The 115,859-nt window shown below is 58.2% G+C and overlaps 8 protein-coding genes and 2 pseudogenes across 20 annotated transcripts; 5 read left to right on the top strand and 5 right to left on the bottom strand.

The window, feature by feature from the left end:
- Positions 1-3,135: 3,135 nt before the first annotated feature.
- TIMM44 (translocase of inner mitochondrial membrane 44) lies at positions 3,136-20,330 on the top strand. 2 transcript variants are annotated; one of them, XR_010153471.1, is made up of 14 exons: positions 3,136-3,401; positions 5,843-5,938; positions 8,848-9,018; positions 11,925-12,005; positions 12,807-12,956; positions 13,042-13,181; positions 13,475-13,560; positions 14,113-14,205; positions 14,295-14,419; positions 15,868-15,918; positions 18,884-18,973; positions 19,283-19,393; positions 19,743-20,034; positions 20,265-20,330. XR_010153471.1 is itself a non-coding variant. In NM_001280516.1 (13 exon segments), coding segments are annotated over 13 exon segments (1,359 nt in total). In that variant the 5' UTR covers positions 3,346-3,356; the 3' UTR covers positions 19,863-20,330.
- A 1,179-nt stretch (positions 20,331-21,509) lies between these two features.
- On the top strand, positions 21,510-22,550 carry CTXN1 (cortexin 1). Its single transcript, XM_001156296.7, has one exon. The coding sequence runs from the start codon at positions 21,510-21,512 to the stop codon at positions 21,756-21,758; it is 249 nt and encodes an 82-aa protein (XP_001156296.2). The 3' UTR covers positions 21,759-22,550.
- Positions 22,551-23,798: 1,248 nt separating this feature from the next.
- On the bottom strand, positions 23,799-26,713 carry SNAPC2 (small nuclear RNA activating complex polypeptide 2). The gene is made up of 5 exons (NM_001251886.2): positions 26,473-26,713; positions 25,506-25,625; positions 25,275-25,343; positions 24,701-25,013; positions 23,799-24,603 (listed from the first exon to the last, which is right to left on the bottom strand). Exons 1-5 carry the CDS (start codon positions 26,653-26,655, stop codon positions 24,284-24,286), a joined length of 1,005 nt encoding a protein of 334 aa, NP_001238815.2. The 5' UTR covers positions 26,656-26,713; the 3' UTR covers positions 23,799-24,283.
- Positions 26,714-27,911: 1,198 nt separating this feature from the next.
- On the bottom strand, positions 27,912-32,374 carry TGFBR3L (transforming growth factor beta receptor 3 like). 6 transcript variants are annotated; one of them, XM_054673083.2, is made up of 7 exons: positions 32,084-32,247; positions 30,466-30,602; positions 30,076-30,387; positions 29,419-29,545; positions 29,159-29,317; positions 28,889-28,961; positions 27,912-28,180 (listed from the first exon to the last, which is right to left on the bottom strand). In XM_054673083.2, exons 1-6 carry the CDS (start codon positions 32,148-32,150, stop codon positions 28,894-28,896), a joined length of 870 nt encoding a protein of 289 aa, XP_054529058.1. In that variant the 5' UTR covers positions 32,151-32,247; the 3' UTR covers positions 27,912-28,180; positions 28,889-28,893. The 6 variants fall into 6 exon arrangements, with proteins under 6 accessions (XP_054529058.1, XP_063657164.1, XP_016790385.2 ...); XM_063801094.1 differs by having other exon boundaries at positions 27,912-28,092; XM_016934896.4 differs by lacking the exon at positions 28,889-28,961 and having other exon boundaries at positions 27,912-28,092; positions 32,084-32,374.
- Positions 32,375-32,528: 154 nt separating this feature from the next.
- MAP2K7 (mitogen-activated protein kinase kinase 7) lies at positions 32,529-43,255 on the bottom strand. 4 transcript variants are annotated; one of them, XM_009434540.5, is made up of 12 exons: positions 42,961-43,255; positions 41,171-41,218; positions 37,122-37,263; positions 36,889-36,955; positions 36,645-36,758; positions 36,446-36,565; positions 36,214-36,321; positions 35,858-36,037; positions 35,687-35,767; positions 35,429-35,571; positions 34,813-34,858; positions 32,529-34,710 (listed from the first exon to the last, which is right to left on the bottom strand). In XM_009434540.5, exons 1-12 carry the CDS (start codon positions 43,082-43,084, stop codon positions 34,576-34,578), a joined length of 1,308 nt encoding a protein of 435 aa, XP_009432815.1. In that variant the 5' UTR covers positions 43,085-43,255; the 3' UTR covers positions 32,529-34,575. The 4 variants fall into 4 exon arrangements, with proteins under 4 accessions (XP_009432815.1, XP_009432814.1, XP_003316108.1 ...); XM_009434539.4 differs by having other exon boundaries at positions 35,429-35,592; positions 42,961-43,176; XM_003316060.7 differs by lacking the exon at positions 41,171-41,218 and having other exon boundaries at positions 42,961-43,233.
- Positions 43,256-45,013: 1,758 nt separating this feature from the next.
- Positions 45,014-57,598, bottom strand: LRRC8E (leucine rich repeat containing 8 VRAC subunit E). The gene is made up of 3 exons (XM_003316059.5): positions 57,509-57,598; positions 51,284-51,426; positions 45,014-48,372 (listed from the first exon to the last, which is right to left on the bottom strand). Exons 2-3 carry the CDS (start codon positions 51,419-51,421, stop codon positions 46,120-46,122), a joined length of 2,391 nt encoding a protein of 796 aa, XP_003316107.1. The 5' UTR covers positions 51,422-51,426; positions 57,509-57,598; the 3' UTR covers positions 45,014-46,119.
- Positions 57,599-59,011: 1,413 nt separating this feature from the next.
- Positions 59,012-59,131, top strand: LOC112206448 (5S ribosomal RNA; annotated as a pseudogene).
- Positions 59,132-65,465: 6,334 nt separating this feature from the next.
- On the top strand, positions 65,466-66,668 carry LOC455664 (acyl-protein thioesterase 2-like; annotated as a pseudogene).
- Positions 66,669-70,791: 4,123 nt separating this feature from the next.
- PRR36 (proline rich 36) lies at positions 70,792-76,559 on the top strand. The gene is made up of 6 exons (XM_009434533.3): positions 70,792-71,199; positions 71,789-72,066; positions 72,186-72,288; positions 72,524-72,636; positions 72,729-75,569; positions 75,740-76,559. The coding sequence occupies exons 2-6, from the start codon at positions 71,796-71,798 to the stop codon at positions 76,249-76,251; spliced, it is 3,840 nt and encodes a 1,279-aa protein (XP_009432808.2). The 5' UTR covers positions 70,792-71,199; positions 71,789-71,795; the 3' UTR covers positions 76,252-76,559.
- Positions 76,560-80,295: 3,736 nt separating this feature from the next.
- Positions 80,296-115,359, bottom strand: EVI5L (ecotropic viral integration site 5 like). Of its 4 annotated transcripts, none has more exons than XM_003316057.7 (20): positions 115,196-115,359; positions 98,548-98,731; positions 97,317-97,506; positions 96,092-96,316; positions 95,908-95,982; positions 95,118-95,243; positions 93,647-93,790; positions 93,454-93,543; positions 92,040-92,137; positions 91,890-91,950; positions 89,167-89,220; positions 88,112-88,144; positions 86,896-87,036; positions 84,540-84,668; positions 83,211-83,351; positions 82,952-83,107; positions 82,695-82,841; positions 82,229-82,324; positions 81,997-82,092; positions 80,296-81,853 (listed from the first exon to the last, which is right to left on the bottom strand). In XM_003316057.7, the coding sequence occupies exons 2-20, from the start codon at positions 98,682-98,684 to the stop codon at positions 81,575-81,577; spliced, it is 2,418 nt and encodes an 805-aa protein (XP_003316105.1). In that variant the 5' UTR covers positions 98,685-98,731; positions 115,196-115,359; the 3' UTR covers positions 80,296-81,574. The 4 variants fall into 4 exon arrangements, with proteins under 4 accessions (XP_003316105.1, XP_009432807.1, XP_054530032.1 ...); XM_009434532.5 differs by having other exon boundaries at positions 98,548-98,727; positions 115,196-115,335; XM_054674057.2 differs by lacking the exon at positions 115,196-115,359 and adding an exon at positions 98,153-98,222 and having other exon boundaries at positions 98,548-98,719.
- Positions 115,360-115,859: the final 500 nt, after the last annotated feature.

The raw sequence follows: 115,859 nt of genomic DNA, 5'->3' as shown, positions 1-115,859 counted from the left end.
AACCCCTCTTGCTTATCTCACCAATGACCTCCATATTGCAAAATGCAATGGCGGTGGCTACATTTCTGTCCTTGCCTTGCCTGAACTGTGCAGCACTCGCCTCTGCTGTTTCCATCTGCCTTCTCCAAGTTCCTCCAGATTGTCTTCCTTTTTTTTTTTTTTTTTTTTTTGATGGAGTCTTGCTCTGTCGCCCAGGCTGGAGTGCAGTGGTGCGATCTCAGCTCACTGTAACCTCCACCTCCCGGGTCCAAGCGATTCTCCTGCCTCAGCTTCCCAAGTAGTTGGGACTACAGGCACATGCCACCACGCCCGGCTAATTTTTTGTATTTTTAGTAGAGATGGGGGTTCACCATGTTAGCCAGGATGGTCTTGATCCCCTGACCTCATGATTTGCCCATCTCGGCCTCCCACAGTGCTGGGCGCAGTGGCACACGCCTGTAATCCCAGCACTTTGGGAGGCCAAGGCAGGTGGATCACGAGGTCAGGACTCGAGACTAGCACGGCCAAGATGGTGAAACCCCGTCTCTACTAAAAATACAAAAATTATCCGGGCATGGTGGCGGGCGCCTGTAGTCCCAGCTACTCGGGAGGCTGAGGCAGGAGAATGCCATGAACCCGGGAGGTGGAGCTTGCAGTGAGCCGAGATCACGCCACTGCACTCCAGCCTGGGTGACAGAGTGAGACTCAGTCTCAAAACAACGACAACAACAAAAAATTGTTTTTCAGAGATGGAGGTCTCGAGGGGGCATGGTGGCTCATGCCTGTAATCCCAGCATTTTGGGAGGCTGAGGTGGGAGGATCACCTGAGGTTCAGGAGTTCGAGACCAGCCTGACCAATATGGAGAAACCCCGTCTCTACTAAAAACACAAAATTAGCTGGGCGTGGTGGCACATGCCTGTAATCCCAGCTACTTGGGAGGCTGAGGCAGGAGAATCACTTGAACCTGGGAAGCAGAGGCTGCGGTGAGCCAAGATCGCACCATTGCACTCCAGCCTGCGCAACAAGAGTAAAACTCCATCTCAAAAAAAAAAAGGCCGGGTGTGGTGGCTCACGCCTGTAATCCCAGCACTTTGGGAGGCCGAGGCAAGCGGATCACGAGGTCAGGAAATCGAGTCCATCCTGGCTAACATGGTGAAACCCTGTCTCTACTAAAAATACAAAAAATTAGCCGGGTGTGGTGGCGGGCACGTGTAGTCCCAGCTACTTGGGAGGCTAAGGCAGGAGAATGGTGTGAACCTGGGAGGCAGAGCTTGCAGTGAGCCAAGATCGTGCCACTGCACTCCAGCCTGGGCGACAGAGTGAGACTCTGTCTCAAAACAACAAAAAAAGAGATGGAGGTCTCATGCTGTCACCCAGGGTGGAGTGCAGTGGGTGATCATAGCTCACTGCAGCCTCTAACTAATGGGCTCAAGAGATCCTCCCACCTCAGCCTCCTAAGTAGCTGGAATTCCAGGCGAGAGACACCATGCTTGGCTTATTTTTTTATTTTTGTAGAGATGGGGTCTCGTTATGTTGCCCAGACTGGTCTGTAACTCCTGGGCTCAAATGATGCTCCTGCCTCAGGCTCCTGAGTTGCTGGGATAATAGGACTGAGCCACGGATCCTGGCTTAAAGGAGTCTTCTATCTCCACTTTATCTTTGGGTCTTTGACATGCTTATATGACACACTGCCTCTGAGTGTCCAATGCTGTAGTTTTCTTTCTTTCCTTTCTCTCTCTCTTTCTTTCTTTCTTCTTCTTCTTCTTTTTTTTTTTTTTTTTGACACAAGGTCTCTCTCTGTTGCCCAGGTAGTGTAGTGTAGTGTAGTGTAGTGTAGTGTAGTGGCACGATCACGGCTCACTACAGCCTTAACTTCCCGGGCCTCAACGATCCTCCCATCTCAGCCTCCTGAGTAGCTGGGACTACAAGCACGTGCTACCACGCCAAGCTAATGTTTTGTATTTGTTGTAAAGAAGAGGTCTTCACTATGTTGCCCAGGCTGGTCTCAAACTCTTGGGCTGGAGAGATCCTCCCGCCTCAGTGTCCCAAAGTGCTGGGATTATAGGCATGAGCCACCGCGCCCGGCCAAACTCCGTACTTTCAACCACAACTAAGAATCCGTATTTCTAGCCCAGACCTTATTCTCAGCAACACACCTGTGTACACCAACCGCTTAACTAGTTTGCTCCTCTTGGCATCAAGACATCTCGAACAAAGCCAGAGTGGAAGCCCTCATCTCTTACCCCACCTCGAGGGGGAGCTCCTGAGATGGAGAACACAAGTCTATCCAGCGCAGAAGCCAGGAATGCATGCTCTCCGGGGCCAAGCTGCCTCCCTTTGAAATAATAAGTCCCATAAACTCATATCACAGGTTAATAATGCAAAAAGACCGGGTGCGGTAGCTCACGCCTGTAATACCAGTTACTCAGAGGCTGAGGCAGGAGGATCGCTTGAGCTTGGGAATTGGAGGCTGCAGTGAGCTAGATTACGACACTGCACTCTAGCCTGGGTGACAGAGCAAGCCTCTGGCTCTTAAAAAAAAAAAGGATCCAATAAGACAAACAGCAACAGCAACATACATTAGCTCTCCCAGGGGACCAACCCTCCTCCTCATACCCGGATTGCATGGCCATGTTAAAATACCGCCACTTGGTGGCGGCATTCTTCGAATGGAAAATAGCATCTGGGGTGCTGAAATGACAAAGGCCTGGGCTTCTTCAGCTCAGAGTGTCAATTCACACTGAATCGAAGTAGGACTGGACCACAGTCAGCCCGCTCTCAGCTTCCTCTTCTTATTCGGGGTCAAAACCAACAGGCGTCTTCCCAAAGCGCCGCACAAGAGTGGGCTCCTTTGCTTTCTCGGAGCGACTCACTTGCTGGTCTCTCAGCCATTGTCAATCAATCAGTCATTGCAGGGACAGCCATAGACAATTACTCTGGAGCTGGTCCGCCGGTCAATCAGAATCCAATCGAATCCGTCCTTGTGGTCGGTGGATCCACGTGCCTGTACCACCTGCCACCAGCGCCCGGCGTGTTCTGTAGCCGAATCACCGCAGGTGGCGGAATCCACGCCCCTGGGCTCCGCCCCCTCTTAGTCGCGCCCAATCACAGATCTGACCCTCCCAGGAGTGCCCTCCCCCGGGCCACATCCAGTCACGGGCCCCGTCCTTCCAAAACACTGCCCTATCAGAGGTCAAGCTCTCTAGGAATTCCCTACCCTTTTAATGCCCCGCCCTATGACGGACCCAATCGGAGGGCTCTCCCTCCCCGAAACCCCGCTCCTGGACCGGCTTTTCTCAGGCTTGCGCGGCTCTAGGCCGAAGCGGCGGATGACGCAACCGGGCCGCGCCGCGAGAAGGTCACACGATTCTCCAACATGGCGGCGGCGGCCCTGCGGAGTGGCTGGTGCCGCTGTCCACGGGTGAGCGGCGGTGCGGCGCTGGCAGGGCGAGCTTAGGGGTCTTCTGGGCCTTCGGCCACCAAGGCTTTCTTCTCAGACCCTTGGCCTTCGCGACCCTTGCTTGGGCTCCGTAGAAAGCTTGGGGTTAGATCTTTGGGTAGCAGAGGCCAGGACAGGGGGCACAGAGCTTGGCCTGAGGGCGGGGACCGAGCTTACCGGGCAGGGGGCGGCGATGCGCGGAGCCTGGGAGGGAGCTGATCACCCTTCGCCCTCTGATCAGACTCCACGTATACAGGAGAGTGAATGGTAGCCGGGGCGGCGGCGTCCCGTGGAAAAAAGTAGAGGGGAAGGCAAAAAAACGTGAAATTCACAGCTCGCGGTTAAATGCCAAGTTCTCTACCGAGAGCATTTCTTGTCTCGTTTCTTCTAACGTTCATTGTGGATGTGCGAGAGGTGGTTCGCGCCCTGGCAGGCTCTTGGGTCCACAGGGCAGTGACAGTCAAGACGTGTAAGGCGCACTCAGAAAGTAGTACTTCATATTGCTCGTGCTCTTCGTTTTTTCTTTTTTCTTTTCTTTTCTTTTTTTTTTTTTTGAGACAGAGTTTCGCTCTTGTCGCCCAGTCTGGAGTGCAATGGCGCGATCTCGGCTCACTGCAACTTCTGCCTCCTTCTGCCTCCGGGTTCAAGCGATTCTCCTGCCTCAGCCTCAGGTGGATCACCTGAGGTCAGGAGTTCGAGATCCACTGGCCAACATGGTGAAATCCCATCTCTACTAAAACCCCATCTGTACTAAAAATACAAAAAAATTAGCCGGGCATGGTGGCGCGCTCCTGTAATCCCAACTACTTGGGAGGCTGAGGCAGGAGAATCACTTGAACCCGGCAGGCGGAGGTTGTAGTGAGCCGAGATCCTGCCACTTTACTCTAGCCTGGGCGACAGAGGGAGACTCCGTCTCAAAAAAAAAAAAAAAAAAGTTATCCTCAAGTAAATACAGGAGATAGTAGGCACCTGTGTAAGTTTGGGATGTTGCATAGAGTTCTCAGAGGTAGGAGGCAGAGAACAGAGAGAAAAACGGCCCAGGAAATGTGGAAATGGTGGAGAAGTTGTACCTGGTCTTTTGACATCAACACGCCAGGTTCTGTGCTGGGTGACAGGGTGCCGAGTTGAACAGGACCTGCACAGAGCTTTTTTTTTTTTTCCCCCCAATTTTTTATGGAGGCAGGGTCTAGCTATGTTGCCCAGGCTGGTCTCAAACTCCTGAGCTCAAACGATCCTTCCGCCTCAGCCTCCCAAAGTATCGGGATTACAGGCATGAGCCACCAACCAGCTCAGTACCTGCACAGAACTTAAGGCAAGATCTCGGCTCACTGCACCCTCCACCTCCCGGGTTTAAGCAATACTCCTGCCTCAGCCTCCCGAGTAGCTGGGACTACATGTGTGTGCCACCACGCCCGGCTAATTTTTGTATTTTTGGTAGAGACGGGATTTCACCATGTTGGCCAGGCTGATCTCGAACTCCTGACCGGGTGATCCTCCCACCTCAGCCTCCCAACGTGTTGGGATTACAGGCGTGAGCCACCGCGCCCAGCCAGCAAGTGCCTTTTACATGAGATCAGCCCAGTCTTTGCCCAGAGCGACTCCCCTAAATTACTCTGTTTATAGCCCAACCCTTGAGGGGGACATTGTAGGTTTATTCCAGAGTTGTCCCTGGGGCAACACATTATCGATGTTTGTGTCTGAAAAATCCAGTTCTCTCATCTTTGGAGGCTGGCAGAAATGGGGTGGGCTCGCAAGAGAAGACTGCTTGCCACTAGCATAGAAGCTTAGAGTGCCTACTTTCAGACTAAGGGATTAAATTGTACATTTAGCCTTCTTCCCCCCATGGGTTGGCATTTCCTGGGACCTGTCCGTTTTCCCCCAGTTTCAGGGGCACGAGGATAGATGTAGGCCCTGGAGGTACAGACACAGCATTTTCTCTTTCCACCAGCTTCTACTTGCTTCTCAGACTTTGGGAAGATTACAGAGTGCCCGGCATGCATCAGGCATAAGATACAAATTGGCCAGTGAGGCCAGGCGCAGTGGCTCATGCCTGTAATCCCAGCACTTTGGAAAACCGGGGGAGGGGTGGATCACCTGAGGTCAGGAGTTCGAGACCAGCCTGGCCAACATGGCAAAACCCCTTCTCTCCTAAAAATACAAATATTAGCCGGATGTGATGGCGCATACCTGTAATTCCAGCTACTCGGGAGACTGAGGCAGGAGAATCGCTTGAACCCAGGAGGCAGAGGTTGCAGGGAGCTGAGATCGCAGCACTGCACTCCAGCCTGAGACTCCGTCTCAAAAAAAAAAAAAAAAAAATGGCCAGTGAGTTGCAGGTGACCCTGCTGTTTTGTGTGTGGTCTGCTTACTTCTCAGTCAACCTCTTGTTAGAATGGATCTTTCTCTTCTCTCCCCCCAATTAGAGATGCCTCGGCAGTGGAATCCAATTTCTTTCCAGCCACAACCTACCGCATGGGTCGACCTATCAGATGCGCCGGCCGGGCGGAGAGCTGCTACTGGTGAGTGACTCAGGATGCTCGGGCCAGCAGACACAGGGGAGGCCCGAAAATTCAGATCCCATTGGCAGGAGGGAGGGGTGGGGCTGTAGAGGTGGCTCGTACCATCTCGGTGGTGGGCCTTCTGTGTCCGGGGCTTTCAGAATGACAGATCCCAGTGTGCCTGGCCTTCTCGGTCCCAGAAACACTTGACCTGCCTCTTGCTTGATGTCGTAAGGGGATAAGGTGCTGTCAGAATAACCCTTTATGTTGGCTCTAATGCTTGGAAGAGACCCCTGTATTGAACTGAATTCTACTTCCCTGTGACCTCTGCCCGTAGGTACCTCACCAAGCATAGCTATTTCCTTTTCTAGAAGATAGTCCTTTGATCATTGGTACAGAGTCACCTTGTCACAACCAGACCTCAGTTTCTCCTGGTCATTCCTCTTCAACTGTGCTTCTGTTGGTGTCTCAGCATCGTGAGGACAGAAGCCCAAAACCTGACTCCCTTCCCCAGACCTGTACATTCGGGCAGCGCGTACATTCTGTCTCCCTCTCTCTCTGCGCCCAGAGCCTCAGCTCAGCTGCCTCCTTGCAGGCAGCTACCTACCTCTCCAGTCCTGTCCTGGGGCCATCATGGGTGTGGGACAGGACCTGTGACTCTTTCCCTTTCTTGTCTAGTCCCCTGCCACACACTCACTCCCATGGTTTGTAGCCCAAGAGTCTCTGGTAGGGCTGCGATAAGGTTGTGTGATCCTGGATGATTTTACTTAGAACCTGGGTTTCCCCTGGAGAAAGGCTGGCCAGGGTGGCATCTGAATGGGACTGCAGCCTGCTGACAGGAGGCCTGGCCACCTGTCCTGGGGAGCAGCACTGGGCTTTTTTTTTTTTTTTTTTTTAAGATAGGGTCTCACTCTGTGGCCCAGGCTGGGGTGCAGTGGCACTATCACGGCTCACTGCAGCCTTGAACTCCTGGGCTTAAGCGATCCTCCCACCTCAGCCTTCTGAGTAGCTGGGACCACAGGTGTGTGACTCCACGGGGCCTGAGCACCAGGCTGGATGCAGCTTTCTCTTGTAGCCTGACAGGAGCCAGGGAGGGGGATCCCACCTGGAGCTGGTATACCCAACACAGCTGTGGAAAAGTTGACCACAGGCGGCCCCTTCCGCCTGATTGGATTATTGTATGATCATTCATTAAACTGTTTCTCTGTTGTTTTTTTGAAACAGAGTCTCACTCTGTCGCCCAGGCTGGAGTGCAGGGGCGAGATACCGCTCACTGCAACCTCCACCTCCCAAGTTCAAGCAGTTCTTCTGCCTCTGCCTCAGTAGCTGGGACTACAGGCACGCACCACCACACCTGGCTAATTTTTGTATTTTTAGTAGAGACAAGGTTTCACCATGTTGGCCAGGCTTGTCTCGGACTCCTGGCCTCAAGTGATCCGCCCACCTCGGTCTCCCAAAGTGCTAGGATTACAGATATGAGCCACTGTGCCCAGCCTGCTTTTTTTTTTTTTTTTTTTTGAGATGGAGTCTCATTCCATCACCCAGGCTGGAGTGCAGTGGCACGATCTTGGCTCACTGCAACCTCCGGCTCCTGGGTTCAAGTGATTCTCCTGCCTCAGCCTCCTGAGTAGCTGGCATTACAGGCACCCACCACCACGCCCAGCTAATTTTTGTATTTTTAGTAGAGACGGGGTTTCACTATGTTGGTCAGGCTGGTCTGGAACTCCTGACCTCAAGTGATCCACCCACCTTGGCCTCCCAAAGTGCTGAGATTACAGGCAGGAGCCACCGCGCCCGGCCTTGTTTTGCTTTCACAAGGCTTTATCTTTTGAGCAGTTTTAGGTTTACAGAAAAATCCAACAGAATGTCCAAAGAGTTGCCATGCCCCTCCTCTCCCATCTGGCACACAGTTTTCTATTCTTCACGTCCTGCATTAGTGTGGAGCATCTGTTACAATTGACAGGATGTTGATACATTATTATTAATAAATGCATGGTTTACCTTCGGGTTCCCTCTTGGTGGTGTACATTCTCTGTGATTACAGTATCATAAGAGTAGTTTCACTGCCCTAACATTTTTCTGTGTTCCCCCTACTCATCTCACCCTCTTCCTACCAACCCCTGGCAACCACTGATCTTTTACTGTCCCCTTAGTTTTGCCTTTTCCAGAATGTTCTATAGTTGGAATCAGACAGTATGTAGCCTTTTCAGATTGGCTTCTTTCACTTAGTGCAATATACATTTAAGGTTCCTCTGTGTCTTTTCACAGCTTGAGAGCATATTTCTTGTTTGTTTTTTAAATTATTTTATTTTATTTTATTTGAGATGGAGTCTCGCTCTGTCACCCAGACTGGAGTGCTGTGGCATAATCTTGGCTCACTGCAGCCTCTTCCTCCTGGGTTCAAGCAATTCTTGTGCCTCAGCCTTCTGAGGAGCTGGGACTAAAGGCACACACCACCATGCCCAGCTAACTTTTGCATTTTTAGTAGAGATGAGGTTTCACCATTTTGGCCAGGCTGGTCTCGAACTCCTGACCTCAGGTGATCTGCCCGCCTCAGCCTCCCAAAGTACTGGGATTACAGGCGTGAACCACCGCGCCCGGCCTGTTTTTTAAATAGGGTGCTGTGTTGCCCAGGTTGGTCTTAAAACTCATGACCTCAAGCAATCCTCCCTCCTCAGCCTCCTAAAGTGGCTGAGAGCTCATTTTTTTTTCAGCACTGAATAATATTCTGTTGTCTGGATATACCACACTTTTATCACCTGCTGTTTCTTTGTTTTTTATTATTATTATAAAAGAGATAGCTAATCATCATTAAATGTATATCAACAGAAAAGAGAACATTTAAAAAAATCCCTGAGTCCCTCTGTGGGGCATTTCATTCTATGTTCTACTATGTTCTTTAAATTTTTTTTCTTGTACATTCTTTCTAGTCCAAATCATATTCTTCTGGAAACAGAAAAGGCTTTCTGTCCGGCTTGCTAGATAATGTCAAACAAGAATTAGCCAAAAACAAAGAAATGAAAGAAAGTATAAAAAAATTCCGTGATGAGGCCAGAAGGCTAGAAGAATCAGATGTGCTCCAGGAGGCCAGAAGGAAATACGTGAGTTTCTTTGCTGCTTTTTTTTCCCCCGCCCAGGCTGGAGTGTAGTGGTGCGATCTTGGCTCACTGCAACCTCCACCTCCCAGGTTCAAGTGATTCCCCTGCCTCAGCCTCCCGAGTAGCTGGGCTTACAGGCACGCGCCACCACGCCCAGCTAATTTTTGTATTTTTAGTAGTGAAGAGGTTTCACCATGTTGGCCAGGCTGGTCTCGAACTCCTGATCTCAAGTGATCCGCCCGCCTCAGCCTTCCAAAGTACTGGGATTACAGGCGTGAGCCACCGCATTGGGCCCTTTTGCTTCCTACCTTTCTTGGTTGACATGTTTGTTTCCAGGGCCAGGGTTTCTCCAGGCCAGGGAGAGCCAGAGGAGCTCAGGGCTGGACGGTTGGGGGCAGGGTGTCTCGTGAGGAAGTGAGGTCACTGCTCTGATGCACTAATGAGAGGGAGCCAGGGGACAGGTGCGGGTCTCCAGGCCTCTGGGTTCTGCCATGAGACCATGCAGCGTTCTGTGCAGCTTGAAGCATGGTCCCAGACCAGCAGCAGTGGCTGCTCCTGGGAGTGGATGAGCAATGCAGAGGCTCACACCCTCCCAAACTGCCAGGCCAGCGCCCGCATCTTCACAGGCCCCCAGGCAACGCATGCACACCAGCTATGGGATGCAGCGCTCCTGAGAGCTCCCAGCTGTAGCCCTCTGAGTGGAGCCTGGTGGAAACTGGGTGATGGTGCTGGTATTTTATTTTATTTTATTTTATTTTATTTTATTTTATTTTATGAGATGGAGTCTTGCTCTGTCATCCAGGCTGGAGTGCAGTGGGGTGACCTTGGCTCACTGCAACCTCCAGCTCCTGATTCTCCTGCCTCAGCCTCCTGGATAGCTGGGATTACAGGCGCCCGCCACCACACCCAGATGATTTGTTGTTGTTGTTGTTGTTGTTGTTGTGTTTTGAAGCAGAGTCTTACTCCATTGCCCAGGCTGGAGTGCAGTGGTACGATTTTGGCTCAACACAACCTCTGCCTCCTAGGCTCAAGCGATTCTCCTGCCTCAGCCTCCCGAGTAGCTGGGATTACAGACACACACCACTACTGCCCAGCTAATTTTTGTATTTTTAGTAAAGACAGGGTTTCACCATGTTGGCCAGGCTGGCCTTGAACTCCTGACCTCAAATGATCCACCTGCCTTGGCCTTCCAAAGTGCTGAGATTACAGGCGTGAGCCAGTGCGCCCAGCCCTATATATCTTTTTATAGAGACGGGGTTTCACCATGTTGGCCAGGCTGGTCTCAAACTCCTGGCCTCAAGTGATCTGCCCGTCTCAGCTTCCCAAAGTGCTGGGATTATAGGTGTGAGCCACTGCTCCCAGCCTGTCATTATTAATTGTCACTTCTCTTCTTGAGCAGCTGCCAAGCCCTGGCTTCTGGGAATGGCTCTGCATTCCTTTATTTGTAAGGGCCCTGCGAGGCAGTTACAGTGTCCCCATTTTACCAATGAGCAGCTGAGCCTCAGAGATGCAGGCACCTGCCACGGGTCCCTTGGATTTTGGTTTGGTTTGGTTTCATTTGTGTTTTTTTTTTTGTTTGTTTTTTGTTTTTCTCTTTTGAGATGGAGTCTTGCTCTGTCAGCCAGGCTGGAGTGCAATGGTGCGACCTCGGCTCACTGCAACCTCCGCCTCCCTGGGTTCAAGCGATTCTCCTGCCTCAGCCTTCCAAATAGCTGGAATTACAGGCGCCCACCACCACGCCAGGCTAATTTTTGTATTTTTAGTGGAGACGGGGTTTCATCACTTTGGCCAGGCTGGTGTTGAACTCCTGACCTCAGGTGATCCATCCGCCTTGGCCTCCCAGAATGCTGGGATTACAGGCATGAGCCACCGTGCCCAGCCTAGTTTGGTTTTTTGAGACAGGGTCTTGCTCTGTCACCCTGGCTGGAGTGCAGTGGTGTGATCACAGCTCACTGCAGTCTTGACCTTCCCATGTTCAGGTGATTCTCCCACCTCAGCCTCCTGAGTAGCTGTGACTAAAGGCATGGGATACCATGCCTGGCTAATTTTTTTATATTTCTAGAGACAGGGTCTCGCCATGTTGCCTGTGCTGGTCTCGAACTCTCTGGGCTCAAGCGATCCTCCCATCTCAGCTTCCCAAAGAGCTGGGACTACAGCTCACATGCCCAGCCCCTCTTTATCATTAATGCAGGGGTCATCTGAAGACACAGCAGGCTGAGTTTGGAGTGGGATGGATGGAGCGGGAGACATAAGACCAAGCTGTGGTGGCTGGAGGCTGGATGAGGGGCACAGTGATGACAGGCAAGGCCACCTCCTACCACTCGGTGAAAGGTGAAGGCTGGGCTTCCTGTTCTCAGGAGGTAGCTGCCAAGTGGGGACCCGAGTCTGCTGGCCTTCTGAGCAAGGAGCTCACCGCTGCTGAGACCCTCAATCCAAGCCATGTGGGCAGCCGGGGGCCCTGGAGGCAGCGCATGCTGGCAGGTGCGGGGAGGGAGGGGCTGCGGAGAAGATGTTTCTTGGACCTTTGGCTGTAAGAGAAATGTCACTGCCGTGTCAGAACATACAGACTTAAAGACACAATGGTTGGCCAGGCACAGTGGCTCACACCTATAATCCCAGCACTTTGGGAGGCCGAGGCGGGTGGATCACTTGAGGTCAGAAGTTTGAGACCAGCCTGGCCAACGTGGTAAAACCCTGTCTCTACTGAAAATACAAAAATTAGCCAGGCATGGTGGTGGGCCCTGTAGTCCCAGCTACTCGGGAGGCTGGGGCAGGAAAATCGCTTGAACCTGGGAGGAGGAAGTTGCAGTGAGCCGAGAGCGTGCCACTGCACTCCAGCCTGGGCAACGGAGACATTGTCTCAAAAAAAAAAAAAAAAAAAAAAAAAGGACACAACGCTCTTTACCTAGAAAACCATCGAGTCAGAAACCGTGCGGACGAGCGAGGTGCTACGGAAGAAGCTTGGGGAGCTGACGGGCACCGTGAAGGAGGTAACAGTTCCACGCCCGCCTGGAGCCGCTGGGGCCATCAAAGTCCCCTGGCCGCTGGAGGCTGGAGGAAGAGTCGGCTCCTGGGTGGGGGTGGCTTGGCAGCAGTGGGTGGCATGGGGCGTGCTGCCACCCTCGGGAAGGTTTCAGGAGTTCCCGGCACATGCAGGGTGAGGTCAGACTGGCAATCTTGCATGACTGTTGACCCAGGGAGTCGGCAGCAGTAAGTGCTGCTAGCCAGGACTCGAGGAGAACATGAAAATGTTTTTCCTGCCTAAAAATAGGAGGCGGAGGGGCCGCTTCCACCCCCTCCCGAGGGTAGAGGCGGGAGGCAGGATTCCTGGGGTGCTGCGGCTCTCCTCGGTTGTCTGTTCTGTCCAGCTTTGCGCAGCATGGGGCGCCCTCACCGCCGTTCTTTCCCCGGGGTCCCCTCCTTGGGAATCCTTGCTGCCAGGCAGTTCCCGGGTCTCCAGAGGACTCCTGCCCATTTTGGAAAGGGGCCAGTGGACCCAGCGTCTCACCCAGAGCCCAGGGCCAGCATCCCGGAAGCCGTGGCGGTGTGCTCGTGGCTCTGGGGGTGCCGGTGTGCTCGTGGCTCTGGGGGTGCCGGTGTGCTCGTGGCTCTGGGGGTGCCGGTGTGCTCGTGGCTCTGGGGGTGCCGCGTACCACAAGAGCACAGAAGGCCTCTGCCGGCCTCGGGGAACCAGATCCGCCCTTCTCTCCGGCAGGAATTCATTCCTCCTGCCCCGCCCCCCGGCCGCCGGGGCTGGTGCCAACGCCCCCTCTCTGTGTCTGTCTCAGTAGAGCCTTCACGAAGTCAGTAAAAGTGATCTCGGCCGGAAAATCAAGGAGGGCGTGGAGGAAGCAGCCAAGACGGCCAAGCAGTCGGCCGAGTCGGTATCCAAAGGCGGGGAGAAGCTGGGCAGGACAGCGGCCTTCAGAGCCCTCTCCCAGGTGAGCCCAGTCCTGGGCTAGGGCGTGCAGCCTGGGGCGGCCGAACCCAGACACCCACCCCAGCCCCGCTGTGCCTCCCTCGCAGGGGGTGGAGTCCGTGAAGAAGGAAATTGACGACAGCGTCCTGGGACAGACCGGGCCCTACCGGAGGCCCCAGCGACTCCGGAAGAGAACGGAGTTTGCGGGAGATAAGTTCAAGGAGGAGAAAGTGTTTGAGCCAAACGAGTAGGTACCAGCCCGTGGCCCTCGCTGCCCCCATTTTGGGCAGCTTTCACTGCTGTCTATTTCGGGAGCCCACCAATGGTTCCCTCCTGAGTCCGTTTCTTGAGTTTGCCTTCTGCCCAAGGTTCCCGGCTCCCTCGAATTTGAGGGTGAGAGGTGAGGGCGGGGTCCTCAGAGCCCCTAGGTTTGAGGTCTCAGCTGCCTGCTGTCCTCTGCTGCCCCCTGCCTGCAGCCGCAGGAGGGCACAGGGTGGCCCCGGCGCCGCCGCTCACCCCAGGGCCCACCCTCTTCCCCAGGGAGGCCCTGGGGGTCGTGCTGCACAAGGACTCCAAGTGGTACCAGCAGTGGAAGGACTTCAAGGAGAACAACGTGGTGTTTAACCGTGAGTGAAGGTGTCTTGGAGGGCAGGTGACTGTGTCCCGGGCAGTTGGTGGACCGCAAGGTGATCCCCATGCATTGGGCACAAGACAGCCCCGTTTTGCAGAGGAGGAGATCGGGGTCAGAGTGGGCCGGTCGCTTCTTTGCGGTCACATGATGGTGCGGCTGTAGATTCTGCCGCCAGAAGCCAGGTGCTCCCTCATAAGCACAGTCAGGGCCCCGAAACGAGCCGCAGGCCCCTGTCCCTTGTCCTGTGAGGACTGCTAGAGGCCTGTGTTTCCTTTGTAGTGAAAGCAACAGCCAGCGGGGTGGCGGCCCATAACTTATACAGCCCCATTAGGGCCGCAGCTGAGGGGCCTCTGCGCCTGGCCAGGTAGGTGGGCAGGCAGCGGTCCCCAAGCACAGATGAGGATGCAGGTCCACAGCCGTCCCCTCCCTGACCCCACCCGTGTCAGGGTGGATCCTGCAGGGGTCACAGGGAGCCCCTGGAAGCTGTGAGGGAGGGTTGTGTTTCTGGAAAGGGCCCCTTCTCCAGCACCTGCCCCATCTTCCACAGGGTTCTTCGAGATGAAGATGAAGTATGACGAAAGCGACAACGCGTTCATCCGGGCATCCCGGGCCCTTACGGACAAGGTCACCGACTTGCTGGGTGAGTGAGTCATCCCTGGACCTCGCCAGGCTGGTGGTGGGGCGGGGTCCCCGGCCATCCCCCCGAACTCCCGGCTGTGCTCCCTGCAGGGGGCCTGTTCTCCAAGACAGAGATGTCGGAGGTGCTCACAGAGATCCTCCGGGTGGACCCGGCCTTTGACAAGGACCGGTTTCTGAAACAGTGCGAGAACGACATCATCCCCAATGTCCTGGAGGTGGGTGCCACACCCCCAGGACCCCTCCCATGCGGCAGGTCCTGGCTCCACCACCTCCCCAACCCCAGCTGGCACCCTGGGTGCTGCCAGGGAACTCTGCTGCTGAGGCTGTTTTCTGAGGAGGCTGGTTGCACACGGGCTCCTGCCTGGCTGCAGCTGCCCCATGAGCTGTGCCCGAAGCCCTTCCTGGGCCTTACCGGCACCTCCGGTACCTCCAGGTGCTGTTTCCCTCACTCCTCCTGCCTGAGGCTCTTGTTCCTTTGAGGTTGCTGGGAGCAGCTGCTGGAGGCTAGGGATTGTCTCAGGTGCCTGGAGCCCCTCACCCCTTGGGAGAAGTGGGCGTCTGTCTTCAGACATCAGAGCTGGCCCCAGGCCACGTCTGACCCAGAGCTGCAGCCGAGGGGGTTCCCTCACGGTGCTGTCCCTGGCAACCAGACCCTCGTTGGGCTTATAGATGAGGGTATCTTGCTCAAGGTCATGCTGCAGCCTGCCCCCTACAAGCCTCTCCCTGAGGTTGGTGGCCTCTTGTCTTCCCTGCTGCCTCTGCCTCTCTGCAGCCCCCAGGATGCAGGAGGAGCCTGGACACCTTCGGCCCAGTTGGGCCAGGCCTCTGGAAGGCCCTTCATGGGACTCTCCATCCTTGGCCCCGCCGGCCTCCGCCCAACGTCCTCCTCCTCCTCCAGTTTCCCGTATCCTTCCCGCCACTTCGGGCAGGGCTGGGAGGCGGTGCGGATGGGCGCCATGCCCCAAAACAGCAGCCTGAGCACCGCAGTGCCTTCCGGGATGGGTGATGGGTGATGGGTGCCAAGTGTTCTGGCCACCCGCCCCCTGCCGCTCACAGCTTTCACCACCAGCATCCGGCTCCTTCCCGCTCTTCTCCCCGCTCCAGGCACCTCCCTCCCCCTCATCGGATCCGGCCCAGGCTCCAGGATCCTGTGGAAGCAGCTCCCAGCCCAGGCATGCCCCCTGCAGCCCACCCCTCCCTCTCGCTGCCCCCAGCAGTTAGGAGGCAGCCGGTCCCATGGTGGGCCTTGCAGTCCGAAATGTGGTCCCCTGGGGGGACAGAGGACATGGGCTCACTGCGGGAGCCGGAGTTGGGTCCTCATCTCCCTGGCTTGGATTCCTGACCAGGCTGAAAGCTGGGTCCCCAGCCACCTTTCTCTTCCTCCACCAGGTTCCAGGGGGGTCCCTCTGTGGGGTACCTCCTGGATGGTCGCCCGCAGGCTGCCCTCCGCCTGTGCCCAGGCCAGAGCCAGGCACTGACACCAGCAGGGACGGGCCTGGGGAGGGACACCCAGTGCCACAGCTCCACCCGCGCCCCACAGGTGGCAGCCGGGGGTGTCTGAGGAAACTCCCCACCCCGCACCACTGGAGAATGTTCCCAGGACCTCGCCTGCTGCCTGAAAAGCCCACTCTCGTTCTGGTGCTTATTTTCCCTTCCTTTTTAGGCCATGATTTCTGGAGAGCTTGACATTCTCAAAGACTGGTGCTATGAAGCTGTGAGTACTTCCTTTCTTTTTCTTTTCTTTTTTTTTAAGGCCTAAAAAATCACCATGGAGAAGTTCCACTTCGGTGGCTCCGTTGGGGTAGCTCCCAACAGTCAGGACCTGGGCTCCTGGTGGGGGAATCCTCATGTCTCACCCTCCGAGAGCCTGACATCCCCCCCTGCCCCTTTCCATTCCTCAGCATGTGACACATCTGGGCTCTCAGGCTGGACACCGGGTCACCCGCCAGTCCTTTGCTCCCAGACTGTAAACTTTGTTAGGGAGAATCCTTCTCTGGGCTGGTATCTAAGAGATGGCTGGTTGGGGGTGTCCCCTGGGCCCGTGAGAGATCACAAAGCTGCCAATTTTACTGGGCCTTGTTTTTCCTTCCAATCTTAAAATAATTTTGGTTAGGTCTGGGCACGGTGGCCTATGCCTTCAATCCCAGCAGCCCAAGGCGGGAGATTGCTTGAGCCCAGGCATTCAAGACTAGCCTGGGAAACATAGCAAGATCCCGTCTCTACAAAAAAATTTAAAATGAGCCAAGTGGCAGGGTGCGGTGGCTCATGCCTGTAATCCCAGCACTTTGGGATGCCAAGGCAGGCGATTGCCCGAGCTCAAGAGTTCGAGACCAGCCTGGGCAACATGGTGAAACCCCATCTCTACTAAAATAAAAAGTTAGCCAGGCATGCTGGTGCATGTCTGTAATCCCAGCTACTGGGGAGGCTGAGGCAGTAGAATTGCTTAAATCCGGGAGGCGGAGGTTACAGTGAGCTGAGGTCGCGCCACTGCACTTCAGCCTGGGCAACAGAGCAAGATTCTGTCTCCAAAAAAAAAAAAAAAAAAAATGAGCCAAGCGTGGAGGCAGGCACCTGTTGTCGCAGCTATTAGGGAGGCTGAGGTGGGAGGATCACTTGAGCTCAGGAGGTCAAGGCTGCAGTGAGTCATCGCACCACAGCACTCCAGCCTGGGTGACAGATCAAGACACTGTCACTAAGGAAATAATAGGTCGGGCACGGTGGCTCATGCCTGTAATCCCAGCACTTTGGGAGGCTGAGGTGGGCATATCACCTGAGGTCAGGAGTTCGAGACCAGTCTGGCCAACATGGTGAAACCCCGTCTCTACTAAAAATACAAAAATTAGCCAGGCCTGGTGGTGGGCGCCTGTAATCCCAGCTACTCGGGAGGCTGAGGCAGGAGAATCGCTTGAACCCAGGAGGCAGAGGTTGCAGTGAGCCAAGATTGCACCACTGCACTCCAGCCTGGCAACAGAGCGAGACTGTCTTAAAAAAAAAGAAATAATAATTTAGGGAAGGAGAGTCCCAGGAGAGGTGATTGCAGCCATGAAGTAAAATGTGTCTGGGGGCCGACTGCCCTATTTCAGGTGGCTGCAGTGGCCTGGGGTGCAGGCTGGGGCCGGGGGTCAGGGAGAGTGTGGGTCTCCCACATGACGGGGGGCGCTGGGAGTCAAGTGGGGTTTGAAGGTGTCACCCACCCCACTTCCCAGGCCAGAGCAGAGTCCCTGTGCTCACCTCCCACGGGTCATGAGAATGAAGTGTGATCACAGAAACCAGGGCAGTGCTGGCCCCGGGCCAGAGGGAACCCACAGAGGTAACCCTGGTAACCAAACAGCCCCTGGAAGAGTTGGGGGAGCTTTCATCGGTGACCCGGGGCTGCCACCTATGGGGCACGGATGGGGTTGCGGCACTGGGTGCCCCTCCCCAGGCCCTGGGAGCCTCTAGCTGTCCTCATGACATGATCCTGAAACATAGATCCAAACAAAACATCGATAGTCTTCCCACGCCAGGAAGGAGCTGTGTCCTGATGAGGCCTCAACTGCTTCTCAGAGTCAAGGCTTGGGGTTCGGGGGCCACCAGCAGCACCGCGTACCTGGGGTCTGGTCTAGCTGTCTGCCCCATCCCCGGCAGCCTCCCTGTCCCTGCCCGAGTCCATCCCTGTGGGGCTCCCAGCTCTCATCTCCTCAGGCCACCTCATCTCACCCTATTCGCTCCCCGACCTGTGTGTTTCTTTCCCCCGGCTTCTTCGTATTAAGCGATCCAGAATCGTTCTTGGCTAATTCTATTCTGCACCCAGCTCATAAACAACTTGGAAAAAGCAGAGGAGAAGATGTCAGATTTTCTTTTTAAATACTCCCCTGCATGGTGACTAATCCAGCAGGCATTTATGAGTTTCGATGTGGATTTTTTTTTTTTTTTTTTTTTGGTTTTTTGTTTTGTTTTTACCTTGGGACCATTACGCCACAGCTGACTCGCTTTGCCAGGGAGCTGCTGGTGCCCTGGAAACACAGCTGAAGTTCCAGCCACGTCCACAGAAGTGTTTTTAAAATGTCACCTTTAAGAAACCGAACAAGTAGGATTGGCTCTGTTTTTTTTTTTCTCTCCCCTCCGCGGATCAGTCATTTCCATAAAAAGTAGATGCTATCAGAACATCTTTTCTCTCATGGTTTCATGCCAAGCCCAGAGAAACCTCCAGCGAAAACGTGTCTCGGGGGCTGCTTCCTGTGCCTGGCACAGGCGCAGGGGGTTGAGGGTGACACTGGGGGCTGGTCAGTGACAGAGGCAGCCTCAGGCTGAGGACAGATCCTAGAAGAGGCGTTTGATCTCAGGCCAAGATTCAGAGTGCGGTGAATATGGAAGTATTAAAGATCAGCCAAGGGGCCGCCAGCTTAGCCCTGGGAGTAGATTTGGGATTTTGTTCCAAGAGAATCACCCACTTTGCTGATTAATCCTGTTTTCATTGGGTCATCTGGATAGAGTGTTGTTCCCAGGAGAGGGAAGCGTGTGATCTGGGCCAGTAAGTGGGTGGCACCTGCCTCCCCACTTGGACCTGGGCTCTTGGCCTCTGCCATTGCTGGCTGGCGGCAGGGCACCTGGGTGCCAGGGTGTGTGGGCAGCAGCTCTGTGTGGCGTGGTGCCCGCCCTGGGTGGCATCACGCAGGCGTGTCGGCCTCTCATTGCAGACTTACAGCCAGCTGGCCCACCCCATCCAGCAGGCCAAGGCACTGGGTCTCCAGTTCCATTCTCGCATCCTAGATATTGACAACGTCGACGTAAGCACCTCGCAGTGGGGGCCCGGGCCACCATCGGGGGTGGGAACTATGGCCCAGACAAGGCCCAGGAGGTGGCCTTGCCAGGGGCTGGGGGCCATGGGCTGATCCAAGAGGTCTTGGGCTTGTCCAAGGGGAGGGTCTCGAGGGAGGCCTGGTCCTGGCCTGAGAGGCAAGGCCCACGGGGAGGGACCGGTGCTGGGCCTGGTGCTGGAGCCTTTTCCCAGCAGGGCCTAGGCGCAGGGGTTTCACCTCCAGGGGAGCAGCCGGGCTGTCCTCTGAGGCACATCCCCCCTCTCGGCCCCTCTGCAGCTGGCCATGGGCAAGATGATGGAGCAGGGGCCGGTGCTGATCATCACCTTCCAGGCACAGCTGGTGATGGTGGTCAGGAACCCCAAAGGCGAGGTGGTGGAGGGCGACCCGGTGAGTGAGGGAGTGGGATGGGGCAGGCACATGACACCGCCTGTCCCCAAGATCTGTGTGTGGCCACCTGGCAGAGACCCCAGCTCAGAGCCCTGAAGCTCTGGGACTGGGTGGGGATGTGGAGAAACCTCTGGGCCAGAGTTTGGGGTTGAGGGAGGTCGGAGACCAGCAGACCTGTCTGTTTTTACCAAGGCTGAGTGGTTCCTGAGTCTAGGCAATTGTGCTGGCCTCTGCTCCCAGCCCCTGGGGAAGTTGCCGGTGGCTCCTGCCCCACAGAGCCTGGCCCCCCCCAGAGCTGCCTGGGTTACCTCAACCCTCTCAACAGTGCCCTTCCCAACCCACCCTGCAGGACAAGGTGCTGCGGATGCTGTACGTGTGGGCGCTCTGCCGAGACCAGGACGAGCTCAACCCCTACGTGGCCTGGCGGCTCCTGGACATCTCGGCCTCCAGCACCGAGCAGATTCTCTGAGTGTGGTGCCGGAGCCAGGGAGCACCGGCCTGGGTCATCAGGCACAGAGGCACCGCAACACCACCTGCGGCAACTCCAGACCTCTGGGAACAAGACTGCGGGCTCTGTCCCCAGCTCTGCCAGGACGGCTGCAAGACCAGCTGGCCCGGGAGGGGACAACGGGCTGTTGTGGGTGCGTGGCAGCTGGAGACACTCCCCCCAGGGCCAACCCCTGCCCTGTTGCTCTGCCCTGCAGGGGTCCCGGCGCCTGGTCACCTGGGGTGCACACAGGTCACACAGTGCCAAGAGGCCCCAGGGCCCAGGGACTCCCCCCACAGCAGGGTGGGACCCGGGACCCGCGGCTCAGTGACCCGCTAGCCACGTCAGCCAAGCCACTTTAGGTCCATTTTTTTATTTTAACAGTGCTCTTCCATCTTGTGCATAAGCCTGAGATTTGGAAAGAATAAAACACCGAATTGCAGAAGAGCAGCTACGGAGTCTGAAGTGTCTTCTCTGGCGCGGGAGTGGCCGAGGCGATGGTGGGGGTGGGAGCGGGCGGCTGCTCTGGGAGGCGGTCAAGGTCGAGTGAGGAACTGCAGCCGCAGTGGGTGGACGCCTTGCCCAGGGCTGGACCCTGAGTTGGAAGACGAGGCCAGTGACAGACAAAACTAGGGGGACTTACTCATCCCAGTGACCTGCCTGAGCTCTCTGAGAATTGAGGTCCCCAGGGCCGGGGGAGCTTGAGTGCCCATATGAGTGTTTTAGGGACACTGAGGTCCCCCCACAAACAGGGAGTCTCGAGTGGGGTCTATCGCGGAGGAGAATGCAGGCACAGGGCAGGCTGGGGGGCCCGAAGTGCCAGGGGAGGTGGGAGTGGCAGCTGCCCACTCCCCGGCGAGGTCGTGGGTGCTCGCGGGTCCTCGGGGCTGGGGTTCCGTCCTCCCGCAGGCCCGGGCGGGGTCGCTGGCTCGCGCGCCGCTCCCTGCGCAGCCTCCGCCCCCTGCAGCCCCGCCCCCCGCGGCGGCCCCGCCCCCGTCGCCATAGGAACAGCCGCGGCGGCCCGGCTCGCGCGCTGGTTGCCTGCCTCGGTCTCCGCCGCTCCAGGGGCGGGTGGGGTGGGCTGAGCCGGAGCCCGGGCCGCCGCCGCCGCCGCCGGGGAGAGGCCGAACGCGGAGCCGGCGCGGGTCCCGGAGAGAGCGCGGCCGCCGGGCGGTCGGTCCCCGTCCGGGTCGAAGCCAGGGTGAGGGGCGCGCCGGGGCGGGGGCGGTGGGGGAGGGGGTCCCAGGCCGCCGAGAACAAAGGGAGCGGGGGCAGGGGCCGCGGGGACCGTCCCCACGCCGCGCGCCCGGGCCGCGGCCGCGCTTTCGCACCTGTTGTGTGCGGCCCAGGCCGGGCGCGGCTCCGTTTCCCGGCTCTCAGCGCCCCCACCTGCGCGCACGGCCAGAGTTGGGTCCCCGCGTGGTGGTGGCGGCGATCCGGCGGGCCGGGCATGGGCGTAGCCCGGGGACCGAGGCGCGGGCGGGGGATGGGGCCGGGCACGTTAAGGGGGGCGGCGGCGGCGGCGGCAGGAGGGGGCGAAGCGGAGGAGGCGCGGGAGGGAGGGCGCAGCCTCATCCCCGGCGCCCGGGGCGGGTCCCCTCCTCCGCAGGGCGCGCGGCGATGTGAGCCATGAGCGCGACGTGGACGCTGTCGCCGGAGCCCCTGCCGCCGTCGACGGGGCCCCCGGTGGGCGCGGGCCTGGACGCGGAGCAGCGCACGGTGTTCGCCTTCGTGCTCTGCCTGCTCGTGGTGCTGGTGCTGTTGATGGTGCGCTGCGTGCGCATCCTGCTCGACCCCTACAGCCGCATGCCCGCCTCGTCCTGGACCGACCACAAGGAGGCGCTCGAGCGCGGGCAGTTCGACTACGCGTTGGTGTGAGGGGCGCGGCGCCCCCTAGCCGGCCCTGCGCGGGGTCTCAGAGGGCCGGCCCGGCGGGGGGCGCCGCAGGGCCAGGACTGCGCTCAGGATCCCGCCCCGGAGCCCCCAGCCCGGGGGAGAGGGGGAGGGAGTTGGGAGAAGCCCAGCCCCTCCCCCTCGAGACCCCTCCCATGTCCCTTCCTGGCCTGGCCGGAGCCCCACCTCGTGCCTTTATCCGCCCTGTCCCTTCCTCTCTGCGCATCTCACCCGCCCGGCTGGCCCCCACCCCCGACTCTGAATCCCGGGCGGGAGGAGGACCCCCGCACCGCCCCCTCCCCAGCGTGTAAGTGGCTCTGCTATTGTGCGTCCCTGGAAGTGGGGACCCCCTTGTCCCTCCTCCCTCCCCTGTTGTCTGGCCGTCGTCAACCCCACCTTGACTGAGTGTTGAGCCCGTCCTTGGGCTCTGGCCCTGCGGGGCAGGCTCTCCCGGGCCCACGGGGCGGACGCTGCATACCAATTTGCCCTGCACCGCCTGTCCCGGAGACGGAGCCCGAAGGCCTGCCATGGCGGCTGTGTCGAGGATGCGTGGCGCCTGCCGTGGCGGGACAGCGTGGGCAGGCTCATTTCTGCCCCCAACCCGGGCCCCAGGACAGGTCAGCGCGCCCTGCCCCGGTGCCCACCGCTGCCCCCCATCCGCCCTCCTGCCACTTGCCCCTGACCCCCCTGCCATGCCTCCCGCAGCCCTCCCATGCCGTTCCACTCCTCCCTGCCTCTGAGCCGAACATGATAATAAAAGCTATTATTGAGCGCTTACTGCATGCCAAGCAGCGTGCTGAGTTGGCACCTCCTGTTTATAGCCTATCTCCTCTTCGGGATCGTGAGAATGAGCCAGGCCCTGTTAGCATCCCTATTCTACAGGCCAGGAGACCGAGGGCCAGGCAGCTCCAGTGACTGACTTGCCCACAGTCACATGGCTAGAGTCTGGTAGGGCTGGAAGTGGAACCCAGGTCTGGCTTTTGCACGTTTTTAAAGCTTCCCAGGGCTGCAAAGACACCAAGATCACAAGCACCTTTCACCAGCTTTGGGGGGGGGGGGGCGCTGATGTGTAACCCCCAGCTGCCTCCCCTCCACACACAATTCTGTTGATCTGGGGAGGCGCTGGGGGTGGTGAGAGAGACTCAGCCCTGTGGGGAACTGGGAGGCGCACCCTCTGCTAGCCCTGGAGGGAGGCTCCGACGACCGACCGTACCTGCAGCCTAAGCCTCCTCCCCCTGCCCACCACCATTGGCATCGTTTGTGGGTCTGGTGCGGTGGGGCGGTGACCACGGACGGAGTGGGCTGGCTGTGCTCCAAGGCCCTCCCAAGAGATGTGCACCCCAGGGGAGCCGTGTGCAGTGTGTGGGGGGAGGAATGAGCGTTTCTATAAAAGGCAGGCTGGGTGAATGCACAGGCTCCGAGAACGGAGAATTTACCGACTTGGATTACTAGCTGGGCGTGGGACGCGGTGCCGTGGGAGGACATCTGCTTCCCTCTCTCGGACCCGACTCTCAGTCCACACCCACAGGGCAGGTGAAGCTGCTGGAGGGGGCCTCAAGCGGGGGCCCAGCACCCCCAGGGGTTTGAGGTCAGCCCTGACTCCAGCACCCCTCCCTCCCCGCCTTCTAGGGATCCTTGAGGTCCCAAAGCCACCCCAGGGGACACACTCCACTCCCACTAGCCTCCTGCCACTCGGGGCAGCCCACCCCTATCTTCCTCTAACCGCCCAGCCTGGGGCTCAACTCCTTCCACCGGGTCACCCCCACTCTCTGCTGCCTTCTCCCCTCCACCTGTGCGATGTGATTTTGCCCTACTCTGAAACCCATCCCTGACGCCTGTCCCCAAGGTGCCCTGCCGGCTCTCCCCATCCACGCTTGTCAGCTTCACAGTCACCAAGGGGCTCCTCACCCCAGGCCTCATCAGACCAGTCAGGTGGCAGCTCTCCTCCCTGGCACACACCCCCAGCCCTGTGACCCCCGAGCTCTGACACTTCAGGGCCCCCACTTCCATCTTTAAGTCACAGGCGAAAGAGAAAGAGAATGATAACTTTATTCATGGTCACAGAATACCCCCGGGAAGGGGAAGGACCTGGCAGCAGGGAGTAACCACGACTGGTCAGTTGAAGAAGGTGAGGATGCTGGCCCCGAGGTGTACAGGAACGGGGAAAATGTGCGAGGGCCTTTACGGTGGGCAGTGCCAGCTATGGCCCCCCAGCAGACAACAAGGCACCGTGGGACTAGGGAACTGGGGGAGGCCAGCCCTGTCCGCCTGTCCTTGACATCAGGAGGCTTGTGAGTGGAGTCCTGCAACCCCCACCCAAACCCTGTACAACGGGGGTTCCATTTCTGAGACCCCCAAAGTATGGGGCATCTTAGAGGCCCGCCCCACAGCTGAGCATCATCTCAAGGACCTTCCCCCATGACGGGATCCTCAGAAAGAGCCAGGGCCAGCCAAGCAGAACCGAGGGGCAGGGCGGGGGGCCTGGTGTGGCCTCCTGCCCGCCATGCCCCTCACCTGGCAGGGGTAGCTGCCCGACCCAGAAGCTCCAGGGGCACCAGGAACGGGTTCAGGGGACAGATCCCAGCTGCTTGCCAAGGCGATTTCAGTTCGCTGTGCTCGGCCTTCTCGGTGGCTGGGGGGGTCTCCTCTGGTGCCTTGGAGCCAGCCCCATCCCCTTCTGCCGCAGGCCCCAGGCTCCCTCCAGCGGGAATGGGCTGGGGGGCTGTCAGGCGTAGGTATGTCTCCGTCATATGCTCAACCAGGGCTGTGCAGGGCAGGAGTGGCAGCTCCTCTGGAAGTGACATGAGCAGGTCGAGGACCACAGCGGACTCTAGTGATGGATAGAGGAGAGGGGTAAGGGGACACCCCTGCCTGCCGCCAGGGACCCCTGATCCCTCTGCTCCTGCCCCCTCCCTCACCCTTCTCACCAGCTGCTGAGAGCTCGGGGCTGCGGCCACTTCGGGACACAGAGGACAAGTACTTGTAGATCTTCTCAAAGTCCACAGCAAAGTCTTCTTCAGTGGAGGGACCAGCCGACGACTCAGAAGGTTTCTCAGGGGCAGGGTCAGGAGTCTTGGGTGCGGAGCTAGGTGCAGCAGGGGCAGAGCTAGGTATTTCAGGGGCGGGGTCTTCCTGTCCTCCAGGGGCGCTCAGGAGCAAAGGCTTTCCACGGGCCTGCGTGGGCTTGGGGGGCTTGGAGTGCAGGAGGGTGACCGGTTCCGTGGCCGCGATGGTGAGCACCTGGCAGGCAGAACAATCAGGGAGGAAGGGGAGCTGGGAAGTCTCCTCACCGTCTACACATTCCCCCATCCTCCCTGCCACCCTAAGATGCTCCTCAGACAAGAGATGGCCTCAGAGCCAGGAACACTGAGGCTCGAGGTGTCCAGTGACTGACGGAGTCCACAGAGCTGGCAAAAGGGCCCAGGACCCAGGTTCACATGGTTCGGCCCATGTGACCCTGTCCTCTGGGACACCCTGACCTGCCTGGGGGAATGGCGGTACCTGCGAGAAGGCCACTGCCAGGGCTTCTTCCAGTGGCCCTGTTATCTTCTCAGCCAGATCCGTCCAGACCTGAGTGAAGCCAGAGATACAGGGTCAGCCCAGGGATCAGCCTACAAGGGCCCCCCAAGCCCTGCTCCTCCTGGGGATCCCCTAATCAGGTTATCCCCCGCAACTCCCACCTACCCACCAGGGACCTGCCCTGGACAGCCTCACCCTGTTCATCTGCCTCACCTCGATGGGGGCTGGGGGCTGTGCCTCCCGGCGCCTTGGTCCCTGAAGGCCACCCGGATGCACTTTCTGAATGGCCTCCCGGGCTACGCGGCCCTTGAGCTGCTGGAGGAAGACCCGGATCTAGAAAGGAAAGAGGCGGCGGAATGAGGCTTCTATGAGCTCAGGGCTGCAGCAGAGAAGCCAAAGCCCAATCCCTTGTATGCTCTGGGCCCCGCTACTGCGCCTTAGTCTCCTGCTGGCCCGGTGTTAGGAGTCCCAGTGACTGCCAAGGCCCCTACCCCACCCAGAGCGTGACCAGCTACCTAAGGAAGTTGTAAGGCCCAGGCCAGTTCCGGCTCCTTCACGCAGCCAGGGCCCAACCCTATGCTGACTACCACCCCGTTCAACTCCTTTCTTCGTCCCCTCTTCTCTATTCCCTCTCACTTCAAGCTCGTATCCTGTCCAACGGCATGCGTTGCTTTTCGCCCGGACTCGGCAGCATCTTACTCCCAGTTCATTCCGCCCGTTTAGCCCTCGCCCCACCCACGCATTACCCCGAGGCTCGCCCCGCCTTTAAAGCTTGCCCTCATCCCGCCCACGCCCCTCCCACGCCTTACTCCCAAAAGGGCCCCGCCCTTAAGTCTTGCTATTAACCCGCCCACGCCCCGCCCCCAGGCTCGTCCTGCCCCTCAAACTCACCCACCCACTCTCCAAACCTCAGCGGCACGCACGCCCCGCCCCCGGCATCGCCCCGCCCCTCCGCTTCACTTATGCCCCGCCCACGTCTAGCTCCCAAGCTCGCCCCGCCCCTAGGTCTTCTCTTCCCGTCCACGCCCCGCCCCTCACCCCGCCCAGGCTCACCCACTAACGCCCCGCCACTCAGCCCCACGCCACGCCCCCGCTGGCTTACATTCCTGGCCCCGCCCACTCTCCGCCCCACCCCAGCCCCGCCTCCAGCCTGGCTCCGGTCCCGAGAACCGCATCTCACCTCAGCCTCGCTCCGGCCCCGCAGCTCCCGGGCCAGCTCGGCGGCGTCCGGCTCCGGCTGGCCCTGCCGCGCCTGCAGGAGTCGCACTAGCTGCCGCTTCTCGCGAGCGCTCCAGGTCGCGGGACCGGTCACCTCGCCCAGATAGCGCGCCGGGGCCGCTCGCCGCCTGGGAGGTGGCTTCATGCCGCTCAGAAAGAGGCAGGCGCTGTAAGGTCGCGTCTCCGATGGGCGGAGCTACGGGGGCCGCCGAGGTCAGAAAACACCGCGCGGAGGCGGACGCGCGTGGAGGCGTGGCTTCGCTTTTGGAGGCCCGGGGAACCGCCCCAATGGAAGTGAAGGGGAGATCGGCACCGGAACTGGGCGGGGCGAAGGAGACCCTCAGCCTGCACTTTATCTCATTCGTGAAGTGGAGACGACACCTTGGATCCCATGCCCTCCCTCTGTTGCTGGACTAACTCATGAAGCTACTACTGTGTGCTTTGCTTCTCGCAGAGGGGTGGGTTCTGGCCGAAAGGTCAAGTCCGAAGATCCAGTCGGTCAAGAGCCTGGGCTCTGGGGTCAGACAGGCCTGGGGACTTTGAGCAAGTGATTTAGCCTTGCCGAGCCTCAGTTTCCTCCTCTGTAGACTGGGGCTGATAGTCCCACTCTTGTCTGTGTAAGGTGGAGTGGAGCTCGGGCAGGAGGGATTTAAGGAGCTCTAGACTAGACTGACAATCTAAGAGGAGGGCGAAGTCCAGACCAGGACGGAACTGGAGCAGAGGCAGAAGGTCGGAGCGGAGCTAGGGCAGGGTCCGGGCGGGGGTAATGGAGAGCGGAGAAGGCCTGGCTTGAGAAAGATCGCAGGAGGCAGATGGGCAGGTGTCCGGGTAAGGAGAGGAGGGAGGGGGAGGGTTTATTTTAAACTTACGCTTGTGGGGTTGGGTGCCGCTTTTTTTTTTTTTAAGACAGATTTTTGCTCTTGTTGCCCAGGCTGCAGTGCAATGGCTCACTGCAACCTCCGCCTCCTGGGTTCAAGCGATTCTCCTGCCTCAGCCACCCCAGCAGCTGGGATTATAAGCACGCGCCACTACGCCCTGCTAATTCTTTTTTTGTTACTTTTTTTAGTAGGGACAGGGTTTCACCATGTCGGCCACGCTGGTCTGGAACTCCTGACCTCAAGTGATCCACCCACCTCGGCCTCCCAATGTGCTGGGATTACAGGCGGGAGCCACCGCGCCCGGCCGGGTGTCGCTTTCTGTTTGAGACAAAACGCCCTACAGTCTCCCATGGCCTGGGAGTGCACACGGGTATATGGGCATATGGGCCCCGTCCCCAGGCTCCACCCCTCTAAGTCACGATTTCTCAGGAATACCCCCCAAGTCCTGCTCCCAGCTTTCTCCCCAAGCCTCCCCACCTATCCCCCACCCCGCACGTTGCGCGCTCACTGACTGCACCAGAACTTAGCCAGTCAGTCCAGAGGTTTATTTTGAGCACAGGTGGGAGGGACAGGCGGAGGAGAGAAGCGCAGGGGTCGTGGCCCCATCAGGTCCGAGGTCCAGGGAGGCGGGTCCGGTCCTCTTGGTCCTGGTCCCGAATTGGTAGCTGGGTGTATCTCCCGACCACGTTGGGGGCGCACCATCCCTGGGAGGGGTGGCTGAGGCTCAGCGAGGGAGGGGACGCTACGCGGGCCACCTCCCTTCCCAGCAGACCACTAGCCTCTTCCATCGGTCTGCATGCCGGGGTGAGAGTGGGAGCCGGGTCTGAATGCTGAGTTCTCCTCGCCTAATGCCTCTCCTCACCTAATGCCCCTGGCTCGACCCAAAGCCCGCGCCTGCCGCGGGTGACCCACTGCCTGAGTTCGAATCCAAGCTCCACCCAGTATTGTGACTTTTGACAAGTTACTTAATTCAGAGAATGCCTCATCATTCTCGTCTCTAAAATGGGGATTATAATAGTGTCCGCCTGGAGGTTAAGGGGATTAAGCTAGTTCATAGGCGTAAAACATTTACAACAGTGCCTGGAGGCTGGGCGCAGTGGCTCACGCCTGTAATCTCAGCACTTTGGGAGACCGAAGCGGTAGGATCACCTGAGGTCGGGTGTGCGAGACCAGCCTGACCAACATGGAGAAACCCCGTCTCTACTAAAAATAGAAAATCAGCCGGGTATGGTGGCGCATGCCTGTAATCCCAGCTACTCAGGAGGCTGAGGCAGGAGAATCGCTTGAACCCGGGAGGCAGAGGTTGCGGTGAGCCGAGATCGCGCCGAGCCGAGATCGCGCCATTGCACTCCTGCCTGGGCAACAAGAGCGAAACTCCGTCTCAAAAAACAAAACAAAACAAAACAAAAAAAACCCACAATGCCTGGCACGAACTAAGCGCTAGGAAGCGTCACTGTCAGATCTCCTACCTCACCCAGCTCCCTCCACCTCCATACCTACCTTCCTCACTGGGACCTCCTGGGCTGGGGACCGCTGGGCGAGGCTCTCGCGGGCGGGCCAGGGGCGTGGGGCGCTGTAAGGGAGAGGCGAGCTGCAGAAAGGCTGCTGCGCGCCACGCCAGGCTAAGGGCGGCCCCTGGGGGCTGCTGCGGGCATCGCGGAGGCAGGCCTAGCTAGGGTTGATCAGGCCCCGCAGGCGGGATCGCGGCCGCCCCGGGTCCCGACGCGCGGGATTAGACTGGGGGCCCGGCTTGGCGGAGGTCGTCGGTACCTGAGTGCGCACAGACGAGGCCCAGCCCGGCGGCCAGCGCGGCGCCCAGCACGAAGGCTGCCAACACCAGCGCCACCACCGGCGCGGGTTCCAGGGCCGCGGGGGCCGGCGCGGGAGGCTCAGGGCGCACGGCGCGGCCGGGGACACTCTTGGGCGGCCCTGTGGGAAGTGCCACGCTGAGACTGGGTCCAGCTCCCAGGCGTCCTTCCCACCCGCTCTGCCGCCCCACGGCCCCATGCGGAGGAGGACTGCGTGCTCACTGGGGGGCGGCCGCGGCACGGTGACCACGATAGGCTGCGTCAGCGTGTGCAGGTGGGGGCCGTCAGCAGCCAGGCCCTCGGCGCTGCCACTGCCAGTGTCGGCGCACGCCTCGTCCTGAGGCAGACACTGGGGGAGAGGAAGGTGGGGAAGAGACGGGGACATCAGGGCACCGGGATCGTGGCTCTGGTCCCCAGGGCCCCCAAGAGAGACCTGAGTCCAGCTCTCCACCACAGCCAAGATGGGACCCCTGGAAATCCGGCCCCTTAGGGTGCCCTGAGCCCAGCCCCTACGCATACAAGTGGCTAGCCGCCCAGCCCCTAAGGACCCCAAATCCCAGCCCCACAAGATCGCATGGTCCGTGTCTCCCAGCACTTAGCATGTGAGGCCCAGCACCAGGTTCCCAGAAATGTGTCCCCTTAGTGGCCTTCTGCATCCAACCCCCAGCCCTGAAGGATTCCAGAGCTGTCCATGGGGGAACCCAGTGTCCACACTGTCCCCAAAGAAACTCTGTCGGCAGAGATGGACCCTTGCGCCCCACCTCCCCCAACCCCCAGATCCTCAGACCCCGAGAGTATCCTCTTTCCACTGCCAGAGTCGCTCGTGCCCAGCCCCCGAAGGGCCCCGGCGCCCGGATTCCAGGCTCTGCGCCCGCGCACCCGCGATGGCGGCGGCGGCGTCAGAGGCGCAGGCGCCCGGCGGACTCCCCGGAGGCGGCGGCAGCGGCTCAGCTGGCAGTGCAGGAACTGCACCGAGGCGTTGAAGACCGGGCGCAGGCGGAAGCTGAAACGCGCGGGGCGGGTGGCACCCGGGCTCGGCGGCGGCGGTGGCGGGAAGGCGACAGAGGTGTCGGCGGGGCAGCCCTCACGCAGCAGAGCCAGGGCGGGCCCCGGGGACGGGCGTGAGGACGGCGTCACTGAGCAGCGGTGCAGGGCCAGGCCCCAGCGCGGGGAGGGACGGGCCAAGGCCGCCTGGGGGACGGAGGCGCCATCAGGGATCGCCCGTCCCCACCGGCCCCCATCCGCCCCTGGTGTCCCCGGGGTCCCCACCTGCACGAACACGCGGCTGTCGGCCGGGACCTCAAGCGGCCCCGCGCGGCGAGGAAAGACGTCCTCTGTGTCGGACAGCTTCAGGCTGAAGAGGGGTCTGCGCAGCCAGGGGCCGGGCGCCGCGGGGAACGGGGGAGCTGGCGGGGCGGGGAAGGGCGGCCCAAAGGAGAGAAAACGCGCGCTGCCCTTTAGGCCTCCGGGAAAAGTGACCCGACCACCTCGCCCCCGCCTCCGCCTTTGGAAAAGGGATGCGGTTGCGGCGGCCGATTCACCCATGATGGGCTCCGCGCCACGTTCCCCCCTGACGGTGATGTGCCCCCTGGCGACCCCTGGGACCCGCACAGCCCAGCAACTGAGCCGGTTGCAGAGCCATGCGCCCCTAGAGAAGCCTCCGAAGCTGGCGAAGGCCTCCCTGGGGCGGAAGAGAAGCGGTGAGGAGCACCCGATGGTGGGGTCCGGCTGGGTGAAGTCAGAGCTCCCCCACCTTCCCCAGGGCTGCTCTTGGGGACGCAGCAGGACCGGCGGCTCCCCTTTCCAAGGGGAGATAGGTGCTGTCACCAACGAGGAAGGGAAGTGAAGAGGATACCCTCCCAAGAGGCTCTCCTGGGCACAGCCAAAGCCCAGCCAGGCCACCAAGATCTGAGACGCTTCCACTTGTCCAGGCTGAGGCAGCCATGGGATCCCCTCCCCTCTCCGTGCCCCTAAACACACGCTGATGTCTGCCTTCAGGAGGTGCTGAGCGGGGTCCTGGTAAAACGGCTAATCTCCAAATACGAAAGATTGCCTGCACATCCATTTTTCTTGTTTTCTGAGACAGGGTCTTCCTCTGTCGCCCAGGCTGGAGTGCAGTGGTGCGAATACAGCTCACTGCAGCCTCCACCTTCTGGGCTCCAGCCATCCTCCTGCTTCAGCCTCTCGAGTAGCTATGACCACAGCCACTCGCCACCACGGCCATACGGGGTCTATGTTGCCCAGGCTGGTCTGGAACTCCTGGCTTCAAGCGATCCTCTCACCTCAGCCTAAGTGCTGGGATTACAGGCATGAGCCCCCTTGTCCATCCCCACACCACACCCACTTCTGAAGAGCACCTGGGTAGACTGGCCCCCTCCCACAACTCTGGCCCTCTCCGTGGCTGCAGGGAGCTTTGCCGAAGTGGGGATGTGAGCCACCCTTGGGATGGGGGACCGAGACCCCACCCCACTCCCCTGCCCTGTCCCCACCCCCGTGAGGACCACCACCAAAGGTCTAGTTGAAAGAGAGTGACATCGGTGGGGCGCGGTGGCTCACACCTGTAATCCCAGCACTTTGAGAGGTTCGAGGCGGGCGGATCGCCTGAGGTCAGGAGTTCGAGACCAGCCTGGCCAACATGGGGAAACGCTGTCTCTACTAAAAATACAACAATTAGCCAGGCGTGGTGGTGCGTGCCTGTAGTCCCAGCTACTCAGGAGGCTTAGGCAGGAGAATCGCTTGAACCCGGGAGGCGGAGGTTGCGGTGAGCGGAGATTGCGCCACTGCACTCCAGCCTGCGTGGCAGAGCAAGACTCCATCTCAAAAAAATAAAGAGGGTGACACAGGGATAGAAGCATGACAGACCCGTCACCTCCCTGCCCATACATACCAGGTGGCCCGCTGGGTAAGGTGGTGATCCCTGGGAGCAGGGCCAGCAGCAGCACGGTGCCCAGCATGCTGGACCAGCTGAGGTCGGAGTGTTTGGGGCCAGAGCAGACACCAGCTGGGCTGCACCCAGGTCCCGCACGTGGGCAGGCGGCCCTGTCCTTGGCAAGGAGGGAGGCAGGGAGCGGGGGTGGCAGACTGAGGGGCTGACACCAGAGCCAATGCCCAAGGCCTGAGGGGATTAAGGGATCCTCTGCTGCCCGACCTGTGACCAATGGGGGCAGGGGGTCCCTTACACCAGCTGCTTGATACCCATCGGCAAGTCACTACAAACACCTCCCGTCTAGCTCCCAAACCTGCCTCAGTCTCCCCTCAATGCAGAGACCTCCCCCCGCAACCACCCCCTTCCCATCTCGCCCTGCCAGGCCCATGACACACCACAGACTCGGTGGAAGAAAAGGAAGGGGTTTATTCTCAAGCGTCTAAGGGTTTACAAACGAGGGCATTTTGTTTTAAAAAGGGGTAGGGCGACACTGGCGGCCTGAGGAGGGGTCCATTGGCTGGTGGGCTGGCCCGAGCCACCCTCAGGCCCCTGCCCACCCGGTCCGCCCTCTGCCTGGTCCAGAGGGATGGCTGGTGACGAGGGGGGAGGTCTTGGGAGAGGCTGGGAGGCAGGAGAGACTCCCCCAGGGCTCCCCACTTAACACTGAAGGGGGTGGGGGTGGGCGGACACACACTCATAAAACAGAAAATAAAGTTAAATAAAAACAAAACCAGGCAGCCCGGCCTCGGGCCTGTGCTGGCCCTGGGACCAGCCATGCAACCTTCCGGCAATCGCAGAGGCCCCCATGGCTGGATGCAGGGGAGGAAAGGGCCAGGCCTGTTGGCACCCCCACCCGGCAGACCCCTGGCCCCTGACAAAGGGGCCAAGGGGCAAGAGAAGGTGGCTTTCCTCCCTGGGGGCAGAGAGTAGATGACATCTATGACTTTTTAAACATGCGGCGTTTTGTGAATATCATGATAATAACAAGAGTCAACAGGCTAAGTGAGAGGAGAGGGATGCTACGCCTACGCTGCCCCCACCACGGCCAGCCGGCTTCTGTGCCTTTGGTGTTGGTTTTTCTTTGTGATTTTATGGGGTTTTGTGTTTTTTTTTCTTGTTTTTTGTTTTGTTATTTTTTCTTGTCCACTTGATTTGCATGCAACACCCACAAAAAGGAAACACACCCCCTCCTGCTCTGGCCACCCCAGCAGGCTCCGGGGGGCACCTGGCCTGGGTCCCCGGTGCACTCACCCAGTCCTTCCCAGTCCTGGACCTCAACGTGGACTGGGCCAGGTGTGGGTGAGTGGAGGGACGGCCGGGGGCACGATGGGAGTGACCGCCTCGCACCCCCACCCTCAGCCCGGCCCCCACCCCTGCTGGAGCTTGTCACACGTCCTCAAACCCCCACATCCACTCCCTCTGCCCTCCATCCCTGACTCCCTCCGGACCCCTCCCTTGGCCCTGCTCCGTCACCGATTCCCTCCGGTCACCTGCTCTGCACCATGCCCCAAGACCACCTTCCCTGAAGGCCATCCTGTGCGGCCAGGGCCCCGCAGACCCCTCCGCATCCCCTGAGGTCTTCCACTCACCCCAAGCTGTGGCCCCCGGAGACCCCAGAGCAGCGGCCCCAGCCCAGCTCCCCAGTGCCCGAGGGCGGTTGGGGCCCCACCACAAGCAGCTAATCGTGACTTTGGTAAAAGTTTCTGAAGGTACCGACAACCCCACGAGAACAAGCTCTCCTCCGCCCCCACCCCAAACACCCCACCAAGTACAATAAAATACAATAAACTCCAAAAAGGACCCCCTGAGATCAAAGAGAAAGAGAGAGAGAGAGAGAGCGCGAGCGCGCAGCCCCGTCCAGCCGCAGTGGCAATGCCCACACTGCCTGGCTGGGGGCCACTGACTCATTGCGCCATGGGAGACCTATGCAGACCCAGGGGACCCATCAGGAGGTGGCTGGGCCCAGGCTCAGGCCAGAAGAGAGACAGAGGCAGGGAGGGTGACGGGAGAGCTAGACAAGGACAGAGAGGTAGAGCAGGGGACAGAGAGCGACGGAAGAGGAACGGGCACGTGGGAGTGGCGAAGGACACAGCACGCTGGGAGCGTGCATGGTGGCTGCGGGACTCCGGGGCTCTCTCCTGGCCCCTGGGGGCCGCCCCGGCCCAGAGGCTGCGGCTGAATGAACAGCGACTCTGCTCGCGGCCTGCTGTCTTCCGTTCACAGTGTCTGTCGGGGGACGCACACGGCCGGCTGACCCCGGGGTGGGAAGGGCAGGTGCTTGGTAGGCCCGGGGCGGGGGGGGGGGTGGGTGGGCACCCCCCACTCTCTGTCCTCAGCCCTAGGTGGCCGTCCAGGTCCCAGGTCTCCCCTGGCAGGCAGCTGGGTGGCCAAGTGGGGAGGGAGGCCTGTGGCCATGCCCCTGGCCCCCTGTGGGGCTGGCCGCCGCCAAGCAGCTACCTGAAGAAGGGCAGGTGGGGCTGGCTCAGGACGCCGCTAGTCCGCGGTGACTCAGTCTTCGCCATGACATCCTTGAACCAGGACGCCACGTCCACCTCCAGCGTCTCGTAGCGCTTGATGAAGCTGTGTTCCTGTGGGCCCGAGGGGGTGGGGCTTAGGAGGAGACGGTCTTCCCTCCTGGCCTCGCGCCTCCGCAGGGACAGGACGGGGACTGGGAGGGCTCAGGTACTCACAAGTAGCTTATTATACTTTGGTCTCTTCCTGTGATCTTTAGTAAGGCTAGAGCAAGAGAAGGGAAGACAGATGTGAGAACGAGGGAGGAGGGGATGCCGGCCCCACCCCTGTGCTCAGGCCCTCCCCAAGGGGCCAGGGGTCCCCAAGATGTGTGTGGGGGAAGGAGCTGTGGATGTCCTCAGGACCCCGGCTGACAGCGGGGAGCAACTGAGAGTCCCGGAGCCTCCTGGCCTAGGGCCAGGTGGCAAGGGCCTGGCTTGGGGGGCCAGAGCTGGCTGAGGTCCCTCAGAAAGGTGGGTGGGGCTCCCCTGAGAGAATCGAACATGGCCCTCCCGAACTTGTAGCTGTGCTTGTTGCAGAAGCGTGCTCACAATCTCCAATAGCCACCATGCCAAATGCCACAGGGCTGGCTGTCCCCTCAGGCTAGGTCCAAACCCAGCTCATGGCTCCCCGGGCACCAGCTCCAGCTCCTGTCGCAGCCGCCAGCCACGAGCCCGCCCACAGTCGCATCTGCCCATCCCAGGGTGCGGCCTCCATTCCCCTCCTGCCGTTGCCTCCCCAGCTGCCCAGAGCAGTGGGCTGTCCCTGACCTCCCAAGTGGAGGGAGGTTCTCACCAGTCTTTGACGAAGGACTGGAAGTCCCCCGAGAAGCCCATGTGTCCGGGCAGAAGCGGGGGCTCTTCCTGTAGGACTTTGGTGAGGACCTCAAAGTCCGTCTTGCAGTTCTTGTAGGGAAACTGTCCTGTTGCCAGCTCCACCTGGGAGGGAGACGGGCAGGGCTGGACCGGCCGGGACAGGTTTATGTTCTCCTCCCTGCGAGTCCCCCAGAAGCCCTCACTCCTGGCTGGAGAACAGGGGAGGACCCCAACTCACCAACGAGATGCCCAGGCTCCATACGTCGGCCCGGATGTCATAGTCCGGCTTGGTGGGGTCTGGGGGGTCAATGCGCTCGGGCTGCAGGGGGAGGAGGGGAAGATGTATCTCCAAGGCTGGGGCCGGCCTCCCAGCCCCCACCCCCTCCCCCGCTGGGGGGCCCCCACTCACTGCCATGTAGGCGGCACAGCCGGCGCTCCGCGTCTTGGCTTTGGAGTCCACCAGGCGGCCGCTGATGCCGAAGTCGCAGAGCTTGATCTGGCCCCGCTCGTCCAGCAGGATGTTGGAGGGCTTGACGTCGCGGTGGATGACACCGTGCTTCTCCTTCAGGTAGTACAGCGCCTTCACAATCTGCAGGCACGCAGAGGGGGGTGCATGTGGCAGGGGGCACAGACCCAAGGCCACCTGCCCGGTGCACGCTCCACCTGGCCACTCACCGCCTCTGTCATCTTGCCCAGTGCACACCCCGCCTGGTCACTCACCGCCTCTGTCATCTTGCCCAGTGCACGCCCCGCCTGGTCACTCACCGCCACTGTCATCTTGCCCAGAATGCGCTCGGGAATGGGGCCCTGCATCCGCTTCTTGAGCTTTTCAGCGCAGGTGCCCATGAGCTCCATGGCGATGAAGACGTCCGTCTGCAGGGAGAGGGGGCACCCGGGGGAGCTGTGTCTTCTGGCCCACCCCCCAAAGGCTCTGCTCCCTAGGAAGGGGCAGGGGTGAGGGAGGAGGAGACGCTGCAGGGCGCGGCCAGGGACTCACGTTGGTGATGAACGTCCCAAAGCACTGCACGATGTAGGGGCAGTCGTGGCTCTTGAGCACCACATCCAGGTCCATGAGGATGCGCTTGTTCTCCTCCTTGTTCCCCGAGCGCCGCATTTGCTGCACAGGCAGGGACAGGAGGGAGCCTTAGCACCGGCCTGGGGTGTGGGGCGCAGCCGGGGTAGCCGCCAAGGCTCACCTTAACGGCAATGACGTGGCCGGTCTTCCGGAAGCGCATCTTCCAAACCTGGCCGCAGGTGCCGCTGCCCATCTCGCCCAAGTTCTCCAGGTCGTTGATTTCTGCCTGGTAGCGCTGGGAGGAGAGGGAGGGTTGGAGGGTCCCTGGGGCCTCTGCCACCGCCCCCTGCCCCCCACTGGCGCCCCCAGGATGGGTCCAGCCTGGCTGGGCCTCCTCCCTCTCCCCGCCACAGTGAAGGTGGTACCTGGCCCCCGATGGTCAGGTAGCCCGTCTGCTTCATGATCTCCTGCAGCTTCTGGTCAATCTCAATGCTGGGGACATGGAGCAGGTGCCGGTGGAGGTGGGTCCTGACCTTAGGTTGGCCACCCCAGCCCCCCATACCGGGGTTCCCACCGGTTTAACCACCCTCCTCCCAGGGCTGGCACGGTGGCCCCTCAATGCTGCTTCCCACCCAACCCTGCTGGGCCCCTGGCTCACCTCTCCATGCTGCGGGGTGTGAACAGGGTTGACGGGAGCCCCAGCATGTGGCGGGGCCGGGCAGGGGGCGTGGGGTGCTGCGGGGAGCTCTCTGAGGATGGCGAGCGGCTGCCCCCATCGTTGGCCAGCGGGAGCTGCAGGGCTAGGGGGGTGAGAACCAGTGGCAGGGAGGGGGGTCAGCGCCCAGCTGGTGCCAGCTCCACATCTGGCACTCCAGGGAGGGGTCGGGACCCTCACCTTCCCCTCCTGGGTTTCCCGAGCTAGGCTGGCACAGCCCCCTGCCCTGCTGGGCTGGAGGAGCTGGGGTCTCCCTCCCCCCCCAGACTGTTCTCAGGGTCCCTTGTCTCATCCCCTGACCTGGAAAGAGATGGAGGAGGCTAGCAGGGGAGAGGGAGCCCCAAGTCTACGCTGACAGAGAAACGAGATGGGGACCTGAGGTGTCCCTCGGCCAGGGGGCCTCCCTGACAGGTGTGTGCACTTCCTCCCACTTCTGCCCAGGAAGCAGGCCCAGGGCCACAGCACCCACAGGATGGATAGGCAAGGGCGGAGTGCCTGCCAGGACTGGCCCAGGCTGTGGCTCTGCTGGTAGCACTGAAGTTGGCTCCCAGACAAGAGCGAGCAGGGCCACGCTGGGGAGGCAGCGGGCACGAGACCCAGGCTTCAGGCTGCCTTGCCCTATCTTCTGTTCCGGGGTCAGGGAGGGCCCCCCTCAGGCCAGTGGGCTGACATGAGGGCCTCCCGGTCTGGCCTGCAGAGCTGGGGCCCATGGGGGCAGGACAGGACCTCAGGGGGCCTGCATCCTCTGGGAGGAGAGCTCGGGGGCACAGCTCCTGCAGGGGCTGGCGGGACCAGGTGGGGCCAATGCTGGGCCAGGCGGGGGTTGGCTCATCCAGCAGCCTGCATGCGGGCAGCTCGGGCATGCTACAGCGGGTGGGCAGGCGGCGGGCAGGCAGCAGGCACCCTGGGGTGGGCAGGCGGCATTAGGGGTGGGAGGGCAGGAGACAGACAGACAGACAGGAGCCAAGACTAGGGCCCAGGTGCCCAGAGGAGGCGCTGCAGAGACAGGCCAGAGAGGGGCCTGGGACAGGAGGGCAGCTTCCCGGAGGAGCTAGGGTCTCCCTGGCTGGGCTGGCAACAGGGTGCAGGAACAGAGGCTGGGATGCTAACGTGGCCTCCAGAGGAGCCAATCCTGACACCTCACATCCTAGAGGCCCTGACATCGGCTACACACACCTACCAAGGTGCCCCTCCCACAGGAGCTGGGGCCTGCCGCTCTCCAAAGCCCTCAGCAGACAAGCCCCTCTCCCCCTCTCTTCCTCCTGCCTCGTCCACCTTTTCTCCCCACAGTTCTGCAGGCTCCTGGTGACTGGTGCCCAGAGACTAATACGAACAGACAAACCCGCTCCATGCTGGCAGCTAAACCCCGTCCCTCCCCTGTGTGCCCGGGACCCTGATCTCAGCCAGTAGGAGGGGCAGGAAGACGCCTCAGTCCCAATGCAGGAGGCCCAGCATTGCCCCTATCTGGTCCTGCCAGCCCCTGCAGGAGCTGTGCCCCCTAGCTCCCCTCCTGGAGGACCAGGCAGGAGCAGGGGAAGGGCTCTGGGGACCTTGGGACACAGCCAGGCCCAGCGTTCATGACTGGCCTAGAGGCCTCACCTCCCGTGCCCCTCCCGCTGTCCTGGCCACTGCCGCCTCTGCAGCACCACGTCACCTCCCACTGTTTTTTTTTTTTTTTGAGATAGGTTCTCGCTCTGTCACCCAGGCTGGAGTGCAGTGGCGTGATCTCAACTCACTGCAACATCCCCCTCCCAGCTTCAAGTGATTCTCCTGCCTCAGCCTCCTGAGTAGCTGGGATTATAGGTACACGCCACCACACCCAGCTAATTTTTGTCTTTTGAGTAGAGATGGGGTCTCGCTATGTTGGCCAGGCTTCTCCCTCTGCTTCTTCAGGTCCCTGCGCCTCTGCTCTGTCCATGGCCCGAGCCACAGCCCCAATCCCCTTCTGGCTCCCGAGGGCCTGTGATCCCCCCAACCCAGCCCCCAACCCCTGTGCACCTGGCATCTCTTGAGACACTGCCTAGTTCCCGCCCTCAGAGAGTATCCGAGTCCCGCTCACACCCTGCACTCAGCGGTTGAGGACCACAGCCCTCGAGGAGTCCTGTGGGCCCCCTCCCTGACAGAGCCCACCAGGCCTTCCGAGGGTGGCCCCGGAGCCTGGGGAGGAGGCTGCCGGACCACAGACTGGAGCATGGGGGGATGGAAGGGAGGGCTCAGGTAGGCACTGGGGGAAGGAGGTACACAAAGGCCCTGAGAACAGAGGCCACAGAGGTGGTGATGGCCACATGGCAGCTCAGGAGGGTGGAGTGAGCGCAAGAGAGTGAGGATGTGAAAGAGAACGGATGAGAGAGAGTGAGAGGCTGGAGGGCACGTGTCTGCCGACAGGAGCCACAGGTGCGCCGGCTGCCATGTCAACATGCACGCACACGCCGTGCAAGTGCACGCACGCACAACACACACCCGGGGCATGCCGTGGACCCAACACCCATGCAGCCGGGACAGAGTCCCCCTTGCCCTCGGACACACATACTCACAACCACTCACAGGGCCAGGCACCCCATCTACTCTCTCTCCCAACACAGGCGTGGGGCACAGCCTGCATGCCCAACACAGGCTGGCACTGCGCTCAGAGCCCTGGCGGCCCTGTCTTCTCTCCCCCCCAACTCCTTCAAGACGCTTTTTAAATTTTTTTTTTTTTTTTTGAGACGGAGTCTTGCTCTGTTACCCAGGCTGGAATGCAGTGGCGCGACGTCAGCTCACTGCAACCTCCACCTAATCTTTTATGTTTTTTTTTTTTTTTGAGATGGAGTTTTGCTCTTGTTGCCCAGGCTTTAGTGCAATGGTGCGATCTCAGCTCACTGCAATCTCCGCCTCCCGGGTTCAAGCGGTTCTCCTGCCTCAGCCTCCTGGGTAGCTAAGATTACAGCCTCCCGAGTAGCTGGGATTACAGGTATGTGCCACCATGCCTGGCTAATTTTGTATTTTTAGTGGAGACGGGGTTTCTCTATGTTGGTCAGGCTGGTCTCGAACTCCCGACCTCAGGTGAGCCACCCGCCTCGGTCTCCCAAAGTGCTGGAATTACAGGCGTGAGTCACTGTGCCTGGCCTAATCTCTAGTATTTTTAATGCAGACAGGGTTTCACCATGTTGGCCAGGCTGGTCTCGAACTCCTGACCTCAAGTGATCCGCCCCCTCCTTGGCCTCCCAAAGTACTGAAATTACAGGCATGAGCCACTGCGCCTGGCCCAGTTTTTAAATTTTTGAGACAGGATCTCGCTGTCACCCAGGCTGGGGTGCAGTGGTGTGATCATGGCTCTCTGTAGCCTCAACCTCCCCGAGTGTTGGGATTACAGGTGTGAGCCACCGTGCCTGGCCTCCCCAGAGGCTTTGTTCAATTCCCACCGTCGCCAGAGGTTCCCCCAGGCTGGCCCCCTGCAGGGCCGCTCACCCAGCTAGAATGTTCTCTCTGGTGGGAATGTGCTCCTTGTCCAGTGGGACCCCCTATTGCAGCCCCCTGCTACAGAGGAGAGGGGCTCCGTCTGTTCTATTCACTGCTGTGTCCCTGGCGCCCAGGGCTGGTATGGAACCCGGGGGTTGCTATGTGTTCACCTAGTTGTTGAGAGAGATCCATAGGCACAGGCCACCCACCCACCAGGCCCAACTTTCTCGTTCTCTCAGTTACACACACACGGGCGTGCACCCCCCCCACCCCCGGAGGCCACAGACTCCCATTCAGTGGGGGAGCCCACCTCCTCCTCCAGGGAGTCCAAAGTGGAGCTGGGAGGAAGGGAGGGGGAGGAGGAGGGAGGACACAGAGGAGGCCGGGCTGGGCTGACCGCTGCTTGAGTGGAGTGAGAGAGAAAGTGAGAGTGAGGGGAAGGGACATGGGGACACACACAGAGCATGGGGGCTGGGGGACGCCATTCTGCGGCCGGGGCAGCGGTTAGGTCAATGGTGCAGATGTCCAAGCAGCGATGATAAAAAGGCTGGTACCTGCTCGTTGGGACGGGGCAGGAGCAGGGCTTAGAGTGATCACAATAACTGGATGGGGAAAAGGAAGAAAAAAACAACACCACGATAAATCACAACAGAAACGACCGATTCGTCCAAAAGAAAAGAAATCAAATCATAAACGAGGAGGAGGGGGAGGCACCGAACTGCAGAGATGGCTAGGAACCGACAGAGATGGGGAGGGCGGGGAGGATGGGATGGAGCTGACACAGACAGAGACGCCTGGAGGGGACTCCTCGGGGGCCTGCCTGCCACCGGCCTCCTAGCTCTGCATGGGAACGGCCACCCCTGAAGGCACCCGGGATCCTGGACTCAACCCTGTCTCATCCACTCAGGGGCCAGGGAGGGCGGCCCCCAGGGGCTAGCAGGGACTCGTGTCTTGGCTGGGCTTCTTGTCCCAGGCAGTGCCCTGCACCAGAATCCCCACCTCCATGATTTCTCTGGACCCCCAAGAGACTCCCCAAGGAGGAACCCACGCTGACTCAGGTCAGGAGAGGGAGGGACAGGAGGGTGTCAGGCTGTGAAGGTCAGGCTGGGTGACCAGGGAATGGGTGGGGTGCCCAGATACAGGGGGTACCTTTCTCGCCTGCCATAATGACTCCATAGAGAGAACTAAATAAACTATGAAGGTCACATCAGAGGAGACAAGAGAGAATTTTACTAGGTCAAGAAAGACACAAAAAGGATCATGGGTCAGGGGTGGTGTTCACAGGGTTTGAAAATCTAATTCCCTCCAGCCCAGAGGATTTAGAGACCAGGCTCTTGGGGAAAAAGCCGGGAGACTAGATATGGTCAGTGTTCCCAGGCCAGGTGTGTGTGGAGTGAGAGGTACTGATCTAGGATGACAAGGTGTCAGGGAGGTAGGTACCGAGATGGTGGGACTGATCAGAAAGCAGGTGGATGTATGCTGGGGCGCGGGGGTAGCAGGCCCAGAGTCACACTGGCCTCAGGTGTCCCCAGGTCAGGTGGGTGTGGGTGTGAAGGGAAGGGGAGCCATCACTTGAACACAGGTGACAAAGTCACCAGGCTGGCTGGGGGTCGATGTGCATTTCTGGAGGTCAGACACCACACGCTCACCAAGATGGTGGCAGTGAAACTGGTCACAGGGATTTGAGGGGCCTGGTGTATGTGGGAGGGGGTCTGCTGAGCCCAATGCCATGGTCACTGTCGCCAAGAGGGGGAAAAGGGACCCCCCTCCCGTCCCCCCACCTCAGACACGGTCACAGGGAGAGCGAGAGGGAGAATCCTCGGGTCAGAAGAGATGGGGAGGGGCTCTATGTGGTCAAGTAACCTCAGGTGTCCCCGAGCCAGGCGTGCGCGTGTGCGTAGATCGTCGCTGCACGGGGCTGACGAGCCCCCAGGCCGGGGGAGGGGGGCGCCAGACAGTCCCTGAGATGACGAGAGTGGTAGCATCAGGTCAACAGGGACGTGTCTGTGTTTTCGGGGCGACCTGGATGTGGTCACTGTCGCGTGGAGTCGGGGAAGCCCGACCCAGAGGATCACGGCGATGGGGGCGGGTCATCACCTGGGGGCCTCGCCTGAGTCCGGGAACTGGGCTCCCAGGCCCTGAGGGTGCGAACCCCCCGGAGCTCGCCGGCTCCACGCCCCCCGGGTCACCGTGACCCTCGCCCCGCGAGCCCGCAGCGGGGGGGGGCGGAGAGGAGCGCGAGCGCCCCGGAAGCGGGGGCGGGGCCTTGTGGCGGGGGCGGGGCCTCCCGCGGCGCGCGCCCCGCCCCGCCCGCCCGCCCCCTCCCCCACGCCGCCGTGCTTACTGGGCCTGGGCCGCTGCGGGCTGATATCCAGGTTGAGGTCGATCCTCCGCCGGGCCTCCCGGTTCTCCTGCTTCAGCTTTGCTTCCAGGCGGGACAGCTTCTGCTCCAGGGAGGACGCCGCCATCTTCCCCGCCGCCACCGCCGCCGCGCACCGCCCGGCCGCCCGTCAGTCCGGCAGACAAACACCGCACTGCGCCTGCGCCCGGATGACCCCGTCGAGCCGCCGTCTCGCCCCGCACCGCGCATGCCCGCGGCGCGCACCCGCCCTTCTCCGCGTGCGAACCTCCGCGCGTGCGTGCTTCGGCTCAGCCCGAAGGATGACGCCACCTAGAGCTCGAGGCAGGCAACGTGCAACCCCCGCCTTCGTCGCCACCACCACCGTAGTGCGCATGCGCCAATTCCCGGTCGCTCCTGAGAGAGGCGCTGCGAGGAAACACCATTCTTCTGAGGACGGTGGGCGGGGAAAGCGGCGCGCATGCTTAGCGAGGCGAAGCCGTGTTCGCGCGCGTGGCTTTTGCGCATGCGCATTCCTGGAACCTCGTTCCCAAAGCGGCAGTAGATCCCTGGTCTCCACGGCGGGGCAGCCTCAGCCTCCTCGCTTTTCACTGTCGGCTTGGGCGTGCCTTCGGAATGCCTTCCTCACTGATGGTGCTTTATTAGGATTCCTCTTGTGCTTAATTACCTCCTAGCCTCCTGCTGGCAGCGGGGTGCTGCCTCCTCACCGTAATTAGGCCCCGTCGAGAGCCCTTTCCCTTCTTGCCAGCCCCAGCAGGCTCAGAGTTGGCCGAAGCCAGGGGGGAGGGGACGGCCATGGGAACCCAGCGGTGTGACCCCTGCCCTCGGCGACGGGGCCAAGGTCAAGGCCAGAGTTGTTGGCCAGACCCACATAGAACCTCAAGACGCCCCGCTTATCTCTCTCGCACCCGGAACGTGAGCCCAGTGCCTGGACGTGGAGAATTCCTATCTGAGGAGGGGCCCTGGGGTTAGGTGCCAGTGCTTGGGCCCCCGGCAGCCTAAACCACTCCTTTAAGTGGTCCGACGGGTGCTGGGGAAATGTCCCATCTGGAACCCAGGGATCCCCCCAAGAGCGGCTTCCCTCTGCTCTTAGATGCGAGAAGGAAGTTCTGATTTTGCGGACACCTGGGAGGTGGCCAGGGCCAGGCACTCTGCCAAGTGCCCTTCCAGCTTCTGGTCCAACGAGGGAACACTTTGGGATGAGAGTTACCGGCTTGTCGGAACTCCTCTGGTGACGACTTGTGGATGGAGCATACACAAGTGTAGAGTTATAGCTGAGGTCTTTACCTTTCCGTCTTCCAGGCAGCCTTCTGTGCCTCTGCTCTGAGAACATGAGACTCATCCTTGATTCTGGCACACGGGTGTTACTTGGTCACATGAAATAAAAGGTTACGGGCATGGTGGTTCACGCCTGTAATCCCAGCACTTTGGGAGGCCAAGGCGGATGGATCACGAAGTCAGGAGAGGACCAGCCTGGCCAAGATGGTGAAACCCCGTGTCTGCTAGAAATACGAAAATTAGCCGGGCATGGTGGCAGGCGCCTGTAATTCCAGCTACTTGGGAGGCTGAGGCAGAGAATTGCTTGAACCCAGGAGGCGGAGGTTGCAGTGAGCCAAGATTGCGCCACTGCACTCCAGCCTGGGTGACAGAGCCAGACTCCGTCTCAAAAAAAAAAAAAAGAAAGAAAGAAAAACAGGGTCTTGTTCTGTTGCTCAGGCTGGAGTGGAGTGGTGTGATCACAGCTCACTGCAGCCTCAACCTCCTGGGTCCTGGGCTCAAGCAATCCTCCTGCCTCTGCTTGCCTAGTAGCTGGGACCTCAGGCACACATCAGCACACCTGGCCAACTTCTTTTTGTATGTTTTTGTAGAGATGAGATCTCACTATGTTGCCCAGTTGGTCTCAAGCTCTTGAGCTCAAGCGATCCTCCCACCTGAGCCTCTCAAAGCGCTGGGATTACAAGCATGAGCCACTATGTCTGGCCCTAATGGACGGTGTTAGACAATGACAGGAGTGCACATAAGAGATCAAAACTAGAACTTGCATAATTAGTATTATTTATTAAGCACCCAGAGAACAGTCAAGACCAAAGTCCCTGCTTGTCCTTGGAAAAATGTCACCTCTATAGCAGGTGTCCTAACCCTGGAGTCCACCCACCTTAGGAAGTCCTTGAATAGCTCTCTGGGGGAAATCTATCAGCTGCCTGAAGAGCTTTGTGTGTATTTGTACACCAGCATTTTCCTGAGGAAGGAGGTGCCTGGCTTCATCAGTTTCTCAAAGGGTCTAGGACCTCAAAAGGGATCAGAATCTAGATATTTGGATACCCTATTTTTTTTTTTTTTTGGCAGAGGTGGGGTCTTGCTATGTTACCCAGGCTGATCTCGAACTCCTGAGCTCAGCCATCCTCCTGCATTGGCCTCTCAAACAGCTGGGATTATAGTCATGAGCCACAGCGCCCAGCCCTGATACCTTTACATCAGCATTTCCCAACATACCGTCTCAGGGCCACTTACCTGCACCAGAACTACCTGGAATATTTAGGAACAGACTCCTGGCCCCCAACCAAACCTCCTGAGTCAGTGTTTCAGGGGAGGGGACTGGGATATTTTGTTTTGCACCGACTCCCTAGGTGATTTTGATGCTTAGCCAAATGAGAACCATTGTTCGGAGCTAACATATAACACAGCAAACAACTGTGTCTGTGTCCTCTCCTTGGGAGAGAACCCCAGAAGTAAGTTGCTTTGTTGCATGGGGAGGGGGAGTGTTGGAAATCCCACTGGGATGTGTCGTTTCCCCCATATGTGGCACTAATTGAGCTGGAATATCCAGGGAGAGGCAGCAGTTCTAGGGATGGGAGCAAGGCCAGCCAGCCTGCCAGAGACACAGGTGTGGTTTTGGTCGGAGAATGCCATGACTGAGTTAATCCCTCCATACAGGTTCCACCCCAGCTCCACAACATCCTGTCTGTCTCCCCAGACAAACCAGCCCAGATCCTCCTGGGCCCCAGAAAGATGACACAGCTGCCCACCCCCCCCCCCCCATCTCCTGGCCTGTACCCACTTGGCTTCCTGTCTTGGAAGACAATGGTTGAGATTCCAGGGCAGAAGCATTTTTAAGGCTCTACCTAAAACGGCCCCACCCCAGCTTCATTCCTCCTCCATCTTGTCCCGCACTTCTGCCGGCAGACCCTGGTAAAGCGTGTCTTCCACCAGGAGCCCCGCCTTCTTGAGCCCCCCACAGTTGCCAAGTTCTTCTGGCAGCGCCTCTAAGCGGTTGCCTTTGAGCTCCAGGCGGCTGAGGGCCCTGAGGGCACCCACGTGGGGCGAGAGCTGGCTCAGCTGGTTGTCGCCCAGAAGCAACGTCCGCAGCTTGCGGCAGAAGAAGAGCTCTTCGGGCAGGGCCTCCAGGGCATTGTAGGAGAGGGCCAGGTGCTGTAGGTTCTGCAGGAGGCCCACCTCGGGTGGCAGGGAGTGTAGCCCGTTGTGGGACACATCCAGCAGACGGAGGCCTGAGCACAGGCCGAGCTGGGAGGGCAGGGTCTCCAGCTTGTTGTAGCTCAGGTAGAGCTGCTCCAGGCTCCTGAGCTTCCGCACGTGCTCAGGGACGTAGGCGATCTGGTTGTGCCACAGCCTGAGCGTGACCAGCTTCCGGCAGTGCTGGAAGCTGAGGATTTCCTCGATGGAGCGCAGGTGGTTGTCCTTGAGGTCAAGTTCCTGCAGCGCACCCAGGCTGAACACTGCATGGGGGATGCGCTCCAGCCCGCAGGCCACCAGCTCCAGCTCCCGCAATGCCGCCAGCTTCTTGAGGCTGTTCAGGGCAACCAGACGGGCCCCATCGTTGTGCAGGCTGAGCCTCTGCAGGTGGCCGGCAACGTCGGTCACACTGGCTGGCACCTTCCCGGCGTTGCTCCGGAGGGACAACACCTTGAGCTGCTTCAGCTCCCGGAGGCTCTCCAGGGTGGCCGCCCGAGCTAGCTCCTGGGGGAAAAGCCCCTCCAGGTGCAGCTCCTCCAAGCCCCGCAGCCCAAACACCCAAAGCGGCACCTCGCGGAGCTCCTCGCATTTGACGCGCATCACCTTCAGGTGGTCCCGCAGGAAGACCTGCAAGGAGAAGGGTAGCCTGGCGGGCGAGTGGAGCAAGCTGAGCTCCTGCAAGTGCACCAGCTGCGACAGCCCCGGGGGGAAGGTGATATCGCAGATGGCCTCCAGCCGGAGTGACTCCACCTCACTGAGCTCAAAGACGGTGTCGGGCAGACCCGGCAGCATGCAGAGGGCCAGCTCCAGCCGGCCCGCGGCATTGCGCTGCAGCTTCTGTCGAAGCTTCTCGGGCGTCCACTCGTGGTTGAGATTGAGCTGCTTTAGACGGCTTTCGCTGACCTCGGACAGGAAGACGGCGAAGCGCTTGGAGTAGAGGGAGTCGTACTGATCGATGAGGTGCAGCATGAAGGCGAAGTCATTCTTGACGTCAGGAATGTCCCCCATGCCAGTCTCCTCCCGCACGGAACGGAAGGAGTACTCCTTGAGGGGCCGGTGGAAGAGCCAGTAGAGCGTGTAGATGCAGGTAAGTCCGTAGATGCACACAAAGGAGATGTAACAGAAGGCCAGCTTGGAGAAGAGGTGGGCCTTGGTGTGGTTGCAGCAGAAGCTGGCGTAGCCCGTGACCTCTGACGTCTCCACCCTACAGGCCACCAGGAAACTGATCTTCTCCACATAGACCAGGTTGTAGACCAGGATGGCCAGGAACTTACACACTTTCAGCACCGTCTGTCGGATGTACATGGTGTACAGGATGTCGCCCTGTTCCACGTGCATGCGGAACTTCTTCACCTTCTCAAACAGGGCTTTGGCTTGCTCACCCTCCTTCTTGTCCAACAGGGTGACAACTGGAGGCTCGGTCACCACCTTCTCCGGTTCCGCCAGCACTTTCTCCTTCTCACCCTCCCCTGCCTTCCCCGGCCCGGTCCCTGCCGTGGCCACTGTGGTGGCCGCGGCCCGTCCGGTGGCTGCTGGGCCCTTCTGGTTCTCCCCGGAGACCTCGGATAGGGCCCTGGTGGTCCATGGAGAGTCGAAACACTTGCCCAGGATGGAGATGAAGTGTTCAATCTTGGAGCTGGTGCCAGGGAACTTGAACCAGAAACTGGTACAGACCATGAAGATGAGTGTGTGAATGACCACGAGGTAAGGGAAGTACTTGGCATACCAGTGCAGGGCCGTCTCATAGCACAGCTGGTTAATAAAGCTGTATTGCTGCAGGTCCAAATTGTTCTTAAGGCCTTTAACCTCCTGCAGGGCCCCAATCTGCTCAGGGATCCCCCGAGGCAGCAATTGCTGGCACGGGGCCTCTGATAAGTTCTCCTGGAGCTCATGATTGGGTAGACAGATGATCTTGTCCTGTGTCACCTGAAGAGCAAAAGAGAATGAGGGCTGTAATCCTAGCACTTTGGGAGGCCAAGGCGAGTGGATCACTTGAGGTCAGGAGTTCGAGACCAGCCTGGCCAACGTGGTGAAACCCTGTCTCTACTAAAAATACAAAATTAGCCGGGCATGGTGGTGGGCACCTGTAATCCCAGCTACTCGGGAGGCTGAGGCAGGAGAATCGCTTGAACCCGGAAGATGGAGGGTGCAGTGAGCCGAGATCGCGCCATTGTACTCCAGCGTGGGTGACAGAGTGAGCCTCTGTCTCAAAAATAAATTAATTTAAAAAAGAGAGAAAATGAGGGGGATGGGGAAAAAGCAGGCTGAAGGTGGGAGACCCCCGCACCCCCCATCTCTGACTGTTGCCAGCCAGCTGTGATTTTGGAAGAGTTTTGCTAAACCTCTAAGCACTGTTTTTTTTGTTTGTTTGTTTGTTTGTTTTTTGAGACAAGAGTCTCGCTCTGTCAGGCTGCGTGCAGTGGTGCAATCTTGGCTCATTGCAACCTTCCCCTCCTGGTTCAAGCAATTCTCCTGCCTCAGCCTGCTGAGTAGCCAGGGCTACAAGCACGCACTACCATGCCTAGCTAATTTTTGTATTTTTAGTAGAGATGGGGTTTCACCGTGTTGGCCAGGCTGCTCTCGAACTCCTGGCCTCAAGTGATCCCCTGCCTCAGCCTCCCAAAGTGCTGGGATTACAGGAATGAGCCACCACAACTGACAAAGCACTGGTCTTTGTCTGAGAAAAGGAGCTGGGTTGAATCGTGTTGCCACAAAAGATGTTGAAGTCCCAACTCCAAATCCTTAGAATGTGGTATTATTTGAGCTGCGTCAGGCGGCTCCTGTTTGGTAATAGGGTCTTTGCAGAGGTAGTCAAGTTAAGACAAAGCCAGTAGGGTGGGCCCAGTATGACTGCGCCTTAGAGAAAGGGGAAACATAGACACAGAGACAGACACAAAGACAGAAGATGACGTGAGGATACAGGGAGAGGCTGGGTGCGGTGGCTCAGGCTTGTAATCCCAGTGATTTGGGAGGCAGTGGGAGGGGGGGGCCACGCGGGGGTGGTAGAGGAGGATTGCTTGAGGCCAGGAGTACAAGGTTACAGTGAGCTATGATTGCGCCACTGCACTCCAGCCTAGGTGACAGAGCTTGCTTAAAAAAAAAAAACTGTCTCGGCCAGGCGCAGTGGCTCATGCCTGTAATCCCAGCACTTTGGGAGACAGAGGCAGGCTGATCCTGATCACGAGGTCAGGAGTTCAAGACCAGCCTGGCCAACATACTGAAACCACGTCTCTACTAAAAATACAAAAAAATATTAGCCGGGCGTGGTGGCGCACGCCTGTAATCCCAGCTACTTGGGAGGCTAAGCCAGGAGAATTGTTTGAACCCGGGAGGCGGAGGTTGCAGTGAGCCGAGATCGCACCACTGCATGCCAGCCTGGGCGACAGAGGGAGACTCTGTCTAAAAAAAAAAAAAAGAAAAAGAAAAATACTGGGAGAATGTCATCTACAAGCCAAGGAACTCTTGGAGCTGCAAAAATCTAGGAGGGAGGCTTGGAAGATTCTCCCTCACTGACAACTGACGCCTTGATCTCAGACTTCTGGCCTCCAGAACCAGACCCAGAAGAGGAAACATTTCTGGTTATTTAAGCCACTCAATCCCTGCTACTTTGTTACAACAGAAGTAACAAACTCATATAGCAACTGCAGTCCTTTCCAGATTCTAGGGATAAAATTGAGCATTGTGAAAATATGGGGCCGGGCACAGTGGCTCACACCTGTAATCCCAGCACTTTGGGAGGCCAAGGTGGGAGGATGGCTTGAGGCCAGGAGTCTGAGACAAGCCTGGGCAACATAGCAAGACCCCTGTGTCAACAAGAAATTTTAAAATTAGCTGGACGTGGTGGTGTGTGCCTGTAATCCCAGCTACTCTGGAGGCTGAGGTGGGAAGATCGCTTGAGCCCAGGAGTTCAAGGCTGCAGTGAGCTGTGATCATGCTACTGCACTCCAACCTGAATGACAGAATGAGACCGTGTTTCTTTAATTTTCAATTATTTTATTTTATTTTTTTAAGATGGAGTCTCGTTCTGTCACCCAGGCTGGAGTGCAGTGGCATGATCTCGGCTCACTGCAACCTCTACCTCCCAAGTTCAAGCAATTTTCCTGCCTCAGCCTTCCAAGTAGCTGGGATTACAGGTGTCCACCACCATGCCTGGCTAATATTTGTGTCTTTAGTAAGGACGGGTTTTCACCGTGTTGGCCAGGCTGGTCTCAAACTTCTGGCCTTAAGTGATACTCCCACCTTGGCCTCCCAAAGTGCTGGGATTACAGGTGTGAGCCACCATGCCCGGCCCCTGTCTGTTTTTAGCCAAAAAAAAAAAGAAAGAAAGAAAGAAAGAAAGGGTCAGGTGCAGTGCCTCACGCCTGTAATCCCAACACTTTGGGAGGCCCAGGCAGCCAGGTCACTTGAGGTCAGGAGTTCGAGACCAGCCTGGCTAACATGGTGAAACCCCATCTCTACTAAAAAACTACCAAAATTAGCCAGTCGTGGTGGTGAGCGCCTGTAATCCCAGCTACTCAGGAGGCTGAGGCAGGAGAACCGCTTGTACTCGGGAGGCAGATGTTGCAGGGAGCTGAGATCATGCCACTGTACTCTAGCCTGGGTGACAGAGTGAGACTCCGTCTCAAAAAAGAAAAAAAGATATGGAATGGCATAGCAATGTGGGGACTCCGGTGCTTCTGGCTATGGAGGTAAGGAAGATAAGGGGTCTGGATTGGCCTTTGAGTGGGGCTCTGTCTTCAGTTTCCTCTCTTTCTTGGGTGATGAGAAGGCTTCCCGACTTCCCCAGACACCTGCCCCGCCCCTCTGGTCATGCCCCCTTGCCAAGGGAGGGCCTCACCTGGAGGGTGCAGCCAAAGACCCCAATCATGAGCATGGCCACAGTGAGGTACTCGGCCAGCACGTCCCACCAGGGTTTGAGCACCTTGAACGCAGGCTGCTGTTCCGTGAACTGCTTGAACTCGGCCACTGGGATCATGCTGCCTGTGGGACAGGACGAGATGGGGGGTGTAGAGAGAGACCCTCAGGATGGGAGGCTCTGCAGGGGATCCTCCGAGGAGCCGGACACAGGCAGGCCTGTGACCCTCCCTGCCCAAACTTGTCCAAACCGCCGAAGTGTGTGCCCCCACTTCCCTCTTAGCCTGGCCTCAGTCACCCTCCATGCAGACGTCACCACCTGCCCAGAACCAAGCGGCCACTGTTCCCTTCTGGGCACCCCTGCACTTGATCTGACTTGTCTGACCTCGAAGAGCACATGAGGGATAGTCCACAGGGCCGCCGCCCTCCAGCCTCCTCGGGTGGCCCCCTCCCCAAAACCAGGCATCCCTCTCCCACCCCTGACACCAAGGCCTGAAAACATCTGCCTCGATGCTCCCTGACCGCAGACACTCAGCGTCTGGGCCAGCCCCAGCTCCCACCGCCACCAGGTCTGAAAGCGTTCCAAGGCTCAGGACTTCCGGGGTGTAGGCCCCTCCACCCCCTCCAGGGGCACTCTGGGCACCACCTCCAACCTCCAACCGGAAAAGCCGGCTGGAGCCTGGCTCTGGTTACCAGGGCCCCAGGGGCAGGGACTGCCAAGCTGAAGGCTAGTCAGCCCTGGGGGTAGGAGGTGACCAGGACACCTGAGTTTCTAAAGGGGCTACAGCCCAGAATCACAGGCAGAAACCAGAGACCTGGGCTCTGAGAGGGGGCAATGGGGTGTCCGGATGTCCGAGGAGGAAGGAGGATTTACAAATGGAAAGTTGTCAGGTGACATCTGCGACCAGGCTAGGGCTGTGCTGTCAGGCTCCTGGCCGGCCCACTCTGTCTGTTCCCAGGGTCTCCTTTTAGACCAAGCTATCATTATTGCAGATACAGACAGGCCAGCCACAAATCACACTGGGGCGTGGGGCACGAGCTGAGATGTCACTCTCCCAGGCAGGTACCTACTTCCCCAGAGGCTGGAGGTGGAACAAGGAAGGTGGGGAACCTTAGACCAGCTCACTTCTGCCAACATCCAAGTTCCCCCAGTCCTGGGAGCCTCCTGTCCTTGTCCAGATAGATAATCTGTAACTGGGGCTGGGCGCGGTGGCTCATGCCTGTAATCCCAGCACTATGGGAAGCTGAGGCAGGTGGATCACTTAAGGTTAGGAGTTCGAGACCAGTGTGGCCAACATGGTGAAACCCAGAGTCTACTAAAAATACACAAAAAATTAACCAGGTGTGGTGACGCACACCTGTAATCCTAGCTACTCTGGAGGCTGAGGTGGGAGGGTCTTGATCCGGGGAGGCAGAGGTGGCAGTGAACTGAGACCGCGCCACTGCACTCCAGCCTGGGTGACAGAGTGAGACTCCATCTCAAACAAACAAAACAAAAGACAAAGATAATCTGTAACGGGACAGGAGTTGGGCCAGGAAGGAGGGCATCTGCCCATCAGGGAGTTATCTCTGGCTCCCCGTCCATCTCCCCAGGAAGAATCTAGGGAAACCCTGGTCCCCTGACCCACGACTCAGCCAACGGTGCTGACACGTCTGAGCCTCCCTTTTCAGTTTGTGTCCCCCCCATATTTTGGGGTGACTCCTGGGTTAAAACAAGGTAGGATACAGGCTCCACCCACCAAGCTAAAGGCCAAGCAGTCCCGAAAGACCACATCCTTTTACCCCCTCAGAGGCCCCCACTTCAGTCTGGGGAATCAGATAGGCAGGCAAGGGTGTGGGTACAGCCTGCCCACACGGGGACTCACCATGCAAGTGTAAAATGTCATAGGTTGGGCCAGGCGCAGTGGCTCACGTCTGTAATCCCAGCACTTTGGGAGGCCGAGGCAGGCGGATCACAAGGTCAGGAGTTCGAAACCAGCCTGGCCAGCATGGTGAAACCCCGTCTCTTCTAAAAATACAAAAATTAGCCGGGCATGGTGGCATGAACCTGTAGTCCCAGCTAGGCAGGAGAATCGCTTGAACCTGGGAGGCGGAGGTTGTGGTGAGCTGAGATTGTGCCACTGCAATCTAGCCTGGGAGACGGAGCGAGACTGTCTCGGGGGAAAAAAAAAAAAGTCATGGGTTCCCTGACTCAGGCAGTGACTCACCCAGACCCAGATCCATGCAAGGGGGTGCCCAGAGCACAGGGTCCTTCGCACTATGGCCTGGCCCTCATGCTCATTCACACTCCCTGCCCTAAGCAAAAAGCCAAGTATACTTTGGGAGGCCGAGGTGGGCAGATCACTTGAGGTTAGGAGTTCGAGACCAGCCTGGCCAACATGGTGAAACTCCGTCTCTATTAAAAATACAAAAATTAGCCAGGTGCAGTTGGCTCACGCCTGTAATCCCAGCACTTTGGGAGGCCGAGGCAGGCAAATCACAAGGTCAGGAGTTAGAGACCAGCCTGGCCAACGTGGTGAAACCCCGTCTCTACTAAAAATACAAAAAATTAGCCGGGCATAGTGGCAGATGCCTGTAGTCCCAGCTACTTGGGAGGCTGAGGCAGGAGAATGGTGTGAACCTGGGAGGCAGAGCCTGCAGTGAGCCAAGATTGCACAACTGTACTCCAGCCTGGGCGACAGAGCGAGACTCCGTCTCAAAAAAAAAAAAAAAAAAAAAAAAAAAAAAAAAAAATCTAAAATCTTGCCAGGTGTGGTGGTGCATGCCTGTAGTCCCAGCTACTTGGAAGACTGAGGTGGGAGGATTGCTTGAACCCAGGAGTTAGAAGCTGCAGTGAGCCATGAACCAGCCTGGGCAAGACCCTATCTCAAACACAGCAAGCAAAACACTACTGACTGGGGCTGGGCGCGGTGGCTCTCGCCTGTAATCCCAGCACTTTGGGAGGCCAAGGTAGGCGGATAATTTGAGGTCAGGAGTTCCAGACCAGCCTGGCCAACATGGTGAAACCCCGTCTCTACTAAAAATACAAAAACAATTAGCCAGGCGTGGTGGTGGATGCCTGTAATCCCAGCTACTCGGGAGAGTGAGGCAGGAGAATTGCTTAAACTCAGGAGACAGAAGCTGCAGTGAGCCAAGATCTCGCCACTGTACTCCAGCCTGGGCGACAGAGTGAGACTCTGTCTCAAAAAAACAAAACAAAACAAAAACTCCTGACTCTGGGGGCTGCAGAAGAAATCACACAAAACACACACACACACACACACACACACACACACACACACACCCGAGCAGGGACCAACTTCCTGTCCTTGCCACCCTGGTGTAAGCTCCACCAATAGCCATCCCAGGTGCACAATCGCAGACAAGAAGGCAGCAACACTCAGGGGACCGGGGGGCAGCCACAGGGGCTATCATTATCTGTCTCCATGACTCAAACTTGATCCTCACAAACCTGCCATTAAATTTCCACAGATATAAAATAGGCCCCCACTTTGTCTGAGCAGGGCTGGTGGGAAGGTCCAGGAACAGGGGCTCAAAGAATTGGGGCAGAGCCAGGGAAAATACAACGATGGGACGTATACGCTCAGCTTCCTCCACCAGACATTGAATGCCTCATTTTATCCCAACCCAGGCAGCGTGGTTGTCGGAGACTTTGCTTTCCAGACTCAGGGGAGAGAAATAACTTGCTCAAGCTTCTACAGTTCCAAGTGGCATTCGAAGCCTGACCCATCCAACCTCCAGGTCCTGCCTGTAGGATTGCAACTGCTCTGTTCCCTCTTGGGAGACAGCCTCTAATTAAAATGCAGCATCTTGCCGGGCATGGTGGCTCACGCCTGTAATCCCAACACTTTGGGAGGCCAAGGTAGGCAGATCATTTGAGGTCAGGAGTTTGAGACCAGGCTAGCCCAACATGGTAAAACCCCATGTCTACTAAAAATACAAAATTAGCCGGAGTGGTGGTGGGCACCTATAATCCCAACTAATGGGGAAGCTGAAGCAGGAGAATCTCTTTTTTTTTTTGAGACGGAGTCTCACTCTGTCGCCCAGGCTAGAGTGCAGTGGTGTGATCTCGGCTCACTGCAAGCTCCGCCTCCCGGGTTCACACCATTCTCCTGCTTCAGCCTCCCAAGTAGCTGGGACTACAGGCACCCGCCACCTCGCCTGGCTAATTTTTTGTATTTTTAGTAGAGACGGGGTTTCACTGTATTAGCCAGGATGGTCTCGATCTCCTGATCTCGTGATCTGCCTGCCTCGGCCTCCCAAAGAGCTGGGATTACAGGCGTGCGCCACCGTGCCTGGCTGAAGCAGGAGAATCTCTTGAACCCAGGAGGTGGAAGTTGCAGTGAGCCGTGATTGCGCCACTGCACTCCAGCCTGGGCAACAGAGCAAGACTCTATCTCAAAAAACAAACAACAACAAAAAAACCACAGCATCTTTGCCAAAAGCACCTAAGAGCGGTGTTGCATTGTGGCAGGCCAGGCTGGAAGGCTTTCCAGCCTGAGACCATGTGGCTCCCACCAGCCCTGGCTCCATCCACCCATGCCTCACCCCTCCTCCCTCCCAGGTCCTCCTCAAGCCACTTGCCTCCAAAAAATGTGGTGATGAGTTCCTGCTGGGGGAAGGGTGGGAGAGTGAGACCCTCCACACCCACAGCCCATGCTAAGAGGCAGGGAAGAAGCAAGAAACATCCAGCAGTTTTCAGCCCTAAGAGGGGTTTTGTAGAAAACAAGGCCCAACCTTTTTTTTTTTTAGACATAGAGTCCTGACGGACACAGTGGATCATGCCTGTAATCCCAGCACTTTGAGAGGTTGAGGCAGGTGGATCACGAGGTCAAGAGATCAAGACCATCCTGGCCAACATGATGAAACCCCATCTCTAAAAATACAAAGATTAGCTGGGTATGGTGCCGCATGCTTGTAGTCCCAGCTACTCAGGAGGCTGAGGCAGGAGAATCGCTTGAACCTGGGAGGTGGAGGTTGCCGTGAGCCAAGATCGTGCCACTGCGCTCCGGCCTGGCAACAGAGCAAGACTCTATCTTGAAAAAAAAAAAAAGAGAGAGAGAGAGAGATAGAGTCTTGCTCTGTCACCCAGGCTGGAGTTCAGTGGCACGATCATAGCTCATAGTAGTCTCGAACTCCTGGGCTCAAGTGATCCTCCTGCCTCAGCCTCCCCAATAGCTGGGACCACAGGTGCGTGCTACCATGCCCAGCCAACTTTTAGATTTTTTGTAGAGATGGAGTCTCGCTATGTTGCCCAGGCTGGTCTTGAACTTCTGAGTCCAAGCAATCCTCCCACCTCAGCCTCCCAAAGTGCTGGGATTACAGGTGTGAGCCACTGTGCCTGGCCTCAATCTTTTTTTTTTTTTTGAGATGGAGTGTCGCTCTGTTGCCCAGGCTGGAGTGCAGTGGCCCAATCTCAACTCACTGCAACCTCCACCTCTTGGGTCCGAGCAATACTAAAGCCTCAGCCTCCCCAGTAGCTGGGACTACAGGGACACGCCACTAATTTTTGTATTTTTAGTAGAGATGGGGTTTCACCGTGTTAGCCAGGCTGGTCTCAAACACCTGACCTCAGGTGACCTGCCCACCTCGGCCTCCCAAAGTGCTGGGATTATAGACGTAAGCCACGGTGTCCGGCTGAGCCTCAAACATTTATGCAAGGGAGAAACTGAGGGTCTAGGGTGGGGGAGGGTGGCATCTTTGTAGCCCGTCCTGGGTCAGGCCCCATGCCTGCGGATTCCCAGCCGAGTGGTTTTGCAAGCCGCCTCTGCCAGCAGACTTGAAGATCTGGGACGTGTATAAGTTCAAGAGCACCAGAGGTCAGGCTTGGTTGAACCCACCCCAAGTGGTAGGTTGTGGGGCTGTGAGAGTCTCCCGGGGATGAGTTGTCAATGTCTTCCCAGATGCCAAGGGGAGGGGAAAGTGGTTGAGACCCCCAAAGTCAAGTTTATCTTCAGCCTGTTTATCTTCACTCTGAGACTTGGCCGCGTCTGCCTGGCTCCCAGGACGGGCACCTCGTGGGCCAGGTTTCCCTTTGCACCAGCCGGCACCCCCACCCCAGCTCCTGGTGTGTCGGGACGGCCTGCCCCGGCCACAGGGCCAGCGCACCTGGAGCGGCTCTGCCCCTTGTCCAGACCCGGGGACTCCCAGCCCGACCCCCACCCTGCCACCTCGTGGGTTATCCAGAGGCAAAGAGCCACCTACTCACCGTTCCGGGAGGGACGCTGGGCCCAACTCCTGGGTCTCTGGGAGCAGAGCTGCCGCGACTCCCGCAGAGTTCCCGGGCGGGCCGCGAGGGTGAGTCAGGGCAGGCGGGGACAGGAGACCCGGAGCCGCCCCGCCCCGCCCCCGGACGACTCGGCCCCGCCTCGCCGCAGGCGCGCCCAGGTCGACCCTACTCCAGGCGCCGCGCGATCAGCAGGGTTGGGGAAAGACAGCCGTCCTAGGCTGCTTTGCCCTGGTGGGCTCGGGGCTGGCGGGAGATGCAGGGGTCTTAGAACTTTGCACCTTTGCAGTCTGGCTGGACCCTGGCAGCTGGGGAAACTGAGGGAGCTGGGGACCCTGAACTCCCAAAGCCATTCTACGGCCACCTTTCTGGGAACCAGGTCTTACGGACCCTGTCGAGAAAATGTGGAGGCCGGGCTCTGTGACTCACGCCTGTAATCCCAACACTTTGGGAGGCCGAGGCAGGAGGATACCTTGGGCCCAGGAGTTTGAAACCAGCCTGAGCAATATAGTGGGACCACATCTCTACAAAAAATTTTAAAACCTACAAAAACAAAATTTTAAAAATTAGCCAGGTGTGGTGGTGTGTGCCTGTAGTCCCAGCTACTCTGGAGGCCGAGGTGGAAGGGTCACCTGAATCTGGGAAGTTGAGAGGCTGCAGCGAGCTACGATCATGCCACTGCACTCCAGCCTGGGCCACCAAGAAGGACCCTGTCTCCAAAAGAAAAAAAAGAAAAAGAAAAAGTGCAGAAGGGCTTCTTCTAACCCCGCAAGGCCCAGTCACCTGGCCTTAAAGCCCAGCCAAGGCACAGGTGACTGCAGTTTTCAGGTGCTGGGAGTGGAGTTGCGGGAGGACAGGACAGGGGAGGGGACGGCTTCTCCCTTCAAGCTCTGGCCACGGGCGGGAACTGGGCTGAACCAACGCAAGTTGAGTAGAGTGGGGATGCCCTCCTGTCTGTCCCTGCCCAACACTGTGGTCTGCCCTCCAGGTGGGGAGTGGGGCACAAGCAGCTCCGAAGTCCTGGGGGGCCCAGCTTCTCTGCCTCCCCACCCCCACCCTGGCCGCCCCACTTGGGAGGCCTGAACTGGGTCTTAGATGAGCAAATCTGTGGAGGTGGACCTTGATCTGTTCTCCGTCTGAAAAACCTTGGAGGCCGGGCGCAGTGGCTCACGCCTGTAATCCCAGCTCTTTGGGAGGCTGAGGTGGGTGGATCACGAGGTCAGGAGATCGAGACCATCGTGGCTAACACAGTGAAACACAGTCTCTACAAAAATACAAAAAAATTAGCAGGGCATGGTGGCAGGCGCCTGTAGTCCCAGCTACTCAGGAGGCTGAGGCAGGAGAATGGCGTGAACCCGGGAGGCAGAGCTTGCAGTGAGCCGAGATTGCGCCACTGCACTCTGGCCTGGGCGAAGAGTGAGACTCCATCTCAAAAAAAAAAAAAAAAAAGATAAAAAAAGAAAAGAAAAGAAAAACCTTGGATGTATCTATGGCCATACCATCCTAAAAGCATCTGATCCTCGTCTCACCTCGGAAGCTAAGCAGTGTCGGACCTGGTTAGTACTTGGATGGGAGACCACCTAGGAATACCGGGTTCTGTAGGCTTGGGCTGGGCACGGTGGCTTACACCTGTAACCTAGCACTTTCGGAGGCTGAGGAGGGTGAATCACCTGAGATCAGGCGTTTGAGACCAGCCTGGCCAACATGGTGAAACCCTGTCTCTACTAAAAATACAAAAATTAGCTAGGTGTGGTGGCTTGTGCTACTTGGGAGGCTGAGACAAGAGAATCGCTTGAGCCTGGGAGGTGGAGGTTACAGTGAACTGAGATTGCACCACCGCACTCCAGCCTGGGCGACAGAACAGGACTCCATCTCAAAACAAAACAAAACAAAACCATCCATGGAAATGTTCCTACCTGGACTTAGGGTGGGAGAGGGAGAGTTCTCCCTGACAGGGTAAAAGAAGCCTTGACTTGGCCGGGCACGGTGGCTCATGCCTAGAATCTCAGCACTTTGGGAGGCCAACTTGTGTGATTCACCTGAGGTCAGGAGTTCGAGACCAGCCTAGCCAACATGGTGAAGCCCCATCTCTACTAAAAATGCAAAACATTAGCTGGGTGTGGTGGCACAAGCCTGTAATCCCAGCTACTTGGGAGGCTGAGGCAGGAGAATCGCTTGAACCCAGGAGGCGGATGTTGCCGTGAGCCGAGATCGTGCCACTGCCCTCCAGCCTGGGCAACAAGAGCAAAACTCCGTCTCAAAAGAAAAAAGAAAAAAAAAAAAGCCCTGACACTGACCAGGTCTGGGCCTGAGACTGGAAACCTCTAGGGTTGGAAACTTGTAAGTCAGGGACCTTCTGGGGACCGCCACAGGGAGTCCAAAGACAAAACTTCCTTTTGGATTTAGTAGAGATTTAAGAGCACCTGTTGTCTGTCGGCACCTGCAGCTTCCTTGCAGGACAAGACCAGCAAGGCTCTCTGCTCTTTGAGAGCTTCTGTCCTAGTGGGTGGGAGAGATACACTAAGTAAACTAATAAAGGGGACCAGGTGGGGTGGCTCACGCCTTAAATCCCAGCAGTTTAGGAGGCTGACCAAGGTGGGTGGATCGCTTGAGCCCAGGAGTCTGAGATCAGCCTGAGCAACATAGTGAGATCCCATCTCTACAAAAAATAAATAAAAATGATAGAAGAATTAGTCAGGCGCAGTGGCACGCACCTGTAATCCCAGCTACTCGGGAGGCTGAGGGAGGAGAATCGATTGAACCCAGGAGGCGGAGGTTGTGGTGAGCCGAGATTGCACCACTGCACTCCAGCCTGGGCAACAGAGCGAGACTCTGTCTCAAAAATAAATAAATAAGTAAATAAAAATGAGCTGGGTGTGATGGTGTGCACCTGTGGTCCCAGCTGCTTGAGAGGCTGAGACAGGAGGATCACTTGAGCCTGGGAGTTGGAGGCTACAGTGAGCCATGATTGCACCACTGCACTCCAGCCTGGGTGGCAGCTCAGAACCTGGCTTTTAAAAACAAAACAAAACAAAAGACAAACGAAAGAACAAGGTAATGCCAGTTTGTGACAAATGTTGTATATATAACAAAGCAAGGTGAAGCGGTAGCAAGGGACAAGGGGTTCCTTGAAGACCGCTTTGAGGAAGGGACCTGTGAGAAAGGTTGTCTCTCCTTTGGAGTGACTCTTCCTGTCTTCCTTCCTTCCTTCCTTTCTTCTTTCTTTCATGGAGTTTTGCTGTTGTTGCCCAGGCCGGAGTGCAATGGCGTGATCGCTGCTCACCGCAACCTCCGCCTCTGGGGTTCAAGCAATTCCCAGCCTCAGCCTCCCGAGTAGCTGGGATTACAGGCATGCGCCACCACTCGGCTAATTTTGTATTTTTGGTAGAGAGTTTCTCCACGTTGGTCAGGCTGGTCTCGAACTCCTGACCTCAGGTGATCTGCCTGTCTCGGCCTCCCAAAGTGCTGGGATTACAGGCGTGAGCCATCGCACCTGGCCTTCTTTTTCTTTCTTTATTTTTTTGAGGTGGAGTCCTTGCCCAGGCTGCAGTGCAATGGCACGATCTGGGCTCACTGCAACCTTCGCCTCCTGGGTTCAAGCAATTTTCCTAACTCAGCCTCCAGAGTGGCTGGGATTACAGGCGCCTACCACTGTGCCTGGCTAATTTTTGTATTTTTAGTAGAGACGGGGTTTTGCCATGCTGGCCAGGCTGGTATTGAACTCCTGCCTCAGCCTCCCAAAGTGTTGTGATTACAGGTGTGAGTCACTGCACTAGGCCTTCGCCTTCGCCTTCTCCTCCTCCCCCTCCCCCTCCCCCCTCCTCCCCTCCCCATCTTCCTCCTCCCTCTCCTCCCCCCTCCTCCCCTCCCCCTCCCCATCTTCCTCCTCCCTCTCCTCCCCCTCCCCCTCCCATCTTCCTCCTCCCCCTCCTCCCCCTCCCCCTCCTCCTCCCTCTCCTCCTCCTTGCCTTCCTTCTCCTCCCCCTCCTCCTCCCCCTCCTCTCTCCTTCCTTCCTTCCTTTCTTTCTTTTCTTTCTTTCCTTTCCTTTCTCTTTGCCCCTCCTCCTCCTCCCTCTTTCCCCTCCTTCTCCTCCTCCACTTCCTGTTCTCCTCCTCCTTCTTCTCCTTCTCCTTTCCTCCTCCTCCTTCTTCATTCTTCTTTTTTTTTCTCCCTCTGTTGCCCAGGCTGGCATGCAGTGGCATGATCCTAGCTCACTGCAGCCTTGAACTCCTGGGCTCAGGTGATCCTCCTGCCTCACCCTCCCTCCCAAGTAGCTAGGTCCACAGGCACGCACCACCACATCTGCTGAATTATTTCTTTATTTGTTTTATTTTTTTGTAGAGACAGAGTCTTCCTATGTTGCCCAGGCTGGTCTGAAACTCCTGGGCCCAAGCAGATCCTACCGTCTTGGCCTCCCAAAATGCTGGGATTACAGGCATGAGGCACCATGCCTGGCCTACTTCCTGTCTTCTGAGAGGTTTCTTGGGATCTGTGCCCTGGGGATGTTTGCGACCACATGCTGAAATAAGCTTTTTTTTTTTCTTTTTTTTTTTGAGAGATGGAGTCTCGCTCTGTCTCCCAGGCTGGAGTGCAGTGGTGCAATCTCAGCTCACTGCAACCTCACTGGGTTCAAGTGAGTCTCCCAGCCTGCTGAGTAGCTGGGATTACAGGCACGTGCCACCACACCTGGCTAATTTTTGTATTTTTAGTAGAGATGGGGTTTTGCCATGTTGGCTGGGCTGGTCTCAAACTCCTGACCTCAGGTGATCTGCCTGCCTCGGCCTCCCAAAGTGCTGGGATTACAGGTGTGAGCCACCGCGCCCAGCCTAGCATCTTTTTTATTTTATTTTTTGAGACAGAGTCTCACTCTGTTGCCCAGGCTGGAGTGCAGTGGTGTTAGCGCACTGCAACCTCCGCCTCCCGGGTTCAAGCCATTCTCCTGCCTCAGCCTCCTGAGTAGCTGGGATTACAGGGTCGAGGAAATTGAAGTATTTCTCTACCAGCTCCTGTCTGTCCCTGCCTAAGGGTTGCTCCAGAGAAGGGAGGTGGAGAGGTGTTAACTCTCTGGCACTTCTGAGTTCCCTGCCCACAGGGACTGTGAGTGCTCAGGGATATAGACAGGGTGGTATGGTACCTGCTGTAGATATAGATTTACCTGCCGCAGGTATAGATGCACCTGCTGCAGGTATAGTTACACCTGCCACAGGTATAGATGCTGAGTGGGATGGCTGAGTCATAGCACACCAATACTCAATCCTTTCCAATTATTTATCAGAAAGGCTGCCCACTTTACATTCCCATTGCTACTGTGTGAGTCTTTCCACATGATAATATCTAGCTTAAAAAAAATATGGGCCAGTCACGGTGGCTCATGCGTGTAATCCCAGCACTTTGGGAGGCTGAGGCAGGAGGATCGCTTGAGCCCAGGGGTTTGAGACCAGCCTGGGCAACAGTGAGACCTGAGACCCCGTCTCTACAAAAAAAAAAAAAAAAAAAAAAAAAAAAATAGCCAGGCACAGTGGCGCATGCCTGTGGTTCCAGCTATCTGGGAGACTGAGGTGGGAGAAATGCTGAAGCCCAGGAAGTTGAGGCTACAGTGAGCTACTATTGCACCACTGTACTCCATCCTGAGCAACAGAGTGAGGCATCGTCTCTAAGAAAGAAGATATATTTTTTCAATTGGCTTTAAAGGTTTCTCCTGAAATTAAAAGGAAAAAAGAAAAAAATTTAAATTTCGGTCCAATATAATATAAAATTGACCAGTTTAATTTTTTTTTTAATTTTGGAGATGAGGTCTTGCTCTGTCACCCAGACTGGAGTGCAATGGTTTCATCATAGCTCACTGTAGCCTCGAACCCTTGGGCTCAGGTGATCCTCCCCACTTCAGCCTCCCAAGTAGCTGGGACTACAGGTGTGTGCCACTGCACCCAGCTATTTTTTAGATTTTTTTTTTTTTTGTAGAGACGGGGTCTCGATATATTGCCCAGGCTGGTCCTGAACTTCTGGTCTCAGGTGATCCTCTGGCCTTAGCCTCCCAAAGTGCTGGGATTACAGGCGTGAGCCACTGTGCCCAGCCATTGTAACCATTTCTAAGTGTGCACCTCCGTGGCATTAAGCATATTCACATGGTTGTACAACCATCACCAACATCCATGTCCCGAACTTTCTCATCTTCTCAAATTGAAACTCTGTCCCCATGAAACACTAACTCCCCACCTCCTTCCCATGGCCCCTGGCACCCACCATTCTACTTTCTGTCTCCCATGAATCTGACTCCTCTAGGGACCTCCTACAAGTGGAATCACACAGGATTTGTCCTTTTGTGTCTGGCTTATTCCCCTGAGCATGATGTCCTCATGGTTCATCGATGTCACAGCATGCATCAGAATTTTCTGCCTTTTCAGGGCTGCATAATATTCCATTGCATGGATGAACCACATTTTATCTATTTACCCCTCTGCTGGTGGACACTTGGGGGTTGCTTCCACCTTTTGGTTCTTGTGAATACTACTGCTATGAACACGAGTGTACAAATATTTCTTTCTTTTCTTTCTTTCTTTCTTTTTTTTTTTTGAGATGGAATCTCACTCTGTCGCCCTGGCTGGAGTGCAGTGGTATGATCTCGGCTCATTGCAACCTCCGCCTCCCGAGTTCAAGTGATTCTCCTGCCTCAGCCTCCCAAGTAGCTGGGATTACAGGCATGCACCACCATGCCTAGCTAATTTTTCTATTTTTAGTAGAGACGGGGTTTTGTCATGTTGGCCAGGCTTGTCTTGAACTCCTGAGCTCAAGTGATCTGCCTGCCTCAGCCTCCCTAAGTGCTGGGATTACAAGCATGAGCTACTGCATTGGGTTTAGCTGTACCAGTTTACATTCCCATCAACAGGACACCTGTGTTCCAATTTCTCCACATTGCCCCTCAGTACTTGTTATTTACTATCCAGCTTCTAAGATTTTGGAATGTGAGTTAGCTATTACTTTGTAACAAATTACCCAAAAATTTACTAGCTTTAAAAAAGTATGTATTGGCTGGGCTGCAGTGGCTCACGCCTGTAATCCCAGCACTTTGGGAGGTCAAGGTGGGTGGATCACTTGAGGCCAGGAGTTCAAGACCAGCCTGGCCAACATGGCGAAACCCTGTCTCTACTAAAAATACAAAATTAGGGGCTGGGCGCGGTGGCTCACGCCTGTAATACCAACACTTTGGGAGGCTGAGGCGGGTGGATTACATGAGGTCAGGAGTTCAAGACCAGCCTGGCCAACAGGGTGAAAACTTGTCTCTACTAAAAATACAAAAAATTAGCTGGGCATGGTGGTGGGCACCTGTAATCCCAGCTACTCAGGAGGCTGAGGCAGGAGAATCACTTGAAGCCAGGAGGTGGAGGTTGCAGTGAGCTGAGATCAAACCACTGCACTCCAGCCTGGGCAACAGAGCAGGACTCCATCCAAACAAACAAATGAACAAACAAAACCAGCAAAAAACAAAACAAAACAGCCCCTCACTGTTTAAAATATATATATAGCTGGGCGCGGTGGCTCACGCCTGTAATCCCAGCACTTTGGGAGGCCGAGGTGGGTGGGTCACAAGGTCAGGAGATCGAGACCATCCTGGCTAAAACGGTGAAACCCCATCTCTACTAAAAATACAAAAAATTAGCCGGGCATGGTGGCGGGCGCCTGTAGTCCCAGCTACTCGGGAGGCTGAGGCAGGAGAATGGCGTGAACCTGGGAAGCAGCTTGCAGTGAGCCGAGATCGCGCCACTGCACTCCAGACTGGGTGATAGAGCGAGACTCAGTCTCAAAAAAAAAAAAAATATATATATATATATATATTTATATATATTATATTTATATATAATATATTTATATATTTTTATATTTATATATAATATATTTATATATACATTTATATACATATATATATATGGAGTGGGGGTGGCCGAGGGGGAAGAGTGTGTGTCTGCGGGAGAAAGAGGAGAATCGCCCAAGCGGCCTCGGAAGCCCCAGGGAGTGGAGGCTCCCGCCGTGGAGCCATGTGGTGTATGTGTGGTAACACCACGTCTACGCCCCTCTCACTGATGCTGCCGCCGTGTCTGGAGCTGAGCGGGAAACAGCCGCAGTTAGTTTTTTATATGGACTTGGAGACACAGGGCACAGCTGGGCTGACGCCCTCTCCACCGTCCGGCTCCCTCACGTCAAGTCCATCTGTCCCCATGCGCCTAGGATCCCTGTGACTCTCAACATGAAGATGGTGACACCCTCCTGATTTGACCTGATGGGGCTGAGTCCAGATGCCCCAGAGGACGAGGCTGGCATCAAGAAGGCAGCAGAGAACATCAAGGCCTTGATTGAGCATGAAATGAAGAACGGGATCCCTGCCAATCGAATCGTCCTGGGAGGCTTTTCACAGGGCGGTGCCCTGTCCCTCTACACGGCCCTCACCTGCCCCCACCCACTGGCTGGTATCGTAGCATTGAGCTGCTGGCTGCCTCTGCACCGGGCCTTCCCCCAGGCAGCTAAAGGCAGTGGCAAGGGCCTGACCATCCTCCAGTGCCGTGGGGAGCTGGACCCCATGGTGCCCATACGGTTTGGGACCCTGACGGCTGTTGTCACACCTGCCAGGGTCCAGTTCAAGATATACTCGGGTGTCATGCACAGCTGCTGTCCTCAGGAGATGGCAGCTGTGAAGGAATTTCTTGAGAAGTTGCTGCCTTCTGTCTAACTAGTCGCTGGCCCCAGTGCGGTGCCCCAGCTCATGGGGGACTCAGCAAGCAAGCGTGGCACCATCTTGGATCTGAGCCAGTCGAGCCCCTGTCCCCACCCTTCCTGGCCTGTCCTTTTCCCACAGGCCTCTGGGGCAGGTGGCAAGGCCTGGCCAGGCCTTCCTTCCTGGCCTCAGCCACCTGGCTCTGTCTGCAGCAGGGGCAGGCTGCTTTCTTATCCCATTTCCCTGGAGGCAGGCCCCCCTGGCAGCAGTATTGGAGGGGCTACAGGAAGCTAGAGAAAGGGGCCCAGCTGCTGACCCACTCACTCAGGACCTCACTCACTAGCCCCGCTTTGGGCCCCCTCCTGTGACCTCAGGGTTTGGCCCATGGGGCCCTTCCAGGCCCCTGCTCTAACTGATTCTGCCCAGATAATCGTGTGTCTCCTGCCTCCTCTCAGCTACTTCTCAGTCATGAAGGTGGCCATGGCCCTGAGGTCCCCTTGCTGCTGTGGGCTCCCTGTCCCTGGGCAGGAGTGCTGGTGAGGAGGTGGAGCCTTTTGAGGGGGGCCTTCCCTCAGCTGTTTCCCCAAACTGGGGGGCTGGGCCCTGCCTCCCCATTACCCTCCTTCCCTGCAGGCCTGGAGCCTGTAGGGCTGGACTGAGGTTCAGGTCTCCCCCAGGCTGTCTCACTCCGACTTTGTCCCCACTCTAGAGCAGGGAAGGGGTGGGGGAGGAGTTGTGTCTCATCTTCTGTCTCCATGTGGTTTTTGGGTGCTTTTCTTGTTGTGTCCTGGATTCTGATAAAATTAAAGAAATTGCTTACTCAAAAAAAAAAAAAAAAATATATATATATATATATATATGTCCAGGTGCAGTGGCTCACGCCTGTAATCCCAGCACTTTGGGAGGCCGAGGTGGGTGGATCACCTGAAGTCAGGAGTTCGAGACCATCCTGACCAACATGGAGAATCCCCATCTCTACTAAAAATACAAAATTAGCCGGGCATGGTGGCGCATGCCTGTAATCCCAGCTACTCGGGAGGCTGAGGCAGGAGAATCGCTTGAACCTGGGAGGCAGAGGTTGCGGTGAGCTGATATCGCACCATTGCACTCCAGCCTGGGCAACAAGAGTGAAACTCCACCTCAAAAATAAATAAATTAATTAAAAATTAGGGCCAAGATCATGGCATTGCACTCCAGCCTGGGTGACAGAGACTCTGTCTCAAAAAAAAAATATATATATATGTGTATGTATATGTATATACGTATATATACGTATATATGTATATATGTGTATATATGTATATATATGTATATGCGTATATATACACACACACACACATACATATATATTTGTGATTTATTTATTTTTCTTTTAGAGATGGGGTCTCCTTATATTTCCCTAGCTGGCCTCAAACTCCTGGGCTCAAGGGGACCCTCCTGTCTTAGCCTCCCCAGTAGCTGGGACTACAGTCGCCTGGCCCTCACCTGAGAGTCACATGCCTAAGAGTGGCTACGCTGGGCAGTTCATTCAATGTCCCTCCCCCACCTGTTCCAAGCAACTACTGATGTGCTGTCTGTCACTACAGATTAGTCGCATTTTCTGGAATGTTCTATAAATGGAATCATACAGTGCGTGCTTTTTGTAGCTTCTTTTGTTCGGCGTGCTTTTGAGATTAGTCCCTGTTTTGAGAGTAGCAGTAGTCTGTTCCTTTCTGTTGCCAAGTTTCATTCTATTGTAGGGGACACTTTGATTCATGTTACTCATCCCTCTTGTTGATGGAGGTTTTGGGAGTGTTTTTATAAGAGGGCAGAGTCCAGATCCCAATTAATTACAGGGTGGGTTTTGTGTACCCTGGAGGAACCCTTGCATCATAGTCAGAAGGCAGGAGAGGCTGAGTGAGGTGGCTCCTGCCTGTAATCCCAGCAGTTTGGGAGGCTGAGGTGGGAGAATCACTTGAGCCCAGGAGTTCAAGACCAGCCTGGGTAACAGCGAGACTCTGTTTCTACAAAAAATTTAAAAATTAGCCTGATATGGTGGGGTAGGCTTTAGTCCCAGCTACTTGTTTTTTTGTTGTTTTTGTTTTTGTTTGTTTTTTTGAGACGGAGTCTTGCTCTGTCGCCCAGGCTGGAATGCAATGGCGTGATCTCGGCTCACTGCACCCTCTGCCTCCCAGGTTCAAGCGATTCTCCTACCTCAGCCTCCCGAGTAGTTGGGATTACAGGTGCATGGCCACCATGCCCGGCTAATTTGTGTATTTTTAGTAGAGATGGGGCTTCACCATGTTGGCCACGCTGGTCTCGAACTCCTGACCTCAAGTGATCTGGGTTTTGTTTTTTATTTTTATTTTTTATTATTTTGAGATGGAGTCTCTCTGTCACCCAGGCTGGAGTGCAGTGGCATGATCTCGGCTCACTGCAACTTCCGCCTCTTGGGTTCAAGCGATTCTCGCGCATCAGCCTTCCAAGTAGCTGGGACTATAGGCACCACACCCAGCTAATTTTTTGTATTTTTAGTAGAGACAGAGTTTCACCCTGTTGGCTAGGCTGGTCTCGAACTCTTGTCTTCAAATTATCCACCCGCCTCCGCTGATAGTCCCAGCTACTTGGGAGGCTGAGGTGGGAGGATCACTGGAGCCTGGGAGGTCGAGGCTGCAGTGAGCTGTGAAGCCGTGACGACCGTGCCACTGCACTTCAGCCTGGGTGACAGAGTGAGATCCTGTCTCAAAAATAAATAAATAGGAGGGCAGGGATCTGTGTAGGTGGATGTGATTTGGAAGGAGGCACTGGGTGTGGGTGGGTAGACAGGGAACCAGGCTGGTGTCATGCCACAAGGGGTTCACACGGGTGATCATTGCTAGACTGAGGGAGAAGATAAGGCCTAGGATGATCCAATCTGGAGGTCAAAGCATGGCATTCAGCTCTGCCATTTTTCTCTGCCTTCCATTTCTGCAACCTCAAATGGGCGCAACGTCCCTACCCCCCAACCCCAGTTCACCCGATGCCAAGTTGCATTATCTGTTTCCTGTGCATGGAGGCCCCCTGATTTCCAGGAGGAGTGAACTGTGCATATGAGCTTGCGATGGGGTTGGCAGTGGGGCACAGGGCGCTGGTTTCCTGGAATGGGGTAAAAAGTGGCTGTAAGTCTGGAGGGATGCGACATCCAGGCGGAAAGCTCATGGAGGCCGTATGAGGAGGGGACTTGGCCGACAGAGGTGACAAGGCCAGACTCTTTTTTTGTGTATGTGTGACAGAGTCTTGCACTGTCGCCCAGGCTGGAATAAGGTGGCACGATTTCGGCTCACTGCAAGCTCTGCCTCCCGGGTTCACGCCATTCTCAGCCATACTCAGGCCATACTCAGCCTCCCGAGTAGCTGGGACTACAGGCGCCCGCCACCACACCCGTTTAATTTTTTGTATTTTTAGTAGAGACGGGGTTTCACCGTGTTAGCCAGGATGGTCTCGATCTCCTGACCTTGTGATCCGCCCACCTCGGCCTCCCAAAGTACTGGGATTACAGGCCTGAGCCACCATGCCTGGCCCAGACTCTTCTTATAAGGAGAGGGAGCTGAGGAATGGCCATTTCCACCCTCAGGCTCCCACCCTCTTCATGCCGCAGTCCTGGAGCACAGCTCTCCACCAAGGCCCCTGCCCTGGCTGAAGTCAGCAACAGGACACCTCCCACTCGCTCCGGCTGGGCTGGGACCCTTGTAAAGGATCTTCTGCGTCCTTCATGAACTTGCGTTTTTGTTTTTTTGTTTGTTTTTGTTTTTGAGACAGAGTCTCACTCTGTTGCCCAGGCTGGAGTGCAGTGGCGCAATCTCGGCTCACTGTAACCTCCGCCTCCCGGGTTCAAGCGATTCTCCTGCCTCAGCCTCCCGAGTAGCTGGGATTACAGGTGCTCGCCAGCATGCCCGGCTAATTTTTGTATTTTTTGGTAGAGACAGGGTTTCGCCATGTTGGCCAGACTGGTCTCGAACTCCTGAGCTCAAGTGATCCGCCCGCCTCAGCCTCCCAAAGCAGTGGGATTACAGGTGTGAGCCACCGCGCCCGGCCTTATGCACTTGTTTTGACACCTGCTAGGTCGACAGAACCTTGTCCCCCGGAAGCCCAGCTCTGCCAGGAAGCCTGGGCTGACTTGACATCCCGTTAGCTGGGAGGGTGTGGAGGGTGGGCGTGCTCTACCCTGCAGACGGCTGGGTCACCTCTCACAGAATATACTGTGTCTTCTGTCGCTCTCCCTCCTATTCCTTTCTTTCTCTTCCCCAAAATCTGGGGTCTACCTTGCATCCTGAAATTCCCAGGGCAGCATTCTCTTAGCAGTCCCTCGACCCCCCAACCAGATAAGAGGTTTCCTGGCGTCTGGGGAACACCTTCGGGTGTGGGGCGGAGGGCGGCTGCCCCCCAGAGACCCTGGGCGGCCTAGCTTTCGCAGACGCGAAGGACTGGATAGTGCCAGGGCCACCGAGCGGCCGGATTGGTGTGTGGGCCAGAGGCGCGGTGGTCCCGCCTCCTGGTTGCCAGGGCCCAGCCTATCCGCGTCCAGGCGGTCCTTGGTGCCAGGTGGTTGTGGTGGGGGTCGGGGCAGGTGTATGTGTTGGGGAAGACAGTGGAGGACCCCAGGGATTTGCTCCCCCAGTCCCAACCGTTGACTCTCTGGGTTCCTCAGGCGCAGCTGGGGAAACAGGCTTCCCCCGGACCGCAGAGAAGCCACCCCTCTCTCCAAAGCGCGCTTCTCCCCCATCCCCCTCGGCGCGCTTCCGCCGGCCGCGCTCCCGGGTCCGGATCGAGCGCGCGCCCCCGGCTCTCCCGCCCGCGGCCGAGGGGCGGGACCGGCTCGGCTCCCCCGGCGCCGCAGCCCGCAGCCCCCTCCCCTCGCCTCCTCGCCGCTGGCGGCCACCGCGTCGCTCCGGCCCGGGCCCCACCCCAGGCGACTCTGCGAGGAGCGGCCGGAGGCCGGAGGCGGAGGTGAGCGCGACGCGAGCAGGTGGAGAGGCTGGGCGCGGGCCAGGCCCGGCTGGGGGAGGGGTCGGGCCCGGGACGCGGCTCTTTGTCTCCCGGAGCCCGTTCGCGGGCAGCGGGGCCGCTCTGCCTCCCGGCAGGTGCAGGCATCCCTCGGGGAGGCCAGGGGAGGCCGATGGGGGCTGGCGGGGAGACCCGGGCGTGCGCTCCGGGTCTGGAGGGATGCGACATCCTGAGCCCGTGGCAGTCCCCTGCCCTCGAGGCTGGCGGTCTGAGTCCCTGAAGGGGCAAGGGGCAGGGGCGTGGAGATCGGTCCTGAATTGGAGCCGAGGCGGGGGCGGCGGTGGGCTGGGGCGGGCAGGGCCTCTTCGCTTTAGGGAAAAGCGGTGGGGGGTGGGACTTGGGGACAGCGAGGAGCAGTGGGGCTGGCGAGTGGGTGTAGGTGCGTGGGAGCCGAGCGGATGGAAGCCGAGGCCGAGGTTTGAGTGTCCATGGGTGGCGATGCTGCGAAAGGGCAGTGAGGTAGCAGAGTCCAGATCTCTGGAGGCGGCGTAGCTGTCCAGAACCTGGGATGCGGACCGGTTTGTCTCTTCAGGTGCAAGATGGACAACAAGAGAGATAAGGCGAAGGCAGGGGCCGCCGCGCGGACGCCGGCTGCTCGCGCTCCTGGACTTCTGACCCCCAGGCCCCCAGGCTCTCCTCGACCCCCTCCCCCAGTAACTCCCGCAGCCCTCCGAGTTCTGGGAGCTGCGGGAGCAGTGGGGCGAAAGCCTCTGGCAGAGCGAGCAGGGGGCATCGGCGGGGCCACTATTCCCGAGTCTGCTCCCCGAGCGGGACCAACGCGGAGTGCTGGGACAAGTTCCCGAAACCCTGGTACCCCAGCCTCCTTCCTCAGCTCCGCCCCCATCTTCCCTCCCCCTTCCAATACCTGTCCAGTCTCACCTCCACTGCCACCTCTCCGGGGCACCTGTGACTCGGCCTTCTCCCCGCAGCCTCCAGGCCCCCAGCCTCTGGGAGAGGGGAGAGAGCTCCTCCTGCCAAGAACACCAGCCCAGGCCCTGTTTCTAGCCCAGGGCGTGCCAGCGGGACCACCAGGTAACCTGCTCCCTCTCCCCCAGTCTCCTAAGCCAGGGTTAGCCTCACAGAGTCTGGAAACTTTTATTTTACACGAGTTGGGGCGCGGGAGCACTTGCAGGTCATTGGGCACAAATTGGGTGAAAGCCATTATTGGTCCTCAGAGAGGGCACATGCCCATTTCACAGATGGGAAAATAGAGACTTGGGAAGCCAAACAAAGACCTAGGCCTGAGCGTGGCCCCTTCTGTCTCCAGGCCAGGCCCTCTTGGCCAGAAGGGACTCCGGATCTCAGCGGAGGAAACTGTGGCCAGAGGAAAAGCTACAGAGGCTCCCAAAAGGAGTGCCCTCAGCGCTGGGGCACGGAAAGGTACGTGACCTGGAGAAGAGTGGGGTTCCTGGGCAGCGAGGGGAGCCGCCTCAGAGGTATCGGTGACCCTTGGCCTTCTACTTTTTCTCCAGACACTTCCGGGCCTACCCCAGGAACCCCGTCCCCGGCCATGGCCCGTCGGTCCCGGGCTGCGGGCACCGAGGTGGGGCTCCCCCGGCCAGCTCCGAGTGCCCGGCCACGGCCCTCGACAGAGGGCCCCCGGAAATCAGTGAGCAGCGCCTCGGAGCACAGTACCACCGAGCCAAGCCCGGCTGCCAGGAGGCGGCCCAGCGCCGGTGGGGGTCTCCAGCGGCCGACCTCGCGCTCCCTGAGCTCCAGCGCCACCCCTCTCTCCTCCCCAGCCCGTTCTGGGCCCTCAGCCCGCGGAACACCCAGGGCTCCTGCGCATCCCTCGCAGCCCAAGCCGAAAGGACTGCAGGCTCTGCGACCCCCTCAGGTCACACCCCCAAGGAAGGACGCAGCCCCAGCACTAGGCCCGCTTTCTTCCTCTCCTTTGGCCACACCCTCTCCATCGGGTACCAAGGCAAGACCCGTACCGCCTCCCGACAACGCAGCCACTCCCCTGCCAGCCACGCTCCCTCCCTCTCCACCGGTAACGCCCCCTCCGCCAGCCGCTCTCCAAAGTCAGGCCCCGCCCACCCTGCCGGCCACGCCCCACTCGTCGAGCCTTACCTGTCAGTTGGCCACGCCCCTTCCTCTAGCCCCTCCTTCTCCCTCTGCTCCACCCTCTCTGCAGACCCTCCCCTCTCCACCAGCCACGCCCCCCTCACAAGCTCCACCCACACAGCTGATTATGTCCTTTCCAGAAGCAGGCGTCTCTTCCCTGGCCACAGCCGCTTTTGTGGCTTCAGTCTCTCCATCAGTTTCATCTCCTCTGCAGAGTATGCCCCCCACCCAAGCTAATCCAGCGTTGCCCTCTCTTCCGACTCTCCTCTCTCCCTTGGCCACACCTCCTCTGTCAGCCATGTCTCCTCTACAAGGCCCTGTTTCTCCGGCAACATCTCTGGGGAATCCGGCTTTTCCCCTGGCCGCACTCCCTCAGCCAGGCCTTTCTGCTCTGACCACGCCCCCTCCGCAGGCCAGTCCTTCCCCGTCTCCGCCCTCTCTCCAGGCCATGCCCCACACTCTGGCCACTCTTCCTCTGCAGGACTCTCCTCTTCTGGCCACATTGCCTCTGCAGGCCTCTCCCTCTCCTTTGACCACAGTCTCTCTGCAGGATCCTCCTCTAGTTTCTCCCTCTCTTTTGGCCTCACCGCCTCTGCAGGCTCCGCCCCACCCACAGGCCCCACCTTCTATGACTACGCCCCCTATGCAGGCCCCGCCCTCTCTCCAGACCATTTCCCCAATACAGGTCCCACATTCTCTGACCTTACCGTCTCTGCAGGCACCTCCCTCTCCTCTGGCTTTGTCCTCTCTGCAGGCCACAACTTCTTTGGGCTCACCCACTCTGCAGGCCACACATTCTTTCCTGACAATGTCCCCTAGGCAAACCCAAGCTTCTTTGACCTCACCTTCTCGGCCGGCCTCTACTCCCCCTGATTCACCCACTCTGCAGGCCTCTCTTTCCCTTCCTGCCTCACCCCCTCTGCAGACTTCTCTCTCTCCTGCTGTCTCACCCCTAAACTCAACCCTGACCATACACCCTCTGCAGGCGCTATCTTCTCTGGCCTCCCACTCTCCTCAGGCACCTCTGTCTTCCCTGATCATGCCCCCTCTGGAGACCCAATCTTCCCTAGCCCCGCCCTCTCTGCAGACACCTCCTGCTCCCCTGACCACACCCCCTCTGGAGAACCTACCTTCTCTAGCCCCGCCTCCTCTGCAGACAGCTTCTGCTTCCCTGACCACACCCCATCTGGAGACTCCACCTTGTCCAGCCCCACGCCCTCTGCAAGCACCACCTTCGCCATTGACCACGCCCCCTCCGGAGACGCCCTCTTCCATAGCCACGCCTCCTCCACAGGCCCCACCTGCTCTGGCCTCACCCCCTTTGCAGGGCCTGCCCTCTCCCCCTCTGTCTCCTTTGGCCACGCCCCCTCCACAGGCCCCACCTGCCCTGGCCTTGCCTCCTCTGCAGGCCCCTCCCTCTCCCCCTGCCTCACCCCCTCTGTCTCCTTTGGCCACACCCTCTCCACAGGCCCCAAATGCTCTGGCAGTGCACCTTCTGCAGGCCCCTTTCTCTCCCCCTGCCTCACCCCAAGTGTCTCCTTCGGCCACGCCCCCTTCACAGGCCCCACCCTCTCTAGCCGCACCTCCTTTGCAGGTCCCACCCTCTCCCCCTGCCTCTCCCCCAATGTCTCCTTCAGCCACGCCCCCTCCACGGGTCCCACCCCTTCTTGCCGCTCCTCCTCTGCAGGTCCTGCCCTCTCCCCCTGCCTCACTCCCAATGTCTCCTTTGGCCAAGCCCCCTCCACGGGTCTCACCCCTTGCCGCTCCTCCTCTGCAGGCCCTTCCCTCTCCGCCTGCCTCACTCCCTGGGCAGGCCCCTTTCTCACCCTCTGCCTCACCCCCAATGTCTCCTTTGGCCACGCCTCCTCCACAGGCCCCACCTGTTCTGGCAGCGCCCCTTCTGCAGGTCCCTCCCTCTCCCCCTGCCTCACCCACCCTGCAGGCCCCACGCCGCCCCCCGACCCCGGGTCCGGATACCTCCGTCTCGGGCCCACGGCTGACCCTGGCGTTGGCCCCCGGCCCGCCGCCGCCGCCCTCGCGCAGCCCGTCCAGCACGCTGAGCGGCCCGGACCTGGCCGGCCACAGCAGCAGCGCCACGAGCACGCCAGAGGAGCTGCGTGGCTACGACAGCGGGCCCGAGGGCGGCGCCGCAGCCTCCCCGCCCCCCGACGCAGAGCTCGCCGCTTGCCACCCGGCTGCCTGGAGTCGAGGCCCCGCTCCGCCGCTGGCTTTCCGCGGAGCCCCAGGTAAGGGGCACCCCAGACCCGGCCTGGCTGTGGGCGGGGTCGGAGGCGAGGCTTCGCAGCTCAGGGGCGGGACAGCTGGGTCCGGGGCGGAGCTTAGACAAGGAGGCGGGACCTTGAGGCAGGGGCGGGGCTTATCACCCCCACGGCCCACCTGGCGTCTCTCCCCGCAGGTGCGCCCCTGCCGTGGCCTCCCGCAACCGGACCGGGCTCTGCTGACGGTCTGTGCACCATCTACGAGACTGAAGGGCCCGAGACGGCGACCCCCGCCCCAGGCGCACTGGATCCGGGGCCCAGTCCCGGCACGAGCGGTGGGAAGGCGGTGGCTGGGGCCGGGGCGGGGGCGTCCTCGCGGAGCCCGAAGCAGGCGCGCCTGGGCGAGCTGCCACTGGGGGCGCTGCAGGCGAGCGTCGTGCAGCACCTGCTGAGCCGGACGCTGCTGCTGGCGGCTGCCGAGGGTGCCGCGGGCGGCAGCGGCGGGGGCCCAGGAGGTGCGGAGGGTGGTGGCGTCACGGGGGGCGCGCGGGCTGCACTCAGCGACGCCGAACTCGGCCGCTGGGCCGAACTACTGTCTCCCCTGGACGAGTCCCGTGCCAGCATCACCTCGGTCACCAGCTTCTCTCCGGACGACGTGGCCTCCCCGCAGGGTGACTGGACCGTGGTGGAGGTGGAGACCTTCCACTGAGCCAGACCACAGCCCCGCCTGCTACACCCCACCCCTGCCTTAGGATCCGCCCCTCCGGGTACGCCGTTTGTTTTAGACCCCGCCTCCACTGCCCTGGAGCCCCGCTGGGTGGATTAGTCTTAGCTCCCTAGAGCCTGAGCCTTTGGCCTCGGAGGCTCGGGACCTACCCACAGCTTTGACCTAGGCCCGCCCCTCGAGCTCCGCCCCTTTGGCCTAGGACACGCCCCGTTTCCCCGAGTCCCGCCCCGTGTGCAGTGTATTGCCCACCCCGCACAGCCTGAGTTTGCAATAAAACTGGGACACTGGGACTTGCACACCTTCACTGTCACAGAGAGGACTGGGGCTGGGGGCCTCCAGCAGGCTGAGCGGCGCGGGGGCCAGGCCAGATAAGGCCTTGCTGGCGGCTGTGCGCGAACCGGTTGGAGCTCTGGATAAAGTGCGGTTTTCCTCTTCTAGGAGAGAAGGGGCAGGCCAGGTGGGGCTAGGGCGGGGCCATGCCGAGTCCCGGCCATCTGGTGCCGCGCACCCAGCCACGTGTGTGAACTTGGGCTTCTTGGTATCCAACTTCTGGTGGAAACGTTCGGCGCAGGAGGGGCCTGGCAGGGGCTGTGCGCCCGAGTGGATGAGTCAGTGCGTGGCCGAGGTGAAGGAGCGACTGGAACGCTTTTCTATTCTATTCTAATTCTTTTTTTTTTTTTTTTTTTTGACGGAGTCTCGCTCTGTCGCCAGGCTGGAGTGCAATGGCGCGATCTCGGCTCACTGCAACCTTCACCTCCCGGGTTCAAGCGATTCTCCTGCCTCAGCCTCCCAAGTAGTTGGGACTACAGGCACATGCCACCACGCCCAGCTAATTTTTGTATTTTTAGTAGAGACAGGGTTTCACCATGTTGGCCAGGGTGGTCTGGATCTCTTGACCTCGTAATCTGCCCCCCTTGGCCTCCCAAAGTGCTGGGATTACAGGCATAAGCCACCGGGCCTGGCCTGTTTTTTTAATTATTTTGAGACAGAATTTTGCTCTCTGCACAGGCTGGAGTGCAATAGTGCTATCTCGGCTCACTGCAACCTCTGCCTCCCGGGTTCAAGCAATTCTCCTGCCTCAGTCTTTCGAGTAGCTGGGATTACAGGTGCGCGCCACCACACCCGGCTAATTTTTGTATTTTTAGTAGAGACACGGTTTCACCATGTTGGCCAGGCTAGTCTTGAACTCCTGACCTCAGGTGATCTGCCCTTAGCCTCCCAAAGTGCTGGGATTACAGGCGTGGGCCAACGCGCCTGGCCTGACACACTTTTCAAACTCGATGCGAGGAACTAGCACTCCTGGGGAACAGGTGGGAAGATTGGAGGGCACTGAGGCAAGGATGGGGGACCCCTTCCCATGGCCCTTCGGCTGGTGCAGGGTCCCGGGCCAACTGCCCCGGTAGGGGATTGCAGGAAGAAGTGGCCTCTCCCAGGGCTAGGTGGGAGATGGGGGAGTCCTCACACTGCACCCTGTCTCCAAGTGTCCTTAAAGTGCCACTTGGTGCATCCCACCCCCATGGCATCCTTGCCCTGTCCCCTTCCTCAGGCGTCCTTATCAGATTCCCAAACATCTTCACAGGCCCCCTCCAATCAGAGTTTCCTGCCCTTCCTCCCCCAACGAACCCTAACCCTAACCCCCAGCTCTGGAGCCTTTCAAACCCTAGCCAGTCTCTCCCTGTTCCCAGTGCCCCTGCAGAGAGCTCCCCTGCTAGGCCTTTCCTCCCCCGGGTCTCCTGCATGGCACCAAGAATGATGGTGACATCCCCAAGTGGGTAAGAAGACAGAGTAGGATCTGGCCTTGGGCCCTCAGCCCTGCCTCTGCCCCTGGACCCAGTACCCTTACACCATCCTGTGACCAGGTTCCTGTCAGTCACAGACCAGCAAGTCCTGCCTGTCCCCATCCCAGACAAGGCACCTCCTAGCCTGGGGTCTGAGGAGAAATGGGCTCTGGCCTGGAGGGGCACTGCCACCTGCAACCCTGGGAGGTGGAGGAGGAGGACGCCAGCACAGTCCTTCGGTCAGAGTTTTGTGGCAAACCATAGAGGTGTCCTCTCAAGCTGGGCCCTGGTGGGGTTGGGGACCTGGGTGTCTTTGTTTCCAGACTCTGGGACAAGCCCAAGGCCGACTCCTGACATGCTGGGGAGCTGGGGCTCAAGGCCAGCTGCTGGGAAGGACAGGGCAGAACCTCAGACAATTCCTCTGCGGTCCTGCCCCGTCCTGGGCAGCCAGCGGGGGTGGAATTACCATGGAAGCAGGAGGCACGGACAGTGACTGTGAGGGTCCCCAGGGTTACATCTGCACCGTGTGTGGCCAGGAGAGCTGTGGCATGTGATACGACAGTACATGGGACTTGGCTGTCTCAGTACACAAGCAGTGTCATGTCCTTTGCTTGGCTGTCAGGCATGGGGGTAGGGAGCACTTTGTGGACCCACACTGGGTGCAGAGGGCAGGTCCTGGCTGGCATCTGCCTGAACCCAATTATGTTTCCGCCTCTGGGGGCTGTGCGCCATGTCTGACGCCTGTAATCCCAGCACTTTGGGAGGCCGAGGAGGGCAGATCACCTGAGGTCAGGAGTTTGAGACCAGCCTGGCCAATATGGTGAAAACCAGTCTCTACTTAAAAAAAAAAATACAAAAATTGGGCCGGGCGCAGTGGCTCATGCCTGTAATCCCAGCACTTTGGGAGGCGGGTGGATCACCTGAGGTCAGGGGTTCGAAACTATCCTGGCCAAAATGGTGAAACCCCATCTTTACTAAAAATAATACAAAATTAGCCAGGTGTGGTGGCGCATGTCTGTAATCCCAGCTACTTGGGAGGCTGAAGCAGGAGAATTGCTTGAACCTGGGAGGCAGAGGTTGCAGTGAGCCAAAATCACACCATTGCACTCCAGCCTGGGCAACAAGAGTGAAACTCCGTCTAAAAAAAAAAAATTAGCCAGATGTGGTGGCGGGCGCCGGTAGTCCCAGCTACTCAGGAGGCTGAGGCAGGAGAATCACTTGAAACCGGCAGGCAGAGGTTGCAGTTAGCCGAGATCGTGCCACTGCACTCCAGCCTGGGTGACAGAGTGAGACTCCCTCTCAAAAAACAAAACGAAACAAATTAGCCAGGCACGGTCGTAGGTGCCTACAGTTTCAGCTACTCTCGAGGCTGAGGCAGGGGAATCACTGGAACCCAGGAGATGGACGTTTCAGTGAGTCGACTGCCTTGAGTTCCTCTAGGAAGCTTTGCTTTGCCACTCCTGGCTCTGTCCTCCACCCCGCCACCCACCGCCACCCAGCACCTGGGACTCTGCCTCAGCTCTGTGGGGAACCCCACAAAGGACTCTTTCTGCCCCCTACTCACTGTCCTCCCTGCACTGGCCCCCTCACAGACTCTGTGGTCCATCTGATGGGGCTCTCTTACCTAAGCCCTCCATGGGCTCCCAATGGCCCCCAGTTCAAAGCCCAAACTCCCTCTCCTGACGTAAGCAGTCCCTTCTTGATCTGACCACGCCCAGGCTTTCCTGTTCCTCCTTCCTAGGTATGGTGTGCCTCCTGTTGGTCTGATCTTTATGCTTTTACCCCTGGAAGAGGCCCTGACACCACCTCCCCCAGGAAGCCTTCCCTGATCTCCCTGCACATTTGTCTATTGAGCACCTACCACATTAGTGCAGGCTTCCCCCTGCCCAGTGCCTGTCTCCTCTGCTCCACTGGAGACCCCCTCAGAGCCAGGCACAGGGCAGAGTACCCCACATTACCCCTGGAGGCGTGAGCAGAATGAATGCAACCAGGTCCTGTGCTTCCTGAAGCCCAGCGATTCGGCATGCCTCTCTCCTTCAGGGGAGGCCCAAGTTGATTCACCCGGTGGGAAATCATGCCCTGCCCCCAAACTGAATGCCCTTCTATCCTCTCCCACCCCCATTCTATGAGACTGTGGGGAGCTCCTGAGGGCAAGGACAGCCCCGCCTTCCCTCAGCACGGTTTTTGGTCCCTGGGCTGGGCACCCACCGCTGCTTGTGATTCTCCTCCCAGCCCGCAGGCCAGTCCGTGACTGTGTAAATACACTTTATTTTCCATCTTTCCCACCTGGGCGACATGTGGAGTGAACAGGCAGTGTGCAAAATGGTGGCGGGCGTGTAGGGGGCGTGTGGAGAGCCCCGTGGGTGCCTGCCCCGGTCCCCAGGCTTCGTAACACTGAAAAGTGGGCAGCTAGGAAGCGGGGACGGAGCAGGGGTCCCCACCCAGGAAGCGCCAGGGAGATTGCTTGTGACGCTACTCTACTGGAGGCTCCGGGAGCACCGAGGGGGGCAGCCCCCAGGGTCATGAGGCCCGGGGGGCCGGGGGAAGGGAGGAAGGGGCCTGGGGGGCATCGTTGGATTTTGGCACCGTTCTCAGCTCTGATTCAGCAGAGACAACGGGACCACCAGGAGGAAGTGAGGGGAGGCCGCTCGCTGGGAAGCTCCTGCCTGGGGGCCTGGCCCTGGCTGAGGGTGGGGCTGGAAACACAGGAAGAAAGGGAAGTAGATGGAGACCGAGGACCCCCATAGAGATACCCCTCCATCACTGGCCAGGATAGGGGGCGCGAGTGTCTCCCAGAGAAAGATGTGGGGCACTGGGGAGAGGGGTCTCTTCACTTCCTGGAAGCTGCTCTGGCCCCAGAGAAGCAGGGAGGCTTCCCGTTAGCCACTCAGTCCCCAGGCGCCCCGCACATAGTAGGGGGACTTTGGTTTCCGCTGCAGGGGCCACGGTGCCTGCGCCAGGCAGGAGAGGCCGGCCTGGCCATCTGTCCCCAGCGGCCTGACTCCCCTAGAGATGGCCAGGGGCTAGTCAAGGGTCACTTCATCCCGAGGAGTGTTGTGGGGTGCTGATGTCCAGCCCAGAGCTGGCGCTCTCCTTCCTCAGGCCTCAGCTACCTCCTGAGCGCTTCCCAGCAATGTCGCCCCTGTCCCAGAAGGAAGCCTGCTAGGAGGTGGGAGCTGCCTGCTCATTCAGTGCTGGGACCTCTGGGTCGTCTGTCCCCTGCCCTCTGCCCTCCTGTTAAGAGAGCAGTCAGCCCCTCCAGGCACCCCTGGAACGCCAGAGGGCCCGGAGGGGTACAGACCAAGATGGGTAAACACTGCTGGGGAGAGAGAGCCTGCCCCGGGGTCTTGAGGAGCCCAGGTCGGACCCTACCCTCTGCGCTGCCTCGCCGGGCCTCGCTTTAGGGGTGGCCGAGCCACAGAGAGCGCGTAGTTTGTCAAGTGCGGCAGGTGGGGAGCAGAACGCGGACTGCCCGGGCGCCCCCCCCCGGCTGCGGCCTCCTGACTCCGGGCGCGCTGGGCACGGCCTCAGTTGTCCAGACCCTGGCTGTAGGGCGCGGCCAGCTCATCGGCGTCGCTGTCTGAGCTGCCCTCGCTGTCCTTGGCCGGCCGCTCCAGACGGCGGAAGAAGCGCGCATCGCGCGGGGACAGAGGGTACAATGCGTCCTGCAGGGCAGCGCCCACGCCTACGCCAAGTAGCTCCTCGTCCGACGACGGCAGCGAGTCCTCGTCCAAGTGCCGCGCCAGGCTCAGCCCGTCGAAAGCCAGCGGGTCCTCGAAGGGCGGCGGGCCCTTCAGCAGCCGCACCTGGGGCGGGGGACCGGCGCTGCAGGCGTGGACCGGCCTTCTGCCCCGCCCTCCCAGCCGCATCCTCCGCAAGGCACCGGCGCTCGGCTCGTCCCAGGCCGACGAAACCCAGGCCTGTCCCCGGCATCCCCGCGCCGGCTCACCTCGGCCTTCAGCTCCTCGATCTGGTCCTTGAGCTCGCGGATGTACTGCGATGAGTCCGAGTGGTTCAGCTGGCCCTGGATGCGGCCTTCCTCCCTCTGCGGGGTGCGCCAGGTCACGCGGGGCCAGTGCCATGCTGGGCCTGGGGTCCTGCTCCTGCCCCGGGCCCCGCTCCTGCCCCGGGCCCTGCCCCCGCCCCCGCCCCCGCCCCCCAACCCCGGCCCCGCCGCTCACCTGGATCTCCAGCTCGGCAATGCGCTGCCGCATCTCGGCCACCGCAGCCATGCTGTCCGCCTCCCGCAGTCGCACAGCCATCACCTCCTCCTTGCTCTGGGGTCGGCGGATTGGGGGGAAAGGAGGGCGGGTCAGGGGACGCGGCGCTTCAGGGGGCGGGACCGCGGGCAGGGGCGAATGAGGAGGCGGGGCCGCGGGCGGAGGCGGGTCAAGAGGCAGGACCGCGCGCAGGGGCGGGACCGCGGGCAAGGGAGGTGCGGGCGGGGGCGGGTCAGGAAGGCGTGGCCGCGGGCGGGGGCGGATCAGGAGGCGGGACCGCGGGGGGGTGGTCAGGAGGCGGGGCCGCGGGCGGGGGCGGGAGGACCGCGGGCAGGACGCCGGCAGAGGCGGATTGGGGGCGGGGCCTCATGTAGGGGCGCGTCCGGGGGCGGTGCCACGGGCAGGGCGGGGCCGCGGGGGTCTGCACCTTGCACTCGGCCTCGGCCTGCTTGCGGCGGCTTTCGCTGAGCTGCGTCTGCAGCCCCTTGTTCTGTGCAGCCAGGTACTGCAGCTTCTCCTGCAGCGCCGCGCGCTCCGCCTCCACGCGGTTCAGAAGGTTGCGGTGGATGTGGTCCTGGGATAGGGAGGAAGGGAGGACGGAGGACGGCGGCGGTCAGGGCCTAACTCAGGGGCTGGCCACGGACACCACGCCCCTTCCCCAACGAGCAGGCCCCCCGAGTCCACCTGCGTCTCAAGTTCCACCACGCGCTGCCGCAGCTCGCGGCCCTCGGCCAGGGCCTGGGCCTCGCGCAGACGCACGCTCATCAGCTCGTCCTGCAGCTCGCCCACGACCAGCTTCCGTGGGGACTCCTTCCAGCGGCCGCCGCGGGCCAGATGGGCCTGGGGGGTGAAGCCGAGAGGCCGGCGGTCAGCCTCCGCCCAAGAACCCCGAGGGGACGGCCCTAGGGGGCGCTCTGCCCGCCGGCGCCCACCCGGCCCTCACCTGCCAGGTGTCCGAGAGCTCCTGCAGCTGCAGTTTAAGCTCTCGCGTCGAGGCGACCGCCTGGCCCTCCCGCACCTTGAGCGCCTTCAGCTCCTCCTGCAGCTGCGCCACATTGTTCTCGTCGGGCAGCGAGCTGTTCCTCTGCGGGGAGAGTGGGGTCAGGGCCTGGGGGAGCAGCGCAGCCGCATGGCCCTTCCTGCAGGACAAACGCCCCCAGCCACGTTTCCTCCTGAGCTCCGCCTTGGGCGGCTCAGATGGGGGAGGGCGACCCCCTTGACAAGGCCCACGGGGAGCGGACTCGCCTGTGGAACCCGGTTGGAGCTCCTCAGCTATAAAATGGGTGTAGTAACAGCACCTACTCTCACAGGGTGTCCTAGGGCAACCCCCATAAACGCCGCGCTGCACACACTGACTCCCCGAGGTCTGAGATCCATCCCCTCAGGGACATGATCAGGTGGAGGACCTGCCCCAGCAGAAACACCCTGTCTGCCCTCTGGCCCCCAGGCCAGGCCACACCAGGCCAGGCAGTCCCTCTCCCTGGGAACAGGCTGAGTGCCAGCCTTGGCCCTGTCCTGGTGTCCCAGGGCTCATTGATGGAGGATTTGTGCTCCAGGACCCAAATCCAGCTTTCTGGATGAGGTCCGCACTGACCCGTGTTTGGGTCTAGGGCTGGGACAGATCTAGCAGCATGTCCTGGAGGCACACTTCCCTATGAAGTGGAGGGAGGCGGGAGCGGAGCCCAGCTCTTGGCTGGTGATGAGGGCCTGGAAGCAGATGGCCTCTCAGTCCTCCATTTGGGAGGACTCCCAAAATAGTGCAGGCTCGAGGGGGTGGGGAATGGCTCCTGCTGAATGTGTGAATGGGTCCCTGGGTGCTTTCCTTCCTCTGGAAGCTCCGTGGGAGAGTGGAGTCGATGCCAAGTCAGAGAGCAGTTGGGGAGGAACCCAGAAGCCCTGGGATGGTGTCTGCATGGGAATGTGTAGGGAGGCAGGCACAATGGGCCTGGGCCTTCCTTTCTCTCCTTCCTGTCCCCCTCCCCCATCCCCCTCTCTCCCCCCTTCCTTCCTGGAACCCAGTACTGGGGGAAACACACACAGGTGGGATGCGGGTATCCAGGAAGCTCATAGAAGCTGCCACGCTGCTGGAGTTTGCCTCATACAGGAGCGTGGGCATGCCCCGCGTGGGGTTGTGCTGTGTGTGTGCATATGTATGGTTGTGTGTGCATGGGGGTGGGGGATTCTGACCTGGGGTCACTCCCAAAGCTTATCCAGGACCCCTCCTGTGCCCCAGGGTCCCCCCGACACCTGCCCGTCTGCCTCCCCATTGCACCTTTTCCATGTCGAGAACCTTGTCCTGCATCTCCCGAAGGGCCCCCAGTGTCTCCGTCTCCCGTAGCCTCGACTGCTCCAGCTCGGTCTCCAGGTGGGACACGAAGTCTTCTGTGAGGCGGGGGTTCTCCTGGGGGAGGCAGAGAGCTGCGTGGGGCCCCAGGCCATGGCTGGGGGATGGGCAGCCTGCATGCCTGCTGGCTTCTCCCCTCCTCCCCAGAGCCCTTCAGCAGGGAGAGGGGCCCAGGCTTGGGGTGTCCTGGGCTGGATCCCCTGATGCTCAGGGCCTAGAGGTCCTGGCATCCATGCAACTGGCCCGGTCCAGCTTCCTTCCTGGAAAGGCTGCACAGAGGGGACATTCTGAAAGGGGACTTGCCTTGGCCTTCGGATGCCCCGCGGGACCCCAGTGACTGGTTTTCTGGGATCACTGGTGAGGGTGGGAGATGGGTTCTTGCTGGGTGGTCACCGTTCCAGCCACATGGTGGGCGAGGCGGGGGGTGGGGGAGAGGCCTGGGGCTGTGCACCTGTCTCTCCACCTCTCTTCTCTGCATCCCACCCTCCATTTCAAATCAGGGAAGGATGAGGAAAGAGTTTGTGGGTATCACCCTCTTGCTCCATGCCCTGGCTTCTCAGAAGTTCCCCAGTGGGGGCCCCTGGAGTGATGGACACTGCCACCTGGACCTGAAAAAGGATACCTGGTCCCTGGGGTGGGAGCCGGGCTCCCTCTCACGGACCTTGTGGCCTGGCAGGGCAGTTCTCTGGGGGACTGCCTCAGCCCTCCCAGCCACCACCCTCTTCCTGTGGGTCTCTGAGATCCACGTGTGACGGTGGCTCTGCCTCGGCCCAGACGGCCTCCAGGCCCCATGTGGCTCCTCTGGGCCACCTCATATTGCCTGCAGTGGCCTCCCTTTGGGCCTGAGGAGGTGGCCTTGGGCCTCCCCGATCTCTGCATCCCCCCAAGGTTGGAGCTCAGGGGTGGCTGGTGGAGTCTCTCTAACGAGCCTGAAAGGCGGCCTCATGCAGTGGGTGGGATGAACCCAGCCTCAGTTTCCCTAATGTCCACGCTGCCTCAGAGCAAGGTGGGATAAGAGTGCTCACAGACTCTGAGGGCCACAACGCCAGCATCATACGGATGTGGTTCATGGGGAAAAGTGAGAAACAGTGAAGCTCTCCTTCTCCCTAGGAGCAGTGGATCACCTAGAATCCCCGGGTCAAGGCTTGAGCCACAGTCTCTGGGCCTGGGGGCGGAGGGGGCACCTCTGTATTGGATGGCTCTTCTTTCTCAAGCACTCCATGGTTTCTCCAACCTACACCCCACTGCCAGGCCCTGCTGGTTCAGGCCAGGATGGCAGAGGGACCTACAGCGTCACTCCCTGCCCCTCCAGGGCATGTGTCCCTGTGGCCTGCAGGGCTTAGGGCTGCAGCCACTGGTGGTCCCTGCGATCAGGAAGGCCAACTGCTGAATGCAGCTGCAGTTAAGTTTTTTTGTTTTTTTTTTGAGATGGAGTCTTGCTGTGTCACCCAGGCTGGAGTGTGGTGGTGCCATCTTGGCTCACTGCAACCTCCACCTCCCGGGTTCAAGTGATTCTCCCGCCTCAGCCTCCTGAGTAGCTGGGACTACAGGTGCGCACCACCATACCCAGCTTATTTTTGTATTTTTATTAGAGATGGGGCTTCATCATGTTGGCCAGGCTGGTCTCAAACTCCTAACCTCAGGTGATCCACCTGCCTCAGCCTCCCAAAGTGCTGAGATTAAGGCGTGAGCCACTGCACCAGGTCGCAGTTAAGTTCTAAAAGCTTTCAGGAGAAGCAAATCTTGGGGTGGGGCCCCAGCTTATGGGCCTGCCCATCATGGGACCCAAAGTTCATGGCCCTCAAGACACTCAGGGTGCCCCCTCAGCCCCACCCTGCTGGCTCAGAGCTCCCCAAACAGTCCCGGGATGCCCTGCTCCCATTCTCCATGGCTGGCCCCCGAGGGACACCGAACAATCCTTCAGACCCTGGGGAGAGGCAAGAGCCTCCGTAAGGAGTCACAGCCCTGTCTGCTGCCTGTGACACAGAGGAAACCCTGCAGGGACAGCCCGGTCTTCAGAGGCCTCCGTGCTGAGGCTGGGGGTTGGGAAGTCAGATACTGCAGACACACTATGAGGTGGCAAGAAATGGATATCAGGATGTCTCAGAATGTGGAGCTGCTGGGGGAGAATCTGCGCTTGTCTCTGGGTTCCCCTTACCCCAGAAAGGAACAGGAGGGCCAGGCGCTGAGGCGGGGCAGATATGAGCCCTGAAAGAAAACCGTTGGGCGAGGGCGGGGGCGCGGGGCATGGCCCCGCCCAGCAGCCCTGCACACCCGCCCCTACCTGCTGCTCTTGTAGCTGCCGGATGGTGCTCTGTGCCTTCTGCAGGTCCTCGGCCGCCGAGCTGCACTGCTGCCGCACCACCGCCAGCTCCCGCTTGATGACGTAGTTCTCCTCCGCCTCCTGCGCCCGTGTCACTTGCCCCTGAGAACAGCGAGGACAGGGGGCAGGGGGAGGCCGTGACCCTCGGCTCCCACCCAAGGCCCTGCCTCCCACCACAGGGGGAGGCCCAGAGAGTGGAGGTGGGGGGAAGTGAGGTGGGGGCCTCCCGTACTCAGAGCCTGGGATGAGCGTCCCACTGGGCCTGGGGACGTGGGTGGGTGACAGGCAGGAATAGGACACCTGGAGGAGCCCGGGAGGAACAGAGCTAGCCCTGGGCTTGGAAAGCTCCATCTCCTTCCCCACTCTGGCTCTCAGTCTCTGCCCCAGTTGGGATCCTTATCCAGGGGCACAGCGAGGCCACCTGTGCCTATTCATGCCAGACTCTGCCGGTGAGGGTGAGGATCTGGGGACAGCCGAGGCCCCGGCAGGACAGGGCTGGGCTCCCAGGGGCATTCACCTCTCCCAGCAGCATCTTCTCTAGTCCTGGGCTCTGGGGCCTCCACCTGCCTGGAGCTAAGACCCCTTTTTCCCCACCTCATCTTTGTCCCCTACCCAACTTGGGCCCCCCATTCCAGGCTCAAAGCCACCAGGTGGCGGGTGGCAGCTTCCAGATAAAGCCATTCAAGATGAGGTGGCAGCAGGAGCAGGTGAGCTAGAGAAGGTGGTAGCAGGCATTGCAGGTAGGAGCAGAGAGCAGCAGCGTGAGGGCCGGGCGTGTGTGTGCGCGTGTGTGTGTGCATGTGTTGTGCATGTGTTCTGTGTGTGTGTGACCGCAGCACTGCACACACCAGGGCCTTATGTGAATATGGTTTTAGGTTCCCCAGCCCTCCTGGGTCCCCACCCTGTGTTGCCCGGAGGAAGCTTTCTGTACATGCATGTGGACATTCACACCCAAACGCACTCACAGCCCCTCCACACACACCCTTCTCCCCACTTCACATGCCCCGCCCCCCCCGGGAAGCCTCTGTGTCCCCCAGAAGCGATCCCCAGCTGCTCCATGCATGGCGCCAGGCCTGCCCGCAGAATGGCAGGGAAGAGGCGGTTACTGGCTGTCATGTGCAGGGTGCAGGGAAGGGGCCAGGAAGGAATCCGGAGAGGGGATAAAAAGCTACAGTACCTGGATTAACCTATCAGCCAGAGCAGCGCTCTCCTACCCGGCGAAGGGGGTTCCCAGCGACAGGGGGAGGAGGCAGAGCGGAAGGCGCGGGGACAGGAGAGGGGAGACAGACAAGAACCACTTGTCACTAACGCAGTGGACTATCTCTAGAAGCGGGGGAGAGAGGAGGGAAGACCAGAGAACCAGCAGGAGAGGACCCGGAGGAAGACCAAAGCTAGAGCCAGCTCCGTCCTGGAGAGGGGTTCTGTGTGAGCGGGGAGGTCGGGGGTGCCCGCGGTTGTGGGGGAGGCCGCAGGGCTGGGAAACCCACTGTCCCACCCTCCAGGGTCAGCCGGGCCGCTGCTGGCTGGAAAAACTGTGGGGGGCAGGGGAACTTTCGGCTTCATGCGGACCTCCTGGGGAGTGGGAGAGGAGGGGTGCATTGTAATTTTAAGGCAGAACAAGGCTTTGGGGTGAGGGCAACCAAATCTGGCTGCCAACCCACTTCCTGTGGCCAGTGGAGGGTCAAGTGAGGACGAGTGAGGAGCAGGAATTGGGGGCTCCCGGGGCTGGGGCTCAGTGAGCCCCCGATTCCACCCCCATCTTTAGCATGTTGGGGAGCAGAGTCCGGGCTGTGGCTCCCCACCATGGCACCATGCTTCTCCTCCACTGGGTTTCCTTTCCTTTCTTTTGAGGGCAAGACTTCCAAATTACAGGGTGGGGTGGCTTGTGGCCCAATTACGGGGCTCGTCCATCAAAGTGGCAGTTCTCCCTCCTCCTCACCCCTCCCCATCTGTGCAGCCGGGGAGGGCGCAGAACACAAATGGATTCCCGTGGCTGCAGGCCACTGGGTTGTAACTCGCCCCCACTCCAGGATTAATCACCATACGAGTCGCCCCCAGTTGCAGGGCACTCCAAATCGGGTTCAGGTCGGGTCCTGGGGCAGGAAGGTAGGGCTGCTTAGTCCTCCAGAGAGGAGAAGACTTGGAGGAGTCCACCCCAGGTTAGCGGCCATGCCCCGCATGGTGGGTCACACCCCATGGCGACCATGTCCTCACGGTGGCCACGCCCCTCACCTTCTCTAGGGTTTCAATCCGCTGTTTCAGGAGCCGGTTCTCCGTCCGAAGTCTCTATGGGGGTGGGGGGAGATCACGTCATAGCCCGCCCCCCACTCCTGTCTACATGCACCCCTCATTTACCCACTGCCGGGGTCAGTCCCCTTAGGGCCAGGCCACTTTTCCGGGCAGGGCACAGCCAGCATCTTACGTTCTGGGTCAGCGATTTCAGAAAACAGGGCCAATTCCTGTTCAGACTGGCTTGATTACAAAAAAATAAAAAGTTTTAAAACAAACCTGGGTTCAGTAAAAATAACGTCAGTGCCTTCGTGGCTGTGTGTGTGTTTGGGGGCCAGTCAGTACCCACGCCCCCTCAGAAGACTCCATCCCACACGTGGGTCAGTCTGCCCAGGGTTGTGGGGGAATCAGTGGGGGAAGCAGCTGTCGAGCAGCCACCACCCACCCCTCGCTGCTTTGCCCCAAGCACCCGGGTTCAATTCCGGGGGCAGGCTCCTCTTTGAGTCTGGGTCCAGCGTGCTTATCACGCATCCTTTCTTGACAACTACATTCCCATGACCTGCTGAGAGCAACCTGTCCCCAGTGGTTTTCTCTGTTCCCTGGCTGGGGTTTCGAAGACGTCTCCCTTGCTCCTGCCTTCCATTCTGTGCTGATGGATTTTGGCTAGATATTTGCGGTTTTAGGCCAGGTGTAGTGGCTCACGCCTGTAATCCCAGCACTTTGGGAGGCCGAGGCAGGCAGATCACCTGAGGTCAGGAGTTCGAGACCAGCCTCTACTAAAAACACAAAGATTAGCCAGGCGTGGTGGTGCATGCCTGTAATCCCAGCTACAGGGGAGGCTGAGGCAGGAGAATCACTTGAACCCGGGAGCAGGGGTTGCAGTAAGCCGAGATCACCTCACTGCACTGCAGCCTGGGTGACAGAGCAAGACTCCATCTCCAAAAAAAAAGAAAAAGATATTTGCACTTTAGGTTCCCCCAGGACACTCTGGGGAGCAGGTGAGGTTTGCAAACGAGTTGAATCTCGACTGTACCTGCGCCCCCTTGCTTGATACTAAGGTGGTACAGAAATTGTTTGGATTGGCAGGTGAGTGAGGGTCCTGCCACACTGCAAGTCACACAGAATATTTCCTGGGTTTCTTCTGGGGAGAAAAGGTGATGGAAACACCTAGAACATTCCCAGGAAGCAAATGCAGTCAGACAGAACCGCAGACTTGACAGTCATTGATGCATGTCATGTGGGGAAACTGAGTCAGAGTGGGGCAGGGCATTGCCCTAGTCCCTCAGTTCAGCTGGGTCAGAGCTATTTCAGGTCTCTGGTCCTCATAGCAATGTGGAGCCCTGATCCCTGGCCCCTGGGTTTCCCTATCATCTCTCTGGCTTCAACCCATCACAGCACCAAGCACAGCCATCCTTGCAGGAACTGGGCACACCTTTTGTATTTATTTCTATATTTTTGTAAAGACGGGGTATTGCTATGTTGCCCAGACTGGTCTCCAACTCCTGGCCTCAAGCCACCCTCCCACCTCAGCCTCCCAAAGTGTTGGGATTACAGGTGTGAGCCACTGTGCCGCTGGAGCTGGAATTGAATCCTTGTCTGTTGGACTCCAGTGTTAGCCACTGTGCGGCTCTGCCCCTGAAGAGCATGGAGCCAGGCTGTGTTGGGTTTGTGTCTGTGTCCCTTCCTGTCACTGGGGCGCCCTCAGTCTCAGCTGTGACTTTGGCACACAGCAGGTGCTCAATAAATGCTTTTTTTTCTTTTCTTTTCTTTTTTTTTTTGAGACACAGTCTCACTCTGTCGCCCAGGCTGGAGTGCAACGGTACAATCTTGGCTCACTGTAACCTCTGCCTCCCGGGTTCAAGTGATTTTCCTGCCTCAGCCTCCCGAGTAGCCGGGATTACAGGTGTGTGCCACCACACCCAGCTAATTTTTGTATTTTTAATAGAGATGGGGTTTCACTGCATTAGCCAGGCTGGTCTCAAACTCCTGACCTCAAGTGATCCACCTGCCTCCGCCTCCCAAAGTGCTGGGATTACATGCATGAGCCATCGCGCCCGGCAATAAATGCTTGTTGAGTAAATAACTAAAATCACGTGTAAAGGGAAGAATGCGCAAGGAAGGAGAGAGAAGCTTTGCACACTCAGGAAACCCCCTGACCTGGCAGGGCTGGCGGGCCAGTTACCCCAGGAACCAGGGGCCCCGGGTGAGTGCCCACACCCTGCCCTACACACCCTGGTGTCTGGGCCCTGCGTGCTCCATCTTTCCCCAGAGGGCAGTCCCCTTGCGGGGTCCTCCACTGCAACCTTCTTGAAATTCCTCCAGCCCCCAAGGCACGCTGCTGCCCTGGGCCTTTAGCCCTCGACACCCTGGGCCCGGAGCCTCTGCCCAGGTCAGCCTTGCCCACCGCGTGCACATCCTTGTCCAGAGCATTTAGAGTCCGCACTCTAGTTCAGTGGTTTATTGATTGCTTCCCCATGACGCTGGGCGGCCCAGCGGGGCAGGGACCTTGACTGTCTTGGTTACTGCGGCGTCAGGCGGGGGAGGCGCTCACAGCTGGCCTAACAGGTGAGGGACGGCGCAGGTGGGCGGAGGCCTGTCCGCCAAGGACGGCCGGGTCCGCCTGTGCGCTGGGAAGGCCCGCCCCCTAGCGGCCGATCTTTAGAGTACGGAGGGCAGCCCCCAAAGGCCTCCCATCCCTGTCCCCGTCCCGGGGCCCCTGGACTCACTTTGATCTCGATCTGCTCCTCCATCTCCTTGCTCTTCATGGCTGCGTACTCCTTCTCCAGCCTGCAGATCGGGAGGGCCCCGTGGTTACTGTCATGCCCTCGGGGGTCCCCCCTTCCTACCAGTACCCTGGTTGCCCAGCAGGCACCGACCTCTTCATCTTCTTGGGGTTGTACTTGACCTGGTAGGCTTTGAGGACCAGCTTGTCCGGGCAGCTGTCGAACTGGTGGGGGATCACTCTCTGGAAGTACTGTGGGGACACAGCCGGTCACCAGGTCACCAACATGCAGGCCCTGACCACCGGGGGCCGCCCGAGCCCTGTTGCCCTGGAGGGGGGCAGGAACGGGTCTGCCCGGGGTGTCGCCATGTCCTCAACGCCGTGTCCTCAGTGTTTGTGGAGCAACGGAAAGACTGAGCGTGAGGGGAGGGAATGGGGGACTGCCTGCAGCCAAAGCCTTAGTTTCCAGAAGAAAAGCTGGCAGATGCTGGATGTGGTGGCTCATGCATATAATCCCAATGATTTAAAGGCCTGAGGTGGGAGAAATAAATAGCTTGAGCCCAGGAGTTTGAGACCAGTGTGGGCAACATAGTGAGACCCCATTTCTGAAAAAAAAAAAGTAGCCGGACATGGTGATGTGCACCTCTGGTTCCAGCTACTCAGGAGGCTGAGGCGGGAGGATCGCTTCAGCCCAGGAGGTGGAGGCTGCGGTGAGCTAGGACTGCACCACTGTACTCCAGCCTGGGCCACAGAGCAACTCCGACTTAAAAAAAAAAGGAAAAAGGAAAAAGAAAAAAAGAAAAGCAGGCCAAGGAGGCTCTCCTGGGAGTGAAGGCTGAGGGTCGGGGGTCTGACACAGGGGACCTTCGTGGGGGAAGGAGGATGGGTATGCCGGGGGCCTCGGGCCTGTGCAAAGGGTTAAGGTAAGCCCAGGGGGGACACAGCTCCTGCACCCGGCCCAGCTGGCCCCCTCTGGTAGCTGTGGACAATGCCTGCCCGTGTTCACGGACACAACCGTGGCCTTTGTGCATTCTTCCCTGAAGCACCAGCTGGAGGACGTGGGGAGGGGGCAGGGGCCCGCACAGCAGAGAAGTGGCGGTGGGAGGCAGGCTGGCCAGCAGCAGGGCCTCCAGGCAGGCCGGGCTGGGGCGGGGCAAAGCGTGAGGTTGCCTAGACCCCCAAACTCCCTCCTGTGCCCTCACCAGGCTGGGCGGCAGGGTGGGGATGCCCTCATGGTCAGCCAGAGTCATGATCTGCCATCAGGCTTTGGGGCATCTGCGGGGTTGGGGGCAGGAGGTGGGCAGTGGGGCTCCCAGAGCTCAGCCTGGGCCTCCTGTCTCCCTGCGGCCAGGCTGCTGGCCCCTGACTGTGTCTGGCAGAGCCTAGGGGGTCCTCTGGTCCCTTAGGGAGACCTCAGGGGAACAGAGTGGATGGGAACAGATCAGGGATGTCAGGCACACCACCTTCCACCCTCGAAGCCGGGCCCTCTCTGTCACGTGTGAGGGCATCCTGTGACTCGAAGCCCCTGACTGGGGGCAGCCCCGCTGGCCCTGGCCCTCCCGGCCCACCTGGGACATCCCCTCCATGTCCAGCTGCATCAGCTCCGCCTGGTTCACCTGCAGCAGGGCGAGGCCCACTCGGAACACGATCTCCAGCCCCTGCAAAGGCGGCAAAGGCAGTGGGAGATGGAGGGCAGGGAGGCTTCTGTTCCAGCCACCCCCAAGGGGCTCTCTTCCCTCCCCAGGCACCGTCGGTCCTCACCTCATACATGAAGATGTCAAAGACCCGGGTGGCGACGGGGAGTGGGAAGGTGGTCAGGAACAGTGTGAGGAACCAGGACGAGGCGTACATGGATGTGTGGAAGCTTTGGGAACGGAAGTGGGTGTTGAGGTCTGGGAGCTGCTCCTGCAGGGGTAGGAGGCCGGGTGGGCACAGTGAGGGGGACGCCCTCCCACCGGGGGGTGCTGGGCCTCAGTGTCCCCGCCTCCAGGGAGGCTTCCTGGACCTGCGCTGGGCAGCCTGAGGCTCCCTTCCTGGTGCTCCCTCAGCACTCTGTCTGAGGGAGGCCGAAGCACCCCAGAGCTTTGAGTAGCACGGGGTGGGGGCCAGGCAGGGATGGCAAGATCTGTAGCCGCCTGTGTTGGGGACCCACCCTGGGTAGGTGATGCGCCCGTGGCAGCTCATGGGGTCCTCACGACAGCCTGAGAGGGTGTGTCTGAGGCTGGGGGAGTTGGGTCACTCCCCACAGACACCCTGAGACCCAGAGGTGGAGCATGGGCAGGTGGCAGCCTCTGGCCCTGGGGGGACCCCCCCCCCCACCTTGTTATGTGAACTGCCAGCCACTGTACCTCCCTTAGACCCCAGCATAAAGCTTTGTGCAAGCTGTATTGGATTGGCCTGAACTCTAGACAGCCAGAAAGTGGCAGATGGCTGGGGAAACTGAGGCCGGAGAAGGCATTAGGATCCCGGGCTTCCTCCCAGCGCCAGGGGCTCTCTGCGCCCTGAGTTTGCAAGCTTGGCTGTGGGAGGGCTCTGCTACCCAGCCTGGGGTGGGGTGGTGCCTTCTCTGCAGCCCAGGCCTCCTGCTTGTGGCACTACCAGGCCCCCTTAGGCTACAGCACCGTCCATGATCCAGGCCCAGGGAGTGGGGCTGTCACATCCAGGGATGACTGCACAGCCCCACCTGCCATGGCAGCTGAGGCAGGCCGGTGTGTGTGTGTGTGTCTGTGTGTGTGTGTATGCATGCGGGTGTGTGTATGTTCGCAAACGGCCTTGGCGGCTCTGCCTGCCAGCCAGGAGCAGGCCCTGCGGGGGCTGCTATTTATAAACAGACGTCTGCGGCTCTCCGGTAATCAGGCAGGCAGACAACACTCCCTCCTTCCACCACACTCTGGAGCAGACAGGGAGGTGGCTGTGGCTGTGTCCGATGTGAGCCTGCCCCACCCCTCTGCCTCAGCAGCCCTGGGAGCCCCCCTTCAGTGGTGGCTCTCCTGTCCCTCCAAGCATCCTTCAGGGCAGTGCTGCATGGGAAGAGGAGTGCCTTTTGGAGTTGGAACGTCCAGGTGTGATTTCACAGGCTTGGAATTTTCAGTCCAAGAGATGCCCGGGTATGGTCTAGGGTGCCAGCCCTGCCCTCCTGCGGTCCTGCTCCCTTGGGGCCCTGCCCACCTGTGGCCCTGCCCTCCTGCAGCCCTGCTCTCCTGCGGCCCTGGCCACCTGTGGCCCTGCTCACCTGCAGCATGTACTCAAACTGATAGATGCAGAGCCCGAGCTCGGCCATGCTGGGTTTGAAGAGCTCCCGCAGCCGGTACTCCTGCATCAGCCGCACGAACACACAGAAGGCCTCCTCCTCAGGCATCTAGGGGGGACGGGCAGGTGGGGGGGCTCAGGGCAGCGGGGAGGGGCGTCTCGCTGCTCATCAGGGCCCTGGGGTACAGGGGCCCATGTCCATGTCGGTACCTGGCTCCCTAGACTCTCATGACACACTGTTGGTCCCTGTGTCCTCACAAGCTGTTTTACTGATGGAAGACCTGAGGCTGAGGTCACCTGCCAAGGGCCACTCGGCAGGAAAAAGGGGAGCTGGACCTGAACCCAGGGCTGGCCACTGCCAGCATCCCCCTGGTTAGGACACCTCCTGTCTCAGCTGCGTCCTCTCTCCCTGTCCTAAGCCCCCCGGTTTCTCTGGAGGAGACCCCCAAGCCCCATAAACACCACGCTGGATGGCTTAAGTCCCCAGCCTGAGGTTCCTGTCCAACCCTGAGATGTGGCAGAGAGAGACAGCCTATCCCTCCAAACCCTGTCTCTGTCCTGGATGGTACAGCGGACAGGACCCAACCAGACAGGTGCCACTCACTGGGCCTTGGCCTGGCGATTGGCAGAGGTCACGGGTGTGGATGGAGAGGGAGGATCTACCCCTAGCAAGACGCTGAGTGGAGGACACGCCACTTCTGTCCATCTCTTGGGGGCCGAGCCCAGGGTGGGCTGTTGTCTGGCAGGAGCCCAGCCACCCCCCAGCCACCTACCTGCATGAGGAGCAGGCCCACGATGAAGGCGCTTCCCTGGCAGTAGCCCACCTCCCGGTCTACCAGCGAGTATGCCTAGAAGGGAACAAGTCCTGAGAGCAGGTCCTGCCGTCCAGCACAGCCGGTGAACTGGGGAACTGCTCCTTCCTTTGGGGCCGAGGGAGCGGGGAGCCCTGGGCCTCACCTTCATGACGTTGAAGAGGACCTCCTGGCCCAGGCTGTCCTGGCCCTTGAAGAACTCGTGTTCCGGGTAGGTGCGGGCGATGTCCCTGCGGATCAGCTTCTCGCACGGCGAGGACATCTTGAGCAGCTCGGAGTACTGGTTCTTGACGGGCATGTCCGTGGCGCTGCACAGAAGCTGCCACACGATGGCCCGGAAGTGGTGGGGGATGCCCTTGCGGATCAGCTCCTGGCCACGGGAGCGGGAAGCCGGGGCTGGACTCGGTCCCAGCGCAGCCTCCCCGTGGCCACCCAGCCCAGCTCCTCAGGCGTGGCTCATCCAGGCCTCAAGCATGGCACAGAACTCATGGTCCCCAATCCTTTTTTTACCCCCTTTTTTCAGAGACAGGGTCTCCCTCTGTCACCCAGGCTGGAGTGCAGTGCTGAGATCATAGCTCCCTGCAGCCTTGAACTCCTGGGCTCCAGCGATCCTCCTGCCTCAGCTTCCTGAGTAGCTGGGACTACAGTTGTGCACCACCACGCCTGGCTAATTTTTAAACTTTTTTTTTTTTTTGAGATGGAGTCTCGCTCTGTTGCCCACGCCGGAGTGCAGCGGCGTGATCTTGGCTCACTGCTACCTCTTGCCTCCCAGGTTCAAGTGATTCTCCTGCCTCAGCCTCCCAAGTAGCTGGGATTACAGGTGCACGCCACCACGCCCAGCTAATTTTTGTATTTTTAGTAGAGTCGGAGTTTTGCCATGTTGGCCAGGCTGGTCTTGAACTCCTGATCTTAGGTGATCTGCCTGCCTCGACCTTCCAAAGTACTGGGATTACAGGCGTGAGCCACTGCGCCCGGCCTACCTGGCTAATTTTTAAACTTTTTATAGAGTCGGAGTCTCATTACGTTGCCCAGGCTGGCCTCGAACTCCTGGCCTCAAGCGATCCTCCCACCTTGGCCACCCAAAGTGCTGAGATTCCAGGCGTGAGCCACCACACCCCCATCCTTCATGGGCATTACAGGGCAGCAAGCACATGGGCACTCGAGGGTGCAGGGCCTGTCCAGCACCACCCTGACTCACTCTCTCCTGTCCCTGTGCTCTGGCAGGACACCCTGAAAGTGCCTGCACATCTCCACTGCTGCCGCTGTGCCCAGGCTGGGGCCCCGCAGACCCTGGTGCTGCCTGGTGGCTGAGTGACTGCACCACCTGCCCGCGCCGTCGGCCCAGCCCCACCTGCCTGGCCGCCCCCCACCTTGAGCAGCTTCTCCTTCCTGCGCCGCCACTCCTCCCACTCGTTGGCGATCCGGCCCCACAGGATCCACGTGTCCTCCTCCAGGTGGCTCAGGTTGGAGGAGGCCGAGGAGCTGGACACTAGCGAGGAGCCACTGTTCCGCCGCGAGCCATTCATGGAGCGCATGGACTTGGAGTCGGCCTCTAGGAGCCTGGGCAGGAAGGGCCGGCAGAGGGGAACCAGTGACTCCCTGGGGACAGGGATCCTTGGCAAACCCAGCCCATCCTCCCAGGGGTCTCAGAGGACACCAGGGATTAGGTCCCTCTTGTTCTTTTTTTTTTTCTTTCTTTTTTGAGATGGAGTCTTGCTCTGTTGCCTAGGCTGGAGTGCAGTGGTGTGATCTCAGCTCACTGCAACCTCTGCCTCCTGGTTCAAGCAATTCTCCTGCTTCAGCCTCCCGAGTAGCTGGGATTACAGGTGCATGCCACCACACCCGGCTAACTTTATATTTGTAGTAGATATGGGGTTTCACCATGTTGGTCTGGCTGGTCTCAAACTCCTGACCTCAGGTGATCCACCTGCCTCAGCCTCCTAAACTGCTGGGATTATAGGCGTGAGACACTGCCCTCAGCGCCCCCTTTTTTTTGACGGAGTTTTGCTCTTGTTGCCCAGACTGGAGTGCAGTGGCATGATCTTGGCTCACTGCAGCGTCCGCCTCCCGGGTTCAAGCGATTCTCCTGCCTCAGGCTCCCAAGTAGCTGAGATTACAGGCACCCCCACCACGCCCAGCTAATTTTTGTGTTTTTAGTAGAGACAGGATTTCACCATGTTGGCCAGGCTGGTCTCAAACGCCTGACCTCAAGTGATCCGTCTGCCTCGGCCTCCTAAAGTGTTCGGTGGTGTGAGCCACAACGTCCAGCCTAAAACCTGCATTTTAAATGGGGGTGGGGTCAGAGGAAGAAAGCAGGAAGGCCCGAATCAACTCTTCCTCCAGTCCTGGCTCCATTAACCGCGGCGGATTCACAGATTCACTTGACCTCTCAAACCTTCGGTCTCATCTGAACAGGGTGGGGACACATATATTCAGCCAGGGTTGGGAGGATGAAAGGAGGTGTCCCTCATCCAGCATCTGGAGGTGGCCGTCACATTGCACACACTGGGCCTGGCTCTGAATGTGAGGGCACCTGGGAACTCCTGTGGGGGCCCAGACTGCACCCCAAGATTTCACCCCATCCCCCAGCCCCCAACTCACCGGTTCTGCTCTTCAAGCTTGGCCAGCAGCTCCAGCTCATCGGGGCTGAGGTTCTCGGAGTCAGAGGTCGGGGAGCAGGTGGGGGCCGACAGGGCCTCCTGGGATGAGGAGTCGGGGCTCAGAGTGGGGCTCGCCATGGTGGGTGGGCTTGTTAGCCGTGAGCGGGGTTGGTTCACAGCTCTGTCTGGGGGCCAGAGACATGCGTGGTCGGCATTGGGTGGGTGCCCACTCCATCCTGCCTGCCCACCCTCGGGACATTTCCTCACCCTGGGCTTCCTGTCTCTGGTCCACCCCCGTCTGTGCACCCCTCATCCCCATGCACCCCAGCCCAGCTGACAGCCATGCTGCCCCTTCTGTTCGAGACCCTGGCGATTGGGATCCCTGCCTGTGTCATCAGGCCGGATGTCTGGATGGAGATGGGAGGACTGTTGCCAGGATGTGAGCCGTCCTGCTGTCCCTGGGCATGAAGGCCAAGGCTCAACTCGACACCCCTGAGGCTGGAGCAGGGCCCGGAGCAGAGGCTCCCTGTCACTCGGGGCTCCATGGACCCTGCTGGGACCTCGGGGTGCAGGAGCCCCCTGCTTTGCTGGCCCTTCCTAATAGCTTTGTCCCCGTCCCCGCCACGGCCTGCCCTGGGAGCCCCATATCAGTGTCTGACTTTCCCCATCTCATCAACCAAAGTGGGCTGCTGGCACGGCCAAGAGCAATTACTCTCGACTGTTAATTGTCTGGCGCTGCCAATGGCCAGAAGAGTCGCCTCCCCTTGGGTCGAGAAGCCAGGGACGTGGCAGAGTGCTGGGAATCTGTGCCCTGGCAGACACAGAGCCAGAGCTGTGGGCTCCGATCCGTATCCAGATCTTGGCCTGCCACGTGCCAGGTGAGTCCCAGGCACATCTGTCCTATCTTTTTGCCGTGTCATCTGGCCCGACCCTTCTGGGGGCTTCAAGGACACTGGCCTCTCGCCTTCTGCCAGCCTGGTGGAGGCAGATCAACGCCATGTCAAAAACAAAGGTACTGGGCTCAAATGGATCTGCGTCTGAAGCATGGCTCCCCTCAACCAGCTGTGTGACCTTGGGCCAGTCACTTGGTGTCTCTGAGCCTCCGTACACTGAGATCATACAGGACCTAGCCTCAAGGGTGGCTGTGGAAACTGAGCACATGACTGCACATAACGTGGTCAGAACAGAGCCTGACACTCAGTGATGGCCCCACGGACATCGGCTATCACTGTCCATCCTGGAGCCAGGGCTCCTGGGTTCTGCTGTGGCCTGTGTGGGGACTGATGGCCAGGGGACCCCTAGCAGGGGGCCCTAGAGGAAAGGGACGGCTATGGGAGTGGAGGCAGTGGCTGGGGATGGTGTTCCTTCATGCTTCTTCCTGGTGAGCCCAGGCTCACCTCCAGCGTCTGAGAAGATGGGGATACCTAGGGTCCTGATGGCAGGAAGGAAACCCTGCCTCTGCCTCCTTATTTGCACGGCTCCTCATGCCCGCCCACTGCCCGGCACGCTCTGTAGCAGGAGTCTGCCGTGTGCCACTTGACCCCACCTGACCTGGCTGACAGCTCCACCTACAGAGAGGGCCTCGCTGGGTCCTTGGAGTGGGGATATCTGGATCCCCAGGCAGCAGGGGGACATTGGCGGGACCATAGCAGACCACTCTATACCTGCCTGACTACCGTTGGGTCACTGGGCACCTTCCCACAGCCCAAACTCAGCCCCCAACCAACCCCTGAGGGCCTACAGGTTGGATGGACTTGACCCTGGCCACCCCAGTCCTCCTGGAATGGGGTTGGGGGAGGTGCGCCATTCTTTTTTCACTGTATGGGGACCCAGAACCCTCTTTCTCCAGGCCTCTGTGGCTCCCCAAGGCTACTGGTTCTACCTTGGGCCCTCAAGCGTTCCCCTAGTCTGCCGGGTGCTGAGGGTTTTGGATTTTGGGGAGCGGAAGGAACTCTCATTGCCAAGTGGGCCGGGGCCACCTGCCCTAAAGACCAAGCTGCTGGGCACCACCTAATCAGGAGTTAATCATTCCCGAGGCAGGGACAGTGGGGGCCACTTTGGGGCCTCCCACAGAGTCAAAGTCTGCCCGGACAGAGACGGGGGCTGTGGACAAGAAGTGCTGATCAGAAGGACCTCTCTGGGCAGGGAGGGGCTGGGAGGGTAGCTTCAGAGCTGGGAGAATGGGGAGGAGGTGGTGGAGGTGAGGCTGGAGCCTCGGAACCACAGGTGGAGTTGGGGAGCAGTAAGAGCTTCAGAACCGAAGAAACCCAAGCTCAGGGCATCAGCCCCACCCAATCTCTGCCCGAGCCTCGGTTTCTTTTCTTTCTTTCTTTCTTTTTTTTTTTGAGACGGAGTCTCGCTCTGTTGCCCAGGCTGGAGTGCAATGGCGTGATCTTGGCTCACTGCAACCTCTACCTCCCGGGTTCACGCGATTCTCCTGCTTGATTACAGGTGCGTGCCACCACGCCCAGCTAATTTTTGTATTTTTAGTAGAGACGGGGTTTCACCATGTTGGTCAGGCTGGTCTCGAACTCCTGACCTCGTAATCCATCTGCCTCGGCCTCCCAAAGTGCTGGGATTACAGATGTGAGCCACCGCGCCCAGCCGAGCCTCAGTTTCTGATTTTAAAAATCCCCCAAACCCGGGAGCCGTCCACCAGCAGAGGTTGTACAGCTATTTATCACGAATGTGTGTGTATTTCATACAGGAAGTGAAATGTATTAAATACACAGGGCTGAAACTTGCAGTCTGAGAGGCAGGAACCTTCTGATCCCACCGGAAATTTCTCTCCACTCATCCCCAGACTCTCTCAGTGGAAACCATCCTCCTGAAGCATGTGTGCACGCACAACACACATGCACTCTCACACACACTCTTCACAGCTACCCCACTCCCTCACGCATGTACACACATTCACACCCACCCCACTCACATACAAACTCTCACACATACACATGCAAACACTTGGATACACACACCCATGCCTATTCTCACACACACACTCATACACCTATACACACATGCACACACTCGACACACACCCTCATGCCTATTCACACACACCTATACACACACACTTGACACACACCCATGCCTATTCTCACACACACTCACATACCTATACACACATGCACACACTCGACACACCCATGCCTATTCTCTCACACACACTCATACACCTATACGCATGCACACACTTGACACACCCATGCCTATTCTCACACACACTCAAACACCTATACACACACACTCGACACACCCATGCCTATTCTCACACACACACCTATACACACACATGCACACACTCAACACACCCATGCCTATTCTCACTCACACACCTATATACACACATGCACACTCAACACACCCATGCCTATTCTCACACACACATGCACACATGACACACACACCCATGCCTATTCTCACACACACCTATACACACATGCACACACTCGACACACACACCCATGCCTAATTCTCACACACACCCCTATACACACACATGCACATACTCAACACACACACCCATGCCTATTCGCTCACACACCTATACACACACATGCACATGACACACACCCATGCCTATTCTCACACACACACACCTATACACACACATGCACATACTCGACACACAGCCATGCCTATTCTCTCACACACACGCTCACACACCTATACACACATGCACACACTCAACACACACGTGCTCATCCATAGTCACACGTTTACACATATGCACACATTCGGATACACGCACACCCGGTACCTTCACACACACATGCACACACTCAATACACACATACCCATGCACATTCACACATACACATGGACACACTCAGATACACACACACCTATATACCTTCACACACACATGCACACACTCGATATACACATGCTTATGCATATTTGTGCGTGCACACACTCATATACACACACACCCAGTACCTTCACACACACGCACACAATACACACATACTCGTGCACATCCACACACTTGATACACAATTTGCACACACATCCATGCACACACTTGATACATAAACACCCACACACATTCACACATTTTCACACATGCACACACTTGATACACACCCATGCACATTCACACACAGTTGATACATGCACACACACAATTCACACACATACACACACTTGATACACCCCAATTCACACAGACATGCACACACTTGATACACACACTTTCACACATCCCCACACACATGCACACACTTGATACACACCCATGCACATTCACACACAGTTGATACATGCACACACACAATTCACACACATACACACACTTGATACACCCCAATTCACACAGACATGCACACACTTGATACACACACTTTCACACATCCCCACACACATGCACACACTTGATACACACCCATGCACATTCACACACAGTTGATACATGCACACACACAATTCACACACATACACACACTTGATACACCCCAATTCACACAGACATGCACACACTTGATACACACACTTTCACACATCCCCACACACATGCACACACTTGATACACACATTCACATTCTCAGACATGCACACACATGCACACACTTGATACACACACTCACACATTCTCACAGACATGCACACACATGCACGCACTTGATACACACATTCACACGTCCCCACACACATGCACACACTTGATACACATTCACACACACATGCACACACTTGATACATACATTCATACATTCTCACACACGCACACACTGGATACATACCCATGCACATTCATACACATGTACACATGCACACACTTGATGCACACACACCTATGCATATTCACACACTCACACATATACATGCACACACAACACACACACCCATGCACATTCACACACACAGTACACACCTCATACACATGCACATGACATACATTCACACACTCAGGCATACACACATACTCTTTCACACTTCTCAACACAAAACATACCCATTGACACACACTCTTGCACCCACACTCAGGCACACACACATTCATTCCCACCCATCTACACACACGCGCTCATACACTTCCTGCACCGAGCAGCGCTCACCCCCTGGGAACAGAGCAGGTTTGGGGTGGAGGTGGGCTGCTGTCCTGATTCTGTGGGCGACCCTGCACCCCTCCCACTGTGCCATGACCCTCGCTGGCTCAATCACTCCTTCCTGGTGCTGACTGAGGGCCACCTGAGGGCCGGCCACTGTCTAGGCAGGAGACATGGTAGGGAGCGAGGCAGGGGAGGCCCCATCTCCATCTCCCTATGCTGGATGGGCACAGGCCTTGGCAACCCACCCACTGGCCTCTGGGTCTGGGGTCCCAGCCTCTCCGTGTCCTTAATTTCAATGCTTCACCCTCAACTGCTCCTCAACCATCTGAAGGGGGGTCCTGGACCCTGCCCCTGCCAGCACCCACTCAAGCCACACCTCCACAGGGCCACCTACAGCTTAGGAAGCTGAGCCAGGCCAGAGCACTGGAAAGGGGCTGTGTTTGGGGGTTGTGGGGGGCGTGGGGACGGAAAGTGCTGGAATGCTGGTCATCTTCGACTTCCGTTTCGCTTTCCCTCTCGGGGGCACTGCCGCGCACGCTTCCTCCTTCCCTAAGCCCCCTCCCACCTGGCTGATGAGGACTGGGCTCCTGGCTTCCTTCCTGCCTCTCTGGCCGGGACTTCTCATTCTCCCACGTGGCATCTCTTCCTCCCTGGGTCCCTCCTTGGTCTTGATCTTGATGCCCTTGGGGATCTCATTCTTGGGGCTTAAATGACCAAATGTATGTCACCAGCTTTTCCTTTCTCTCAAGAACTGGCCAAAGTTGCCCAAGTTGCCAGAACAGCTCCATCAGCCCCCAGCCCACCCACCATTCCATGTTCTGTGTTTCCCCCGCAGAGGCAGGAATCACCTGTGCCCTCTTGGAGTGTCCGGGGCAGAGACCAAGAAACAATCACCCAGACTCTCCTTCACAGATTGAGATAAACGCTTGCAGTAAACAATACGGTAGGATGGAGAACAGTCAGGCGGTTCCTCAAAGACTTAAACACACTGTCACCATGCCACCTGGCAAATCCACTCCTAGGGCTCAACGCAAGAGAACGGCAAACATCTGTTCACAGCAGCATTGTTCACAACAGCCAAAAAGCAGAAACAATCCACATGTCCATCAACGGGTGAATGGATCAACAAAACATGGTCCACCCAGACAGTGGAATATTACTTAGCCATGAAAAGGGGTGAAGCACCGAGACAGGCCACAGCATGGATGAACCTTGAAAACAAGGTGCTCAGTGAGAGACGCCAGACACCAAAGGCCACACACTGTGTGACTCCCTTTACACGGAATGTCCAGAATAGGCAATCCATAGAGACAGAAAGTGGATTTGCGGTCACCAGGGGCCAGGGGGAGGGAGGAATGGGGAGAAACTGCTTATGGGTATAGGTTTCTTTTTGGGGTGATAGAAATGTTCCAGAATTAGATAGTGGTGATGGTTGCACAACACAGTTGGAATAAATGCCACCAAACTGTAAGCTTTAATGGGGTGATGCTTTTTTTTTGCGATGGAGTTTTGCTCTTGTTGCCCAGGCTGGAGTGCAATGGCATGATCTTGGCTCATCGCAACCTCCACCTCCCGGGTTCAAGCGATTCTCCTGCCTCAGCCTCCCGAGTAGCTGGGATTATAGGCATGTGCCGCCATGCCCGGCTAATTTTGTATTTTTAGTAGAGACAGGGTTTCGCCATGTTGGCCAGGCTCGTCTTGAACTCCTGACCTCAAGTGATTCACTCGTCTGGGCCTCTCAAAGTGCTGAGATTACAGGCGTGAGCCACTGCCCGTGGCCTAGGTTTGCATTTTAGAAAGACCCTTCTGGCCCCTCATGCGGAGATGCTCTTCAAATTCAATGCTTTCCTGACAGAAGCAGGCCCCTTGTCCTACTGTGGGTGCATCTATCTGGGTCCCCGGTGCCACCTGCCACCTCCACCCACCCACTCTGGCCAGGCCTGGGTGTTCCCCTCCTCCCTTCTCATGTTCTAGAGCTCAGCCAAGTCTACCACCCACACCCCACACCTCACTCCCAACTGGCCTCTGCTCTCCAGGCTGGAAGCTGCTGTTTTTGTTGTTGTTGTTGTTGTTGTTGTTGCTTTTAGAGACAAGGTCTTGCTCTGTTTCCTAGGCTGGAGTGCAGTGGTGCGAGATCCTGGCCTCAAGTGATCCTCCCACCTCAGCCTCCTGAGTATCTGGGACCACAGATATTCGCCACCATGCCTTGCCAATTTTTCTATTTTTTTGTAGACATGGGGTCTCACTATGTTGCCCAGGCTGCTCTTGAACTCCTGGCTTCAAGTGATGCTCCTGCCTCAGCCTCCCAGAGTGCTGGGATCACAGGTGTGAGCCACCGTGCCCCACCAAAGCTGCTGTCTTGATGGCGCCTGCCACGTCCATTGAACTTTCTGTCCTTTCTGATGCTCTGTCCTTGGGGCCACCAGAACCATACAGAACTGCAGCTCTCGCCACGTCATTGCCTGCCTAAGACCCTTTAGCAGCTCCCAATGGTGAGATGGAGCCCAGATGTCTTTGCAAGACGTGCATGCCCTTCCCAGCCTCGCCTCTTTCTGCATCCCTGCTTGGCACACTCAGCCCTCCAGGCACATGGGTCTCCTGGTGTCTGCCAGTGTCTGTGCATACTCTGTTCCCTCTGACTGGAAGGGCATTCTCCAAGACCCGGTTTGGATTTTTTTTTTTTTAGATGGATGGAGTCTTGCTCTGTCGCCCAGGCTGGAGTGCAGTGGCGCGATCTCGGCTCACTGCAAGCTCCGCCTCCTGGGTTCATGCCATTCTCCTGCCTCAGCCTCCTGAGTAGCTGGGACTACAGGCACCCACCGCCACGCCTGGCTAATTTTTTGTATTTTTTAGTAGAGATGGGGTTTCACTGTGTTACCCAGGATGGTCTTGATCTCCTGACCTTGTGATCTGCCCGCATTGGCCTCCCAAAGTTCTGAGATTACAGGCGTGAGCCACCGTGCCTGGCCAAGGATTTTTTTTTTTTTCTTTTTAGAGACAGGGTTTTGCTCTGTCTCCCAGGCTGGAGTGCACTGGTATGATCATAGCTCACTGTTCACTGCAGACTTGACCTCCTGGGTTCAAGTAATCTTCCCGCCTCGGCTCCTCAAAGTGCTGGGACTGTGCCTGGCCGGTTTGGCCATTCTTCTCTGTCAACCTCCCTTCTTCCAGCATCCTGGCTCGCTTTTCCCCCTCTCTCTCCCTGAAAACGTCCACCCCTCTGCCTACACCCAAGCCCAATGCACATTCTATGGCAATTATTTCTATACCTGCCTGCCTGCCTGCCCTATGGGTCATGGACGATTTGAGGACAAGAGCTTCTCTTCTTAATTCTCTATTCCAAGCCCCTAATGCACTATCTGGCATTCAGCACATGCTCAACAAACGTTTGTTGAATAAATGAAGATGAAACTTTCCATGTCGCTTAGGCAGGTGATCAAGGTCAACATCAACAGCGATAAGTCACGTGGCTAACACGTACCCTTGATAGGATGGGACAGGAAGGACCCTTCACCCCTGTGGTCTTCCTCCCCAAGACCCCAGTCTAACCATGAGAAACACCAGAGAGGCTGGGCATGGTGGCTGACACCTGTAATCCCAGCACTTTGGGAGGCCAAGGCCGGCGGATCACTTGAGATCAGGAGTATGAGACCAGCCTGGCCAACATGATGAAACCCTGTCTCTACTAAAGATACAAAAAAATTTGCTGGGCGTGGTGGCACATGCCTGTAATCTGAGCTACTCAGGAGGCTGAGGCAGGGGAATGGCTTGAACCCAGGAGGCGGAAGTTGCAGTGAGCCGAGATTGCACGACTGCACTCCAGCCTGGGTGACAGAGCGAGACTCCGTCTCAAAAAAAAAAAAAACAACAACAAAAAACCAAAAAAAAAAAAACAACAACAAAAAACCAAAAAAAAAAAAAACAAAAAAACCACACCAGACAGATCAGTATTAGAGGACATTCTACACAACACCTACTCCACCTTCCTCAAAACCGTCAAGGTTGGCTGGGCATGGGGGCTCACACCTGTAATCCCAGCACTTCGGGAGGCTGAGGCAGGCAGATCGCCTGAGGTCAGGGGTTCGAGACCAGCCTAACCAACATGGAGAAACCCTGTCTCTACTAAAAATACAAAATTAGCCGGGCATGGTGGCACATGCCTGCAATCCCAGCTACTTGGGAGGCTGAGGCAGGAGAATCGCTTGAACCCAGGAGGCAGAGGTTGTGGTGAGCCGAGACTGCACCACAATTGCACTCCACCCTGGGCAACAAGAGCGAAACTCCATCTCAAAAAACAAAAAACAAACCAAAACAAACAAACAAAAACGTCAAGGTCACGAAAAGCAAGGAAAGTCTGAGAAACTGTCACAGCCCAGAGGAGGTTAGGGAGACATGACGACTAAATGTCATGTGGGATCCTGGGATGGAAAAAGGTTACTGGGAAAAAACAAAGGAAATCTGAATGAAAGTGGACTTTAGTTAATAATAATATATAAATACTGGCCCATTAACTACAACAAATGTATCATATGAATGGAAGACATTAACTATAGAGGAGACTGGGTATGGGGCATATGGAAACTCTGTATCGTCTTCTCAATTGTTCCATACATCTCAAAGTGTTCTACAAAATAGTCTTGTTTTATTTTGTTTTATTTATTTTTTATGTTTTGAGAAGGAGTTTCACTCCTGTTGCCCAGGCTGGAGTGCAGTGGTGTGATCTCGGCTCACTGCAACCTCCACCTCCCAGGTTCAAGTGATTCTCCTGCCTCAGCCTCCCAAGTAGCTGGGATTACAGGTGCGCACCACCACGCTCGGCTAATTTCTGTATTTTTAGTAGAGATGGGGTTTCACCATGTTGGCCAGGCTGGTTTTGAACTCCTGACCTCAGGTGATCCGCCCGCCTCAGCCTCCCAAAGTGCTGGGATTACAGGCGTGAGCCACCACAACTGGCCATTTTATTTTATTTTTGAGACAGGGGTCTCACTCTGCTGCCCAGGCTGGTCTTGAACTCCTGGCCACAGGGGATCCTCCTGCCTCAGCCCAAGTCTATTTTAAAAATAATAATAAAGGCTGGGTGCGGTGGCTCATGTCTGTAATCCCAGCACTTTGGGAGGCTGAGGGGGGGCAGATCACTTGAGGTCAGGAGTTCGAGACCAGCCTGGCCAACATGGTGAAACCCTGTCTCTATTAAAAATACACACACACACACACAAAATTAGCTAGGTGTAGTGGCGCATGGCTATAATCCCAGCTACTCCTGAGGCTGAACCCAGGAGGCAGAGGTTGCGGTGAGCTGAAATTACGCCACTGCACTCCAGCCTGGATGACAGAGTGAGAGACTCCATCTAAAAAAAAAATGAAAAAAATAAAAATAGAAATTTCTGTACAGTGTAAGCAGAAAAGCCAACGACAGCTTTAACACACAAGTGCCATATGGCACAGAGAGTCCCTTGACTAGGCTGAGGAGGAAGAAGGATTTGAACTTGGATTTCTGACTGTATAGCCTTTGCCCTAAATCCACCTGCTGTGCTGCAGCTCTGTCTGTATTCTTTTACTTTGGGAATGATACACGTATGTGAAACCCCAAGTGCAGGGGTTACTCAGTGAAAACAGTCATTATTTTTCAATGGCGAGAGAGGGCGAGCACATATGATGCATCTTTCAGTCTGTGGCATTTTCAGAGACAGCAATGAAGACCCCGAGTTTCCTTTCCATGTTGTTTCCCTTCCTCCCCTACCCCCCATTTCCTTCTTTTTTTCTTTTCTGAGACAGAGTCTTGCTCTGTAGCCCAGGCTGGAGTGCAGTTGCACGATCTTGGCTCACTGCAACCTCCGCCTCCTGGGTTCAAGCACTTCTCCTGCCTCAGCCTCCCGAGTAGCTGGGATTACAGGTGCGCGCCACCATACCTGGCTAATTTTTGTATTTTTAGTAGAGACAGGGTTTCGCCATGTTGGCCAGGTTGGTCTTGAACTCCTAACCTCAGGTGATCCTCCCGCCTCGGCCTCGCAAAGTACCGAGATCACAGGCGTGAGCCACCACGCCCGGCCCTACCCCCCATTTCTGATTCCTCCACGTCTAATGATTACCAGGGACACAGACTCATTTCGGAATCTAAAGCCCAAGATGCCACGTGACCCTGATTTGTCTAGCCTGACAGACGGCTGCTGTCTTGGCTGGCTCTGACCTCTGGGGAAATGGCCCAACCTAGCACCTTAGGTCCTCTTGTCCTTGGCAAGGGGTGGGCAGACAACTGACAGGTGAGCTGCCCCTTGGATAACAAGAACAGCGGCTTGAATTCAGAGGTCCCTGCCTGATCTCTTCTTGCGCCCAGTCTAGCTGCTCCTCCACATGGTTCTGGAAGTTTCCATATCCCTGGCCTTGGAATGTAGGTTGTTATCCCAGACCTCTTGGCTCCAGGTGAGAACTTCAGAGCTTGCAGCCTGGGTTCAAATCCTTCTTCTACCTCTTTCTTTTCTTTTTATTCTTTTTTCTTTGAAACCGAGTCTACCTCTGTCACCCAGGCTGGAGTGCAGTGGCACGATCTTGGCTCACTGCAGCCTCTGCCTCCTGGGTTCAAGCAATTCTCCTGCCTCAGCCTCCTGAGTAGCTGGGATTACAGATGCCCGCCACTATACCTGGCTAATTTTTGTATTTTTAGTAGAGACGGGGTTTCACTGTGTTAACCAAGCTGGTCTCGAACTCCTGACCTCAGGTGATGTACCCGCCTCAGCCTCCCAAAGTACTGGGATTATAGGTGTGAGCCACCGCTCCTGGCCTCCTCTACCACTTTCTATCTTTGTGACCTTGGGTATGATGTATTTTGCCTCAAATTTTTTTGTTTATTTTTATTTTTATTTTTAGAGACAGGGTCTTGTTTTGTCACCCAGGCTGCAGTATAGTGGTACAATCATAGCCAACTGCAGCCTCCAACTCCTGAGCTCAAGTGATTCTCCTGCCTCAGCCTCCCAAGTAGCTGGGACTACAGACACTTGCCACTATGTCCAGCTAATTTTGTTATTATTATTATTATTATTGCAGAGAGAGAGTCTCACTATGTTGCCCAGGTTGGTCTCAAACTCCTGGCCTCAAGTTATCTCCCTGACTCGGCCTCTCAAAGTGCTGGGATTATAGGCGTGAGCCACTGCACCTGGCCTGCCTCAGTTTCATTATCTGAAAACAGGGCTAATGACAGTATCTACCCCACAGTTTTTGTTGGAAGGAATCAATGAGCTTAAACCTGTCATGTGCTTAGGACAAGCCTGACCTGTGATATTTATTCACTTCTGGATGAAAAGTTCTACTAGGGCAGGGGCTGGGGCTGTCTAGCCCACTATTGGATCTTCAGAGTCTAGTAGGCATCCCATATTTGTGGGATAAATAAACTTCCCTTCTTCAACAGGCCCTCCCTTTCTGTGGTGATCCTGTTTAAAGATTAAACACAGTAAAACTAGAATAATCTTTATTGATAACAATAGCAGCAACAGCAGCACACACCTTTGGCTAAAATCTGAGAAGTGAACCATTCTGACCTGCAGAATCCTTTCTGACCTAAAAAAAAATTTTCTTTCTTGTCATCTGACTAGATTACTTTCGGCTATTATAATAGGTTCCCTTCTGGCAAATCCCTCATTTTTCTTTTTTTAAAAATTTTTAAAATTTGTATTTATTTCTTTGAGATGGAGTCTCGCTCTGTTGCCCAGGCTGGCATGCAGTGGTGCGTTCTTGGCTCACTGCAAGCTCTGCCTCCCAGGTTCAAGTGAGCTGGGGCTACAGGTGTGCACCACCCTACCCGGCTAATTTTTTTGTATTTTTAATAGAGACGGGGTTTCACCATGTTGGCCAGGCTGGTCTCGAACTCCTGACCTCAGGTGATCCACCCGCCTCGGCCTCCCAAAGTGCTGGGATTACAGGCGTGAGCCACCGTGCCGGGCCTCAGATTTCAATCAAACACTTTCACAAGCATATCGTGGCATGCTGAGAAATGAATGAAAGTGCAGGTGAGTCATGCCAATGAGGCCTTCCAAATCTCCCTCAAAAGGGTAAGTCTCTTCCCTAACTCTGATGAATTGAGTTAGTTCTCCCTGACCCTGATGAGCTGAGTTAGTTCTCCTAAACTCACCTCCTTCCTTCTATTGCCCGGGCTGCTAGCACGTGTGTGCTGCAGTCTTCCCTGGGAAGGGCGGCTTTGCTGCCTTTCCAAGTTCTCCCAACTAGGGATCCCCTTTGCTGGGGAGCCCCCCACCATGTGTGCCAAGTGTACAGATGGCACTGGGGACACAAGGGCTTGTAGTAAGACGCCTATCAAAGGAAGTACAGGGACACACCTCCCTGAGCACACCATGCTTGCTCCTGCCTCTTGGGCATGTGTCCAAGCACTTCTGCTGCCTGGAACACCCTTCCCTGCCACGCCTGCCTGTGACCTGGTCCATACGTCATCCCTACTGTGCCTTCCCCAACACCCCAGGGATGCATCAGGCTTTTTTCCGGGCTCCCATTGCAGCCTGCTGTACATAATTCTGTCTCATGCTCCCCGCAGCAGGCCTCAGGCCAGGATGGCAAGGGCGCGTGCTGCAATCCTGGTTCCTCCGAGTTTTGGGGAGGATTAAATGAGATAATATGTCAATGGTGCTTGGCATGGTGCTGAGCACGTGGCGGGGGCCGCCGCATGCCAGTGAGAGGACTTTAGACACAGAGCAGGGACCACACTGTACACATCTTACATTCCTTCACACCCCAACATCTGACTCCAGGCCCAGGGCTTCCCTGTAACAACTGGCATCTCTATTCTGCAAGAGGAAATTGAAATATACATTCCTCCTCATCCGCCTGCCCCTCTCAAAGCTCAAACAAAGATGCAGCTCCACGAGCCCAATCTCGGGTAAAACTGCGTTCGTATCACTGACAAGTCCTCCTCGTGGTTTCCTATTGAGTTCACAGTCATCCCGGGAAGCCTTCATACCCCACTGTCTCTGCACAAAATTCCACCCTGGGGAGGCTGTAGAGTTTAGTTTCCTGTGCGTGAGAGATACCACGTGACCTTCAGGAGTCTTTTCCTCCACGCCTTCCTTCAGCAAGTGGACAGAACAAACCTCTTCCTACCCGGTGTCAGAGGTCTATGTGAGGCATCAGAGATCTATATGGGGCCTCAGCATGGCTATCCGACAGCCCCTCATGCCCACCCTGTTCCCCGTGGTCCTCCTGGGAAGACCCTGTGTATAACCACAAGTCCTGCAACAGACCATCTCTCATCTCCATTCTTCCAGCTCTGATTCGAGCTGGCTCCCTGCAATACAGCTCAGCCCTAGGAAGATGGCCACTTTCCAATGAAGTGTCAACTAAGACCCCCGCAGGGACCTGGGTGGCCAGTGATTCACAGGAGCCCATAGGACTCCCCTCCGAGACCTTACTGTCCCCTTCCACACGGCACTGGGGGAACACACAGGGCCACACCCTAGCCTCCCTGCAGTTCCAAGTTCTTTTCTAAAAATTTAGCCGCTCTCCCTGCACCCCAGTTTCCGATGGGGAAGTTGAGGTACTGAGCCGCAATGAGCTTTTTCCTGGATGGTCCACAATCCGCTAGTGAATATCCACAAGGAAGCCTGGGCCTTTTATCTCAGGGTTTCCGAGCACAGTTATGTTGTCAGAAGGACCCCAGACGCACAGTGCCCAGGCTGCGTGGGACTGGACTGGCCCGGCTCCTCGCCCCCTGCAGTCCTGGCCACAGTGTCGCGCCAGCATCTCCTCTCCTGTCTCGTCTCATCCCTGTGCCAGGGCCAAGCCACCTGCGATCCCTTCCAAACCACCCTCCGCTGACCACAGAAGCCCAGAGGAACCTACAGGTTGGACCCTGAGGCCAGAGCTGGGAGTGGGGAGGGCGGCGGGATGGATGGGAAGAGCCACATAAGACGGAAAGACACAGGGACACGGGTCCTCTAGCTCAATCACATCCCGGCCGAGGGGGAATAAAACGAAGCAGACAACTCATTCATGTTCCACTCGAGCCTCTTCAGCACATTTTTCCCTTCTGAAAATATTCCTTAACAAAGAGCTGCCTGCTTCTGGCAGGCCCCGACCCAGGTCTCAAATGCCAAGATAGAAGGAAGCTGTTTTGTTTTGGCCAAACACACTAGTTGTGGGTGAAAGAACTCACTCGGCTGTCAGGGGCCAGCTCTGAGGAGCAACCTGGACCGCCCTGCTGGCTCTGGCATTTGAGGCCAGTAGGCGTGATGGGGTCAGGAGGCTGGGGGCAGACTTCAGGACAGAAGCCAGGAGCTGTGAATCCTCTCCCTTCCCGCCAGGGGGTGGCATAAATCAGGGGGCGGGCAGTGGTTCCTTCGGGACACTAGTGTAGGAGAGAAAGTGAGCGTCCTTCCCTTTGAAAGGGCACAGCAGGGAAGGATGGATAACTTGGCAGAGGCCTGGGGCAGGTTCCCACAGGGGCAGGTGCTGGGGGATTCTGGGGCCCTGTCACCCTCCAGGGCTCCAGTGTGGGCGCTAGTTTGGTGGAGGGGCAAGTTGGCTTCCTGGGGTGTGGCAGGCACCTCATGGTCTCTGGAGTCTCTGCTTGAGCTGGGGGAGCTGTCGGGGACTCTGGGAGGGCCTGGACAGGTGGGATCTGAGGAGGGGTGCAGAAGTGTTGAGTGGGTGGGGGCAGGGGCAGATATGCCTGGGGGCTGTGTTGGAGCTCTTAAGTTTTTCTGTGTGTGCTGGGGGATCTAAGTGACCGTGTGTGTGTGTGTGTGTGTGTTTGGGGTTTTCAGAAAGATGGGTGGCTCTGGATGGGGAGTGGGGTGGTTCAGAATATCCAACGTGAGGTCTTGAGCATGGGTGGATTTTTCAGGATCCAGGAGCCAGGATCCAGATGGGGCAGGATCAGTGGAGCTACCACAGTGTGCGGGTGGACGCCGGGGAGTGGTGTTTAGGGGTGCCCTTGGGCATGTGGCAGCTGGGGTGGGAGATGGGCTAGCAGGCTGAGCTGAGGGCTGTGGGCAGGGGTAGGAAATCCGACTTACAGAGGCCAGAGAGGGGTCCTGTGGGGTCAGCATGGGGGGCGGGTAGGGCCCTGAGGCTGGTCTCCTTGGGGAGAGGTGGGGGCAGTTCTGGGCCCAAGATAGGAGGACGTGAACTGAGGGGGTGCGGGGAGTGGGTGGCAAGTGTTGTCCAGAAGGGAGGGGTCCTGAGAGATCAGGGCAGAAGGTGGACGGGGGTTCTTGGGCTTGGGGGGCGCTTCTGAGGGGCTGATCGGCGGAGTGGGGGGATGGGGAGCCCTGAGGGGGTTCCCGGAGAGGAGTCCTGAGGGTCACTGCAAAGGGTGGACGGGGGTCCTGGGCCTGCGGGGTCCTCACGGGGAGGGGACGGAGTGGGGGAGGGGGATCCTGCAGGAGCTCCCGGGGAGGGGTCCGGAGGGATCGGCAACGAGGGTGGGCAGGGGCCAGGGTCCCCCGAGGGTCCCGGGCTGGGGATGCCGAGGCTCCCAGCGCGGGTTCCGGGGCACGACGGCCCGAGTTGCGGTCCTGCCGGTTCCCCGCGGGCCGCATCACGGAGCCGCCGGCCTGAGCAGGCGCCCGGGAGGCCCGGCCCGCGCCGCCCTACCTGCGCCGAGCGCGCCGCCATCGCCGTGCCGAGCCTCGCCGCCCCGGGCTGAGCCGCCGGATCCCAGCCGCGCCGTTCGCCCCGCAGCCCCGGCCCGGCCCCCTCAGCCGCCCCCCGGGACCGCGGCCGCCGCCGGCTCCGCCGCTGCCATTTCACCCGCTGACAGGAGCCGCTGCCCCGCCCCCGAGGCCCCATCCGCCAATTCACCACCCCCAGGCGCCCTGGCTCCGCCCACCAGCCAGGAGTGACGGGGTGTCTGACCAATCCGTGGCCATTCCGTGAGGCGGGCCCTGGCTACGTTCAGAAGGTTGCCGCCTCTGAGGAGAGAGCGAATTGAAATGAGGGAAGCGATGAAGGACAGGTAGTTTTGCGTATCGGAATGAGGAATCCTATTGATCAACACCTGATAAGACCAATAGCAAGGAAAGTGGGGGTGTGTCCGTGAGGAAAGGCTGCGGCCCTGAGGAACACCAGGCAGACGCGGCCAAGCGTTTGGCACTAAGCCCCGCCCAGAGCCGGGCTTTCTGCCCAATAACGAGACGCCCCGAGACGTCCATTATTATCTGCCCCTCAAACCTGGGCCCTGGCAACTGCCGGGGGCGCCATAAAGAAGATTGACACCTAGGGAACCAATGCTACTGAAGAAGGGCGGGAAAGTGACACT

This window comes from Pan troglodytes, chromosome 20 (genome assembly GCF_028858775.2).
Source record: "Pan troglodytes isolate AG18354 chromosome 20, NHGRI_mPanTro3-v2.0_pri, whole genome shotgun sequence".
Lineage (NCBI taxonomy): Eukaryota > Metazoa > Chordata > Mammalia > Primates > Hominidae > Pan > Pan troglodytes.
This window is presented reverse-complemented; position numbering and strand designations above follow the sequence as displayed.

Coding starts and splice junctions, on each gene's coding strand:
- CTXN1 (XM_001156296.7), top strand. CDS start 21,510: ATGAGCGCGACGTGGACGCTGTCGCCGGAGCCCCTGCCGCCGTCGACG.
- SNAPC2 (NM_001251886.2), bottom strand. CDS start 26,655: ATGAAGCCACCTCCCAGGCGGCGAGCGGCCCCGGCGCGCTATCTGGGC. Junction 25,626..26,472: donor GGGGCCGGAGCGAGGCTGAG/GTGAGATGCGGT, acceptor TTTCCTTTCTAG/ATCCGGGTCTTCCTCCAGCA. Junction 25,014..25,274: donor TGGCAGTGGCCTTCTCGCAG/GTACCGCCATTC, acceptor TCTGCCTGCCAG/GTGCTCACCATCGCGGCCAC.
- TGFBR3L (XM_016934896.4), bottom strand. CDS start 32,150: ATGCTGGGCACCGTGCTGCTGCTGGCCCTGCTCCCAGGGATCACCACC. Junction 29,318..29,418: donor CGTGCCGCGGCCGCCCCCCA/GTGAGCACGCAG, acceptor CACTTCCCACAG/GGCCGCCCAAGAGTGTCCCC. Junction 28,093..29,158: donor CCTCGTCTGTGCGCACTCAG/GTACCGACGACC, acceptor CACCCCTCCCAG/GGATGGTGCGCCCCCAACGT.
- MAP2K7 (XM_009434539.4), bottom strand. CDS start 43,084: ATGGCGGCGTCCTCCCTGGAGCAGAAGCTGTCCCGCCTGGAAGCAAAG. Junction 36,322..36,445: donor TTGGGACGTTCATCACCAAC/GTGAGTCCCTGG, acceptor CTCTCCCTGCAG/ACGGACGTCTTCATCGCCAT. Junction 35,593..35,686: donor GGAGCCTGGGCATCTCGTTG/GTGAGTTGGGGT, acceptor CGGCCGGTCCAG/CCCTGCCCGTCTCCCTCCCA.
- LRRC8E (XM_003316059.5), bottom strand. CDS start 51,421: ATGATCCCAGTGGCCGAGTTCAAGCAGTTCACGGAACAGCAGCCTGCG. Junction 48,373..51,283: donor TCTTTGGCTGCACCCTCCAG/GTGAGGCCCTCC, acceptor TTTGCTCTTCAG/GTGACACAGGACAAGATCAT.
- PRR36 (XM_009434533.3), top strand. CDS start 71,796: ATGGACAACAAGAGAGATAAGGCGAAGGCAGGGGCCGCCGCGCGGACG. Junction 72,067..72,185: donor GACAAGTTCCCGAAACCCTG/GTACCCCAGCCT, acceptor TTCTCCCCGCAG/CCTCCAGGCCCCCAGCCTCT. Junction 72,637..72,728: donor CAGCGCTGGGGCACGGAAAG/GTACGTGACCTG, acceptor CTTTTTCTCCAG/ACACTTCCGGGCCTACCCCA.
- EVI5L (XM_003316057.7), bottom strand. CDS start 98,684: ATGGCGAGCCCCACTCTGAGCCCCGACTCCTCATCCCAGGAGGCCCTG. Junction 96,317..97,316: donor GGAAGGAGAAGCTGCTCAAG/GTGGGGGGCGGC, acceptor TCCCGTGGCCAG/GAGCTGATCCGCAAGGGCAT. Junction 81,854..81,996: donor TCGAGGAGCTGAAGGCCGAG/GTGAGCCGGCGC, acceptor CCCCCGCCCCAG/GTGCGGCTGCTGAAGGGCCC.